General features: G+C 54.7%; 3 protein-coding genes across 4 annotated transcripts; 1 reads left to right on the top strand and 2 right to left on the bottom strand.

Annotated features, from left to right (window-relative positions):
• Positions 1-23587: 23587 nt before the first annotated feature.
• Positions 23588-38404, bottom strand: HSPB7 (heat shock protein family B (small) member 7). The gene is made up of 4 exons (XM_050931300.1): positions 38054-38404; positions 36984-36991; positions 34067-34200; positions 23588-26143 (listed from the first exon to the last, which is right to left on the bottom strand). Exons 1-4 carry the CDS (start codon positions 38218-38220, stop codon positions 25958-25960), a joined length of 495 nt encoding a protein of 164 aa, XP_050787257.1. The 5' UTR covers positions 38221-38404; the 3' UTR covers positions 23588-25957.
• An 11257-nt stretch (positions 38405-49661) lies between these two features.
• LOC127038567 (chloride channel protein ClC-Kb-like) lies at positions 49662-74366 on the top strand. Of its 2 annotated transcripts, none has more exons than XR_007770689.1 (21): positions 49662-49739; positions 51307-51406; positions 55376-55546; positions 57248-57376; positions 59525-59653; positions 60644-60783; positions 62801-62878; positions 63070-63148; positions 64940-65065; positions 67013-67097; positions 67513-67614; positions 68116-68200; positions 68724-68897; positions 69502-69571; positions 69954-70064; positions 70418-70631; positions 71028-71161; positions 71642-71734; positions 72511-72594; positions 73760-73846; positions 74032-74366. XR_007770689.1 is itself a non-coding variant. In XM_050931220.1 (21 exons), the coding sequence occupies exons 3-21, from the start codon at positions 55423-55425 to the stop codon at positions 74077-74079; spliced, it is 2100 nt and encodes a 699-aa protein (XP_050787177.1). In that variant the 5' UTR covers positions 49662-49739; positions 51307-51406; positions 55376-55422; the 3' UTR covers positions 74080-74366. The 2 variants fall into 2 exon arrangements, 1 of the variants encoding a protein (XP_050787177.1); XM_050931220.1 differs by having other exon boundaries at positions 71642-71742.
• A 148-nt stretch (positions 74367-74514) lies between these two features.
• Positions 74515-97192, bottom strand: FAM131C (family with sequence similarity 131 member C). The gene is made up of 7 exons (XM_050931264.1): positions 96729-97192; positions 85134-85258; positions 82924-82959; positions 81850-81943; positions 78645-78827; positions 77314-77424; positions 74515-76801 (listed from the first exon to the last, which is right to left on the bottom strand). Exons 1-7 carry the CDS (start codon positions 96748-96750, stop codon positions 76470-76472), a joined length of 903 nt encoding a protein of 300 aa, XP_050787221.1. The 5' UTR covers positions 96751-97192; the 3' UTR covers positions 74515-76469.
• Positions 97193-137046: the final 39854 nt, after the last annotated feature.

Raw genomic sequence — 137046 nt, 5'->3', positions numbered from 1 at the left:
GCTGTCCCAGCTGGGGACATCCCAATACCCGGTATCCTGCCTCAGCCTTCCCTGGCAAACCCAGGAGTTGCCAATGGAAAAATGTACAGGATTGTTAATGTCTCATACCCAGAAAAGTTTCTATTCCAGTGTTCTGATCCTTTCTGGTGCTGCCGTCATCTGTTTGTTTTTCCTTCTTTTTTCAGGTGTTCTGCAGCCCTGTTAATTAACCCAGGTCTAGCCAAACAGTTAGGTGCAGCAATGGTTTGAATATAGGCCTCACCTGTTCTCTTGACTTGAGGTGGAAGTCTGCTCCCTACCTCCCCATTCATTTGAATGAGTTGAAAACTTCAATCTTAGCTGAAACGATTTAAATCAGGCTGGATCTCTTGATGTATTTATGAGCTCTGCAAGTCGTGGTCAGCAACTCTTCCAAAAGTGAGTGCCTGCCCCAGTCTGAGAGTTGTGAACGTCCCTGGCTCAGTTGGGTGATAATATCCTAATTGTCAGCATTAGCCATTTCACTGCTGATCATTTTTAGCAGAGGCTAACTGGGAAGAGTGGGGAGCAAGCCCTATAGGGATTAGGGGGGTAAATGCAGAGGGCAGAAAGGATGAGAGACATAAAGGCTCTGTCTACACAGCGAAAGCTGTGCAGGGGGCAGCCTACCAGAGGGAGCAGGAATCCGGCTAACATGGGTAACAACTGCAATGAAGAGAGCTCAGCACAGGCTAGAGGGCTGAGTATGTACCCAGGGCCTGTGCCAAGCCACACTGTGCTGTCTATTGTTACCTGGACTAGGTGGATTCAAGCTAGCCTATGCGCAGCTTTTGCTGTGTAGTCTGAGCCAAATACAAGGACAGCAACTGGGGAAAGCAAAGAAACACTGGGCAGAAACAGCAACAGTCCTAACGGGGAGAATATTCTCCCACTGAGGCCTAGCGGACACTTCAAACTTAGGGTGACCTCATCACATTGCTGAGGGCTGTGAAAAATTTCACGCCCTGTGTGATGTGGTCAGGTCGAGTGTCTACACTACAGCGGCGCGGCTGCAGCACTGTAGCTGGACCACTGTAGCTGCTGTGGTGTAGACATACCCTGAGTCATACTGAATAATAAATGTGATCGCATACATCCCCATGTGAAAGTAACATTCTGCTTGTATGAGAAATTTCCGGGGTTATTACGCGAAGGTGAATCACTGTCACTGGCTTACAGTGCGAGGGAGCCTCATCTGTGACCACTGGGAGAGTCTCGCCCCAGACTTCTGGCTGCTGGAAACGCAAGTGCCCCGCTCTGGGCTCTGCAAGCCCTGCTCTTTCCATCTGCACTTGGCACCCCCCAGCCCTTAGGCTGCCTAAGTGCAGAGCAGAGAGAACCTGGGGCTGAATCTATGTAGATAGTTAGCCACCCCCATCCCCACCCCCCGAGTTCTGCTCTCGCCCTGGGGCACAGATCCTTCCAACCTGTCTGTACATCCCTGCTTCATTAGACTTGAGTGCCCAGTGCCTCACCCTGTGGCTGCCCACAGTGCCCACGGATGCGCTGTCCGGGGAGCAGTTTCCCCAGTTCAATGCTCTCAGCCCACAGCACTTAGACGTGGCTGTAGTAAAACCAAGCAAAGTTTATGTGACAAAGCTTCAGACAGAGATTCATACAGGGGCCAGGATAAGGACTGGAAACATGGTTACAGATAAAAGAAAAATATCAAACGCCAGCTAGACCCTGACTTATTACCACGTTTCTCTCCTGTCTAACGGTATTTCTCACCCACTGGTCAGTCTGTCTAGCACTTGGGCCAGTCAAAGGAGCTGGAATCCCCTTTTCATGAGACACCCATACTGGCAGAGAGTCACCCCTGTAATGGATGCCGTCTTGTCCCCTGTTATTCAGTTCCAGACCCGTTGTCTCCTTTCCTAACCAGGCTGTGTCATTAACTTCACTTCGCCCTGTTGGTCCCTCTATTCAGGGGCTTTTACTTGGCTCCTCTGTGCTCTGTAAAGGCCTGAGCCTGCACCTTTTCTAGCAGTGGGCTAGGCTGGGTGGAAAGATGTCAATTATTCTCTCCTGATTGTGCGAGCGCTGAGAACCCACCGGCCCCAGGTGACCAGTTTCTAGCAGCTTGGAACACGGCGTTCTACCTGGTCACATAACTCTTCGGATATTTTTTTGTACATCCATCCCGCAATAACCATGACAAGTTCTTAGCGTCCGGCAGAGACCACACCTGGTCCCCTTTGACAAAATAGCATGAAGATGGTGATCTCGGGCTGCATGCCCATCTGGCTATGCCCAGGCAAGTCCCAAAGCAAAGACTCATAATTGTGTGTCCTGTCCCCCATCTGTTGCCATGTGGAGTGCCTGAGTCACAATGTATTACACAGTTCATCAGTGCACCGATGGATGCCCGGCAGACACATATGATGCTGAGGTCAGAGCTAAGGATTAGTGTTATAGTATGGTCACGATCGATGTGATTTGTATATGGTTACTTGTTGGAGGGGGATGGGTTTTCTTTAGAGAATGGCCTAATCTGTCAGTGAAAGGTGTGAATGGAATGTCTGAGGTTACTCACACTTGTAACCAAGTGTTTTCATTCTGCGCCTACATGTCCTAGTGTAAAGAGCTGGGCAGCGTGTATGTGTGTTATTGTCCTCTACCGGATGGAGTAGGCACTTCTCAGATTTGTCTCATCTGCTCTCCCCTACTCACAGTGAATCTCCTTTCACTCAAGTGGCAGGGGCTTGTGCTTCCACAGTCAGAGAAGCTGATTTCTATTCCTGCTGCGGCCATGAACTTACATGTAAAGCAAAGTGAAGGCTGCAAAATTCCCGCATAGCAGTAATATCTTCAAGTCATCATTGGGCTGTGAAATATCTGGCTAAATATAGATGGAGGCAAATTCTGCTCTGGGTTCTAAATCACTGTCCACGTGTAACTGAGAGCGGAATTTGGCTCAGTGTAGGCAATAGAGGCCAGTTAATTTTACCAGGAGTTTCTTAAATCATCGGTCAAAGTAAATAACTATAAAAGTTTCTAGCCCCTTTCTCTCTCTGGGTATGTGCACTCACTTCTATTGGATTAGCTCGGGCTATGGATGTTATTAGCGTGAGAAATTTCCACAGCTGCTTTTATCAATCCTAGTGGGTCCTGGCCATGTTTTATATCATCCCCTATAAAGCCTTGTCTTCAAAGTCTGTAAGGAAAACAGTGAATCTGTGTTGCAAGGAGAGAGAGCCTGGCACCTATTTATCTGCAGCTGAATTTCAGCTTGTAATGTTGCTCCTGATAAAGAAAAGAGACCAAGGTTGCGGGACCGAATAAGGGGCGTCTCCAAGGGCTTTGGGTTTCATCTGGTTGTTTGTCAGAGATTAGGGAGGGATGAGGTGTTGGTGCCTAGGCGGCCAAGCAGCAGCCAGTCTGCATACAACTGGTTTATGATACCCTAAACAAATCGATAACATTAAACTGCCCCTTGCCGGTTCTTGTCTCAGCCACTGTTCCTTGGGTTAATTATAATGTAGTCCAGTCAATGCAGACAGGGCTGGCAGAGCCGTTGCGTGTCTTGGAAGTGGGCTGGCTCCTGCATGCAGATGTCCCCTGCTTGGGTGGTATAAACTCAGAGAGTGGGGGCTGCTCCCTTGGCAGGTTCTGAAAGCTCCTGGAGGAAGAAGGAGAACACACATGACCATGTGCTTGAAATATTCCCTGCAAGACAGACCAGGTAAGAGACAATGCAACATTACCCTCTCTTTGTCTAGCCACTGCTCGACACACATAGCTGGTCAATATTTGGGCTCTACGCTAACTTCCAACATCGGCATAGCAGTCTAGCCCAGAAAAGGAACTGAGGACATTTCAAAACTCTTGGGACAGTTCCTAGATTTGTTCTGAATGTCACTGCAGAAGCAGATGGGCTGCGGCAGAGTTCCCAGAGTCTGATGAACAGTTAAATATGTTCACTTGCTGTGTAATGTAGCCGGTGTGGAAAAGCAGCATGGTATAGTGGTCTGAGCACACGGGGCTCCTAGATTCTAATCCTGACTTTGTCACTGGCTTACCATGTGACCTTGGATGAGTCTTTCCCCTGTGCTGTGCCTCAGTTTCTCCAGCTGTAAAATATGGATGCCGCTGCTGACTCAACCCACCTGACTGCAGGGTTGTGAGAGTTTATTAGGCGGTTGTTTGACAAACACAAAGTGGTAGGGATTATGAAATGCATTGAAGAGGCATTTCTTAGAGCATGGTGTAGTCTCCACTTGATTGGAATATGTGTATATATATATCTATATATATCTCTATATATCCATCCAAATTTGTAATACACATACATGCACTCTGCACACAGTACACGAGACAGACATGCATACAGCACATGCCCCCATGGATTGTGCATACAGAACATCTACATTTTGTACATGCAGTATTCCCCTCTCTGTACACACAGAGTACTCCCACCCACCACAGAGCTTGTCCACATGAGCAAGTCTCAGTGGTCTAACGTAAATTGGTTTTTAAACTGACCTGTATTAAAGCAGTTCAGAAGGGTGTGTGGTAGGGTGACCATATTTCTCAAAGGGAAAACAGGACACTGCACGGTGCTTGCCCAAGCCCCCCCGTTCACCTCCTATGGGCTGGCCTGAGCCGCCTGGCATCACTGCTTGCCCAAGCCTCACTGTGTGGGACTGGCGTTGCCACTCACCTGCCCCTCTGAATGTTCCTCCCTGCCCCACTTGTTTGGCAAAACTGGGTATTTGTCCCTTTTGCTCATGACAACCAATGATCAGCTGGCAAGAGCAAATGGGACCAATGCCCAGTTTTGCAAAAAAACCCCAAAAACCGGGACTCCCGGGAGAGGGCATAAAGAGGAGACTGTGTGGATGCTCATCTTTCGTAGGAGTGGCTGATTTTGGTTTAGCATTGACCTGTTCCAAACTGATCTGGCTTAAAGTGTAAGAGAGGTAGAGGGGTCCAGCAGCCCAGGAGTTGGGGGCCCTGGGTTCTGTTCCCTGCTCTGTCATAGACTTGCTGTATGACCTTGGGCAAGTCACTTAGTCTCTGCGTGTGTCAGTCCCTCATGTAGAACCGCCCCCCGCTCATCTGCATGGGAATAGGCACCGAAGGAGCCATTCTTGTACTGAAACAAGAATCTTGTCCACCAGTTCATAGGCGCTGGCTTCTTCTGGGCCCCGGGGCTGCTGAACACCCCCTCTGCCCCAGGTCCCCACTCCACCAGTCTCCTTCCCCCAAGTCCCCATTCCTGCCCCACCCCAGGTCCTGCCCCCACTCCTTCTTCCAAGCCCCACCCACACCTGGCCTCTTCCTGCCCAGTTCTGCCCCCTCCCCTGAGTGCGCCCTGTCCCCGCTCCTCCCCATCTCCCCAGCACCTTCTGCATGCTGCAGAACTGCTGGCCGCGATGGGTGGGAGGCGCTGGGAGGGAGAGGGAGAAGTTGATCGGTGGGGCTGGGGGGGAGTGGAGGAGCTGGCTGCCGGTGGGTGCTAAGCACCCACTCATTTTTTTCCATGTTGGAGCACCCCTGGAGTCGGCGCCTATGCACCAGTTTAAATTCATCCCTTACGTTTTCCCAATGACTTTTCCTCACACATGCGCTCAACTACAAGAGAGAAGGAAATGTTGCCCCCCACTCCATGTGTGACCCCCCCCAGCACATGCACAATTCCCCAAGATCCTTTTGGCTCATCTCAGCACCAAGAATAAGAAGAGTCGGCAGTGGCCGTTCTGCCCATGAGGGAATTCCTGGGCCTGGGCCAACATGTGCCTTGCATGATAATGACACTCCGACAGGGCCGCCCAGAGGATTCAGGGGGCCTGGGGAAAGCGGGGGAGCGGACAGAAAAAAAGGCGCCACCCGCTGTGGCTCTTGTACTCACTGGGCGGCGCTCCGAGTCTGCGGCAGCAGCGGTGGGTCCTTCACTCGCTCCGGGTCTTCGGCAGCAGCGGGTCCTTCACTAGCTCTGCATCTTCGGCAGCACTGAAGGACCCGCCGCCGAAGTGCCGCCGAAGACCCGGAGCGAGTGAAGTGCCTGCCACCGGGTGAGTAGCCAGGGAAGGGATTCAAAGGCCAGGGCTCGTGGGGCCCCTGTGGGGCCCGGAGCAAATTGCCCCACTTCCCCCCCCCCCCCCGGCGTCCCTGCACTCTAATGCTGTGCCCTCTCTAGGACTTTCCATCCTAGGCCCTCCAAGTGCTTTAAGAGCATGAATGAACTAAGCCCAACAACTCCCCTGTTATTGTGAAGACCAGTTCAGCTCCACCAGCATTAGCCACCGGAGTAGTCCATCCTCCAGGCCATCTACCTCTGAGCAGCTCTGCCACTGACTTGCCATGTTGCCGCTCTGTGCCTCAGTTTCCCCATCTGTAGCATGGGGATAATATTGCTGATCTATTTACCTGCCTCAGAGGGGGGCTGTAAGGATTCACTAGTTGGTAAGAGCTTTGAATGTAGAAAGTGCAACAGAAGCGCAGAGTGTATAATGTTTTTCACAAGCACTCACCATTCAGAGGTTGTGAAGTTGCTCCTATAAAAATGCATGGACATTAGTGTATCATAGCTCCCCCCTCTGGGGTGACATCAGAGTCAGACCTATGTAGGAGCTTGGGATTGTCCTGCCGTCTAGCGCTGGGGAGAGGTGCCTGATCCATGGATCCACCAAGCAACATGCCAAGCTTCTCCCTCATGCCGCCACAACCCCGCCCTGGAGAGACCCATCAGCTGAGGCTTACCATGTCCTGTTGATAACACAGGGTGCTGAACAGGCTTTAGTGTGAGTGGCAAGCAGGCCAGAGACGATGTAAAACTCTGAGAATGGCTGGGGACGCCCACACTTCTAGCTGATGGGGAAGTGGAAGGTGGAGAAGAGCAGTTTCGGTGAGCAAGGAGCACGGGTCTCAGCTTGCTCCCATCTAAATCAGTGGGATTTGGGCCATTGTCTTTGATCAGGTCCTGCTTGCTTGCTGAGTGTGCTCCCAGCTCCTGCAGAGGGCCAGGGCTATAGCTGGAGGGGAGAAGAATGGGAGATGACAGGCAGATGAGAACACTGCCCTGGGGGGAGCCAGCGGATCTGATTTGCTAGCTCACAGAGGCGAGGGTCCCCTTTCTATGAGCAGAGGTCCTGGGGACACCCTCCAACACACGTGGACTAGAGGTTACAGCAGGAGGGGCCCCTTAAATTGATTCAGGGAGGTGGGGGTAGTTGAGTGGCTCTCTAATGCACCAGCCCTGGGGAGGTTAGCTGCAGTGGGAATTGAATCTGAAACCTCAGGAGTCTCTGCTGCAGGGGTCTCAAACACGCGGCCCACGGGCCGCATGCAGCCCGTGGAGTTATTTCCTGCGGCTCGCCATAGACGCCGACTCCACCGGCAGCCAAGCTCCTAGCGCCCCGCATCCCCCTCCTCTGCCTACCTCCCAGCGCTTGGCGGCGCTTAGGACTTCCCAGGAGGGAGGGAGGAGGAGCAGGGATGCAGCCCGCTCAGGGGAGGAGGCGGGGCTGAGGCAGGGATTTGGGGCAGGGGTTGGAATTGGAGCAGGAAGGGGGCGGGATTGGGGTGGGGACTTTGGGGAAGGGGTTGCAATGGGGGTGGGGCAGGGGTGGGAAGAAGCAGGGCAGGGACTGGGCCCCATGGAAGGGGTGGAATGGAGGCAAGGTCGGGGGCAGAGTGGGGGGCTTTTGTTTCTTTGTATGAAAAGGTGTCAGTGATGCGGCTCTTGGGCCTATGTACTAGTCGTCATGTGGCCCTCGTGGTGGTTTGAGTTTAAGATCCCTGCTCTGCTGTTTGAGCGAAAGGGCCCAGCTCTGGTTACTCAAAGGCTGTACAATCTGATAGGCCTCTCTAGGATCCAGCCACTTGAGGGCCACACAGAGCACAGGATGTCAGCATAGGTTACAGTTAGAAGAGGGGTTACTACGTTATGGAGGGAAAGCCGGACTCCAGCTTTGGGAGGGAGCAGGGACTAATGGTTAGAGCCAGGGGGACTGGGATTTGGGGTTCCTGGGTTCCATTCCTGACTTTGCCACTTTGCCCTGTGTGATCCCGAGAGATAACTGGGGCCCTGTAGGGCTGGGGGAACGTGGATAAAAGTTCAGCAAGTGTCACAAGAAGAACACAGGTTGAGGGGGAAAGGTGCAAAAAGGGAGACGGAAAGACTAGATTAGTCTAACTGGAATGACCTCCTGCTATAATTCAGGGACAGGGTTAGAGTCATGCTGGGTGAACATGGGACTGGAAATCAATGGAGCAAACGTGGGGTGCTAAAAATTAGGCCTAATTAGCTGACAAAATAATGAGAGGATGGGGCTATTCTCCATTGCTCCCTCTTGGGGTCCTCACAAGAAACAACTAGTCTAGAAAAATCGAGAAGCAAAGGCAACAATTGCTGATGGGCCAAAGGGGAAAGCTTCCCCCTCACAGCTGCTGCCCCTAGCGTCTCCTGGGATCCCCGCGTCCACTGTCACTCCATTGAGCCTTTGTCGTCTTGATCCTGAGAGATGCCCTCATCGGACCAGGCCAAAGAGAGGGACCCAGACGACATCACCACCTCTACTGGCTCTCACTGAGTCTCGAACACCCCCCGGACATGAGACTGTGGCCTGGTCTGCAGGGCAGACTGACATGGGTATAACTACACTGCTTCGGGCTGTGAAAAAGCCACAGCCCTGAGTGACATAATTGCACCGACCTAACTCCATGCAGACAGCGCTAGGTTGGTGGGAGAGCTTCTCCTGCAGACATAGCTCCTGCCCTTTGGGGAGGTGGATTCACTGCGCCAACAGCAGACGCTCTCCCATTGGCTGCGGCAGCGCAACTGAACAGGTGCGGCTGGGGCGCTCTACTTGAGACGAGCCCTTTGTCGTTGTCAGCCCGTGTCTGTTTCCTCTGCTACTTTAGTTTTTCTCTTTCCTTTTGCCTTCAATCTAACAAAGGGCAGGCTTAGCCAGCCAAGACTGTACATATTGCAATCCTGCTGTGAGCCCGTGAACAGAAAAAGGCAGCTAAAAGCAATGTCCTAAGCAGCCCGATCCCAGGACTAATTTGCCAGGTCTCGGAGGGCTGAGAGGGCCACGTGCCATTCCTGTGTTTCTCCATCAGTGAGCTGGCTGCAAGTGAAAGTCAGCACCAGAGACAGAAGCTGCGTTTTCTCCCTTGACTGTTCTTTTCTCTCCCATCTCTCCCTGTGTTTGGCTTGTTTTGTCTTCCAGGAAATGGTGTCCAGCTTTAACAACAGCACCAATAACCCCACCTCCAGCCCGTCTCAGCGAACGTCTTCCCCTTTTTGCAAAAAGCACAGTTATTGCTGTCAGATCTACGAGCTCGTCAGACCAGGGGTCTTCCCTTCCACAGGCTGTCTATAGCGAACGGCAAAGGGGACTAGGGACGTGGTGTCCATGAAGGCTTGGTCCACACTTTGCATTCCCAGTGTTTTCCTGTTTCCTGTATCTTTAATAGAAGGTCGCAGAGCTGTTCGGTGGTGTGTTTACCATAGTACTAAGCAGGCGAGATCTCTGCCTACCAAATCCTGATCCTCAGTCTAAACTGTTTAATGTTGGGCAGTGAGAGGGTCGCGTTGACACCTTTGCCTCCATGGGCCCATTTATTCCACTGAAATTCATACAACAGAGGGTCACTTCACTTCTGTGCCTCAGTTTCCCTCTTGGTCAAATGGGGATGATACCTATATCCCAAAGGGTCGGTAACTACTGGTAACGAAGGAATGTTTGCAAAGTGCTTTTGGAGGAGTTTGGAGGGAGCATGCCTCAGTCTTATTCTGTTGGCACCCCTTCCAGAGAATTGGGATTTCTTCCAATGCAGGGCACTGTCAGTACAAAAGCAAAGGTGCCTCTGGTCTGGTCTGTTTTTCACTTGCACAGATCAGCTTCTCCAACTTCCTCCCATGTAAGCTTTACAGGCCAACATTTCATCTCCTTCCTCGTCAATTTCCTCCTCTAATTTGATGCTTTTCCCCTCCTCTAGATCTGGAGAACTGCTGGTGTCGGGTTGCAAAACAAGAAAACAGTGGATCCCTCACGCACACGACCTTCCTCGTAGACTGTTCCAGTGGGAGAAAGGAACTGCTGAATGCATGGCCTGACAGCAACATCTACAGGCGCCCTCTCAGCCGCTTCCCCTCCAGACCCAGGATGGAGATGTACGTGATATTCTGCTGTGACGTGTCCATCTATGGCCGCCAGATTGTCCAAAGCAAAGGAAGTGAGGAGGACATGTCCTGCGCTCCAGCCCGAGTCTCAGCTTCATCACAGCAGGGCACTGGAGCCTCTGTGGAGGCACCTGAGTCCTTCAGGAGCAAGGCTCCTGTCTCCATGCGCCAGCAATGCCACGTTAGGAGTTGTGCTAAGAGTAATGCTGCAGCTGAGGGGTCTGATTCCAGGTCCCTACAGCACTCTCCTTGGTGCATGGTCAAACACTTTCTGAAGGACTTAGCCCTGTGTGTCTTTGGGCAAACTAATTGAGAGTATCCAGGCAATGAGTAAAATTTAATTTAATTTAATCTTATTTAATGCAATGTATAACTGACTTGCAGAACTCACCCTCTGTGGGGCGTTATTGAGGCTAATATCACGGTAAAATTTAAGAATGGCTCAGGCCCTTCTATGACCAAGAGTAACACCTACAAGACAGGGGCTATTAGTCCTCATGCTTTGTAAACTAATCGCTGGCTGACAATAGGTATAAACTTCCCTCCCAGGCGATGGCTGGGATTAGATGGCCAGTTTTTTGCCCCAGGTCAGCAGTTCTCATGTTATTGACAAATGCAGAAATGTGAATTCTTGGGCCGGTCAGTAGAACCATGGGTATGTTTATGTCTTTGTTCCTAAAGGATCCCCAAACATCTGACAAACGAGAGATATTACAGAAGTCACCCAGCACTGAAATGCAACCACCTCTGGGGAGAAACCTGGCTTAACTATCCACAGCAACACTATAGCAAATACTTTCTGGCAAGAGGGAAAGTGCATAAAGGGAGAGGCTGGATCATGGATTCCATAGGGAGAGGTTGGATTACACCTGCCCAAAGTTTTCTTTCCTAGATTCCTGGATGGAAAGTAGTTTAGAAGTGCGATTATTATTGGACAGGTCAGCCCTGCTCCCACTGCTCCTGGCCTCGTGACACTTGCCTGGTTGGGAACTGTTTAAATCTGCTTTTCTCTAGGGATGCATTGGGTGGCTGACAGTTTGGGGGTGACATGGCTTTGGGGCTATCCATCATATCAGGTCCACTGAGGTTTCTGCCTGTCTAATTCAAGTAACATAGAGCTCAGGTGGGAACAGTGTCCAGTCAAACTGGGGGAGGAGAGGGGTGACTCACTGGGGCCGAGGGAGAAGCCGTGTATGGGGAGAGTGGTGTATTGAGGACTGCACTGGAATTGTAAGCTATCACTTTAAGAGAGCGTGTGTGGATGAGGGGCGGGGGGTGTTCCTGGTGCTGCTTGCAGGCTACAGGGCTCTGAAGGGAAGTGTGTGATCAGAGTCAGTCTGGAACAAGGTGGAATGAGCTGTGCCTTGCTCCCGGAGGGAGCAGCCTGCTTTGTCTCTCTCTGATTTAGGTTACTGTGTGTTATTGTTCTTGATTCTAAGAGTAAAAGTAGTGTTTCGTATTGATTGTCTTTTTCTAACTTCTCTGGATGTGTGCCGTGAACACAACAGAGAGGGAGAGAGGAAAGCCTTGTGGTTTCTTCATTTTTAGGATGGAATCTCACCTGGGGGAATCGGGGAAGGTCCCACTTCCATCTTTCATCGCCTAGCCGGGGGAAGGTGACGGAAGGATGTTGGATTGTTATATAATGGCTGGTTTTGAACTGGGCACTGCAGTAGCCATGTGGGCATCTTACTGGAGGCATCTTGGCTGCCACCATGGAAACACTTCATCTGCTACTATACAGCACCAAATCTAACTCATGAGATATGCACAGAGCTTTTGCAGCCCGCTCAGGCTCTCCCCACGCTACCCCAGACAGAGCCTAGGAGAATAGAGGAGCAGCCGCTGGAGGTCAGTTGTATTCTAGCTCTGGCAGGCAGACAGGGAGAAGCAAATTCCTGAGCTGAGAACCCCTCATCAGGAGCTCCTGTCTCCAGCCACGCCAAGGGGCTGGTAGCTCGAGTGGCTTAGCCACTGTGGCTAAGAGATGTTGTGTCACATGGGAGGGTGGGCAGGGGGAACTGGCCCCAGGCCCTTCATAGTTGGTTAAAGCAGCATGTAAAGATAACGGGCCAGGTTCTTGGGTTCCTGATGGACTGAACTGGTCTTTGGCTGGCCCCAGAACACGGGCAGTGCGAAGGTGGCATGCAGTAACTTTGCCACCCACCCCTTCTTGAGTCGTGCACCAGGTGAAGTACAGGACTCAAGCATCTGTACCTGACTCCAGAGAGGGTTGGCAAGACCCTACCCAGAAGCCCCTCCCTTGATAGCCAAGTTTGATCACAACCCAGCCATCTAGGGTGTTTCACACAAATAAAGTTTGACTTTATTGTATTTGTGGGACAAAATCCTATGGACTGTGTGTCATGGAGTATGGGGGAGTCAGGCCCTGCACCCCTCTTCCTGGAACTCACAGTGACTCTCAGCCAGCCAGTAAAACAGAAGGTTTATTGGACAACAATGAAGTAAACACAAAGGGGAAATGTGTGATTATGGGGGACTTCAACTTCCCGGATATAGACTGGAGGACGAGTACTTGCACGAATAATAGGGGTCAGATCTTTCTGGATGTGATAGCGGATGGATTTCTTCATCAAGTAGTTGAAGCACCTACAAGAGGGGATGCCATTTTAGACTTGGTGTTGGTGAGCAGTGAGGACCTCGTAGAAGAAATGGTGGTAGGGGACAACCTTGGTTCGAGTGATCATGAGCTGATTCAGTTCAAACTAGATGGAAGGATAAACAAATGTAGATCTGCGATTAGGGTTTTTGACTTCTCGAGGGCTAATTTTAAAGAGTTAAGGAAATTAGTTAGGGAAGTGGACTGGACGGAGGAATTAGTGGATTTAAATGTGGAGGAGGCCTGGAATTACTTTAAGTCACAGCTGCGGAGACTGTCGGAAGCCTGCATCCCGAGAAAGGGGAAAAGAACCATGGGCAGGAGTTGTAGGCCAAACTGGATGAGCAAGCAACTCAGAGAGGGGATTAGACAAAAGCAGAAAGCTTACAGGGAGTGGAAGGAAGGCAGGATCAGTAAAGAAAGCTACCTTGCTGAGGGCAGAACATGTAGGGATAAAGTGAGGAAGGCTAAAAGCCACATTGAACTGGAACTTGCAAAGGGAATCAAAACCAATAGTAAAAGGTTCTACAGCCACATAAATAAGAAGAAAACAAAGAAAGAAGAAGTGGGGCCGCTATACACTGAGGATGGAATGGAGGTTAAGGATAACCTAGGCATGGCCCAACATCTAAACAAGTACTTTGTCTCAGTTTTTAATAAGACTAGTGAGGAACCTTGCGATGATGGAGGGATGATAAACAGGAATGTGGATATGGAAGTGGATATTACTGCAACTGAGGTAGAGGCCGTACTTGAACAGCTCGATGGGACGAAGTCGGAGGGCCCGGACAATCTCCACCCGAGGATATTAAAGGAACTGGTGCGTGAAATTGCGAGCCCGTTAGCGAGAATTTTTAAGCAATCGATAAACTCGGGGGTTGTGCCGTATGACTGGAGGATTGCTAATGTAGTTCCTATTTTTAAGAAAGGGAATAAGAGTGATCCGGGTAATTATAGGCCTGTTAGCTTGACGTCTGTAGTATGTAAGGTCTTGGAAAAAATTTTGAGGGAGAAAGTAGTTAAGGACATTGAGGTCAATGGTAATTGTGACGAATTGCAACACGGATTTACTAAAGGTAGATCGTGCCAAACCAATCTGATCTCCTTCTTTGAGAAGGTGACGGATTACTTAGATAAAGGAAATGCGGTAGATATAATTTACCTAGATTTCAGTAAGGCGTTCGACACGGTTCCGCACGCGGAGCTGTTAGTTAAATTGGAAAAGCTGGGAGTGAATATGAAAGTTGTAAGGTGGATAAGGAACTGGTTAAAGGGGAGACTCCAGAGGGTCGTATTGAAAGGTGAACTGTCGGACTGGAAGGAGGTCACCAGTGGAGTCCCTCAAGGATCGGTTTTGGGACCGATCTTATTTAACCTTTTTATTACTGACCTTGGCACAAAGAGCGGGAATGTGCTAATAAAGTTTGCGGATGACACGAAGCTGGGGGGTATTGCTAACACGGAGAAGGACAGGGATACTATTCAGGAAGATCTGAACCACCTTGTAAACTGGAGTAATAGAAATAGGATGAAATACAATAGTGAAAAGTGCAAGGTCATGCATTTAGGAATTAATAATAAGAATTTTGGATATACGTTGGGGGCGCATCAGTTGGAAGCGACGGAGGAAGAGAAGGACCTTGGGGTACTGGTTGATAGCAGGATGACTATGAGTCGCCAATGTGATACGGCTGTTAAAAAAGCAAATGCGATTTTGGGATGCATCAGGCGGGGTATTTCCTGCAGGGATAAGGATGTGTTAGTACCGTTGTATACGGCGTTGGTGAGACCCCATCTGGAATACTGTGTGCAGTTCTGGTGTCCCATGTTCAAGAAGGATGAATTCAAACTGGAACAGGTTCAGAGACGGGCTACGAGGATGATCCGAGGAATGGAAAAACTGCCTTATGAAAGGAGACTCAAAGAGCTTGGCTTGTTTAGCCTGGCCAAAAGAAGGCTGAGGGGGGATATGCTCGCCCTATATAAATATATCAAGGGGGTTAACGTTAGGGAGGGAGAGGAATTATTTAAGTTTAGTACTAATGTAGCCACGAGGACGAATGGGTATAAACTGGATATTAGGAAGTTTAGACTTGAAATTAGACGAAGGTTTCTGACCATTAGGGGAGTGAAGTTCTGGAATAGCCTTCCGAGGGAAGTAGTAGGGGCAAAAGACTTTCCTGGCTTTAAGACAAAGCTTGATAAGTATATGGAGGGGATGTTATGATAGGATCGTTAATTTGGGCAATTGATCTTGAATTACCACCAGACAGGTCTGCTCAATGGTCTGCGGGGAGATGTTGCATGCGATGGGTACTGAGTTGCTGTGGAGAATTCCTTCTTGGGTGCTAGCTGGTGACTCTTGCCCACATGCTCAGGGTTTAGCTGATCGCCATATTTGGGGTCGGGAAGGAATTTTCCTCCAGGGCGGATTGGCAGGTGCCCTGGAGGTTTTTCGCCTTCCCCTGCAGCGTGGGGCACGGGTCGCTTGCTGGTGGTGTCTCTGCAGCTTGAGGTCTTCAAACCAATTTTGAGGATTTCAATAACTCGGTCCTGGGATAGGGGTTGTTATAAAATTGGATGGGTGGGGTTCTGTGGCCTGCCTTGTGCAGGAGGTCAGACTAGATGATCAGATTGGTCCCTTCTGACCTATGAGTCTATGAGTCTATGAGTCTAACAGGAACGCAGGTTACAGCAGAGCTTGTAGGCACAGTCAGGACCCCTCAATCTAGTCCTTCTAGGGGTTCAGGGTGCTTGGATCCCAGCTTGGGATTCCCTGAATTCCACTACCCAGCCCAAAACTGAAACTGACCAACCCCTCTCTAGCAGGCTCTCTCCCTTTGTCCCGCTTCCCTGGGCCAAGGTGTGTACTCCCCCTCCCACCTGCCTGGCTCAGGTTACAGGCTCAGGTCCTGTCCTTCACCTAAAGTCACCCCCTGCTCTCCCATCCCCCACCCAGACAGTTCCTACTCCATCACACTGTGTCACAGTGCTGACGTAGGAGACAAAGTGAGCCCCATCGAGCCCTTGACACGCTATGTTCAGCACCAAGTATAGAGTAGGGCATCCCCTAAAATGAGAGACAGGCAGGTGGTCAACCTAGGAGCAGCCTGGTCTTGGCCTACCCTAAAGCATCAGTGCACCCAGGGCTGAGCCTTGCACAGCTGCTGCCAAGGTTGGACCCGGTGTGTGGGGAGCAAGGGGTTTGCTGTCAGCATAGCATTTTCCACCAGCATTAGTGTGGCTTGGAGCAAAGAGCACCGGACTGCCTGGGACCCTGGTTCTGCCGCTGTGCTGCTGGTTGGCCTCGGGCAAGGCACGTCACTGCTCTGTGCCTCAGTTTCCCTGAAGGGCTTTGAGCTCTGCTGATGAAAAGGGATCTGCTAGGGATTCACAATCGGTCTATTTTTTCTTGACGTGGGCATGCGCATCTGGTTGGATGCCACTAGGCGTCACTGTTTTACCAGCCATGGAGATTGACTCCGTTGCCCTTAGTGGTTTTTTGCCTTTCCCAGCCTGGACTGCAGTTGGCAAGAGGCAACTGTGACATGATGGAGGATCGGCCCTGGCGCTTGCTCTGTCCAGAAACCCAGCCTGACCCTGCAGCCAGGAACACCCTAGGGACTCAGGCGCTAGCCACATAAATGGAGGAGCTGCATATGGGGAAGGATATGCATAAGCATCTGCTCCAGAAACACAGCCCTCTGCTGGGGGTGCTAAAGTAGCTCTTGCCGGTAACCGGGCTTATGCCAGGAGGTGCCCAGCTTTGCCTGAGTCAGCAAGGGCTGCACCTGGGTGGCATGAAATGGATCTGCCGGAGAGCTACCTGCAGAGAGGCCCGCTCCCAGAATGGCTGGAATGGTGCATCCTGGGAGCTGTAGTCTGTAGCTTGCACCTTCAGATTAAAGGGCTATGGGCCCCGTTTTAGCTCTTTGAAACAGGGACTTAGCATGACCAGATGTCCTAATTTTATAGGGACAGCCCTGATTTTGGGGTCTTTTTCTTATATAGGCTCCTACTACCCCCCACTCCCATCCCGATTTTTCACATGTGCTGTCTGGTCACTCTGCAGGGACTGCCTTCGTGTGTGTACAGCGCCTAGCACAATGGGGTCACAATCCTGGACTGAAGCCTCTAAGCACTATCCCAGGGCAGCTATTAAATACTAATCACCATATTGGGCCACATTTGGCCTGTGAGTCTCATTGTGCCCCCACTGTCATATCTGGACCACAGGGCCCCTGGTTTGACGTCATTTCAACCTACTCATTTAATTAATTGAAGATCCTCCGGCCTGGCTCAACCAGCTTTCGCCTCCCCCCATGTGTCATTTCCCTGGCTACATCTGTCCTGTCATCCCGTCCTGTTCTCCCACCCCGACATGGGCTGGTTCCCCCTTCCCCGAGCGGGGAGGACACAGCGACCTCTGAGCTAATCACAGAGCTTCATAAACACAACACCAGGCCTGCCAGGCTTGTGGTAACTATAAACAGCCTCCACCCAGAACAAAATACAGCCGCCTGGCACTGTTTATATACACAGCTCCATGATAATCCAGCCATTCCTCACCCCCTGGAGTCAGTCCAACGCCTTATGCAAGCACCTTGCACTTCCTCTTTTCGGATGCCGTCTCTCTGGAGGGGACGACGTTTTGGGGAGCTTACAGGAGCTCTCTGCACCCCTCTCAGGAGAGCAAAAGATAATCAGCCACATGAACAGAAGGCTGGAGCTCCCTGAGAGGTCCAAGATCAGGAGCAGGGGCTGCTGTAGGCACCAGCACTCCAAGCACGTGCCTGGGGCGGCAAGCCGTGGGGGCACTCTGCCGGTCGCCGCTAGGGTGGCAGGCAGGGTGCCTTCGGTGGCATGTCTGCAGAGGGTCCGCTGGTCCCACAGCTTCAGCGGACCTCCTGCAGGCACGCCTGCGGGAGGTCCGCTGAAGCCGCGAGACCAGCGAACCCTCCATGCTTGGGGTGGCAAAATGTCTAGAGCTGCCCCTGATCAGGAGAACATCCTGCGGGAACTGACCATGTTGGAAAGGACCTGGAGCCAGCCCCTGCTCCCTGTAGTCACTCCTGATCTACTCTGGTCTAGGATTTGCCTTGATGTGAATGGGCCAGGCCCCAAAGCTCTATCTGCTCCATATCCTGCCTTCCCCCAAATGCAAACTCATCGGAGTAGCCCATAAAATCCTGCCTGGGCCAGACTCCTTAACTAGCACTGATTTGCCAGAGCTGTTTTTCGGGGAGGTTTTTCGGGGGATTGTGTCCAGGGAGCCCCCCACATCAGGTGTATAGAGGGAGGCGCCCATGTGCTGAAGTGCGTCCCGGTAGCCGAGCCGTGCAGGTGTGCACAGTAGCTCAGCACATGCAGGACGAACCCCTAATAAGGCCTCTGGCTCTGTGCCGCTGCTGCCCCTGTGACCTTTCGCACGACCAAGCCTGCTCTGCCTGCCCCGCTCACCGGGCTGGTTGTGAAACCAAAGCCCAGGCTGAAATGACTCAGGCAGCCGGGACTGCAATAAACACCCATCTCCATGCGGCTGGCTGCCCTCCTGGCTGCCTGGCTGCTGGCAAAGACTGATTTGCGCAGGGGAAAGGTGGGACAGAGAGCTGATGTTCTAGGGGGTATTTAGGGAGAGGCCACCCCCTGTATTCACCTCAGCAAGCAACAGGGGGCCAGTTCTACTCCTGCTCCTGTTCTACACCAGTATGACGCTGCTAATGTCAGTGGCGTCACTCCTGATTTACTGCTGTGTAAGTGAGGTCAGGGTCAGGCCCTGTCTGCCTCGCTGCAGGGGATCGCTGAAGGCGGGGACGCTCGGTCCTGGAACACAGTAGCTGCCGAATGGCAGCGGCGGAGTCCTGTCTGAACTGCACTCAGCCAGCCAGGGATCGAAAAGCAATTTGCTGTCTCGTAGGCTCATGCCTGACTGGAATCCGGGTGGCCTCTCAGGCTGGGAATTGAGGCTGACAAAGGCCAGGACGGCTGGGTCCCTGCTGGGGGTGGTGGGAAGAGAGACATGAGGAACACGCGGCAGGAGGCAGAGGCTCTGGGCCTGACTTTCAGCTGCTAGCTCAGAGAGTGAGAAGGGCAGCGAAAGGGCAGGGCAGGACTGAGGGGCTGCATTAAAGTCGATGGAGCCGCCCTGCTTTCCACCAGCTGAGGATCTGGCCCGAGCGTGTGAGTGAAAGAATCATAGAATATCTGGGTTGGGAGGGACCTCAGGAGATATCTAGTCCAACCCCCTGCTCAAAGCAGGACCAAAGGCAGAGTGAGGAAGCAGGATGGAGGAAACAGGAAAGATACAGAATGAGACGCTGACTGTCGCTGCTGCTGGCAGCGGTGTGTGACCAGGCACCAGGGTGCTGGGCAGTCCTGTTGCAGCGCTGGGTGCCTTCTGGTCAGCAAGCCAAGAATGTCGATGGCCAGGTTGGCCATGGGCAGGGCCGGCTTTAAGCTGATTCACCCGATTTCCCAGAATCGGGCCCCACGCCGAAGACGGCCCCGTGCCTGTGCCTAAGAGGGCCCCACTCCAGGGGTCTTCGGCAGCATTTCGGCATGGGGGGGGGTCCTTTGGTGCTGCAGAAAACCTGGAACAGACGCCTTGCTGCCGAATAATCTAATCGGGCCCTGCGGGTCCAAATGGGGAAGTTTGGATCCAGGGTTTGGTTTCACGTCATTATTGAAGGACAAGGTTTGGCTCTGGATAATAAATAGCGATGGGGATTGTGAAGAGCCCCAGCGAATCTGGATCCAACCCTCCGCCTCCTAGGTGCTAGGGACCCAAAGCTATTGTTAGCTGATGGCTGTTTGGTGACCTTCGGGAATGAGTTGCACTGGTCCCAGGTCCAGCCTGTCCTGGGGATTTCAGCCATCGGTGGCCAACCCCAAATGCAAACAGACGAAGCGCCTGCAGTTTGCGCTGGTGCTCTTAGCCCTGCTTGAAACCAGAGTGGCCTGTTTACACTAGGGCTTTGTTTGGGGGGCTGACACACCAGGGAGGTTCGGGAACCTCCACAGCTGAGAGCACGAACTGCTATGGCTTGAGCTAAAATTCCCTAGCTGGGCTGTAATGGACTCCTCCTTGGGAGACTGGACATAAAGGGGGGACACTAACAGACTCACCAGTGGGTTACATTTGCACTGGTGCAGCTATACCGGGAGCTGAAACCGCAGAAAAGCCCCTGTGTAGATAAACCTGAATTAGAGCGAGGCAGGGTGTGTGTGTGCGTGTGTGTGTGTTCGGAGGACTGTTTGCAAACAGAGAACTTTGCACCCAGAGCCGAGATTCAGTTCATCAGGAAACTCACTTTGTTTTGGGTGGAAGCAGTTTGTGAAAAAGCAGCTCATCCATTCAGAGACTAGGAACAACACTGCTTGACTCAGGGGACCAATCCCAAAGCTTGCCTGGCGCTTGTCCCTACCGTACAGGTATCCACCTCACAAAATGCACCCCGCAGTTGGTACTGACTGGCCCTGTTTGCCCACAGTCTAAGTCAAGAGGCCAAGGACTGAATGGGCCATAGAGACGGAACTCCTCCCGGAGCTGTAGAAGGGGTCCCTCCAGCGCAGGGCTGGCTGGGCAGGGTGCTTGGGAAGCTGGCTTTGCTCTGTGGTGACACGGAGATAGACATTGCTTTGAGCAAACTCATTGCACTTGTGACTGAAACCAGAGAGAGGCCCAGCTCCCAGCACTGAGCCTAATGACCCCTCCAGCCCCGCCACTAGCTGCCTGTGAGTAAAATCCCCTGGTCATAAGGTGGAGTGAGCCGTCTGCCCTGGCAGCGGGCCGTGCCCTGCGCTCCCTCGGGGTGGGTCCCAGGGCTGCCCACATCACTGAACGTGCCGCTCGAGTGTCTCACTGCTCTAATCCCCCTGGCTGCTCCTGGGCTGGCTGCTTCCCCTTCCCCTCGCTCGTCATCCAGGCCTGCAAACTGAGCCCAACTCTGCCTTTCTCCTGGGAGCCAGTCCAGCCCCACGGATTATAAATAACCAACAGGTTTATAGCAGCCTCCTTCCCCTTACATGGCCCGACCCAAACAGCATTGCACAGAGGCCTGGTTCCCATGCAGGGAAGCAAATTGTTTATCTTCCTTCTTACCCAGTGAGCCCACGGGGCCAGGAGACGGGACAGTTAAAGCTGGGCTCTTTCCTGGGGGAAAGGGGAAGCCCCCTCTCATCACTGCACAGCTCTCATGGTCCCTTGGCATAGCTCTTTGGGGCTGCTTCCTGCAGTCCCATGTCAGCCCAGAGCTCAGCTGGGGGTGGTTCTGTGTCCTCCTTAGGACCACGTGTGGAATTAACCCTGATTCTTATACCCCAAGGGCTGGTTACAGCCAGCATGGCTAGATCTCGGGGGTCCAGATGCCGTGGTCTGAGGGGGGAGCCCAGACACTGGCTTACTGGGAACCATCTGTCTGTGGGAGGGGGCCAGGTGGAAGAGATATTTGGCTGGCTAAGACCTCCTATGGGGCCAGGCCCTGTTTAATTGGCAAGCAGGGCAAACCCTGGGGCAAAGCAAGGCGAAGACCTGGGTTAGCTTGAAGGTTCCTCTCTGGAAGGGGCCAAATTCAAGTAGCCTGTGAGAAAGGTGGGATTTGAAGAGGGTTTCCAGCCCTCCCCCCTACTAGCCCCTGCTCGTGGGGATGTTCTCATGTCAGGGTTTGGCCATTTCTGGTCGGATCTCGGTTCCCAGCTGGGAGCCATTGCGATGACATCTTAATCCACCCTATTAAGCACTGGTGGGGGAGGAGGGAAAGATGCCCAGTGTATCAGCTGAAAAGAGACTTGGGGGCTCTCCTGGGAGCCCCAACCCCCTGCTTTACTGATCCCTGCTGCTTCATCGCAACTGGCAAGGAGCACATCTCACAGAAGAGAAATTCTCAGCATCCACAACATTTCCAATGGTGGTGGTGGGGGACAACATGGGAGTCAGGGGTGAAAGACTCGTCTGCCAGCGGTGAAAGGTCACAGGGGAGTGGTGGGGGTGTGGTGGGGGAGGGGATCCCACCAAGGGAATTCAGACTAGTTAGCCAGGCCGCTTTGATTGAATCTGGGAGTTTATTCCCCCCCGCCCCGTCCCTGGCTGTGTCCAAGCATGGAGCTGGGGGCTCTCTGCAGAGGGTGGGGGCAGCGTTACAGCTATTTGCAGCTCCTGGCGCCCTGGCTGCTTCCCTGGGTGAATTGGGTGGGGTTTGACCTTCCAGTGTCTCCAATGGGCCTGTGTCCCAGCCATTCGAACAGCTGAGGTGAAGAGCTCGGAAATAGACCGGAGGGGAAGGAATGAGTCACCCGTGCTGGGAATAAACTTTTCGACAGGGCACAGCAGCAGGGATGGAGGGCAGCAAGTTGCCAATGCCACCCACAGCAACAGGCACGACGGGTGCCGTGGCTGCAGCCACCTGAGACTGTCTGATCAGCGAGAGCCCCCCCGCCCCCAGCAAGCCAGCCCCAGGCACTGCTGAGAGGCAGAGCATGGCCAGAGATGCGGGGACAGCGACTGGCCAGAAGGTTATGACTCAAGGATGGTACCTGGGGCATCTGAAACCTGAGCCGGGGGATCAGCTCAACACCCCTCCTCCTGGCACCATAGGGATGCCCTGGGACCATCCCTGCACTGATGTCCAGAGCCCAGAGAGCTCTGAGCCAGCAGCTCCGCCCGAGGGCACCATGGTGGGCTGAATTTGAGGCCAGTTTGTGTGCTGTGAGTGTGCGTGTGCAGGGGTGTGTGCTCAGTGCAGGTAAGACAAGACTTGAAGAGTTTTGAGGGTGCTGGCTGGATGCCCAGGCAGCCCAGACTTTGTCCATAAAGCTCAGCCATGGACTCCACAGGCGAGTTCAGTGCCTTGATCTAGGGGGCTCCGTGGGATGCTGGCCAGCTGGCCGGACACAGTACATGCCGTGAGGGTGGAGGCTGGCACTGGGGTACCATTGGCAAAGGTGGTTCTGTCAAGTGCAGGCCAGGCTTGTCCAGCTCTGTGGCCATCATCAGCCCCAAACTCCCTGGGGTTCCGCAGCTCCTGGTGATGGCCATGAGAGCCCCGAGCCGGGGGGTCATCTCAAGGGGATTGTAAGGAACCAGCTAATCCGCCAGTGATGACCCCCTGACGCTCCTTATGGGCCGGCCACATCCCTGTACTGATGCCCCCAACAGCCACAGGAGCATGTGGCACAACCAGTTTGTCAGCCCAAACCAAGCCAGCTGCAGAGCCAGCCCTGGCTGCTGATGCCTGCTTAGGATGTTGACTCCTAACAGAGCCCAGCCCTCCGGCTGCCTGCCCAGGAACGCCCAGGCATGTGGGAAAAGAGGACATTGAACGATCAATGAATGTGGGCTTGATCGCGCTGGAGACGGACCAGAATAGGGAGAGGCAATGGCAGTGCAGGGTCCCTGCTCTGAGGGATGCTCTGCAAGGACCCCACGTTCCGGCTCAATGTCCCATTCGATCTCTGGTCCCTCTGTCGAGGGTGCCCAGGTGGGCGCTTGTGATGGAGGCAGCCCCAGTGGGCTTAGGCTCTCCACACTCCTTGCATGTCCCTCACAGAGCAGCGGCGAGAAGGGACCCAGATGTGCCTTGGTGATAGGGAGACCCGGACACCTCTTTCCTGAGAACGGCTGGATTGACGAGAAAACGCTTCCAGCGCAGTGCGTGAGAACAGCGGGGGGGCCGCTCCTTAGCACGGGGTGGCTGAGAGGAGAGGAGCCCAGGAGAAGCTGCGATGGCAGCCACTGGGGGTGTCACGGCTCTGCCCCGTTCCCCAGGCTCTCCGGGGGCAGACGGTAGCGACAGCAATGAACCAAGAGGAAGCGGCAGTCAGGAGTTACCAATCATTTATAACAAACCAAACCAATCTATATACAGAATAACTCCAGCGTAGGGTCAATGGGAAATGCAACCCGCTCCCCCTCGCCCCATGTGTGATCGGCTCCATCCCTTTATTCAGTGTGTGTATGGATCATGCTTGACACAGGCCCACTGGGAGGAAGAGTCACGGGGGCTCAGCTGGTCCCGTGGGCTCCTCCCGGCCTTTTGTGTGGGGCCCTGGCTGCAATTGGATTTAGAGCTCTCAAACCTAGACTCTGCCAAATGGTGTCCTTTTCCACGTGCCTGTCTCTGCCCCTCTCTCTTCTCTGCCCTCTGTACACATGCTCCATGTTGGACTTCTTCAGTGACCTTGAGTCCATTGCTGGGCACTGGGGCTGCTGTCTGGTGCTCCTAGGTTTTGTTCCCGGCTCTGACTCTTGTGCTTTGAAGAACGGGATTAATGGTTGTATAAACAGGAATGATTCCCCTCCCAGCACTCACACTACTGGTTCTGGGTAGACTCACCCTCCTGGGATTTGCCCCTCAATTCCTGAGGCAGCACTTGTACTTACAAATATAAATAAATCATAACCCAGACTCCCTCTCAAGCTGTTCCTACAGATTTCCTCCTGTCTCTAGTTTTCTTGGAGCTTTTTATAGTCCTGAACTGTATCTAATGAGACCCACCTGTTCTGGCTGCCATGGTGAGTCAGCAAAATAGCTCTGTGCCTCTTAAATACAGGGTCTTAAAGTCTGGCACCTGATCACAGTACTACTTACCGAACTCTCAGGGCTGCAGTGAGGCTTGGTTGGTGTCTGTAAAATTCTATATAAGAGAGTGGACTAACCCAAACTTCAGACTTGAATTTGAGCATCGCCAGAGTTCAGGAGTGTTTGGATCTGAGGGTACGGTTGGGGACCCCCCCCATCTATGTTACACAAATGCTTGAGTAGGTCTTTCCCGCTCACCACCAGAGGGAGCACTGCCCCAAGAATGACCCCAAGGTCTTTGTTCAGCAAGAGTCCCACCAGCAATTTAGCTCTCACCCACAAGCTCTGACTTTCTCACTGTGCAAACTCCGTGCGTGGAGTTGAATTGTAATAGTTCTATGAAAGAACCTCCAGGGCCAAATACATTGATTCCCAAGCGAGTTCCAGTGGTTTACACCAGAGATGAATGTGGCGACCCTGTGCCTAAAACTCTGCCAGGGACTCAACTGTTGGCTGGTCTTATCTTGTGTCTTACAAACCAAACAGGAAGGGAAGCGACAGAGCCTGATGCTGATATCATGTAATGTCCTTCTCCCCTTCTACCCCCATCCCTTGCTGCACAGCTCTGCTGCTCCAGGACTTCCTTCTTATCACCCCTCCCAGTGGATTTCCACTTACAGAGCAGGTGATGTCTCCTGGGAAAGGTGGAGAAACCTTATGCGCAGAAACACTTCTGCTCCCATCTCTCTCAGGTAGAGCTCAGTCCGAGGGATGAAACTGGCGAATTCTTCTCATTAGGCCAAATCCATCCCTGGGGTAAGCTCCGCTGAAGTCAGTGCTCTCGAGTCTCCTCTCACACAGGTGTAGATCAGGAGTAACTCCATTCAGTGGGGCTACAGCGGTGTAAAACCAGGGTCAGAGAAGAATCAGGCCCAGTGAATTTAGTCTTATAAATGAATAAAATGTTAGCCCCAAATGGTCTGCCTGGATCTCTCTATACAGAGATCGTTATTTGAACCTCCAGAGGGCTCGGCCCTCAGTCAGCTCAGGACCTCACTGCCTACTTCCCTAGGGTGGGACAACCTGCTACACCTACTAGCCTGGAAGGAGTTTGGGTCCCACTGGGACAAGGGTTTTAGGTTACGCATTGGGGACTAAACTTCCCTCCCAGTCGCATCAGCACAAGCCCATCGGACCAGATCCTGATCTCAGTTATGCTGGTGTAAATCCAGAGGAGCCAGGGCCAAATCCTGCTCTCACTGAAGTTCATGGCAAATCTCCTAAGTGGTGCCAGGACTAAATCATTCTCTCATCAGAGTCAGATGTAGGGGCCGATTGGAAGTCAATGGCAGAACTCGCGGGGCCAGCTCCTGAGCTGGTGAAAATGTGCATCGCTCCCCGGACTTTGCTGCAGTCAAATGATGTCAATGGGGTCAGACTGCTGGACAGCAGCTCAGGATCTGGCCCCCAGTGACTTCAGTGGGACCAGGACTTTGCCCCTCTCCTGGTGTGACTGTGATCAGAATTTGGCCCAATGTCCCTTGCTTTTGTTGAAGCTTTGAAAGAAGCCCCAGCTGCTCTTTAAAGAGTCGTTTCTAGGGCATCTCAGGCCAGCTGCTTCCCCATATCCCACCCCGCCCCACTCCCCCACCCCCCGGCGCCAGCCACTCAGATTTTGATTTCAGTCCGGAAGGTCTGCTGGACATGCTCTGTGTGTTTGGCTGGGTGCCGCCTGGCTTTGACGGTGAGGGTGCCATCCACGCCCAGGGCAGAGGTGACGGAAGTAGGGTTCACGTCTTCAGGCAGTTGGCACTTGTGGGTGAAGGTGTTCATGACGGTCCCATCTGCGGCTAGCTGGAAGGGAGAAAGAAACAGAGGTGGGTCATGCTGGTGGCTACAGCACGGGCTGGCACGGCGCTCTTTGTTTGCCCCAGGCCATGGGTGAAAGAAGGTGGCCCCTGGGCCAAAAGGAGGTTGCTTCTTTAGGGCACAGTAGGAGAAGAGCAGGGAAAACAGTTGTCTGTTCTGGCTCTGCCATTCCCTGCTTGTGATCTTGTGTGAGTCACTTCCCGCTCCTTGTGCTTTCTCATCAGATTTACCTGCTCCCCAGGTTTGGCGGGAGGCACCTGAGTGGCTTGGACAGGGGAGGGAGGGAGTGGTTAAAGGAGACGGAGTTATGACGCCAGAGCCGTGTTCCTGGATCTGCCGCAATGCACCCTCTGCGCTCTGGTTCCCCCCTCTGACAAATGGACCGAATAGTGACTGGCTGCCGGGATGGCCTGGGAGCTTAATTCAGAGGGTTGCCAACTTTCCAATTTCTGAAAACCAGGAACCCCTGCTCTGTGCCCTCCCCCTGAGGCCCTTCCCCTCCCCAAATGCCCGGCCCTGCTCACTCCTCTCCCCGCCAATCAAAACAAAAACACCCAAACGCCAAAGCAGGAATTATTGCAGAAAATGGCACGTTTCTGACCCCTTCGTTCACTCTTACAACATGGTCTGAGGAAAGGCGTGGGGTGAAGATTTGCTGCAATACTTATATTCATATTTGTCAGGGGACTTTGGGAAGTGTCAAGGAGTTGCTCACCACTACACAATAATCACCGTTACTGATATCCCGACCCCTGCACTGAACCAGAGGTGGCATAGAAAAGCCTGGTGCCATAACAACCCTTCGGCATAGAACAGTCGGGATACCGGTCGTTACTACACAAGGACTGTGTGCCATGAAATATGAACCCTGCAAATGCATTTCAGCCATAGAAGCCTGCTCCGATTTCCCCGCTCCCCTCTGGACAAGGAAAGCAAAACATGGACTTTCGCTGGCTGCGTTTTCAGTTTGGCTGAAAAGTGCATTCTTGCCCCCTTCCCCTAGATCACACTGAGATCAGGGGAAGCATTCGTCTTTGTGCTGGACAGAGAAAAGGACCAAGGGGGCCAGTCCTGTAATAACCTCAACAAGATAGCAGGTATTTAGAACCATCTTTAAGACATATCATTGAAGGAGGAGGGAGAGGGAGGGAAGAGTGTGGGGAGAAGGGGGGATACTGACTCTTCTGAGCTAAACCTCCAGCACCCTCCCAAAGGTTCCTAAAAAAGTTAAAGACCTTTAATTAAACTCCAACACTGACACAATGACCCCCCTGCCACATATACCCACCAGGGGCGAGGATACAGCACATGGTAATTTCAGGGTGTTGGGATCTGGGTGTGGGGCACTGTGGTCTCCATGTTTCCCCTGGGGAATGAGGGAGAGGGGAGCTGGCCCTAGGCCATGCAAAGGGGTGTGTGTGGTGGGGTGGGTGCAGGCCCAGGAAGGGAGGTGAGGCTCAGAGCCAAGGTGGCCCCACTGGGGAAGCAGGGTGTATGGGGCTTTTGTAGACGCAGGGGCTGGCTGGGGACACAGCGGCTCTAGGCTAGGGGGGGCAGAGGGGGTCAGCAGTGAGGTGAAATGCTGCTCGCAGCCTGCTTCCTCCACTAAGCAGCAGGCGGAGCCCCTCCACCCAGGGGAGCAGGGATTCTCCTGCCGGGGCTGAACAGGGACCCCCTTCTCCTCGAGCTGCCCCAGATGCTGGGCAGGGGGCATAGTAGGTGTGCAGAGGACGGGGAGGGGTGCCCTGTCCTGGCTACTCACCCATGCAAGGCGGGAGCTGTCGGTGGCGTGGCAGGGTCGCTGTCCGGGGGTCGCCAGGGGCCACGGGGCAGGAGCAGCAGTGGGAGCGGGTGGGGGGACGGGAGAGTGGAGCCTGGGCTGCTCCTGGGCGTGTGCTCTCGCTGCGCATCCCCGGTGCTGCTGCTGCAGCCACTGGAGGCGGCAGTGTGTGAGACGTGGGCGCACACCGGCGGAGCAAAGGAGGAGGGCACGGCCGCTTGCTGCTCCTGGCTCTATGCCACGATCCCCTTGCAGCGCCTGTCCGTCCGCCTGCTTGGCCCCAACTATCCCGGCACCCCTGCAAGCGGCAACCAGACTTCGGCTGTCCAGTCAGTGTTTCTGACCGGACACTGTCAGGTGCCATTTTCAACTGGGCTTTCCGATCAAAAACCAGACACCTGGCAACCCTATATTCGTTCCTGGCTGGAGAGCACAGATGGAAGGTGCTGGAGATGAGCAAAGGCCTGTTATTGTGGGGAAGGCCCGTCTGTGCGTCTTCAGAGGCACTGCCGGGCCAGCTCCACACACACCTCTTGGAGCGGATGGCGTTGCTCTCACAGGTTGTGTGCAGCCTCAGCGGTTGCATATGAGCTCTTGGCCCGGAGGAGCTCACATCTGCTCAAGCAACCAGCCTCTCCCAAGAGGTACCACTGTAGGGAGTGTCAAAGGGGGTAGGGCTGTGGGGCAGCTGTAGCTCACAGAACCTCCTAGGAGCAGAGGCTAAGACTGGGGTGGTTGTGAGCTCCCCAGACTGCTCTCTACAGCGCCTCCTGCTGTATGGGGCTGATTGTACTCCTTTGCACAGCCACTGCATCCTACCTTACAGTGACCCCTGCTGGAAGGGGCTTGGGTGGCAGTAGCTGTAATCTCCCCATACCCGGTGCTTGTGCACCATTCTCTACAGCAGGGGTCGGCAACCTTTCAGAAGTGGCGTGTGCCGAGTCTTCATTTATTCACTCTAATTTAAGGTTTCGCGTGCCGGTCATACATTTTAATGTTTTTTAGAAGGTCTCTCTCTCTACAAGTCTATATATTATATAACTAAACTAGTGTTGTATTGTAAAATAAACAAGGTTTTCAAAATATTTAAGAAGTTTCATTTAAAATTAAATTAAAATGTTGATCTTACGCCGCCGGCCCGCTCAGCCCACTGCTGGTCTGGGGTTCTGTTCACCTAGGCCAGCAATGGGCTGAGTGGGGCCTGTGGCCGGGACCCACGCTGGGAAGGGTCTGGCAGCCGGGACCCCAGACCGACAGTGGGCTGAGCGGCTCAGCCCGCTGTTGCTTAGGAGTTCCAGCTGCTGACTCCTGCCAGCTGGGATCCTGGCTGCCAGACCCGCTCAGCTCACTGCCGGTCTGGGGTCCTGGCCCTGCCCACATACAGTGGGTACCTACCTTCTCCCTGGTTCTGGCCCATTCTCTTCCTCTCTCTGCACTGAGCTGAGGGTGGGAGTAGACTGAGCACAGGGCTGGGGGCGAAGGGTCTGGCCAGGAGCTAGAATGAGGGAGGGGGCTCAGGGCTGGTGCAGGAGGTTTGAGTGTGGAGGCACTTACCTGGTCAGCTCCCATGTGGTGTGAGGTGTGCAGCTGGGAATGTGAGTGGGGGTGCAGGAGCTCCCGTTTGGGCCTCAGGGTGGAGGTGGGGAGCATGGGATGTGGGGGGGCTGGGGATGAGCAAGGTGCAAGAGTCAGAGCAGAGGGCTGGGGGCATGTGAGGGGAGTGCAGGTGTCAGGGTAGCGGGGCTGGGTATGTGTGGGGGTGCCAGAGTCAGGGCTGGGGTCATGGGGTGGGTGAAGGAGTCAGAGGGCTGGGTGGTATAGGGCTCAGGGCAGGGGCCTGGGGTGTGTGTGGGGGTGCAGGGCTCAGGGCAGAGGGCTGTGGGGGGGAGGGGTCAGGGCTCAGGGTAGCGGGCTGGGTGACTGCCCCCCCCAGAAGCCCCAACCCCCCCGCTCCTTGTCCCGACTACCCCCTCCTGGCACCCCACCCCCTATCTAAGCTTCCCTGCCCCTTGTCCCCTGACTGCCCCCCTAGGACCCTTCCCCTGACTGCCCCAAGCCTTATCCACACCCCTGCACCCAGACAGACCCCCTGGACTCCCATGCCCCATCCAACCGCCCCCTGACAGGACCCCCAGAACTCTGGACCCATACACCCCCCTGCCCCCTCCTGCCCCAACCCCTCTCCACACACCCCCAGCTCCTTGTCCCCTGACTACTCCCTCCAGAGACCCCCCACCCTAACTGCCCCCTCCAGAGACCCCCGCCCCTAACCACCCCCCCGGAATCCCACCCCCCCATCCAACCCCCCCTGCTCCCTAACTGCCCCCTCCAGAGACCCCCGCCCCTAACCACCCCCCCGGGATCCCACCCCCCCATCCAACCCACCCTGCTCCCTAACTGCCCCCTCCAGAGACCCCCGCCCCTAACCACCTCCCCGGGATCCCACCCCCCATCCAACCCACCTTGCTCCCTGTCCCCTGACTGCCTCCACCCCTTATCCAACTCCCCCCCAGCCCCAGACCCCTTACCATGAGGCTCCCCGCTCATCCGGAGTTTTGTCGCTGCCATGCACGCAGCCCCGCCCCGCCCTGCCCCTCAGAGCACTGCGTGCGTGGCGGCAGGGCTCTGGATGAGCGGGGAGCGGTTTTCCTTCCCCAAGGAGCCAAACGCTGCCCCGCGGGAGCACGCAGCCCCGGCCCCCAGAGCGCTGCGAGCGCGGCGGAAGGGCTCCAGGGCAAGTGGGGAAAGGGGCCAGCGGCCTGCTGCGCTCGGTCAGCGCTCCAGCCAGGGAGCGCGGACCCTGCAGCTTGCCGCGTCAGCAGGATTTTTAATGGCACACTGGAGTCCCGGCAGGCTTCAGCGTGCCATTAAAAATCAGCTCGCGTGCCATCTTTGACACGCGTGCCATAGGTTGCCGACCCCTGCTCTACAGTGTCTCCTGCTGGGAGAGGCCGGGACTGGAGTAGCTGAGAGCTCCTTCCTAGCCAGAGCTCCTGCAACATACACGACAGCGCCTCCTGCTGGAAAAGGCTCCTGCTGCAGTAGCTGCGTATTCCCTTTCTCCCCTCACCCACCCAGAGAGTGCATCGGAGGTGTTTCCAAACCAGGAGGCTGGAGCTGCAGTCCGAATGGAAGCACAGTAGAGTCTGGGGAAGGTTACATCACTCTGCAGCTCCCATTGGAGTGATTAAGAGCACATCGTTAAAGCACAGTGCACCTTATCTCCATGGATACTCTCCAGAACATAGTGTCCCCAGAACCTGGCCTTGGAGCGAGCAGATGTCGGTGCACACAAGCAGCACAGAGCCCTTGAATGGCAGAGAAGATCAGTATGTACCAGCCAGCCTCATAATGAATTTAGCACCAGGGAGAGGTGACAGCGCTGGGGAATGTTGTCCTCATGCCCTGTATATCTCTAGGCCAGGCGCAGCCTGGGCAGTCGCAGGGCAAGTTTCCCCAGTAGTGTCCTGTTGCCAGTGTGCTTTGATGCTGCCCTAGAGGGACCTCCTATGGGGCGCAGACGGTAGCATGCATAGTCTAGGGGTCTATCCTGTGGTGGTCTCAGCTGTCAGTGCCGGTGGTGTGATTTAGGATCCTTCCCGAGACCCATCAAACTCATCTCATATGATGGCCTCCAAACTGCCCTTTAATCAGTGACACAGCCCTGTACCCGGTGCCTTACGCACACTCCATACCACATGCTCCTTGCCCCGAAGGCAGCTCACAACCGCAGTTAGGACAAAGCCAAGAGAACAGGTGAGATCAGCTCGGATGTGAGGGCTACTGAGGGTGAGATGGGAAGGGAGCCGGCCGTGAGAAGAAGGGGGAACTCTGAAGAAGTGGAAAGAAGATGCCTAATAGGTGAGACCAGCCGTCCAAAGGGCAGGATGCTAGAAGACACCAGGCCCAGAGTGGGCAGAGAAGAGAGACATGAGTGGAGAAGGATATCCAAGGGGTGGGTGAGGAAACTGAGTCTGATGGGGTGAAAAGGATCAGGTGAAACTAGCGTTCAGCACCCTGCGTCAGGTGCAAACCAGCGACAGGCAAAAGGATCTGGAGCCCAGTAACAGTCCCCTGAGCCAGCCGGCCTGTTGCTAACTGCACTCTGGAGTGGTCCAGGAGCTCTACAAGGTGGTGGTCCTGGCAGCTGCTCCAGCAAGCTGCAGTGGGAAGGATGATCCAGGCCTGGGAATGGGGCCCACATGCCAGAAGGAAAACCCTGGAGTGGCTGGGGAGGGGTTAAAGAAAGGAAAGAACTGATGGCAGGTGGATTCTCCTCTAAATCAGGAGTCACTTCCCTGAAGTCAGCGGCGTGACACCAGCATATGTGAGAGGAGATCTATGCCCGGGTCTTCTGGCACTCCCAAAGCAGGTACAGAGACTCCAGCCTGCACTCGGTCTGGGATGGCATCTCCCAGTACCCATCGCGCTCTACCCCCAAAGGTGCTGGCAGGGGCGGGGATGGTAGAGGGTACAGAGAAGGGAGCTATCATTCCAGCTGCCACAAAAGGGTGGCACTTGACTTTGGGGCGACAACAGCGTTTACCATCTTGGGCCAGGTGCCACCCTAGAGTGATCAAATAGGGCAGTGTGTGCAGCACAGGCCGGAGCAATCTCGGGCTTCCCAAAGTACCCGCAGAGAAAGGGAGCTGTGGGAAGGGAGGGATCTGACCCAGCTTTCCCATGCTTCCTTTGGTGGGTAATATGTCAGGCCTGATTCTGGTCTTGCAGACGTGTAAATCGCTAGCCACTCTAGTGAAGTCAGTGCAGCCCCACTGGCATAAGTGGACCAGAACCGGGCGCGCCTGCTCCGAACACAAGCTCTGAGTCCCAGATGCTGGACAGAACCTGCCCTGCCTGCTGCAGAATCTCCTGCAGAGCCCTCGCTCAGCGCGTCGCCCTGCTCCATCCTGGGGCAGCGATCTGTGCTGGGACGTGATGGGGCATGGTGGTGGTGCAGGGGCACAGGTGTTCCAGCATGGTCACCTGACCAACGAAGCCCACAGGACCAGCTGTTAAAAGTGAAAACAAGAAGATTCCACTGGGACAAGCACCCAGAGCCCCAGATACTGAACTGAGCTTAGCCAGACCCGCAGGGTTCAGGTCTAGAGCTTGGCCTTGAAATCCCTCAAGATCAAGATGGTCAAGCCTCAAAAAAGGGACAGGAGGGGAAGAGCTGGGGGTAACAGGCCCATTTAAAGGAACTGGACTCAGAGATCCTGTTCCAGGCCACGTGTTCCCAACTGGGCCAATGAAGAGGGTGGGGCAGCACCTGGGGGCTATAAAAGTCCAATCAGGTGGCTGGCAGGAGACAAGAGCTGTTAGAGAGAGAGGGAGAGGGGGACGGGGACGGGGACGGGCAAGGGTGGGTTCAGGGAGAAGGCAGAAATGCAGCAAGGGGGTGTGAGCCAGGGTAGGAGGCAGGCAGAGTGAGATACCTGCTGGCTTGGAGCTGGAACTGAGGGCCAAAGACAGGGAGGCAATTGGGACTTACCCACTGATGTCTCCTTGCTGGAGAACTGGACTGAAAAGGCCAGGGGGAGCGAGGGATGCTCCCAGCAGAGAGGCGGGGGGGAGGGTTCCCCTGGGAAGACCAGGGTTGCACCCCAGAAAGAAGGGTTGGGGTGAGGGTCCTGGGAGAGGGCTGGAGGTGTGGCAGAAGATACTGAAGTCTGGTGAGAATGAAGCAAGGTTTTAAGGGCTACATGTGCTGGGGGTGGTCGGGACTGTGGGTTAGGGATCGTTTGCACTATTGGGGGACTAGAGGATAAGCTTCTGCCAAGTTGGTAGGGACTCAGAAAGGAAACTGGGGTGAGGGGCCACTTGCAGGGTTGCCCTGGGGGGAGGCCCTTTGTTTACAGCTGGGTTTGAGTTGTGATGGTGGTGGCACAGGGTCAGGCTCAGCCTGAGCTCGGGGCTGAGGTTTGGGTGGAGATTTGGGACAGGGACACTGAATTTTGGATGAACACATGGCCTGGGGCTCGGACTGTACCCCATCTTGTCCTGCCCACCATGCACAAGACTCCATCAAGGGGACCGCTCTACCCAGGGCAGAGGGAGCGTTATGGGCTGAGGGAGAGGCCTGTTCTCCTGTGCACATGGAAGGCCGCTGTGGTGGAGCCATTCACCTTCTCCGCGTGGACCTCGATCTGGTTGTTGGAGGTGGTGACAATGATGTCCTCGGGGGAGAAGTCGCTGACGTCCACGGCAAACTGGTAGGTATCCCCCAGGGTCTTAATGTTCCCCATGTTGCCTGGCCGGGCTGCGGGGAGAGGAAAGAACAAAGTGAATCACTCCTGATCCCTGTGCAGGGATTTCTCCCTGTGGCTGGGGTGGATCAGGGCCCATCCCAGGGTCACACAGGAATCCAGCTCTTTATCAGGAGCTGCCGTGTGCAGCTGTACAGGCTGATCTGGAAATCTGGGAGGGTTTCTTATCTTTGATTGGAGCAAGGGAAGATGGTTCCCTGCCTCCACCACTAGATATTGACATGATCCCAAACCCACTGAAGTCAGAGGGAGTTTTTATGGATTTTGGATCAGTATTAGTGGACCCCTCTTGCCTTGTCGGTAACCCCAGCCTGGAGCCCTGTACTCACCAGGAAAGGGTTCTGATTGTCAGTGTTATTAAAGATATATGTCTCTTTATGGCAGTGGGGGGAAGAATGCTTGGAAAACCAAGGACTTGACTTTCAAAACTGCTTGTGCAAAGAGACTCATTGAACACCACCTGTGCAAAATTGCTTGTGCAGTTGTGTGCTTGATTTGCGCACAGAGTTACTGTGATTGCATTTGCACAAGCAAAGGTGGCAGTTATGCATCTAACTGTCCATCTGCATTTGCAATGACCAGATTCACATAGGAGTAAGGGAACGGCCACAATCAGACCAATGGTCTGTCTGGGCCAGTAGCCTGTCTGACCGTGGCCAGTACAGGATGCTTCAGAGAGGGGTGTAAGACCCTGTATTGGACAATTATGGTGTAACCTATCCATGGAAGTTCTTCCTGAACCAAGTTAGTGGTTGGCAAAGGCCCTGAGCGTAAGTGTATTATTCATATGCATTTTTATCCTCATTAAGGTAGCTGAATGTTCCCAAATCCACAGAAATGCCTAAACTCTTTTTTAATCCTACTGAGCTGTTAGCCGTAATGACAGTCTTGTGGTGGTGAGTTCCATGGGTTAATTATGCATTATTTCCTTGTATTAGTTTTTCCATTGCTTGCCTCCTAAAGTCATGAGCTGCAAACCTTCAGATGCAACTAATCCAGGGTAATGCTGGTGGGTTCTGCCCTTGCTTTGACATGGAAGGTCTCTTCAGCAAGGAGTTGCACACTGAAACGAGCTCACTTTCCCTCTTTCACCAACCTCAGTTTTGCCCAAATTTAGTCTGTTTTTACTCTGGGAACTTCCCTCTAAAAGAAATGCCACAGTCCTCCACAGCAGTGGCCCCAGCTGTGCGGCAGGTCCCTGTTGTAAGCTGGGTTGTTTAGGATCACCACTACAGAATAGTGCAGTGTAATGGGCCTGATTCTGCTTTCACTTTCCACTGGTGTAAATCTGGAATAGTTCCATTGGAGACAATGGACTTGTACTGGAGTAAGTGGCAGCAGTTCTGTTCCTATGTTGTGCTTCAATCTCAGCTTTCAACACCAGGATCTGCCTTATGATGAGTTTGCAGTTCTCAGCTTTGTTTGTCCTGTGTGTGTGTGTGTGTGTGTGTGAATGGCATTATTTCCGCACCTCTGGAACTGATGGCTGCCAGGTGAGCCCAGGCTCAGCCATGATGCTTGTACAAAACCCTTGTGAGACGGTTCTGCTGCAGTCGTTAGCTGGAGTCCCACCGTGCTCAGTTATCTGGTCAGGCAATAAAAAGCTGTTTTCCGGGGCTGAGTCTGTCCTCACTCAATCGAACTGCTTCCAGCAAACCACTCATCCCCCCCTCCTGTCTGTGAATTGCCCACAGTCGCACCCCTAATTTTACCGTTTTGTCCATTTTATGCAAAAATCACCCAATGAACAGTTTGTGGAGAACTTCCAGCCTTCCCTTCGCCTCTGAATTGTTCACCTGGAGCAGGTGCTGTTCGGTGGTAGGGGTGGACTTCACCCCGGTGCAGGATCACGTATGTGCTTGAGTCACGCACAGACCCTTGCAGAGACGTCAATGCGCCCCGGTGGGATTGGTTGCCTGGGTAAGTCACGTGACATTGGCTCTCTTTCTGTTTCCATACAACATGGCTTTTTTTGGTTTCTTGAACAAAGGACTTTTGGCTCCAAGACTTGCTTTCATTGGCTATCTGGGCGAAGGAAACGTCCCTTGTGCCTGGGCTGGTGAAAACCATCAAAGCCCCTCGGGGACACTTAGCCAGATAAATCTCCCCAAATGCTTTTTCGTAAAGTTGATCTGTCCTGCCCCTAATGGACTCTCTCTACTGAAACACTTCAGAGGGCCCCTGAGATGGGAGCAGAAGTTTTCCTCTATATTCTTCTGGCTCTTTCTGTTGTCTCCCTTCCCTGTCCATATAGATCCTCTGAGAAATCAGGGGCATGATGGCATGACATGCTGGTGAGGGCATAGAGGTGGTTCTCCAGATAGTCTCAGACAACACCCCTTCTCCTCTGACAGCCCTCTATTCTCCATGGAAACCAAGGCTGCCTCAATTCCTGCCATTTCCCAACAGATGTCCTATTGAACACCTGCTCGGGTTGTCCCAATGCTCTTACAAGAAACACTGGGAGGTTCCCAGGGTCTGTCAGCTGCCAGCTGCACTCTGACCCAATGGGCCTCCCCCCATGAGTCCTATACAAACACCCAGCAACCAGAGGCAAGGCCAGATCCCTTGTCTCGCTGAGTCCAGCATAGCATGGGCGATGCGATCTCTTTCCCACACGTAAAGTGGCAAACCAAGGATTAGGAGGCTCTGCAGACACTGTCAAGGCAATCCCTGGGGGAATGAAGGTGGGTTCAGGGGGAGAGGAAACACAACCCCAACTTCTGATGTCCCATTGGGGTGTCCTGCAATGCAGCTGCACGGCTAATGCATTTACACGTAGGTCTGCCCCTCACCAACCTCTCAGGGTAGCGCCTCCATCAGGACTAGAGTGTCTGGGAGCTCTTCCCCGGTTTGCACTCCTGCCCCACACCCTACAGCGCAGCCCCATGACCAGTGCTCCTAGAACATCCGCTGCTGGGGAGCATGGAAAAGTTTCTGTCCATCATGTGGCTCCGAGTAGCCTCCCTGAGAGCTGGCATTGCCCATTCCTGACTTCCTGCTTTTCCCCTTGAAAATAGCTGGGGAATATGCTGGGAAGAAGCAGCCCAGAGGAAACATCCCCCATGCTGGGAGGTCAGGACATCCCTGCCCCGCCACCAGCTGACTCCTCCTAGGAGCCCAGGTCTCTGGCTGCAGGAGTCATGACTCCCCAGTTGCTGTTCCATGTTGTTCTGTCCAGCTCCCTGTGCTTGGACAGGCTGGGCTTGCAGCGGCTCTGAATGCCCCTACACTGCCCTACCGATCTCTACAGCACCCCTGGCAGGCCTGGAAAAGTTGGGAGCCTCCCCAGAACCAGCATCTTGAGCTGAGATGTGAATGGCTGTGAGCACCTCCCTGTGCCCGCACTCCTGCGCCCTCCCCTAGAGCACTCCCTGCTGGGAGACCTGGCAATAGAGTAGGTGTGAGAGGCCCCCTCGTTCATCTTGCTCTGTTGTGCCTCTTGCTGGGGACTGGCGTGTCTGTGAGCTCTTCCACACTAGGCCCTCCTGCTCCGCTCCCTACCGCCCGGCCTGCTGGGGGAGGAGGGAACTAGAGGGGCCGGGAGCTTCCCTGCACCAGCCCATGGTCCAGCCTCACGGTGACTCTTCAGGAGCTGGGGTAAGAATGGCGGTGAGGAAAAAGCCCTTTAGTGCTAAGGGACATGCACACAAGACCAACTGGGAGACTAGACAGTTGTTCAGTAGAAGCAAGTTTTACCCCCATAGACAGAAGCAACCACTCGATCGCTCTGCCAACGAACACCCTTGATTTCCAGCCACCACCACTGCTCGCTTTCCCCCCCTTCCTGTCCCGCGCACGATCAACGCCGCCAGATCTCGGGCCGCGCCCGCTGGCAGGTGCAACTTGCCTGGGAACACCAGGGGCTCGGTGCGCGGCCTCAGGAAGTTCCCGAAGTCGTCGCCGAACAGCCCGCGGGCTTTCTCCATGTGCTGATCCCGGGCGGGAGTGGGCGAGGAGCTTTGGTGGAAACTGCGCTCCGAGCGGAAGGCAGAGGAAGATTTCAAGCTCATTCACCTCCAGGGCCTTGTGGAGGGCGGGGGAAGGAGAAACAACCCACCAACCACAGGTGCGTGGGGAGGGAATCCTCTTCTCTCCTCCTGGATGAAAATGGGAATTGGAGCTTGTTCTGGTGTCCCTGCCACGGTTCCCTTTATAGCAGGCTGGGTGGATGGAGCCAGCACGACTCAGAGGCAGCTGATGGGCTTATAAAGCCCCGTTAGGTTCTAGGCTGCCTTCCAGCTCTCTTGAAATCAGGCTAAATTTAGGTGCTTCTGCATCACTCGGGCGGCCGTAGAAACTTTCCTCTCCACCAGGGCTCCAAACAAACACAGCGGGGAGGAATCTGATCTCATTGCTGGCATTCCAGCCAGCCTGGATAATGCAGCTCTCGCTGGTTCCTGGCAGCACCAGGCTGCTGTGGGCTGATGGCCCAAAAAAAGAAAGTGTGTGGGGGGGAGCGATACGTGCGAGCTCTGATGGGAAAGGGATGTGTAGCGCCGCCATAGTGTAATGTTTATTCTGGGGGATGATGGGACACAGGGCTGCATTAATAATGCCCTTTTCTCGTCTGAGGGTCTGCAAGCACCTCACCCCTCACGGGAGGTAGGTGTGTGCTATCTGTGTTAGAAAGGGAAACTGAGGCACAGCAAGGGGATGAGACTGGCCCAAGGTTACCCAGTAGGCTGATAGCAGAGCCAGGAATAGAAGCCAGGCTCTGGCACCATTTTCCTTGATGATCCGACTTTTCCCATCTGCCAGCCTTTGCTTGTCCCTAAGCACCTGGGAAATGCACAGGGTACAGTGCAAGGTGAGGTTAGTATTGTGGAGAGGAGGTCTGGGCTCTGCAGTGGCCCCTTCCAGAGGCAGTGGGTAAACAGGAAGGGCAAATTAGTAGCTGCCTTTTGCTCCTTATCCAACAAAAAGAACAGGCAGAGTTAGGTCATAAATGAACCTGATGATTGTCCCAGAGCGACTCAGTCCCCTTCAGAGCTAGACTCCTTCTCCCAGGATGGGGTTGGGGAAGGAATTGGCATGAGCCGGGGCACAAAAAGGAGGATGGATTAATACTGGGGTGCTATGGAGCAGCTGGAAGGCTTCTGCTCCTGGGGAGGTGTGGCCAGAAGAGAGAATTTAGAGCGGGTAGAGAGAGCATAAAGGATCTCTGAAAATGGAGCTGCAAGGTAGGGAAGAAGCTAGGGTGGGGAAGAGATGGGGCAGCAGGCCCTGGGAAAGAAATAGTAAGAGATCCTGAAAGAAGGCCTGAGACTGAGACTGAATCTAGGTCTGCCAAGGGGCTGAGAGTGCACCAGGCAACAAACCCTGACGGAGAGTTTGGGCTGAAAGTGGGGAAGAGGGTCTTTGCACCAGGGCCTTGAAACAAGGGTTGGGACTCCCCTGAGGCAGTCTCGGGGCCCAGGCGTCCGGCGTTGTGAGGAGGTGGACTAAAGATCCCAGCCTCCCGGTGGTGAAAGAACAATACGATGGCTGTGCTGAGTGCTGAATGACTTGGGAGTGCCAAAAGACTTAGCAGTAGTGATGGGTTTCTCCCAGGGTGCCACCTGGAACTGGGGTACCACTGAGCCCCCCTGATCCACCAGCCTAGGCTCCCTTCTGCACAGTACTGCTGTAACAACCTGCCAAGCCCTCCAGGCTTCAGCCTGCACTTTCACCAGCACACTTACAGGTAGGGACACACCCAGCTGCAGTTACATGCAGGCTCTCTGACCAGCCCCTGCATAGGAAGGCTTCAGCTGCGGCACTTCCCAGCTCCTCTGGCATGCACCCCCTCTGGAGTATAGACCCAAAATTATACCGTCTTGTGCTGCACAGGGAACTGTACAGCGTGAGCTCGTGACATTTGCCCCCTCCCTCCGCGTGAAGAGGAATATGCAACAGGTTTCTGCCCCAAGTTATGACTCCCACGTACTAGGTTTAGATAAAGCAAAAACAAGTTTCTTAACTACAAAAGATGGATTTTACATGATTATAAGGGATAGCAAATAAATGAAAGCAGATCACCTAGCAAATAAACAAAAAAAATGGAAACTAAGCTTAATATACTACATAGATCAGATATGCATAGCAAATTCTCAACGTAAGTGATTATAGAAGCAGGCTGCGGATTCTTAAGGGGTAAGCTCTACTTGCTTACAGCTTGGAATCCCCAGGAGTTCCATTTACAGGCTAAAACTCCCTTTAGCCTGGGTCCAGCACTTCCTCCAGTTCAGTCTTTGTTCCTCAGGTGTTTCCAGGAGTCTTCATGGGCGGAGGAGTCTGTGAAGAACCAGGATTATGTCACTCCCCTGCCTTATATAGCTTTTGCACAGGGTGGGAGGGACCCTTTTGTTTCAAAGCTTGGTTCCAAGGCCAGCAGTGGAAAAATACTGACATCTCAAGATGGAGTCCAGCACTAGGTGACCTGGTCATATGTCCCTGTAGTGTCACAGCAGCCATTACTTGGAGGCTGTCTGGAGCATCCTCAGGAAGCTTCTCCTAAGGCCTATTGTTCTAATAGCTCATTAATGCGAATAGGCCCTTCCCGGCCAGCCATCTAGATTGAAAGTCTTTTGTCTAGTAGGCGTTGCCCAGGACTAGCTACAAGGGAAATAGATACACGGTCAATATTCATACTTTCAAATGCAAAAATGATACATGCATACAAATAGGATAATCATATTCAGCAAATCGTATCCTTTCTAATGACGTCTCACGTGACTTATCTTGCATGAAATACATCATAACTATGTCATAATTATATCATCAAACTATCCCTGTGAAGAATAGGGGGTTCAGTATCACAGTAATGCCTGCGAGGGACTGGATCTGAAAGACCACTCAGCTGGAGGGCAGCTCTCATGAATGGGGGGTGCTAGAAAGGCTGCCGGGGGATGTGCTACCATGGGACACATGCATGTAAGTTATATGCAGTGACTTATATGTATGTAAGTTATATGCAGCTCACAAGTTATTTAAAGGGATATTACTCTATTCCTCAACATTATTGTTACCAGCATCCTCAAGTCACTCAATGAAACTTTGTTCTGGCTAGATATTGGTGACCAAATGTCTTCACTGAAGAATCCAGGGTGGCAAGAGGGGGGACTCACATCAGCTGACATTGGTGGGTTGAGTCGTCTTCACCCCACATCCTGATTTGCTCTGCCCTGTACAGCCAAGGAGCCATCTTTCCATTGGTGAGATCCCCTGAACTTCCTGTGTTTGACAGACCAGCCTGGTGTAGGCAGACGAGGTGACCACCCGGTCTCCACCCATATGCTGCTCAATTCCTGCCTTGTATGTCACCTGCCAGTGGAAGTTAAAGATCTCTTCACAGTCCCTCGAGGGCATGATCCTGGCCAACATCCCCTCTTGTTAAATCTACCTCAGGGAAGTGGTGTCAGAGTCATCTCAGAAGAGCACAGCATGGTGGCTATATTTGCCTGTGCTATCTAACTCACTGCCTTGGCATTCTCAAATGCTTTGGCTGAGGGAGCAGAGCCTTAGGGTGTAAATCCCTCTGTTCTTTATAATCATAAATTCACATCTCAATAAGGCCAGTTTAGCCCTTCGCAGGGACATTTGCTAAATTCCAAGCAATTTTATTCTGCAGCTCTTAGACCTGAGAATCCCAAGTGCTGTCTGCAAATTGCTCCCAGGGTGCGATTGCCCTACTTTCTTCACATAAAATGTCTTCCTCCCCCATTGTGCAGTACCCCAGAGGTGGCTATGTGTCATTGATCTAGGGCTTTGATATACTGGAGGATTTAGGGCAATCTAGAAATCCAGATTTTTCTTTGGTTGTGTCCCTCTTACTACAAGCCCAATGCTACGATGAGCCAGAAGGTGACTCCTCCACCCCCTGGCTACAGTGCCATTCTATTAATCAATGGGGTGCTATTATCTGCAACACTGCGTTCAGAGCTGGTCACCCCATCTCCGAAATGACAGAGCAGGATTACAGGGAGCTCGGAGGTGGGGAATGAGAATGATTAGAGGCAGGGAAAAATGGCTGAGAAGAGAGTGAAAAGAGTGGGACTGTTTGGTTAAGAGAGGAACCCAGCAAGAGAGGAAGTGATGGAGGTATGGAAACAGGGAAGAATTTAGAGAGAAACTGGCTGCTTCTATTTATCTCTACTCATAACTCAAGAACAAGGGGATATTCATTGAAATTGAAAGGCGATACATTTAAAACTGATCAAACACTTGCCTCCACCACATATAATTAATCTGTGGAACTCATTGCTACAAGACATTGCAGACGCTAAGAGTTTAGTGTCAGACATTTCTAGAGATAATGGGCTACAAAAGATAAGATTTTTCTTTAAAACTGTCCTGCTTCAAGGCATCAGCCAAACTTAGCTGCCAGGAGTCAGGAAGGACCTTCCTCTAGAGGCAGGTTAATCCATATTCATCCTGTGTTCCTTGAGCCTTCCTCTGAAGCAGCTTATGCTGGCTACTGACAGAGACAGCTCAAGGGACTAGATGGACCATGGGGTGATCTGGTGAGCCAACTCCTGTCCTGTGTTCCTACCAGCATGATCAGGCAGGGAAGCTGGAGCGTGACTTGGTGGGAGCAAAGCCTGCTGAGGGACGACGGGCTGGATTCTGCCCTGACTTACAACCTGCTGGCATGGCTGTGGAGTGTCACTTACCCCTGTGCTGAACACAAGGCAGTGGAGAATCAGGCATGTGCCAGGGGGTACGGCCTTGGGCAGCGTTTGGCCCAAGATGTCTGTACTATCTGGGGCTTTTAGAGCGTTTCCAGCTGTGCAGCTCCCCAGTTGCGGCCAAAGCTGAGCCCCATGAAATCAGGGTGAAAACTCCAATCGGCAGCAGTGAGGCCCGGATCTAGTCAACTCCTAGGGCCAAACCCCTTCTTGGTGAGGGTGGCTCCAGAGACTAAATTTGGTCCTAATGCTTCAAAGCAGTGAGTGAGGGACCTTTGCTGTCCTTGCCCTAGCCAAACAGCTGAGCCTGCCGCCTCACCAAAGGCGCTCTTTTTGGCAGGGAGACTGGCCCTGCTGCGCTGGTTATGCCTGCGGCCTGGCTCTGGCCCTCGGCCTCCACCCCACTGGGTTTGCTATGCTCTCCAGGCTGATGATTTCTGGCCCAGAAAGGTCAATGGTGCCCCCAGGACAGACCATGCAGCTCCGCCTCGCAGGCCGTGGCTCTCGGCTGCCCTGACCCTCCAGAAGTGTTTCGTTCTGGCACTCATGAAGAAGCCTTTTCCATCCACTTCGCTTCATGTCAGCATCCCTTGCCGGCGTCATGAGCCATCTCCATGGGATGGAGGCTTGGGAGACTCTCCCTCTCCTGGCATGGCCTGGGGTTGTTCCTAGGAGCTGAGCGCCCTGGTTGTCTGGTTTTGGGGGCGGTCTATGTAATGGTTGCGCTGGCCATGGGGATGAGGTGCCCCTGCTGTTCGCTGCAGGACATGGTGCTGTGCATTCTCCTGGCCATGCTGACAGGATCCAGTTTAGCCCCAGGGGAAGACTGTCCGGAGCACAAAACTGCCTCCTGAAGTGTCTCTTTCTGCTCAAGAGAGACTATGGCTATTTGTGGGACAGGGGAGCCACAGATACTGGGGGGCTGTCATAAGCAGAGCGTGGTGTGGGGGCTCAGGGCTGGATTATGAGCAGGAGTTACTGCAGATCAGGCCTGAGGGGGAGCGGCAGATCAGGACTGGGGTGCACGGGGAGGGTTGTATGGAGAGGAGAGCTTGTGCAGCCCCTGCCCCCACTGCCGTCTGACAGGCTCCCTTTGGGTCTGCCCAGCCCTTCACTTAGCTGATCCTTCAACCATTTAAGGTTTTATTTCTCAGCCTGGTAAAAGGGCTTGCTGACCTACCCTGCATCCGCTCCAGGAATGCGGCTGATGTCCGTGCTGCTAAAATGTGCGGGCTGGAATGTGCGTCTGCCCCGTGCTGGGACTGTGCATTGCCCAGAGTGATGAGCCAGGCCTGCAGGCATGTCACAGCCGAGCTGGGGGAATGCTGAGAGCCCTTAAGCTGGGCAGCAGCAGGGCTGCGGGCTGAGCGCCGAATAGCAGCACGTGTGTCTGGGGGAAGGGGAGACGTAAGGAGATCCAGATGCTGAGTAATTGCAGCGGGGGCCAGAGCCACAGGTTGTTGTGGATATTTTGCCTTGTGTCAGCCCTGGATGAACAATCCGAGGCCAGCATTCACCCCCCCAACATACCCTCCTCCCCTTCCCCTCTGCTCTGCCTCTCCTTACGTCTCCTCTTCCCCCAGACACATGCGCTGCTATTCGGCGCTCTGCCTCTCCTTCATCTCACCTAGGCCTCAGCGCTGACAGCCCCCGCAGCCCGGCCTGGCCCAGCCCGTCGCCAGGCCCTGCAGGCTGTTCTCTACAGCCTGTGGAGCAGAAAGCCTGTGAGATGGCATCTGTGTCCTCTCTATGGATTTATAATGGTGACAAATCACGAGTCCTCTCCACTGATGGGCTCACTTCTGGAGTAGTCCCGGGGTCAGATTTTCAAAAAGGATGAAGTGACTTGGGAGCTTAAGTCCCATTTCAAAAGTCACTTAGAGACTTAGGAGCCTAAATCTCATGGGACTTAGGCACCAAAGGACCCAAAGGCCAAGTCTGCAAAGGTATTTTGGGGCCTATGGGAATTAGGCACCTGAACTACTTAGGCACTTTTGAAAATCCCACTGGATGCCTAAGGCATCTCTAGGCACCCAAATACCTTTAAAATTGACCTTAAATCATTTTTGAAAATGGGACATGGGCTCCTAAGTCACTTGGGGGGGTGTTTACCCTGCCTCGGGGAGTGAGCCTCCTAGCCTGGGTCCACAGACTCACACTAGCAGGGCACGAGCTAGCGTGCTAACCAGAGCGCTGTGGATATGTGAGCTCAGGCTGGAGCCCAGGCAGTCCACTGGGCTTGAGAGGCTGAGCTGCTGTGTCTGCCCTGCTCTTTGTAGCGTGCGAGCTCAAGCCCTGCTATCGCGCATGTGCAGTGTGGACGTACGTTGGAAAAAGCCTGTATTCCCAACCCCCCAACGTCATGGGGAAAGGGCGAGGTTTGAACCGGGCTTTTTGTTCAGCCTGTTACGCAGTTAATGGCCGGCTGTGAAATTCCGATCCCTCAGTGGGTTTGAATCTGTCCCTTCCCGGGAGCTGAAACCAGACCCAGCTCTCCCACATCTTGGGTTTCCTTATGGAGCTGAAGGTGAGGCCAGACTTACTGCCTGGCTCGTGGGTGTTTGGGGTGAATCCAGACTGAGGCTGGAGAACATCTGGGGCTGACCGATGGTCTTGCTCCGTGATCAAGTGATGCTGAGATTCAGGCTCCATTTGACCTCCCAAAACACAACCAGTGATGTCTGAACCCACCTAGGTCACCACTGACAGAACCGGCACCAGTCCCCTGCGGAGTAGGATGCATCTGAAAGGCTGGGATAAGGAACGTCCACCATCTCAGGCCTGGTCCACACTACACAGTTAAATCGATTTAAACAGCTTTAAATCGATTTAACTCTGTACCCGTCCACACTACAAGGCACTTTAAATCGATTTTAAGGGGTCTTAAAATCGATTTCTGTACTCCTCCCCAACGAGAGGAGTAACCCTAAAATCGATATTACTATATCGATTTAGGGCTAGTGTGGACGGAAATCGAAGTTATTGGTCTCATTCCTTTAATGTAGCTACCCAGAGTGCACCGCTCCGGAAATCGATGGTAGCCTAGGACCATGGACGCACACCACCGAATTAATGTGCCCTAGTGTGGATGCATAAAATTGATTTTATAATATCGGTTTTATAAAACCGGTTTTAGTAATTTCAATTTTATGCTGTAGTGTAGACGTGGCCTCACACTCTGCTTGGCAGCCCCTCGTAAAACGCTGCAGCATTCAGCAGGAGTGGGTGGGGGTGATGCACCTGAGTGCTGCAGGGTTTCAGATCCATCCTGCCAGGCACTGAGGCAGGGAGAGTGGGGTGTGTGTGTGTAAAGGAGAGAGACAGCGACTCCTGCACAGGCGCCCCAACCATGGCTCACGTCCCCAGGGGTCTAGGTATTGCACAAACCCAGAACAAAATCCAAGAGATTTTGTCAGGAGGCCTCATTCTGATCTTGCTGTCTCTGACATTAATCAGGACTAACTGCCCCCACCTTCCAGGGCTGGGGAAGGCGCACCAGCCACAGCGCTGGGGTACAGGGTGGTGTGACGGGTACCGGCTGGAGCGCCAGGCCAGGGCTTGGTACTGGCTGGAGTGCTGGGGTACAGGATGGTGTGACGAGTACTGGCTGAAGCGCTGGGGTACAGGGTGGTGTGACGGGTACTGGCTGGAGCGCTGGGGTACAGGATGGTGTGACGCGTACCGGCTCGGAACTGGCTGGAGCGCTGGGGTACAGGGTGGTGTGACGGGTACTGGAGCACCGGGGTGCAGGGTGGTGTGACGGGTACTGGCTGGAGCGCCAGGCCAGGGCTCGGTACCAGCTGGCGAGCTGGGGTACAGAGTGGTGTGACGGGTACTGGCTGGAGCACTGGGGTACAGGGTGGTGTTATGGGTACTGGCTGGAGCGCTGGGCCAGGGCTGGGTACTGGCTGGAGCGCTGGGGTCCAGGGTGGTGTGACGGGTACTGGCTGGAGAGCCAGGCCAGGGCTGGGTACTGGCTGGAGCGCTGGGGTACAGGGTGGTGTGACGGGTACCGGCTGCAGCGCCAGGCCAGGGCTTGGTACTGGCTGGAGTGCTGGGGTACAGGATGGTGTGACGAGTACTGGCTGGAGCGCTGGGGTACAGGGTGGTGTGACGGGTACTGGCTGGAGCGCTGGGGTACAGGATGGTGTGACGCGTACCAGCTGGGTACTGGCTGGAGCGCTGGGGTACAGGGTGGTGTGATGGGTACTGGAGCACCGGGGTGCAGGGTGGTGTGACGGGTACTGGCTGGAGCGCCAGGCCAGGGCTCGTTACCAGCTGGCGAGCTGGGGTACAGAGTGGTGTGACGGGTACTGGCTGGAGCACTGGGGTACAGGGTGGTGTTATGGGTACTGGCTGGAGCGCTGGGCCAGGGCTGGGTACTGGCTGGAGCGCTGGGGTCCAGGGTGGTGTGACGGGTACTGGCTGGAGAGCCAGGCCAGGGCTGGGTACTGGCTGGAGTGCTGGGGTACAGGGTGGTGTGACGGGTACTGGCTGGAGAGCCAGGCCAGGGCTGGGTACTGGCTGGAGTGCTGGGGTAGAGGATGGTGTGACAGGTACCGGCTGGATCACCAGGCCAGGGCTGGGGACTGAAGGCTCCAACCAGGTTCTCAGAGGGGAACCATGAGAACATCTTTCTGGGGTATTTGGAGAAGGCCCATCACCATAGTCTCCAGGCACAAATTGCTGGGGTCCAGAGTCTGCGTCAGCTTTAGTGGTGTCTGGAGCAGCGGTTCTCAAACTGTGGTCACAACTCCATTTTAATGGGGTCTCCAGGGCTGGCTTAGACTTGCTGGGACCCGGGGTCAAAGCCCGAGCCTGAGGGCTTCAGCCCAGGGCAGCAGGGCTTGGGTTACAGGCCCCCTGTCTGAGGCAGTGGGGCTGTGGGTCGCCTCTCTCCCCTGCTCCCTCCCTCTCCCCCAGGGTGGTGGGGCTTGGCGGGCTCAGGTTTCAATCCCCCCTCCTGGGATCCTGTAGTAACTTTTGCTGTCTGAAGCGGGTTGTGCTGCAGTGAAGTTTGAGAACTCCTGGTAGAGTGTCCCCAAACTGCAGGCCCTGTTGGGGCCCAGAGCTGCTTTTGCATTTCAGGGTCGGCTGGTGCTCGGTGTTGACGCCATATCTTGGGGCCATCTGGTTCCACTCAGGGCCTGGCTGGTGTCCAGATCCCACATCGCTCCCTGGGGTGCACTAGGCGCTGCACATCTGTGGAGACAGCCGCTCCTGGCTGTGATCGGGGCAGAACTGCAGGTGGTGCCTGACCTCCGCCTGTGTGGGGTGGCACTCTCTCTCCTCCTGGAGTCAGTCGGCGCCCTCTCATTAAGGGCTGCAGTTCCTCCCATTGGGCTGCTTGCCACTTCTCCCTGCTCACTGGGAAACCCGATCCGTCTGCTTGGGGCCAGCCTTGGGATCTCTGCACTGAGGTTAAGGAGCCCAGAGTGCTGGGAGGAGATGGGAAGAGGTTCGTGAGTGACTAGCAACCCTTCCACACCGTGACCCCAAGTTACCAAACCCCCTCAGGAACCCGCTCCCCTCTGGCCAGAATGAAGGGGGGCGGTTGCGAATCCATGAGGAAAGACATGGTGACTGAGACATGGACAGGGGAAGAGCCATGAGCTGGATTCCTAGTGTGCTTTGGGATGACAGCACAGGTGGATTTCCTTTCCCTGAGGTAGACAGGTTAAGGTAGAATTATAAGAAGTTATAACTTGGACTCCAGAGCAAACTCAAAGCATTTTGTAATGCATGAGTGAAGCCTCACAACTCACGAGGTGGATTAGTATTGTGGGGAAACTGAGGCACAGAGTGGTTCGGGCCAATATGTTCGAAAAGAGTCATTGATTTCTGGCTGAGTTTTGGGACCCTGAATTGAGACACTGAAGGCCTGACGTTCACAGGCGCTGAGCCCCTGCGGTGAGCAGACACTGACTACAGCAGTGACTCCCCTGCCTTTTCATTGCTCCAAGTCAGTTCTTTAATACACCTCGAACGCTGCTGCTAAAGAGACAAGAACAAAGCAAAAACCTCCCTGAGAACTGAGCTGAACTCAGGGGGGAGCTGAGCTGTGTCTCTGTGGCAGAACTGCTATTGCATGGCTATCTGTCACATTAGCGTCGCTGAATATATCCGGATTCTTGCCTCCCGGCAGATCCCCTATTGTCAGTCATCCTAGTTACATTGGAAGAAACCCCACCGGAGCCAGAGTCAGGACTTTTCGATGACCTTGCTTCAGTGGGGGATCGGGACGGGAGGCAAGGGGCCACATTACCAAGAGTTTTCCCTGGGCTCTTCCTAGCTAGAGCTGGGGGGAAATTATTTTCCCATCTCATAAGAACTTTTGAGATGCCCAAAAAATTTCCAATCCCAAAGTGGGATGAAAAAATTCATCTTGAAAATTTTCTCAAACTAAAAATCTGAAACAACAACAACAAAAAATGGAATCAGGTCACTTTCACCTGAAAACACTAAAGTTTGAAAATGGAAAACACCTCCTCCCCCCAAAGTGTTTGAAATGGGAAATTCGTCGACATCGGCCCTTTCCCGGGAACATTTTGGTTTCGATGAAGCGATTGTTTAGAGATGGAAAACCGTATCGTCAAAAAATTCCTGCGCTCCAGGCACTAGTGGGACGAACCCTCCCTGTCTACTCCCGCTGACTCCAGCCCAGGTGGTTCCGGTTGACTTGTCAAGGACATTTTGAATAGCGACTGTAAATCTTTCCTGTGTTGTTAGGGATAACTGCCTGGGTGGGGCGGGGAGGAGGGACAGCGACTGGTGCAGTGGTACCGGGCCAGTGCAAGGGCAGAGGCTGGGAGGCAGATTCTTGCAGAACTCTGGAGGCAGCAGCTGTCCTGAGACGCACACAGGTGAGTCCTGCAGTGCTCTGAGCAGGGGGCCTTTTTTTTTTTTGCAGCAGAGAGAGAGAGGTTGGTCTGCTGTACAGGGACCTGGCCCTGAGAGACCTGGGTTCTACTCCCGCCATGAACTTCCTCTCTGACCCCAGGCCAGTGCTTTAAGGACAGAATTTCAAAGGTTTTTAGGCACCCAGAGATGCAGCTCGATATCTAGTGGGGTTTACAAAGCACAAAACCTTCTAAGTGCATTTGAAAATCTCACTAGGTGCCTAAATGCCTCTGAAAATCTGCCTTTAGTATGTGTGTGCCTCAGTGCCCCACCTGTACAGTGGGGATAACAGCACAGCTGGACCTCGCTGAAGGGCTGGGAGGAGAAATAGGTTAGACATTGTGAGGTGCAGCCTCAGATACTATGGTGATGAAACTACATAAATACCACAGGTAGAGTGGGAACCTCTCTGTATGCTGCTAGCCCTGCCCTGGGTCTGACCCCTTCTTTTCATCTACACCCCCCAATCTCCCCCTTTTCTGAATGTAAGCTGGGATCAGTGCTTTGCTGTATTTTTTTCTGAGCCCCCAGCCCGTGTTCTCTCTAAAACAATCCTCCTCCCTCTCCCCCCTGAGAGGATTCCTCTTTTACAGGCTAAACGTCCATACCCTTCATTTAATCACCAGCCCTTTCTTATCTTAATCACCTGGCCTCTGTTTGTAAACAAAATGCTGGCCCCCTGTCCCAGAGGCACCTCTCCTCTCCACTAATTCTGTGCTGTAGTTAAGAGCTCCACCTGGGAGCTTGCACACCTCCTATATGAAACTCAGGGGGCTTCTGCCCTCCCCTTCCCCCCCACAATGGGCACCCTTGCATCTACCCCGGAGCTGGGGTGAGATGCCCAGCTGCCAGATACATGCCCGTGCTAGGTCTGATCGAGCTAGCATGCTAAAACATAGAAATAGTGGTGGGAGAGGTGGGATGAGTATGAGCACATCTGAACCCCATAGGCCTGTATTCGGGGCAGCCAGTCCCTCCTGCTGCTTGGACTGCCGTGCTTACATTGGCTCAGTCAGCGCAGGGCTGTCGCCTTGGTCTGGGACTCGCCCTACTAGCTCCAGGGCAGACATGCTCTGAGTCTGTGGTTTCAATCCCACAGTGGTGACGCTGTCTGTCAGATAGTAGCCTAGGGGCCAGCTCCGCAGCTGGTGCAAACTGACACAGCCCCAGGGACTTCAATGGAGTGGCATCAGTTTACACCTGCTGAGAATCTCAGCCCCTTTCCTCTGTGCCACCCATGCTGGGTGGAGACGCTGGCAGCTGAGGGCTCCTTTGCCGCTGTAGCCATCGGCCCTGTTAGTTAGTTATTCCAGGAAGCTGGGAGGAAATCTGATTTTCTGTGGTTCGTTCTCTGTAGACTCCCTTCCTCTCTGTGGAGCAAAACTGAGGTTCCTCAGCACATTAGTGAGCAATGCAAGTCAGAGAGGCTTTGGGCTGGATTCTGGCCCGGGCCTGGGGGCTCTACTCCAGTGGGTGGCATGAAGCAGCTGGAAAAATGGCATTACTGGCTACCTGGCAATTCTTCCCCAGCTTGAATGGGGCCAGATTGTGCCTAGTCAGCAACCCAGCTCTGCTTTTGAAGGTGCCGCCTTCTATGTGAGGATCTCGGCTTTCATTAAAACAAACAACAGTAAGTCTCTAGCTGTCTTGGATGTGAAGAAAACCTTGAAAGGTGAAGTGAGTATTATCAGTGCAGTGATGTCTGAGTCTGCAGAGAGCCTGAAGCAATAGCCCTGAGAGGGGCAAATTGCCCCATGAATTTCAGGGGGTGTTAACATGGGTGCCCAATAATAAAGCAGCAAAAACTTACAACAAACTGGGTCATGGCTGTGCCCAGAATCTGGGCCAACAAAGCTGGCAGGCAACCACTTTTGCCTCTGTCCTGCCCAGAAAGGAGCACAGCCCATATCAGTGCCAAATCTAGGCCTCTGAACATCTGCTGAATCAGTGAAATGCTCACGGCAGAATGCAGGGAAGCTGTTTTGAGTTCCTGGGATGGAATCCCATTCCTGCATCTCCAAGGGCCACCAGCTGGTCCCCCGCAACTCCTATGCAGGACTGACTTGGAGAAGATGGCAGTGCTGAAAGCAGGCACCCGTAGGGCTCCCTGTTCTTTTCATGGACAGGTATCTGTCACGGAGTCACCGGGCGATGCTCTGGAACTCCTCCCCACCAAGCCAGGCAGGACTTTGGGGAGCCTCCTCTCCCTTGGAGCAGACTCGTTCAGGGCAAGAAGCTCACACGTCTTCACCTCCTGGGTCTCTCCTTGGAGCATTCAGCATCCTCTGCCCCTCCGTGCGCTTCCCACAGCGAGTCCACCCCAGCGGGGTCCTGGGGAAGCCACTGGGTCCTGCACCCCCACTTTGCAGTCAGACGTGACTCTCAGCCAGCCAGTAAAACAGAGGTTTATTCGATGACAGGAACAGGATCTAAAACAGAGCTTGTAGATACAGCGAACCGGACCCCTCGGCTGGGTCCATTCTGGGGGGCAGTGAGCCAGACCCCCAGGTCTGCCTTCCACCCTTGACCCCAGCCAGCTCCAGACTAACAACCCCTCCCAGCCCCTCCTCTCTCCTCAGCCCCTTTCCCGGGCCAGGAGGTCACCTGATCCCTTTGTCTCCAACACCTTCAGCTGGCACCTTTGCAGAGGAGGGGCCCAGGCCATCAGTTGCTAGGAGACAGAGTGCCAGGCATTTAGGTGCACTGGCCCTTTGCTCTGCCAGATACTTAAGAACTGCCATGGGGACACTGAGGCACCAACACAGTATTCAGAGCAAACATTAAGAACATTCCCAGTTCGTCACAGTATCATCTGTCTTTGGTGCAGTCTGCTGGTTCCTTGCCCCGGCCCATCCAAGAAAGACTCATCTTTAGGGTACGAATGGGCAATGGGCAAATCATGAAAAGTGCAGAGGTCCAGATCAGCATGGAAAAGCTCGGGGAGAGAGGGCCGGGTTCGGAGAGGAGTCTGTGCCGGTGTAACTTACATGGTGAAAGGGCTGGAAGACATTCACTTCCCCACGTTGGACTCTCTTAGACTGTCCACGTGGTCTGGCCCAGTGAGATCCCCTGTCACAAGGCTTGTGATCACAGCCCCTTGGGAAAAGATGTTTCTTCTCCATGAAAAATTTTGACAAAGCTGCAAAATGTTTCACTTTTTTCTGTCAAAACAAATTTCCTCGTAGAAACTGAAACCTGAAAAAAACGTTCATTTTTCAGCAACTCCAAACTCTGAAAATTTTATTTTTTTGTTGTTGCAGGAAACAAAAAAAAAATCAGATTTCAGTTTTTTGGCAAAAGTATTTGATGAACACAGAAGCTTTTGCTGAAAAATTCCCATTTGGTCACAAAGTCAGTTGACACCGACCACGTTGCATCAAAATGTTTTTTCTGTTGGCTCTAGCTAGACTCCTCTCTACTTCTTCCCATTCCCGCTCTGATCCCCGTTCCCATGCCCATCAGAGCCCCTATCCAACCACCACCCTGCTAACCACGAAGCCCCCTTTCCTCCTCACTACTGGCTCTCCCAGCCCACTCCTGCAGCCACTGCCCCTGCTTTCAAGCCTGGGGCCCGGCAGGAGTGAAGGGCCTGGCTGCTGGGTTGCAGCATGGCACACGCTGTACATTTCCCCCCCACCACACCGAGGCTTCATTGTTAGTGCACCCTTGTTGGTGCAAGTCCTTGCAGGTGTGGATTCTGTGCTGTGAAACTACAGGGGCTGAATTCTCAGGGATGGCTTGAGTGGTCTGAATTAGGTGAACCCAGTTTGGCTGATACAAGAGCCAGGCCCTCCTGGAACGCAGCCCGAAACAGGATGGTTTCTAGCCAGGTACTTCTGTCCCTGTCATAAAGGATCATTAAGGGCTGGATTCTGCCAGCCCTGCTCACATTTATCACGACCTTACATCGTGTCTATTTCGGGGGGGGGGGGGCTCTGTGTGAGTGGGGGGCAGGGGATGGGCAGGATCCAGCCCTAAATGCCTTTTGGTTTCATTTGATCTTAGACCATAGACCCCCCCTTGGGCATGGCAGGGCTACCCGGCTGGCTCAGAGGGAAGAGCCCTTCCTCCTGACACATCAGTGACACTTATTGTTTTGATGCTCCTGCTCACCTGCATCCTGGGACAGTGGGCAGGAAAGGGGTAGAGGTTTGGCTCCAGCCTCCATCCCCAGGTGGTCCGGGCAGCTGAGCCAGGGGCGGGATGCCTGGAGGGAATCGTGTCTCTTTGCCACGGGGCCTCTCCTGGGATCCAAACCTAGCTGTGAGCTGAGCGTGAGTTGTCTGATAACCTCCTGTCCTACACTTGACCTTCTTGGCCTCCCGTGAACAACACGTGGATGCCCTGAGGCCTCACGGGCCTGGTGCGCGCGGGGGAGAATTTATTCCTTGTTGTTGGGTCTCACTCCATTAGCAGCTCAAGGTCACCCACTCAGTCAACACATTAATCACCCGCTCACTCCAGCTGGATGCCAAACATCAGCTATTATTAGCACAGTGCGGCTTTACCTGGTGCAGGATCTTTCCTATAAACTGCGCAGCAGAGCTAAATCACCCCTCGCTCTCCAGCAAGATTGTAGACCAGACACTCACCCCTGGGCATTAGGCCACCCCAAGGAGGACCGAAGTCCCACTGACTTTGTCTCAAGAGCTCCAGGCAGGGCCAATGCCGTCTTCAGGCGTGATACGAAAGAAGGGGGTGAGTCAGTGAGTTGGCAGCCATACAGGGAGTCTGTTCTGGATTCTGGGAGGGCCAGAGGAGAAGCTTTCACCACAACAGAGGCAAGACAGATGGAGGAGGGGAGAGGGGACTAGGCAAGCTTGGGGAGCAGGGAGGGGAGGGGAGCGACCAGGGCTCAGTGTCCCAGGTGTTAGTGAACGGATTTGCAGCCATGTAACATCAAATCCCAGCCTAGGGTCCATGAGGAGGCTGTTTCTGACCCAGCAAAGAAGTACCCCACGGCTGGGTTGTTGGGGAAGCAGCAGCTGGTGGGAGGTAGGTGTCCCCACCACACATGCAGTCCAGGACAGCTGAGCCTGTCATTTGCCAAAGCTGTATGGTTGCCAGGGCCGCCCAGAGGAGGGGCAAGTTGCCCCAGGCCCCGGGCCCTGCAGGGGCCCCGCAAGCCGCTTTGGGTTTTCGGCAGCACAACGGCGGCGGGCCCTTCACTTGCTCCTGGTCTTTGGCAGTGGGTCCTTCAGTGCAGCAGAAGACTCGGAGCTAGTGAAGGACCCGCCGCTGAAGTGCTGCCGAAGCCTCAGAGCGCCGCCCGATGAGTACAAACACCGCAAGCGGCAGGGGGGAAAAAAAAGCTGCAATCGGTGGCACTTAGGCTGCTCTACCACTGTGGATTTGTTCTTTGGCTGCATTCGGTGGCAAGTCCTTCCCTCCAAGAGGGACCTGCTGCTGAATTGCCGCAGAAGACCTGCCCCTGCCCAAGCCCCCTGAATCTTCTGGGAGGCCCTGATGGTCGCTGCTAGTGAAATGGTCCCTGGTTAGCGCTGTCCTTTGTAACATGGGCCTCTCTGTAGCCCAGAACCCCCTACGGTGAGGCAGCCCGGAACCGCCTCTTACCAGCAAGGTGCTCCCATTTGCACAGGGACCAGCAGTGACCTGCTACTCCTGGCCCGGAGCCATCGCTGGCCCATGGCGACGGCAGGGTCCTGGAGGGTGCGGAGGGAGCACCATGCTGCCCAGGAGGAGGCGGAGAGGATTCTAGTGCTAGAAGAAAGCTGGAGGCCCTGGCCCAGAACACGCAGGACAATCCGAGGTAAGAGCCGAAATGGATGGAAATGTTCCTACCCCAGCAGGGGTGGCAGAGCTGTCGAAGGCCTTCTGGGTCATCTAATCCAAATGGTGAGTAAGCAGCATTCTCCCCTGCCAGTGGGCCCTCAAGTGTGACACCTACTCCCCTTTGGGGTGGGGCCACAGGCACCTTCCCGGCTGGAGCATTGCAGTTCCTAACCCCCCACCCCCACTCTACAGTGTGTCGTTGTTAATAACAGGAGGACTTGTGGCACCTTAGAGACTAACCAATTTATTTGAGCATCAGCTTTCGTGGGCTACGGCCCACTTCATCGGATGCATAGAAGGGAACATATAGTGAGGAGAGAGAGACACATACAGAGAACCTGAAAAGGTGGGAGTTGCCCAACCAACTCTAGAAGGCTAATTAATTAAGATGAACTGTTTTCAGCAGGAGATAAAAAAAAAACTTTTGTCGTGATCATCAAGATGGCCCATTTAGGACAGTTTGACAAGAAACTGTGAGGATACTTAACATGGGGGAAATAGATTCAATGTGTGTAATTTCTCAGCCATGTTAAATATCCTCAGGGCTTCTTGTCAAACTGTCTGAAATGGGCCATCTTGATGATCACTGCAAAAGTTTTTTTTTTTCTCCTGCTGACAACAGTTCATCTTAATTAATTAGCCTCTTAGAGTTGGTTGGGCAACTCCCACCTTTTCAGGTTCTCTGTATGTGTATATATCTCCTCACTATGCATCCGATGAAGTGGGCTGTAGCCCACGAAAGCTTATGCTCAAATAAATGTGTTAGTCTCTAAGGGGCCACAAGGACTCCTGTCCTTTTTGTGGATACTGACTAACATGGCTGCTGCTCTGAAACCTGCTGTTAATAAAGCCAGGCCCCAGCAGGCCGGTGGCCCTTTCTCTGCTACGCTTGATCTAATAACCCCTGCTCCACACTCTGTACTTGTCTAGGGGCTTGTGCACGTCACCCTGCTCTGTCTGTCTATGTTATTCCGTGGCTGCTCCTACAGCGAAGCCATTGGGCTTGGATTTCAAGTGGCTGCCCCCGCATACTGCACCGGGTTTGATCCACCACGGCTGCAGGTCAGCTGGATTTAATAACATCCAGCTGGTTTGTCTAAGGTTCCCCTTCGGTCTGTCCTGCCTTTCCCCTGACATTTGCCTGCATAGAGAGCTGCGGAAGAACAAAACCCAGCTGATGGGTTAGTAGCTGGTCTGAAAAGGAATCTCGGAATGAACTCGTGGACTATTTCAGCCTTAACGAAGCTGCCCCCCCAGGGGAACTTTGTTTCCTGGTTGATAACCGAGCTGGTTAAAAAGTGTCTTTGTGCTTCTCCCATCCTCCGGGAACCTGTTCCTCCTAGTGCAGAACAAATGATCACTTTCTGCTTCAGTGCCAGACCCTGCGCTACTGACCGGCTCTGCTCACTTTCCTCCTGTGAGTGATGTGCAACCTGTGTCTACAAGGGGGCTGAAAAGAGCGACCCCCCCCCAAATCGTTCTCCTGGTGCCTGGGCCCTGATCTGGGGCCAGTGTTTTTACTGGGTTAGCCACAGTCCCTCTGCAAAAGGAACGAGTTGCCGTGCAACAATCAAACTCATGCCCTGTGGGGTGTAGCTGACCCTCCTTGTAACTTGTGATTTACCTGGCCCCAGCAGAGTGTGTCTGACTCGCCCTGTCCCACTGGTGCCCCCTGCAGGCTGCCTGGAGTGTGTGAAGCGCCAGCTGTTCCGTGTCGGTGATGACTGGTACTTCCTCTTTTTCCTGGGGGTGATAATGGCATTGATCAGTTTCGCTATGGATTTCACGGTCTCCAGGGTATCGAACGGTAACTATTGGCCAGTTGTGATCGCTTTCTCTCAGCTGAATACTATGAAGCACCCCAGACTCTACAGTGAGTAGGGCAGAATGATTATCCGCCTGGGGAAACTGAGGCAGGTAGAGGGGCTGTGACTTGCCCAGTGCCACAGGAGGAGGTAGGATCAGAGATGGGATTAGTACTCAGGTGCTCCTGGCCAGGCCTTGGCTTGCAATGTTCCACTGGATGCCTCTCCTGAATGCCCCATAATCCTTGCAGCCAAAGCTGCTCAGTGGGAATTTTCTGGACATGGAGTGAATTCCCTCTGTGCTGCTCCTGGCCTCTGCCTACTCAGCACGTAGGAGCCCCAAGGCAATGGCCTGTCCTGGGTGTGCATGGGGTGTTTTACAAGACTCTACTGCAGCATCACTTGAGAGGAAGCTCCCGGCCTGGCTGGTCTCTGTGGGGTTCATTGCCTGTGCCATGGGGATGCTGGACCATGGGGATGATGGCAGAATTCAGTGCAGGGTATCACTGGCTGAACAAACAGCATAAGCTTAGGGAAAGGAGTTGGGTGGGTAGGGCACTGAACTAGGAATCAAGAGCATCAGGTTCTATTCCTGCCACTGACTCTCTGCATAACCCTGGGCAAGTTACCCCCTCCCTCCCCTCCACTGCATGGGAACAGCAACACCCCCCCGCACCCTCCCCACTGGGGTCTGTGGCTGGAAAGCAGTCGAGAATTGCCCTGTTCCATCGGACGGATTTGCAGCCGTACCCTAGCAGCCCACTGACGGGTAAATACACAAAGCCAGAGTCCAGGCCCAGAGGGAAAACTTAGGTTACATTGACACCTAGTGGAGTTTGCATTAGATCAGGCAGCATCCTGGGAGCTCCTCTGTGTATCTCTGTTAATTACTGTCACGCCCAGAGTGCGCTCAGGATGATCCACTCCAGGTGGGCACAGAAATCTAAAAGAGGCTTTTCTCCTCCCCAAGGAATCCATTCCAGGTGGAGACAGAAATCCACTTTGTTCTCGTTCTTCCACGTGAAGAAAGGGACAGAGAGTGGGAGAGGGATCCCAGACTGAATTTCTGTGCCCGTCTGGAGCAGATTCCAGCAACGCTGGCTGTGCAACTGATGGCACGAACCAACTCCAGGTGTCGCGACGACCTGCTTACTTCAGCTGCCTGTTCAGAGCAGCCCCTGTCTGTTTTCTGGAAGGCAGCAGCTGGGCAGAGCGCTGAGGAAAGAGGGATTTGGGTTTCAGATAGGAGAGTGGAATGTGGTCCCAAGAAAGGGCAATAGAAAGAGGGTTCAGATGAAGGATGCCTCGTGTATACGACTTATTTCCACAGACCCTCTCAGGCCACTGACATTGATTTTAACAGGAAAAGCTTAGAGCACGTCAGCCAGCCGAACCCATCATAGAGACTGTTCCCACCCCACCCTTTGCTGGTCCTTCTTCCCCTCCCCCTCGATTGTCCTATCACAACCCACCCCAGTTTGTTTTGATGTCATGTTTTTTATGTAGGGTAATGTTGCAGGGAACGCAGAGTTGGAGGCTGTGTTGAATGAAAGGCAGGAAGAGCATTCAGAGAATCAAAGAGTTAGACACTGTGTAATAAACCCGTGGAACTCACTGCCATAGGGTATTAGTGGTGCAAACAACTTAGTAAGATTCACTATTGCACTGGAAACATATAAATTAGAATGGAATCTGAAGTTTACACTAGCTGGGGTAAAAAAAACCAAGCACTGCCAATCCTCATGCTTCTGGGCATAGGAAGATTGTCAGATGGGGGTCAGGAAGAATCTTCCCATCTTACTCCAAGGGCTGTTATTGTACAATTAGATGTTTGAATGGGATTAACATCTTCCCTTGGCCACTGAGCACTGTTGGAGAGAGTGAACTGGAATAGCTGGACCAATGATCTGTTATGGTGCGGCAGGAGATGGAATCCCAGAATAGATGGGCCATTGGGGGTATGAACTAGAATGGTGGGAAGTTGGAATAGTTGAACCGTCGCTCTGTTCTGATCTGTCGTATGTGGGCTATCAGAACAGATGCACAACTGAACTGTTGTGTTGCGGAGGGAGGCAGGATATTGCACTCGCTAGGCCACTGGTCCATTTTGCTGTATCACTTCCTTCGTCTCTGCTGTACTCGTTTTCTAGCACACAAGTGGCTTTACCAAGAGCTCGGGGATCACTTACTGCTGAAGTACCTGTCCTGGACTATGTACCCGATTGCCCTGTCCGCCTTCTCCACTGGCTTCTCTCAGAGTATCACTCCACACTCAGGAGGTGAGTCTGACATGCTCAGACACGAGGCTCATAGGTCACAGAGGAGGCATCTTATGAATAAGAATCATCCCTTTGTCCCATAGCTCCTTACAAGCCTGGTGTCTCTTCTGGAGTCAAGCCCCAGGCTATTGACTACCCAACCTGATATCAAGTGCTTCAGGGGTGGCTCTTCTGTTGCACCACGGGCTCATGCTGACCAACATCATGATGGGGACAGTGCAGTCCAGTGGGCAGTAGATGCAATGGTTCTTCCATTTTGGGTGGGAGGGTCTTCAGAATGAAATCTTCTGAGAGCTAAGCAGTGGGGGGTTGGGGTGATGGTTTGGGAGATGGTCCATCAGAAGGTCTGTCTCCTAGAGAGTGGCCTGCAGAGTGAAGAAAGCTGGGGACAGATGTGCACATCACAAAAATCCCATGGCAGTCAGTACTAAGTGGGTCCCTTGTTGGCCATCACAGCAGACAGGTCAAGGACTGGAAGGACCTGGAGAGAGAACTCCCCTCTCGTGCCCCAGGTCAGATGCATTGAAGGGCATTGGCCGGGTTGTGCATGGGAAGTTTGTGCTACCACTTTCCACATTGTATGGGCTCGGTGGATAAACAGAGGACTTCTGTCTCCAGGGCTGACCACAGGGAACCTTTCACTGGCTCTCAATGTCAAGTGTGCACAAAGGTCTTTGCCCTATAGCAAGCAACAGATGGGTTTTTTTTTTTATCCCTGGAACTCAACAAATGTGGAAGACACCTTGGGTAGAAGCAGAGCATCTCTCTGCTTTTGGATGATCTAGTGGCATCTGGTTTGAATTGCAAGTACCGAACTCAGAATACACACCCTTGGCCTTGTTGATACTGGGTTCCTGGTTGGAGACTCAGTGGAATCCCAGAACTGGAGATCCAGTCATTGCTACCAAATGCCTTCACCTCCGTTAACTCTTGGCTCACCAAGTGGTTTGCTGGCATTCTGGTGTGGCCTACTTTTTTGTGTTTCTCCAGGCTCTGGCATCCCGGAGCTCAAGACCATTCTCACCGGAGTCATGCTGGAGGAGTACCTGGCCATTAAAAACTTTGGAGCCAAAGTGGTGGGGCTGACCTGCACCCTCGCGTGTGGGAGCACTATATTCCTCGGCAAAGTCGTAAGTGTCCCCTGCTCGGTCTCGTGGCTGAATGAGGCTGAGGAGACAATTTGGTTGCTGGTTCCGCTTGAGGGACCAGGCTGGTGTAGGCCATTGGGGATAGTATAGGAAGTACAGAAAGGAGAGCCCCATGCTCCCTACAAGGGACCCTTCCAAATCTTGGGAGGGAGATGAAGTCAAAAGGTGCTGGGGTGTCCCAAGCAGGGCTAGCTCCACAGCTGGTGCAAATCAATTTACATCAGTGGGATGATGCTGATATATACCAGCTGGGAATCTGACCCTGATTCAGGGCACCCGAGTGATCTTTAGCTGTCTGGTATCTGAGGGCGAGTTTCAGTCAGGTTGCGTCAACAGATTCCAAGTCCAGCGAGAGATGGGAATCTCCAGATACATATGCAAAGAACCCGAGGGCTGTTCTGGGTCTGAGAACGGGGTGTCTGTAACATGCTTGAGACAAACTGTGAATGTTCTTAATGTTTTCTCTGAATACTGTGTTGGTGCCTCAGTGTCCCCTATGCAGTTCTTCAGTATCTAGGTGGTGTAAGTATAAGGGTGTATGATTGCTGCAGAGCAAGGGGCCAGTGCACCTAAATGCCTGGCACTCTGTCTCCTAGCAACTGATGGCCTGGGCCCCTTCTCTGAAAAGGTGCCAGCTGAAGATGTTGGAGACAAAGAGGTCAGGTGGCCTCCTGGCCCGGGAAAGGAACTCAGCAGAGAGGGAGGGGCTGGAGGGGGTTGTCAGTCTGGAACTGGCTGGGGATGAGGAGTGAAGTGCAGATGTGGGTGTCTGGCTCACTGCCCCCCAGAACGGACCTGGCGGAAGTGTCCCATTCACTGTACCTACAAGTTCTGTTTTAGACCGTATTCCTGTCATCGAATAAATCTCTGTGTTACTGGCTGGCTGAGAGTCACGTCTGACTGAAAAGTGGGGGTGCAGGACCCTGTGGCTTCTCCAGGACCCCGCTGGGGCGGGCTCGCTGTGGGAAGCGCACGGAGGGGCAGAGGATGCTGAATGCTCCAAGGAGAGACCCAGGAGGTGAAGCCGTGTGAGCTTCTTGCCCTGCAGATAGTCTGCTCCAAGGGAGAGGAGGCTCCCCAAAGTCCTGCCTGGCTTTGTGAGGAGCAGTTCCAGAGTATTGCCCAGGGACTCCATGACAGTGCTCAAGAGCCTCTCCTCTCTGAGCGGCAAACAAACGGAGATTGAAACTGTCCAGTGGCTGAGCAGCAATGACGGACGGGTGAGAATTAGCTCATATCAGAGTGGGGCAGTGGCACTTAAGGTTGAGACCAGCTTGCTGTTTAACAGCTGATTTTTCCAAGTGACCTAAAATCTGCCTGTTTACTTGGGTTGACCTGAAAATTGCTGTACCTGGGGGTTTGGCTAGTGGTCCAGATCTGAGGTCAGCAGAGCAAGGATTGAGATACAGCCCCCACATCTCCCCCTAGGAAATGGAAGGAAAATGATCAACTATAAGCTTTAGAAACTCGAATGATGTTTTGCTACTGGCTGCATGAGACCTCCAGCATGTCTCCTAAACTGAAATCCCCTGTAACACAAGTTTTCTTTCCACACATTAAAGACAATGGTGCCGTCTAGTGGCTGGAATGCACAGAGGCGAGTGCTTCTCCGTCAGCTCAAGCAGCCGAAGTCTGTGCCCTTTGGGCCGGAAGGAGCAGGGTTCTAAACCTGGTTCCTCGGGTAACTGCCCGTTGTTGGCAGATGTGAACTGAACGCTGATCTGTGCGGCAGTAGGGGGATTGGATAGGTCATTGCTGCAGGAGGTAATCTCTTGAGACCATCTGATCTCATGGGCTTTCCAGCCCGTGTTCTCATCCCAAGCAATTCAGGTGACCAGCTGGGGCCAGATCCACACCTTGTGCTGTCATTGCACCGATGTCAGCAGGTTACACCTCGCTCAGCTGGGCTGTGGCGTTTCTCTCCAAGGAAGCCACTGCTCTTTAGTGAGTCTCTGCTCTTCATGCAAACCACTGAACACCCAACCCCTCCTCTCTCCAGGGCCCCTTTGTGCACCTCTCCAGCATGATCGCAGCGTATTTAGGAAAGATCCGAACGTCTGTCGTTGGGGAGTATGAGGTAAGGTGGCGAATGGGGTGGCCGCCTGCTGGTGAGAGGAGAGGGGACTCGGTGGGTGGGGTCAGACACCCCGATCCCTTCTCCCCAGGGTTGCCCTTATCGACTGGTCCCCGCTGGCAGCATAGTGGGGCTCCCTGCAAGTGCTAGAGTCTTAGGCAAACCACCCTGCTCTGCATGTGTCTCCGTTCCAGAACAAGAGCAAGCAGATGGAGATGCTGGTGGCAGCCGCTGCTGTTGGAGTCGCGACTGTCTTCGGGGCTCCTATTAGCGGTAAGAGTGCAACTGGCCCAGCCTGGGGGGCAGCAGAGGTGGGGACCATGTCACATGCTGGTGGAGTATGTGGTGCCTCCCCCTGCCAGCTGGGTCACAGAGCAGAGGTTCCTAAACTTTTCTTATTGTGTTCTACTCCCCGCTGGAGCTACCCCCACCTGCCCCCGGACTCCCTGCCGGAGCTACCACCAGCATCCTGCTTCCCCTTCCCCTTCTCATCACTGATACTTTGTGTGTTCTTCTTAACACCACCTGTCTTTAGCCACACTGTTACAAACAGAGATAGTTACAGTGTGATGTATACAACTGAACCCTCCAACCCCCCCCCCCCCAAGTTCTGAGCTCAGTTAGACTGGACTGTTGCTGGGCAACTGAACCCACGCTGCATGGTGATTGGAGGGGGGGGGGCTCTATACATCAGTGTCACTGTGTATCTGTGTCCTCGGTGGTACATCTTGAAATAAATGACCTACCGTGTTTTATATAACAAATTGGCACCGAGTATTAAAGCTCCTGTGTACCCCCAGGGGTATGCAGACCACCATTTGAGAACCCCTGACATAGAGAATAACAGCCTTCTATTGGTGCTAGCTAATAGAGGATCTCACATGGTCAAATTCTGTTCTTTGGGGCTGAAAACCTTGTCTTGCCAAACAATACAACAGCCTTCGCTCCAACTGGCTCTGCTCTGCCCCCTCTGTTCCCATTTGTGCTCCTTACCCCCACCCCACCTTGCCAATTTCCCTCCTACCTTTCCTATAAAGCTAGCACTTTTGGACCCAGCAGGGAGGTAGGAATTCACCTCCTGTTGTCTTCACACCCTTTCTGCTATTGTTCAATGAATAGCAATTGAGCCTGTTACCGCGGCACCTGGCGGAAGCTGGGCGCACAGACAGGCATTGGGATGTCTGCCCTGAACTGCGTATGGGAATACCCAGAAGAGAGCTCCCAGGAAGGTGAGAGGTCCCCTAAGATAGGTGGCAAAACCATGATGACCCTACCTGGAAAACCAGGGTTAGGGTTTTATGAGTTAGGGTTTCTATGCGTATTAGCTTCTGTGAAACCCCTTTTAAAATTCAACAGGACAAATGCTAATGTGGGTCCTTTGAGGAGAAAAGCTCAGAACTGAGCTCTCCAGCAGCAGTAGGTGGAAACAATGTCCCCGCTGGAATTTCTATCACTAGATGCCGGGTGGATTTGGAGCTATCCCAGGGCCTGCTCCAGAGGCCTCTGATGTCAATGGAACGACTCCCCATGGAGCTTTAAATCAAGCCCATCTTGCATTGCTGTGTCTCCAGTGCTGTGTTTTCCCCCTACGCTGACAGCAGCTATGTATTGCTCAGCCTAAGGCACTTTATGACAAAGAAAGAACAAACATAAAGTCTCCAAGGGTCAGCCTGCACAGGGCCTTGCTCTGTAACATCAGCACTGAGCTGTGAAATTGGCAGTGGCCTCACAGCAGCAGGTTGGGGGACTCTTCTGCACTTGAAAGATCAGCATCTCCTCTCCGTCATGTAACACTGTCGTTTGTGGTGCTGGAGGTGGAGGAGTCTAAGTGGTCTCTTTGTGAATAGCCCAGACTACTGGTGTGAGGATCTGGGCCCTTGTTGCTGTACGTTTTCCCCAGGGCATTTAACAAGCGCTTGAGAGTTTGCCAGGAGATGAGGCACAAGCACCTGGCTCATTCTGGGTCTGCTCTGGCATCCAGCTCCCCCAGGGCCTGCTCAGATGCCTATGGCGAGTTCTCGCCTCTCATTTGCCCCCCTAGTAACCTGAGACCTCTTTCCCCAGGGGTCCTGTTCAGCATTGAGGTGATGTCATCCCACTTTGCAGTCAGGGACTATTGGAGGGGCTTCTTCTCTGCCACCTGTGGAGCCTTCATGTTCCGCCTGCTCGCTGTCTTCAACAGTGAACAAGGTACACGGACCAGCACTAGCTGAGTGATTGGAGAGGGGCACAAGGAGTGGTGGGATAGCCCATGAGTGAAGAGAAGGTCAAACCACACATGGGTATCTGTGTGCAAAGCTGGGCTGCCCCATCACTGAAATATCCCTCCTCCAGTCCTACCGCTGTGTTTTGGGAACCTATGAGATAAGAAGCATCTGGCTGGGTCAGAACTTGGAGGTGAGACCTTGGCTGCGAGGTTGCATCAGGAGCCACAGATACTTAGTGCAGAGTTATTCTGCTGATTCACACTGGCAATCAGATCGGGTGGATCATATTAGTTCCAGCTCTGCAATATCTAAGGGACAAGGGTCCTTTTTAAAATGGAAGGAGCAAGGGGAAGGGACCGTAGAGAACTCATAAGGACAAACCTGATATTCTGGCTCAAATTCATCTCAGCTAGTTACATTCTATCTTACTATATACCTCCTGCACTTTGCATACAGTATTCTCTTCCTACCCAAAAGTGGGGTGTGTGTGTGTATGCTTTTGTCACATGCTGTTAAACAACTACTGTGCCCAACCCCAGAAGTAGCTGCATTTTAATGGTGGTGGAAAGATTCCTTTGTAAAGCAGTCTGTAGTTGGCAGAGTGCTTGCTGTCCTTCAGGATGAAAGGTGCTCTGTTCAGGCAGAATGGCATTTCTTTTTTTAAACAAAACCCTGGACCAGAAAAGAATTCATCTTTCCCCTGACTGAGGTCAGAACAATCCAGCAAAAGACACTGGTCTTTGAAAGCAGACTGGCAGGCTCTAGGCTGAGTTTTGGTCCCATATCCTGCTAAGATCAGCTCGTTAATAGCGCATGATGCATCTTTTATGTTCTGGATGCGGCTGACAGAACCACGGTCTGGTCCCCGGCGGTGCAATTTCAGACATGGCCCTGCTTGAAAACAGTTGATAAAGCCACCTGCCGTGCTGGCCCAAAGCATTCCAGGCAGACCAAATGAGGCTCATATTGCAGCAGTGAAACTGAAATGACTCTGCCAGCCTAGGATCTAACGGCTGTTTGTTCGCAACATAAAAGCACCAGCCATTTGGCACGACTGGCTGCCGTCGGTGTCACCACAGGTCAGGGCTGAGCTGCATCGGCAGAGCCATGTCTGTGGACTGAAACAGGGGGCTGAGATGGGGGAGCTGCAGGTCACGACTGAGGTGCCTGGGAAGAGGAGTGTGTGGCAGACTGCAGAGCCCCAGATGTGTTTCTGTCTCCTGCAGTTTTGTGAGCATCAAACGTCACCTCATTTCTCCCCTTGCCTTTAAACCGTCAAAGAAAAGGTCAGAGTCTGAGTCACACCGAAATGATCGGGGGGGGGATGGGGAAGTGCTGGGCGCTGTAGCATGTCTTGGGAGCCTGTGAGATGCCAGCTCCACATGGAAATCCAAAGCCGCCAGCCAGGCTAACCCCCAACACTGCAGGCTGGCTTGGGCGGATGCCTTAACGGTAGAGCCGTGCTCTGAGAACCCATCCATGGGCTGGTGGCATCCCCCCGACATGTGGCTGGGAATCATCTTCCACTGGTGGGGCGGGCTCTTCCAGGCTGTGGGTCAGCAGGTACCGTTCTTTGCTGCACAGGTGGGGATGTAAATATCATGTCACCACGGAGGCTGGGCTCTGGTTTGCCCTCATCCCAGCACCACTCGGGCCAGTCCGCTGGCACAGTCCGGCTGCTGCCGCCGCTGACGGAATCTGTGATATACACTCAGCTCCCTATTGGCTGATCTGGGGCACCAGAACAGGGGGGGCCAGTGGCTCGGGGGGAAGGGGCAAGGCAGGGATGGGGTCACGGTCCGGACGCCTATGGCCCCCCCACTTTTAGGGTACTTCCACTGCTCCCGTGGCTAATGCTAATAGAACTGGAGGGTGCATGTTGAATTGGCCTGGGGTGTCCGTGGTCATGACTTCTGACTCTTTCTCCCAGAAACCATCACTGCTCTATTTAAGACCAGTTTTAAGATTGATTTCCCATTTGATCTCCCAGAGACCTTCTTCTTCATGGTGCTCGGGTAAGAGCAGGTCCAGTCTGGTCTGTTTTTTCTTTTGTTCGGTGCAGAGGTGTCACTTTCCAAGGAAGGGGGGACAGCCCAGTGGAGAGCTTGCTGCCCTGGGGCCTGGCAAACAGCCGCTGTGGGCAAGTTACTGAGGCAACACTCTGCCATCTGTACAACGGACATGCTAGCAGAGCCTTACCACACCGGGGGTGTGAGGATGAAACCTATTAGGAGCTGGGAGGTGCTGTAGATAAAGTCACTAGCCAAACCTGGGAATTGCTACATTCATGGTCTCTTTATGCTACGGCATGAATATGTCTGACGATGAAATCACCACGTGCGCAGACCTCCGGCTGTCTTGGAGGACGCAGGCTGCTCTTGGGGGAGAAGTGGGGGGTAATTCCTGTTTTTCGTTCTCTTATCTCGGCAGGGGGATCTGTGGGATTCTAAGCTGTGCGTATCTCTTCTGTCAGCGCTGGCTCCTGGGATACGTCCGGAGGAACATGATCACCGCCAAGCTGCTGGCTACAGAGTAGGTATTCTGGAGGGAGGGACGCTCTCAGGAGTGGGGGCTGTTCCCAAAGCGCAGCAGGACTTGTCGTCTTGTCCCTCCAGCCTCCACACCCTCCGTGCTGCGCTGGATGTCATCTCCCACCTGATCCGTCATGGTTCCTTGGCTCAGTCCCCAAGAGGCACTGACACCTGCCTGCCTATTAGTTCCCTCCTAACCAACCATTGGCAGCGAAGGCTCCATGTTGGAGTGTCCTTGGCATGCTCGGCTTCTGCGCTGCCCACAAGGGGATGGTTTGTCTCCTCCTCCTCCTCTGCTGCAGGAGGGAAAGGAAACCTCCCTCCTGCTCCAGAACCTTTGCTGGCTTTTCACCCTAGGGGAGAATTCATGGGCCCATTGCAACTTGGCAACCCAGCCTGTGTGACCTGCCGTCTCCCTGCCCCTCCCTTTCCCCTGTCCTTCAAAGAGCCGCATTCCAGGGTCACCGTGTAATGTTACATGCCACTGATCTGCCTTTTTCAGCAAGCCCATTTATTCCTCCCTGGTGGCCCTCCTGCTCGCCTCCATCACATTCCCTCCCAGCCTGGGGCACTTCATGGCATCCAGGGTAAGTACTGGCCTATCTCGGGATCCCCTTGCCTGTTCTCTGACCAGTGGGGATCTAAGCACTCACTCCAGGTTGGAGAGCAGAGCCCTTTCCCAACCAGCTCTGAAAGTCGGGCCACACTGTGGAGAGACAAACTCCCCGCTTCCTGGGGTCTAGCTTTACTAACAAAGTAAACTGTTATCTTCTCACTAAAGTCCAGCTCCAACCTTCTCCTCAGGCTTGGCTGCACCTATGGTTCCTCTCTTCAGACTCCTCAGCCCACACCCTACGTCCTCTCTGCCTCCCACCCAAGATCCCTCTGGCAGGGCAGCAGTCCCCTGAAGCCTGTATTTTCCCTCAGTCTGGTCTTCCAGGCTTAATACAGCTGGTAGGTGTAGCAGGCTGGGCCCATCTATGGAGCTACTCCTGATTTACACCAGTGCTGGTGACAGGAGAGTCAGACTGTGTCTGAACACGATAGTGATTCACAGCATCTCCTCCTCCTGTGCAGGGAAGTGCTTAGACCTGTCTCCTCCTTTCCCAGCTCAGCATGAAGGAGCACCTCACCTCCCTCTTTGACAACCAGACGTGGGGCCTTCTGTCCCAGAACGCATCGCTGGCCAGGCCTCCTCAAGTTGATCCTGAAAACCTGTGGATTGAGTGGTGGGAGCCCAGCATCACCATCTATGGCAGCCTGGTGCTCTTCCTGGTGATGAAGGTATCGGCCCCGTCGAGGTCTCCGTGAGATTGGGTACCATGGGTCTGATTCTACAGGAACCTCAGTGCTCTGAGGAGTCAGGAGCCCCTTGCTGGATCACCCCCTAGGTTCAGGGAGAGCCAAGAACGTGCAGCCTCATGGAGCAGAGATGGGAGAGGAAAGTCAAGGACCCAGTGGAGTCTGATAGGGGATACAAGATGGCAGCACCTCTGCGTAACCAGAGGGCTCCAAGGTTGTGCCGTGTGCACTGGATGGAGGGGAAGTGTTCCCTCTCTGTGTCTTCTGGCAAGGACTTGAGGGCCAGAAGAACCAGATCTCCCATGTAATGTCTGGCTAGGTCAGCTGAGACCAGCTCAGCACAGCTCCTCCTAGCCAGTCCAGAGGAAGGCTTCCTTTTGGGTCCTCTGGCAGAGCTGTCACCTCTGGGCGATGAGGGTCTGGTAATGTGCCGGGTGTATGCACGGAGCAGAGCCTGCTGCTGGATGGAGGACTCTGCAAACTGCTTTGGTGGCTGGACCTCCCCCACACCATCGCAGGCTAGGGATGGCTGGAGTGGGTGCACGTGGGTGGATCTCACTCGCTCCTGCTCTCTCGTTCATTCAAGTTCTGGATGCTGATCTTGGCCACCACCATGCCGATGCCAGCTGGGTACTTCATGCCGCTCTTTGTATACGGTGAGACCGCTTCGCCCTGCCTTTGCACCCATTTCTGATTGGCCCCTTTGATTGTCCTTATTACCATAACGGGGAATAAGGGCTGCCCATTGGATCAGCCCTTTGTCGCTCAGAGCTCAGAGTAGGCTGCCGGGATCTCTCGACATGCAGAGCGCTTGCTCTGCAGAAGGGTCGTGGAGAAAGGGGAAAACAGCGAGTGCTTAGACCAGCAAGATCCACCCCTGGCTCCTGGGAACTTTGGTTCCTGCTCCAGTGGCACGTACACTCGACAAGTTCTGGGCATTTGTGCTTCTGACCCAGAGGGGCCCACTAGGGGGTGGGAATGTGAGTCGCTGACCTTTAGATCAGAGTGGCCGGATTCCAGCGGTGAACGTTTTTCCAGGTGCTGCAATCGGGCGTTTGGTGGGGGAAGTGGTCGCCTTTCTCTTCCCCCATGGTATCCAGTCGGAGGGCGTAGTTAACACCATCACTCCGGGAGGCTACGCGCTGGCCGGTAAGTCTCTAGCACGTGATCTCAACTCAGGAGTGTGGCTACAGGCTTCGAATAATGAATGAGGCTGCCACGGTAGGTACCTTTGCAGGGTGGCTCCAGAATTTAGTGTATCACCCCATGTTTCTGGGGTGGTCTCCAGGATCCTTGTGTCTTCCCCCATTCCTTTCCCTTTCCGAGGCCCTGGTGTGCTGCGAGCTGGACACAGCTCCGCTCCACCATGGCTTGAATGGCATGACAGCCAGCGAGAATGATGCAGGAGGATGTGGGAGCTGGACACAAGCACCCTGGCAGACCCACCCCTCCTGCCCCGGGTGCTGGGCAAGTAATTGCCCTTTGTATTGTCCTCCTGTTAGGGGCAGCAGCGTTTTCGGGCTCGGTCACACACACCCTGTCCACTGCCCTGCTGGCCTTTGAAGTGACCGGGCAGATCGCCCATATCTTGCCCGTCATCCTGGCTGTGCTGGTTGCCAATGCTATAGCCCAGAAGTTCCAGCCCTCCTTCTACGACGGCACCATCATCGTGAAGAAACTGCCCTATCTGCCCCGGATCAGGAGCCGACACATCGGGTGAGCCCCTGGGGAGATGCTGCTGCCACCTGCTGCCCCTCCTAGGGGCGTCTCCACTGGCCTGGCGCTGGGTTGGCGCTGGTGCAAGAGGGGCAGGTTAGGCAGCCAGCTAGAACCGGAGGGGATGCAGCCCCACACCACCGCTGCTGGGTAGCGAATGCAGCACCTGGCACAGGGACAGAGCTGAGGCAGAAGAGGGGCCCTAGTGTACCGTGGGTTAACAGATCAACCACAGGGTCCTCAACTCCCACGGCGATCCCAGCATCAGTCTTTGGTTCCTGGCTCTGGCTTACCCCAGCCCCCCCGGTGGTCATGTTGTCCAGAGGCCTCAGTGCTGGGTCAGAGGAGAGCGCTCTCCCCTTTGCCCTGGCTGACCCTCGGCCCTTCCACCCCCAGCTCCTACAGCGTGACCACTCGCCAGTTCATGAACACTCACTTTGCAGTCCTGGCCAAGGGCGCCAGCTTTGAAGAGGTCCTCAGGGTCATGACCTCTACCGATGACCTGGAGTACCCCATTGTGGAGAGCACAGGTACCGTGCCACACCGCGCCCGGAGACGGGGCCACAGGTCCTGCTGGCCGTTCCACTTCCCTCTGTCCCCCAGGTCCATGGCCATCTCTGTTTCTCCTTCCCTCTCCTCGCCCCTCTCCCTTTCACCCGGAGCTGGGCCCTGCTGCCCTGGGCAGTGAGAGACAGACCTGCTTCCTAGTCTGGAAGGGATGGAGCACCTGGAGCGGTTCCCTTTATTGATGTGGCTGGCGTTTCTCCTTGCTACTGGCCCCGGGCCAGAAGGGTGGGAGCGAGCTGGTGACATGAGCAGCTTTACCTTGGCAGAGGAGCATCCGTGGCTTAACAGAGCCCGTGGCATGGAGCTGCCTCCCTGGATGCAGCCCCCATGGTGGGCAGAGATGTGCCATCAGCCTGGGCCCAGGACCATGAAGTGCTCAACCGGTGCCAGGGATCTGAGCTACCCTTCCAGCTCCTCCCATCTCCTATCTCCTTCCCCCCTAGAGTCCTTGATGCTGGTGGGCATGGTGCAAAGAACTGAGCTGGTCAGGTATCTCCAGACCCACGATGAAGCCAAGCCATCCCCCCAAGAGCCAGGTGAGAAGGTAGGTTCAGAGCACTCATCCCCCTGCTGCGCATACGGCCCCGGGAGAGCCCCTCCAGCCAGCAGCTCTTAGCACGGAGAGGATGTGGGTGCTGGGGAACCAGGGTCCGGCCAGACCTGGGAGGGAACTGGGGAGATCCCTGGGCTAGAGGCTGCAGGTCGTCCCCTCTGTCCAGTCAGCCCCACCTTAGAGCCTCTTCCCTTCTCATCGCTTCAGCCCATGAGCGATGGGAGAGGCTCTTCAGTCCCGGCAGCCCGGGCTGAATTGTTCAGTGCGGTCCATAAGAGCGCTTGCTCCAGTCTAGCAAGGGCAGGGCAGGTGGTCACCATGGGTCAGTCCCAGTTTCCTTCCGAGACTATTGGATGGCTCCATGTCGCACCTATGGCCCTCCCGGAGCTGTATCTCCTTGGAGAGCCCCTTCTGCAATGGGGGGTTCAGTGCCTCAGGTTGCGATGTGCTGACACCGAGGCCACATCCCCAGAGACGCCAGCCCAGGCAAGAGGCTTGCGGGGGTGTTCGACCCTACCCCAATATCACCACTGTTGTCCTGCTGAGACCATGCCCACTGCTGAGGCTCCACACTCTTAAAGGGGCAGCACCTGGCAATCCGTAAGGTATCCGACCGCAAAGGCACTTCACCAAGTCCTGTCCCCGTGGGAGGCAGGGTGTGGGTGGGACATGCCCCCAAGAGCGCTCTACGAAAGTGGTGCCACTGCCATGGCCTCTTCCGGCCTGTCAGTGCCCATCTCCCGCTGTCTTCCCCGACAGCCTCGCTCCAGCGGGATGCTGGGGGACGACTGCGCCATCGAGCCAATAACTCTCCAGCTGTCACCTTGGACATCTCTGCACCAGGTAACTGGGCAGGAAGAGGGCCTGGGAGGAAGGGCTCTGGGGAGATGCCAGGCTTGGCAGGAGAGATGGGGCTAACAAGGATCAGACTGATTGCTGGGAGCCGCCTGCCTTGCCCGAACCTGCTGAGCAGAGGTGGCAGCTGACAAACCATTCAGGGGTGCCAAAGGCTATCGAAATACAGCCCCAGGCCATGTTTGTGCCTGCCAGGGTCGCCTGGGGGGGGGGGAGAAGTGGGGCAATTTGCCCTAGGCCCTGCAGGGGCCCCCACGAGAATTTTTCGGGGGCCCTGGAGCGGGGTCCTTCACTCACTCTGGGGGCCCCGGAAAACTCTCATGGGGCCCGGGCCCCCGGAGCTTCTTCCACTCCAGGTCTTCGGCAGCAGGGGGTCCATCTGCCAAATTACCCCCGAAGTGGGACCTGCCATTGAAGTACTGGGTCCCGTTTCGGTGGTAATTCGGTGGCAGGGGGCCCCGCCATGGGTCTTTGGGGCACTTCGGCGGTGTGTCCCGGAGCGGAAGGATCCCCCACCGCCGAATTACCACTGAAGCGGGGCCCACCTGCCGCCAAAGACCCCAGGCCCCCTGAATCCTCTGGGTGGCCCTGGTGCCTGCCCTCTACCTGTCCGCCTGCTGTCAGGCCTTTGTACTAGTCCTGTCTAACCAAGAGCATCTGTTCAGGCTGAGATGAGCACCGGCCATGTGCTAAGACCTGGTGCATTGGTTGCTTGGAGAGCTTGTCTGTTTCATGTGCAGATGATTGTCCATGTGAGCTTGGGTCACCACAGCATGAATGTGGTATAAAGACCCACCCAGAGAGACAGGAAGGCTCTGGGCCAGATGCCAACATGTCCCCCCCCCACTGTTACAAGGTGCTGATTCCTGCTGGGATTTGTTTTATTACATGGGCTCCGTGTCCTCTGCAGGGCTGCTCCCTGCACTGTTGTCAACGGAGGCGGTTGGATGCCCTGAACTCGCCTGGGGCGGGTACACAAGGATGCAATAGGGGAAGCCCAGGGCCCTGCTACCTTGGGCAGCTCCAGGCTTGTGTGGGCCCTGCCAGCTCCATATGAAGAGGGAACCATCGGGTGCAGGGGGGCAGGAGGACTCTGCCGAGAACTGGACGGCGCTGCCCTGCCATGTCACACTGGCCGCTCCTTCCCTTCCAGGCTCACAACCTGTTTGAACTGCTGAACCTGCAGCGTGTCTTCGTCACGTCCTTGGGGAGGGTCGTCGGGGCCGTCTCTCGGAGCGAGGTAGGGGCTGGGGCCAGCCGGGACTCAGGGCTGGGGGAGAGCTGCCTGCGGGGGATGGCCAGAGGCTCCAGGACCCATCCTGGGCGTTGAGGAGGTGACTGAATGGCTATCGAGTCCCCAGGGCGGGGAGGAGCAAGGAGCCAGGCGGGGACACGGCCTTGCCCACCTGCCGCTTTCTCTTCCAGATGAAGAAGGCGATTGAAGACCTGGCAAATCCTAAGACGTTGAAGTGAGCGATTCGGAGCCTGGGAGAGCAGCCCCTTCCCCCTCCTGCACAGTGGAGCGTGGGACAGGGGAGCTCGCTGGGCCCCTGAGATCTCAGCAGCAGGGGGGCGGTGCTGGCAGGTGTCTCCCCACTTATTTTTTGTAAATGGAAATGGATTTGAAAGCTCCCCCACTCTTCCTGCTCCCCCCACAAGAGGCCACGGTTGTGAGAGCAGGGGCGACACCTGGACCTCTCTGGCACAGGGACCCTGCCAGCCGCTGGCAGCCCTCGCCCACCCTGGAGACACAATAGCACAGAGCTACCCAGGGACAAACACCTTGGCCCACACACTGTCAGCGCAGAGGGCAGGCCCAGGCTGCAGGGTCTATTGCACTGTGAAATGTGCATGCGCCATCCTGAATTTAGTGCCTGCCGCCCTCTTGGGGCCGGGCCCAGTGGCCCAAGAGTCTGCTACTTAGCAAGCCCTAGGAGAGATGCTCCTTGAGCTCAAGGGCTCGGGGCTTGTGCTTCGGGCAGCGAAAGGGCCTGGCTCCTGCCGTGTACGTCTGGGTTCATCACAGACCTGCCTGCGTTGAATTCTCCTGTAACATGACGTGCTGCCCTCACTGTGCAATTGCTCCCTAACTGCAAGAGTGCAGGGTAAGCCAGGAGCCCTGAGGAGCTGGACCACCCCTTGCCTGTCCCTAGAGCAGCCAGGCTGTTGTGGCCTACACAGCAGGGGGGGGCCTCCTTTGAAATCCCTTGTTCCCAGTCACGGCGCGCAGTAAATCAGAGATGAGGGCCAGCAGGGGCGGAGCTCTTGATCCTTTGTATTTCTCTGGAGACACAGAACGCAGTGGGGAAAAGGCGTCACAGCTGTTGCAGCCCCCAGAGGACCCGCTCCCCTTGCCCCCGCTGACGCAGGAAGCGTTGCCAAGGTGCACACAGTCTCCATGCAACAGTAGGAACCAGCTAGGTGACAAAACACAGAGTGCCAGGCATGATGCCCGCTCTGCTGGCTGGGCAGTGGCTGGCTGAAGGGAGGTGGGCTTAGGAGCAGCCCTAAGGGGAGGCAGCGGCATCCAGCAGCAACAGTCATTGCACGTTCCAGCCGCCTGCTTTACAGAAGCCCCCTGCATGGGAGGAAAACCCGTGGGATGCAGCCCCTGCCCTGAGCGATGGGCGGGAACCTGCCAAAGGTGCCAGGTGTAGCGGTGCCAACATACGAAGTCTTTTCAATTAATATATAACATTTACCTGTCCCCTCTTCCCCCTCCCAACAGTGGGCTAGCTGAGATTTTTCTCATTTGTATCATTCCTCCTGTCCCCGCAAACTGGAGATATGTGTCCGGGTGTGTGTGGGGGGGGGGGCAGCTGTAGGGCCTGCGCATTGAGGTCAGAGAACCAAAGGCAGCTGTGCACAGCAAGGGTGGGGGGTGGGGCTGGCTGGAGGAAGGGCCTGGCGTGTAGTCGAGGTTGACCCCGTTGTCACCACGGTCCCCGAACCGCACTATGGCCCAGCCCTACCCAAGACTGCAGCGCAGTGAGGGGGCATGGCTGTTGCTGAAGGACGTAACTAGCATCCACATGGCAGCTGGGCCCTGCAATTAACTACAGTCCTGTAGAGAGGAAGTACCAAACTGACTGAGTTTGTAGCATTTCCGCCTTTAGGAGCTTATGGGAATTAGACATCCTCAGCCGCCTGCCTCGATGGAATTTGGGTACCTAACCCCCTTAGGTGCCTTTGAAACGCCTAGCCTCAGAGACCAGGGTGACTTCCTAGTACAAGCCAGCTGCTCGCTAGCCAAACACCAAAGCCCCTGGCCCTGAGTGGCTCTGCAGCAAGCTGGAATTGCAGGGGGGAGCACAGAGACGCGTCCCTGTTAAGCCGGCTGGGAGCTCGTCCGAACTACATGGAGACAAGAAAGCAAGGCTGTGGGTGCCGGCTTGCACACAGACCACACGCCCACGTGGCTAGCTGGGAGCACTGCGGGTGGCCGGCTGCTGGCTGAAGCACAGACACTGGACATGCTTGGATGTGGATGCTTCCCCTGCTCCCCCGCTGTCCCAGCCCTTGGGGAACCCACCGGGGGACGGAATGGGTCTTGGTCTTGCAGCGATTCTCCTCAACGCAGCTCAGCAGCCTTGGCCGAAGGAAAATCAATCCAAGCCCCAGACTTTGGTGCAAATGGCGCCAGTCCAGTGAATGCCGCCTCTAAAGGGCCCAGCAGCCCCGGCCCTCCAGGCTGCCCCAGCGGTCACCATTCGGAGAGATGCTATTGGTGTCAACCAGTAGACGGCTTCTAATCCCTGCTCCCAGCAGCATCCAGAGCTGGAACTAGCCACCTTGGCAGGGCCCCTTGCTCCATCCTCAGGGCTGCCCCGTCCCCCTTCCTGTCCTGGGGAGGGGCGGAGGACCTAGTTATAAAACACTTCGTCCTCCGAGAGGGAGCTGCTGTCCACGTAGTGCAGGGAGTTGCTGAGCCGCGTGCTCTCCTGTTCTCTCCCCACGCAGGCCTGCTCCTTCTCCAAGCTGTCTGCCTGGGAGCTCCTGGTCTGGGGGGAGCTGCAGAGGAGAGCCCCAGGGAAGGGGTGGGGCGAGTTCCACCTGTCCACTCCGGAGTGCACCCAGGGTATGGGGGAGGTGTGTGTGGAGGAGGAGCAGGCGGGCAGGCTGCCTTCCAGGTTGGGGCTACTTATCACCTGGGGCCTCAGCAGCAGCTTCTCCTGCAGGTAGATGCTCTCCAGGTCTGAAAGCAAAGCCGGGGAGGGGAAGAGCATGTTAGGGACTCAGCAGGGCAGGCGACTGTCAGCTGGCAGGGCCCGGAGAATGGGCAAGGACAATACTTTCGGGAGTGGTCACCAATCCTGGGTGCCCAGCTTGAGACACCTGATTCCTTGAGGTGCTGATCGCCTGCGGCTCCAGCTGGAGTTGCTGGGTCCTCAGTCCATCCAGGGCCCCAGTCCTGCCCTCAGCTCCAGGTGTCACCCAGGGCTTGCCGAACGGGATCCCCCAGGGATGCAGCATTGGCCTAGTGCAGGAGGATGGCAAGGCTGCCCCTGTGCTGCATGGCCCCCAGCTGCCCAAACACCCCCCTTGGAACAAGATGACAGACATGGAGCCAGGGACCCACCCGACTGATACAGGACACCAGCAAGGATGGCCCCGAGGGACCTTCCTGAATCTGTTACATGCAGGAAGGGCCGGGGAGCATCAGGAGCCCTGCAGGGCTGCTCATGGCAGAGAGGAGGGGGAAGGTACCTTGAAGCTGTACGATCTCCTGGGAGCTGTCCCCATAATTCATTTCTTCGTCATCTAGCGAGGACCAGGCACTCAGGGTGGCCTCGGTGATGGCGAATTGTTCAGCAACCCCTGGGCAGGACCGTGGGAAACCAAACACAGGTTACAAAGGGAGGGGATTGATAGTGGACTGTGTCCTGAACCTGGCTACACCAAGTTAAATCTGGAGTGACATCACTGAAATCAGAGCGAATCTGGATGAACACCAGTGTTCCCAGGAGAAGAGTCTGGCTTGTCCCCGGCAAACCAGCAGAATTCTATCGCTGGGACATAGGAGGTCCCAGAGGGGATCCAGCCATGCTCCATCCAGTCCAGTGCCCTGTCTCCAGCCGAGACCAGCACTCTGCTCGGGGGGAAGGTGTGATGGTGGATCACAGTACGGAAAACGCTGGGATCCTCTGGATGGCAGCGAGGCTGAGGGAGCTCTAGCTGGGTCAGGCCCAGGAGTCCTCTGCATGGGTTATTGTTTGGCTGACAGCTAAGGGACATGCCAAATGCATGGGTGTCATGGAGTCCCCGGGTGATGCTCTGGAACTGCTCCCTACAAAGCCAGGCAGGACTTTGGGGAGCCTCCTCTCCCTTGGAGCAGACTTGTTCAGGGCAAGAAGCTCACACGGCTTCACCTCCTGGGTCTCTCCTAGGAGCATTCAGCATCCTCTGCCCCTCTGTGCACTTCCTACAGCGAGTCCGCCCAGGTGGGGTCCTGGGGAAGCCACAGGGTCCTTCACCCCCACTTTGCAGTCAGACGTGACTCTCAGCCAGCCAGTAAAAGAGAGGTTTATTAGATGACAGAAACACAGTCTAAAACAGAGCTTGTAGGTACCCTCAGGTGGGTCCATTCTAGGGGGCAGTGAGCCAGACCCCCACATCTGCACTCACTTCCCATCCCCAGCCAGCTCCAGATTGAAACCCCCTCCAGCCCCTTCTCCTCTGCTCAGCTCCTTTTCCAGGCCAGGAGGTCACCTGACCTCTTTGTTCTCCCCCACCTTTAGCAACCCCTGGCAGGGGGGAAGGGCTGGGCCATTAGTTGCCAGGAGCCATAGTGTTGGCCAGAAACTGAGGCCCCCACACAGTATTCAGAGGAAACATTAAGAACAGCCCCACTTCGTCACAACGGGCACTGCTCCCTGCCATTCTCCCCAAGGGATGCCCCAGTGCCCAGCCATTGGCAGTGCTCCGTCACGCGGCTGCACAAGCGGAGTCGCTGCTCGTGCATTCACTGCCCCCCCTCGCCCACCTCAGATTATCCCCTGCAGCCTCATTGGCCTGGCAGCTCCCCCCTGCCCACCCACCTGCTGCAAAGCGTGCCTCCCTCAGCTCGTCCGTGAGGTAGGAATAGTGCTCTTCCTCCGTCAGCCACGGCTCGCAGCCCACCTGGGGGGCGCTCCAGCCTTTCCACTCGATGAGGTGGGCCACCCGGCCGCGAGCCATGGCAGTGGGCTTGGTGATGTGGTCCTTTATGGTCTGGACTAACCCTAAAGCAGAGACGGAAGGAGCTGGATTGAAGCGGGCGGGATTCAGACCAGTGGGATCAACGCAACAAGACTTGGTGCTGAAGGAACGTCCTGCATGAGTGATCATGTCCATGCTGGGTGGGCCCCAGCCAACCAGCCCCACTCACCACAATCCTCTCCTACAGCAGCTGGCTTGGATTTCTGCTGGGGCTTCCCTAAGGAGCTGGTCAGGAATCTAGAGGGATATTTATCAGATATTGCCTGGTTTGGGATTGAGGGGCACCGGCAGCGCTGCAGGTGGGACCCGAGGTGGAGGAGCTGGGGGGATGCAGGTCAGGATTGAGGGGCACTGGCAGCACTGCGGGTGGGACCCGAGGTGGAGGAGTGAAGTTAGCATTGACCCCAGCTCAGCTACAGCAGAAACAGCAGCAGCACCATACACCTCCGCCCTGTCCTGGAGAATCTGCCTCTGGGGCCAGAGGGATAGTCAGGCTCCAAGGCTCATCCATTCGATAGCCTTCTTGCTGAGTGCCAGCTGGGAAGATGGTCACCAGTTCACTAGGGACTGGATTGGGACCCCTCAAACTCATCATTACATATGGGCCAATCTTCAGATAGTCAGACCTGGGTTGGATCCCAATTTACTGGTGCTAACATTTTGGACAGCTCACCCAGGGGTGATTCCAAAGCCAAGTGAAGATCCCGAGGGAATGTCTACATTGCAGTTAGACGCATAGGGCTGGTCTGTGCCAGCTGACTCGGTTTCACAGGGCTTGGACTAGGTGGCTGTTTGGTTTCCAGGCCTTTCGGACTCTGCCAGGAGCTCTGGCAGCAGGGCAACCAGGAAGAGCTGCCCCTCGTATGCAGCCATGGCTGAGAAAGCAGCCACTTTTATAAATCTGAGGAAGGGGCATGGCTAAAGCATTGGCCATGCTCCTGAATGGCCATAGACCCACCCAGAACTGGGGAGCGGATAATAAACGCCTCCAGCTGCTCTCTCTCTAGTGTGACGTGGTTGTTAGGAGACCTGCTGGCCCAGCCCTAAGTGGATAGAGGAAGAGATGAAGCGTCTCTCCCATGCTCTCCAGCTCCTCTTGACCATTAGCTCCTGGTGCCTTGCTAAAAATCACCATTTCTCTTATTTTACCATTTTTATCATAAACTTCACGGTGGTTTTTTCCCCCTTGCTAAGCCAGTAGGACGCTCCTCACGGTCTCATGGGATTTCCAGGGGTTCTGGGTCCTGAAGACCTGACCCCTGGTCACAGTGCTACCCCTTGTATCGCCCCAGCGGTGAGCCGTGTTCCCTCAAATCTGTCTGCCCTGGGTCACCTCCTGAGCAGGTTCTGTCTGTTGTGCTAATTGATGACGGAGAAACACAGCCGTGGCGGGAGGCCATGGCAGGAGGGGTGTCTCCCAGGGAGCCAGGGCCAGTCCCATGGAGGGCTCTGGAAACCTTGAACCAGGCTCTGTGTTCAGGAGGGAGACGGGCTGCTGTATTTTGTATCATTTGGGGCTTTGATGGGCCATGTGGCTCCATTCCTAGATACAATGAATTGCAGAGCTCAGGCCTAGAGGTTGGGAATGTAGAGGTCCCTGTGGCAAGTGTGTGTCTGGTGGGATGGGGCATCATCTCCTGGCCAGCTGCAGATGGGGGTGGGGTTCTGACAGCATCCAGGGGAGCTGTGCAATCACCTGAGGCCAAGTGTCCCCAGCAGTGGGGGATGACAGAGAAGACGCTAGATTCTCCTTCCCATCAGTGTCCTCTCAGTCACTTGGGCCAGCTTCACCCACCGCTCGCCATCCAGGTGCTGCCCTTGGCTGGGCACGGAGAGAGCTGGGTGTTGCATCTGGCTGCCCTACCAGCTCCGTGAATGGCCGTTGAGTAGGATGGGGAGGTGGGTTGGGACTGAGGGGCACCAGCAGTGCTGGGTGGGAGCCTGGACAGGGCTTTGGAGGCAAACAAATGGATTCTCGGGATGCTCTGAGAGGATGGACCGGAGCCACGTCTGCCCCTTCCCCCGCCGCATGCTGTGCTCCGAGCAGAATCGTCCTGCTCCGGCACTGGGGCCCTTTCTCCGCGGCGGCTCTGGGAGCCGGGCCCTGGGCAGGCAGCCTTGGGCATTATTCCAGCGCCACCAGCCTTGTGGAGAAAAGGGAATCAGGCCAGCAGGGCCAGCCGGCTGGCGGTTTCCATGGAAACAAACACTTTATTAATCTCCACCACACACAATTAATTACGCCCGAGCTGGTGGGGGCGGGGGGAGGACGGACGTGGCTGCTGCTGGAAGCAGATAAACTCCCTTCCCTCCTCTTCCCACTTCAGGACCAAGGCAATTAGAGCCGCTCAGCCTGGCCTGTGGGGTCCCGCTGGTCTCTGGCCTGGGGGGTGAGGCTGCTTGTTATGGGCAGCACTAGCTTCTTGCAAGAGCCACGGGCAGATCTGAGATGTGACGGGCGTGATGGCATTGACCAGAGGATTTGGATGGCTCTACCGCTAGGCCGAGCAGTGGCCCTACCCCTACCAGCACCAAGGACCCTTTAGTCTCATCAGCCTTCGATCAGGACTTAGGGACTCCCCATGTGCTGACGAGGCGGGGCGGGCTGTGTTAGCCCGTCTGGGACTCAGAGAGGCCGTGTTTATCCTACAGCCTCGCTAAAGAATCCCCTTTCTGTTCCCTGGAGCCAAGGCATGGCTCTTGTCCACCCCGAGGCCCGGTCTGGCGGGAGGATGGGCACCCCTGGACATCCCCTCAGTGGGGGTGGGATCGGGCCCCTGCTCCATTTGAATGAAGAATGAGGAGACGCCCTCAGGCGAATCTGAATCACCATGATTGCTCCGTCAGAAAGCCGGGATTCACCCCTGCCAACGACACGGGGGGCAGAGAAGCCCCCACTGGGATCTCGGCTGGAAATCTGGCCTGGCTGCCCAGTCCTGCATCTTTGCACCAGTGCTCCTCTGGGAGGCTGTGCTAGTCCGTCGTGCCAACCCGGGGCTCAGGGGTGATGGAGCCTGGCGGGAGGGGGGGATAGTCTTTACCTACCCACCAGAGAGGAGGTTGCCAGGGCTGTGACGTTGTAATCGCTGGAGCCGGATTTGGAATCCGAGAGGATCCCACTGGATGTCTTGAAACATTTCTGCAGAGGAAGGAGAGATGCAAAGGCTGGCAAGATGGGCTGGGTCAGCGGGGAGAGAGCTGAGTACCTTCAGCCAGCCCCACGTCTAAGAGAGGGGACCCATGCAGGCCAGGGTGGGGGCCTCTAGGGTGGGGGAGCCCCCAGAGGACCCAGCAGCCCATGGGCACTCAGGACTCATGATACGAGATGCAACGGCTGGGTGGCATTTTGCTGTAGACTTGTGAGGGGGGCTCGTGGGACCATGTCTAGTGTGCTCTGCTGCTGCAAAGGTGGTTGCAGAAGTTCCCATGCTGGTAACTCCAGGGGCAACTGTAGTTAAGTGGCCATCATAGGGTTAACTGAGTTGCACAGAGTATTATGGGATGGAGCCATGCTCCACACCTCCCTTCCTTTCCGATTTCATCTGGCTTAGCTCCCCCCTGCCCCTCCCCCCCATGCTCTGGTATGATGCAGTTAAATAAAGCAGCAAGTTCCCAGCCTGCAGGTGGGTGAGTAGACTGATCTTTGTTGCTAAGCCAATCCTACAAAACTCACAGAGATGTGCGCTGGGGAGGGGGGACATGCTCAGTGTCTGCCAGGTACCTCCCAGCTGTGCCCAGTCTGCAGGGCTGGTTCGACACCCGCTGGCACAGAGTCCCGAGATGGCAAGAGTCCGCAGGACCTCACTGTCCCATGAAAGCCCACAGGTCCCATTCAGTGTGAGGACCCTGTGCTGGCCTTGTGGCCCACCACAGCCTCCCCATCCCCGCCGAAGCTGAGCAAAGGCCAGCTGATGTGATCACCTTGAACCTATCCCCTCCACTTGCCACAGTTTTCGAGGGACTTCCAACCTGGCCAACCCCTGCCCCCAAAGCACCACATGCATCCACTAGGGGGCACCACTTCGGCCACACCTGCCCTGCATTCTCCCAGGAGCTCAGCGTAGGTTCCCAGGCTGTAGAAATGCAATGTACCCCCAGGGCCACCCAACCCACACTGACCTGCACAGGGTCCCAGCAGAAATCCATCTGGTTTTCCTAAAACACAGGGGAGGAAACGAATTAAAACTGGTGCCAAACCCAGGGCTCCCCAGCCACAGCCCCCCTTTTGCTGCAGATTGGTCACAGGGTGGAGGGGAAACTGAGATTCCTGTAGCCCAAGGCAGCTCTCTGGGCTGGGGCTTGTCTTCTCTGTACAGCACCTAGCACAGTGGCTTCTTCTTCTGTTTTCCTTCCTCCTGTCTTGTTTTATTCATTCATTCCTGTCCTTTCCCCATTCCCTTCATCTCCACTCCAGCAAGTCACTGCTTTTGTCTTGTTTTCCCCCTTAATCTTGACTGGGGTTTGCAGGTGGATAATTCTTTATTCCTACAGCTTGTCTGAAAGACACAAAGCTACAGAATTCTCTAAGTGTGGGGGACAGCAGTGCGGCCTAGTGAGCAGGGTGCAGGAGTGAGGGTATGCCTGCACTTGGAGCAGGAAATGTGCGTTCCAGCTGGAGGAGACATCATTCTGGATGATACTAGCTTGTTCTTGCCCTCAGAGAGGGGCAGCTGAACCCCCAGCTCTTCCCAAAGGAGCTCAGTGTCACTGTCTCTGTTTTACTCATGGGAAACTGAGGCACAAATGTATTTTTTTTTTAAATTCCAAAAACATATAAATGGATACGGGGGTTGCCCGCTGTGGAGGTTAGATTGGAGGCTGTTTGGAACAATCTGCACAGTGCCCTAAACACTGGCCAATGAAAGCTTTATACCATTTCTGCTGTTCTTTCCAGGCTGTTTAACCTGCAGCACCATCTTCCCTGGCACAGAGAGACTGTATCCAGTGGTATTATCCAGCTCTGATATAGTGCTTGACTCCTCGAATGCAGGTCAGGGTCATTAACAGATGGGGAAACTGAGGCACAGAGCAGGGCAGTGACTTGCCCAAGGTCATGCAGCAGGTTAGTGGCAGAGTGAGGAATAGAACCCAGGTGTCCTGATTCCTAGGCAGGGGCCCTAGCTGCTAGACAACACTACCTCTCTAACTCCCTTTCATGGTTGTTTATAGAATTGTGTTGGATGGACAGCCCTGAACCCAGCACTGGGCTGGCCAGGTAGCAGCAGCTTCCCCCGCCACACACACAAGGTAACATTGTGCTGCTGGTGCTGACCTGGGGGAGGGCTCCATGGCTTAGCTTGTCAGCTCCTTAGGACAGGGCCTGTCATTGTGTCCTGGGTTTGTATAGAGCCTTGCACAATGGGGTCCTGGATGTTATAATAATAATAACATGCAGGGGCGGCTCTAGACATTTTGTCGCCCCAAGCACAGCGTCATGCCATGGGAGACACTCTGCTGCTTGCCAGTCCCGTGGCTCCAGTGGACCTCCCGCAGGCATGCCTGCGGAGGGTCCACTGAAGCCGCGGGACCAGCGGACCCTCCGCAGGCATGCCGCCGAAGGCACTCTGCCTGCCACCTTCCCGGCGACCGGCAGAGCAACCCCCGCAGCATGCCGCCCCAAGCACGTGCTTGGCGTGCTGGGGCCTGGAGCCGTCCCTGATAACATGGCCCATTTGGTGCTTGGCCTTACTGGAGAGGCTGTCAAGAAGCACAGGCAATACGGATCCCTGGCCACTTGGCCTTTGTCTGAGTCACCAAGCTGCTGTTACATGGCCCACTGAACAGCCTATAATAGCTGATACTCCCTCATGAACGGGTGAGTGGCTCCCTCGCCTGTTTCCCATTCCTGATTCATCCGCACTCCTTGCCAGGGGAACTCTCAAAGTGACCTTTCGGGCTGCAGAAAATGTTTAAATCCCCGCTGCCCTGGGTGACCAGACAGCAAGTGTGAAAAATCAGGAGGGGGGTGGGGGGTAATAGGCACCTATATAAGAAAAAGCCCCAAATATCGGCACAGTCCCTATAAAATCAGGACATCTGGTCACCCTACCAGACCATTACAAGCGTCAAGGTTTGTTTGCCAAACAGCAACTAGAAGCCAGTTATAACAACCACCCTCACAGGTCATCGGCAAGGTTTGAACCCAGGTCCTTCAGCAGCAAGGTACAGCTCTTTGGAGCTAGTAAGCAAACGCCATTAAGTGGCAGCAGTAGCTGCTGCTGCCTGTTCATCTCATTGAGGCCAAGCTGCTGGAAGGGGCCACAACACACACATTGCATATCCCTGTAGCACTTGTGATGATTGTCCTGGGGTCCTGACTCTTTGGTTACCTTGCTGTTGTCTTTCTCCAGGGCAGCTGCGGGCACTTGCTGACTGTCATGGTGGGTGGAAGGAGGGCACTGTGGGTGGCTGGTGATGGAATATTCCTTCTGAGCACTTGCGAAGAATTCTGCAGCTGAAGGAGAAAAGAGATGGTTGAGAGAGACGGGCTGGGCCTGGTAACCTTACTTTGCTATCTATTTACAGGGCAGTTATAAAAGAGAGGCTTGGAAAATTGGGGATGGGAGAGATGGAAAATTTCAACTTTTTGACCCAAAATTGAACCCCAAAACTTTCAGTTTGAAAATGGTGCTGCGGTGCCTCACGGGAGTTGTAGTTCAGCTGCCTCATGTCCCCATTCTTGTCAATAGGACAAGCTCTTCAGCCAGACTACATCTCCCATGATGCACCGTGGTCTCACCTGCTGTGCCACCACAGCACATCATGGGAGTCCATGGCTCTGGTGCCTCATGGGATATGTAGTTTGATGGGGAACTTGGCCCACAGAGGTGAATGAGGGCATGAAATAGCCAAACTACAACTCCCATAGGGCACTGGGGCAGTATTTCCAATAGAAATATTTTGATTTTCAGGTGTTCAGCTTTTTGATGAAATGTCACCATTTTTCAAGGAAAGCAGACACTTTTTGTGAAAAATTTTGTTCAGTCGAAGACCTAATTTTCCATCAAAAACAGCTTACATGGAAAATTTTCCACTAAGTGTGACGGAGTGCTAGGAGCCGAGAGCAGACCCAGCGTTCTGCTCGCTGAGACACTAGCTAGTCCCCACTGGACTGGATTTAACTGGGGGGATGGGTGCTCAATGGTTTGGTTAGGTACGAGGCTGATGAGCTAAAGAGAGCAATCAACATACGAGTTGCCAACAGGTAAAGGCGAGGAAGGAAGTGCAAGGAGGGTGGCTGGCAGAAGCTGTGGGAGACAGGATCCTGAGATCTCTGGAGAGAGGGCGAAGGAGGCTGCTTACTTCCCTGGCATGTTGCTGGACTGGTGGAGGAGCTCCAACAAATAACACACAGGTGCTTATAAACTTGGAAGCATCCAGCCTCTTTGGGTGATCCCAAGGGTGGAGAAGGGAGCCTGTTACACAGGCCTAAGTTATGGATCAAAATATGCCATTGTGGGCATCCAGAGTCTCTCTCAGTGGCTTCTGTGCCACTTAATACTGTGTCTATCTATTCCCTCTGCTCCTTTCTGGCCCCTTCCACCTGACAGCCACATAGTGCTCCACAAACATTAATGGTTCGGCCTCACATTCCGCTTGTCAGTATTTGGGGAAACTGAGACCCAACCTGCCAGGAGTGCTCCTTGGCAGGAATGGCCACTTCCCTCCCTCCTGCTGCAGTGCTCTTTAGTAATCCCAGCCCTTGACCAGGCGGTTTGTACTTTGGCTTGTTCTGTGTTTGTACTGCACCTAGCACCATGGGGCTGGACCCCTAGGTGCTGCCTCAGTGCTGATAATAATTATTCGAATTGATAGGCTTATTTTATTTAATTAGGCTTGAAAACCATTAATACATGTACTTAACTGGGCGGCATCATTCCTGGTGATTGCATGCTTGAGGGAAAGACCAGAATAGCAAGTGAAAAACTCAGCACAGGTGGAAGTTGAACACAATTAGCAAAAATGCCAAACACAAGATCCTTAGAACCAATGTCCTACGTGTCCTGTGTGGAGCAAAGGCCTGGAAAAATAATAAGTCCCTCTAGTGCAAACTGACCAGCTTTTAGTGCCGGTGACAGAATCAGCAACGAAGAGATCCCAGACCAGGCACAACTATCTACATCAACACAAAAGCCGCAGGAGAAAGGGTGGATATGTTTGGAACGCAGCACGATAATGGCTGAAGGAGAGTTACTGCATCCAAATATAAAAATGGTGGGGAAATGAGTGCAGGATGGGAGTAATTGGGCTGTTTGCCTGATGCACCTAATAGCGTGCGCAGACTGGTGATGATGAGAAATCGCCTGCCCTTAAAGCTTTGGGAGCTAGGACAGCAATTGACACACCTGGGCCATATAACAGATACATCAGATACAACTTCGACCCATGTAGCCACACACCAGGGCAATCAAATAGAAGAGAATTACCCGAGCCCACTTAGACATCTCTTGGCCATTGCTAATTCCATCCAGGGGTGGCTCCAGGCCCCAGTACGCCAAGCGCATGCTTGGGGAGGCAAGCCGCGGGAGGTGCTCTGCCGGTCGCCGCAGGGGCAGCAGGCAGGCTGCCTTCGGCGGCGTGCCTATGGAGGGTCCGCTGGTCCCGTGACTTCTGGACCTCCCGCAGGCACGGTTGCGGGAGGTCCGCTGAAGCCGCGGGACCAGTGGACCCTCTGCAGGCAAGCCGCCGAAGGCAGCCTGCCTGCCATGCTTGGGGCGGCGAAATGCCTAGAGCTGCCCCTGGTTCCATCCCCAAAGGCAAGAAAGCCCATGCATGCTACAGTGTTCCCTGCACATCAATGCATTTGGATTTGTTTGGACCGAGAGGAGAACACATTTTAAAGTTGAGGGCCCTTCGTGGGAAATGCCAGGCACAGGGGTGTTTGTGGCCCACAAAATAAATTGCACGGCCAGGCAAGCAGCAGGAAAAGATCAGGAAGATAGGCAGGGAGGTGGAGTGTAACAAAGACGAGCAAGAGCCCCCGTGCTGGGGCTGTCTCTTCTAGGTGCATTAGGAAATATAATTGGGCCCTTGGGCCTTTCATGCTGGGATGGACACACAAGGCCCGGAAGGCAGCTTTGGATTTTTTCTCTTTGGTGCTTACTTTGCATTCAAAATTCAGGTCTTGTCCACTCTGGGTTTCCAGGACAACCCTAGGGCTGGTTGGAGACCTGGTCAGACCCTAGCCTCAGAAGTGTCATGCGAATAAAAGCTGATTAACTTCACGGGGGGGTGGGGGGGAGAGGTGATTTTGTTCAGACTCTTTAAACCTCTTGGGTTTGCATTGTGTTAAACAGGCATTTGAGTCAAACACATGGCAAACGCCTGGGAACTGAAGTGTCTTTGCTAAAGCTCTGACACCTTCTCTGCTGGAATTTAAGACTGAAGAGCGCTGACACCCTCTGTCTCTAGGATCTCCAAGGAGTTCTCCAGCGGAATCAGAGATGAGCAGATATTTCAAAGGGACAGAGTTAGGAAATGGACTTTTTCCAGCTTTCTTTATCCATCCTCAGGAAGCAAAAAGGACACAACCACTTCCCCTTCTCCCTTCACAAGGCCCTTTGGAGCAGTCTGGGTTCAGCATTAGCAAGGAGCAAGGACTTGTGCAGCCTTGTCCTTCCCCAGCAGTGCTCATCAACGTCTGAGTGCACAACCAGTTTTGCCTCTGCCCACGCCGGCCATGCCCTCCCAGGGGTTTGCTAGGGAGAGGATCGGCTAAGGAGGTACAGTCCCCACAGCATGTTCCTGTGCTCCTAGCCCGTGTGGCATGTTCAGAAAGTGTTGTGAGGCCACAGTTACCCAGCAGGGGAAACTAGCAGAGCTGCTGATGGAGCCGGCTGACCATGCTGAGTTTGGAAAACGGAGCCCACGGCCTGGTTCTCTTCCACCCTCATCCACCTGCTCGGGGAAGGTGTCCCCTACTCCACCCCAGCCTCCTCAGATGGCACCTTCTCCACATCTGCCTCCGTTATGATCTCTATCTCACCACCGCCATGCCTGATGCTCCGCAGGCCAATGCAAGATGACAAGCTCTCTGCTCTGATGAACTTCAAATCTGTGGGGCCTTGCAAAATTCCTACACCCCCATCACATGACTTCCTACTGGGAACAGCCCCGTAAGACAGTTTCTAGCCCTCATGCAGAAGCGTCAGCAGCCTTTCTGGCATCCTAGGCGGTGGAAGGTCCCACCCTCAAAATGGCTCCCCGGACAGAGGCGGTGGAAGGTCCTGCCCCCAAAATACCACCAACGAGCGCAGCGGCCGGATGTTCGGCTGACACGGTTGCCGCCCCCCAAATGTCAGCGCCCTAGGCGACTGCCTAGGTTGCCTAATGGGTTGTGCCGGCCCTGCCCTCATGGCTGCGGAAAACCTTCAAAATGTGACCCCTAAAGGTTCAAAAAGCAGAAGGCAAATAAGAAGAGCCCCAAATCTATTATTTTTATATAATCTCATGATTTTAAAGCCAATCTCATGATTTCTGGTGAGCCTAACTCCTGATTTTTCAACCTTTGGGGTTGGCCCTGCCATAGGAGTAGGCATACTCGCCCTAGCTTTGTCTAGCCAGCATGGACCTGAAATGTGAGGGCGTATCCAGGGTTCCAACAGGCTGGTACAGCCTGCGCCAAGGCCCCTCCTGCATTTAGGGATTAATAACAAGAATTATTGTTATACGCTGGGGACGCATCACTTGGAAGTAACAGAGGAGGAGAAGGAACTCGGAGTATTGTTTGATCACAGGATGACAATGAACCACCAATGTGATATGGCCGTGAAAAAAGCTAATGCGGTCTTGGGATGCATCAGGTGAGGTATTTCCAGTAGAGATAAGGAGGTGTTAGTACCGTTATACAAGGCACTGGTGAGATGCCATCTGGAATACTGTGTGCAGTTCTGGTCTCCCATGTTTAAGAAGGATGAATTCAAACTGGAACAGGTACAGAGAAGGGCTATTAGAATGATCCGAGGAATGGAAAACCTGTCTTATGAAAGGAGACTCAAAGAGCTTGGCTTGTTTAGGCTAACCAAAAGAAGGCTGAGGGGAGATATGATTGCTCTTTATAAATATATCAGAGGAATAAATACCAGGGAGGGAGAGGAATTATTTAAGCTCAGTACCAATGTGGACACAAGAACAAATGGCTTCCTGGACATCAGGAAGTTTAGACTTGAAATTAGACAAAGGTTTCTAACCATCAAAGTGAAGTTCTGGAGCAGCCTCCCAAGGGGAGCAGCGGGGGCAAAAGACATATCTGGCTTCAAGACTAAGCTTGATAAGTTTATGGAGGGGATGGTGTGTTGGGATAGCCTAATTTTGGCAATTAATTTGTCTTTGACTACTAGCAGTAAATATGCCCAATGGCCTGTGATGGGATGTTAGATGGGATGGGATCTGAGTTATTACAGAGAATTCTTTCCCAGGTGTCTGGCTGGTGAGACTTGCCCACATGCTCAGGGTTTAGCTGATCACCATATTTGGGTTTGGGAAGGAATTTTCCTCCAGCGCAGATTGGCAGAAGCCCTGTGGGGGTTTCGCCTTCCTCTGCAGCGTTGGGCACGGGTCACTTGCTGGAAGATTCTCTGCACCTTGAAGTCTTTAAACCATGATCTGAGGACTTCAGTGGCTCAGACACAGGTTTAATACAGGCGTGTGTGGGTGAGATTCTGTGGCCTGTGTTGTGCAGGAGGTCAGACTAGATGATCATAATGGTCCCTTCTGGCCTTAAAGTCTATGATTCTATGATCTTCATGGCTATTTTCAGCCGTGCTGGACAGATCAAAGCTAGTGCGTGTACGTCTACTTACACTGCATTCACACTTGGATTACGGGGTTGACATACCCTAAGTTTGACAACACTTTCCATGTGCATGACACACACCAGGGCCAGGAGCTCATGGGTGCAAGAGTGAAGGTCTTGGCTTGTCTAGATGTGGGTCTGGAAGGTGTTAGGTCATGCTGGGTAGGCTTTAACTCAGCCCATTTAACACATGTTGAAGGCACATTGCCTTGTCTACATTAGGCTGTTAACACATTAGCTAACACCTTCCAGACCCTAGTCTAGACAGGGTCTTGGTCTTTCCGAGAACCTGTATGTCCCTTCCACATAGGGAATGTAGGGAGGCTTGGAACAACTCTCCGCGCTGGGGTTTGGCCAGGGCACGGGGGTCCAGGCTACAATGACGCGTGAAGCCCCTAGAGTCACCAAGACACTGTTCAAAGCAAACCCTGCCCTGCAGCCCTCTGTGTTTTCCATCTGATTTCAACATCTGCCTCATAGGCTGACCAGATGTCCCATTTTTAAAGGGACAGTTCCGTTTTTTGGGACTTTTTCTTATATAGGCACCTATTACCCCCCACCCCCTGTCCCGTTTTTTCACAGTTGCTATCTGGTAACCCTACCTCAGATTCTTAAAAATCTCATCCCCTTTGAGAACCCGATGGGTGGCCGCGTTGCCTTTCACTGCTGATTTTATGAATTTTATCCCCAGTTCCTGAAAAGCCATTGGCACTTCCTCCTGGAAACCATGTTCTCATGCCCCGCTGCCCCTTCGGTTCTGCTTTCAACTCAGAGCCCTCTCCTGCCCCGCTGAAACCCTGCAAGCTTCCTCAGTGGGAAGCCCTTGTCCTCCCTCAGACAAGGCAGCTCTTTCACAGCTTTGACTCTGATAACCCCAACTGCCTGACAGTGGGGAGGAATATAATGGATGCAGGAAATTAGCTTTCAAGTGTGATTCTGCTCAGAGATGTGCCTGGATATAAAGGGTTTTGTGAGGCGCCATGTTCATTTGTCCTCAAAGGTACTTTGGCAAATCCTCTATTGATTTCAAGCACCTCCTTTATAGCTCCTGGACCTGCAAACTCCTCCAGGATCTGAGGGTCACGCTGGGGGGTTCTCATCCTTCTCCCCAACCATTGCCAGTTGCAAAGGATCAGCTGGCAAATTCTACACCCGGGCAGCCCCCTCATCTTCATGGGTCCGCACAGCTGGGGTGGATGGGAACAGAGTGGCCAACTCTAGCGATGATGCAGGAGGTAGGATTGAATCCAGCTCACCCTGTGCTGGCTCGTACAGGGAGAACTGGAGCTGAACGTGGTTGTGTCCCTGAAGTGAACACGGCGGGATTCTCCATCACCCTACACCTTGTGCAGCCATCAATGCTGGAGCAAAGCAGTTGTGAATGGCTCCCGCATGCAAATGGTCAAAACCACCTTGGTCCTGAAAGCAGTTCAGTCCTCTGGAAATTGGTGAAGTCTGAACAGATCAGGGCTCTTTGAACCACCGCAAACAGGGTCCACACGAGGACTCTCTAAGCAGCTTAGCTGAACTGGGTTTTTGTTAGTGTTTATTATTTGTATTTTCACAGCAGATAGAAACTCCAGCTATGGAACAGGGCCCCACTGTGCTAAGCACTCTACAAACACAGGAAATCTCCCCCCTGGAGATGGGCTCTGAGCAGAGTATCCTGGGATAACGTAACCCACTCTGGAAAGTGAAGGGGAGAATTTCTCAACCGTTTGGCCTGGTAGCATGAAATCAGGACTGGGCTTTTGGAGACCTGGGCCCTAGTCCAAGCTCTGCTGCTGGGTGAATTCGGGCAAGTCTCAGCCCTGCTCTGTGCCTCAGTTTCCCCATCTGTAAAATGGGATAACGAGACTGCGGTGCCTGGAGCTCTATTGGTGAAAAGTGCCAGCTAAGAAGCGGGTGTTATGACTCTTATTTACATTTTATGCCAAGTCTCTTTTCCAGCTTCAGGCCCCTGCCTAGCCTGGCTCCTGGTGGCAGAGCTCAGAACACCATGCTGGGGGTAGCACCGTTCCTTTTTCAGGGCTCCTTTGCAAGCAGCTCCTTGCAGCAGGTGATAATGAGCCTGCTAGAGCTCTCCCTTTCCACATCCTTCTCCCCAGCAGCTAATTTCCCCCGGGCTCCCAGCGGGCAGAGCCCTAGTGCAAGGCACATGTTGGCATCCTCCACCTAATAGGCTCTGCAGACAGTAATATTATGGAGTGTAACCGACAGTTCTGGGTGGTGAGTCATAGACACAAGTAGAGCGTGCCACTCCTGCCCAGCCTCACAAGGCCACATTTAGGGAAGGATGCCACAGGCTGACTGACGCTCAGGCCCTTAGAGAATAAAATTCCTCGTCTCTACAGATATGTATACTGAGTGTATAGGGGGTGTATATGCACAGTGCCATGGGGTCTGGTGCAAACCTAGGGCATTTCAAAGGCTTTGCTTCTCCATAAGCAGTCTCTCCTCTGCAGGTTCCGGCAGCACTGAAGGCTTTTAAGTGTGTGTGTACAAGGTCTTTGTGCACACACACACACACACACACACACACACACACACACACACACACACACACACACACACACACACACACACACACACACACACACACCTCTCTCTATATAAAGTGTGTCTGGATCTAGTTAAACGAGAAACCAGAGCTTTCCAAATAGAGTGGAAGCATTTAAATATCCAGCTCCCCCCTGGAGCTGAACTGCACCAGATCTAATTCGTCTGCTCTGATGTGGGTGGGTGTGAAATTAGAAGCGTCTCTAACAACCATCCACTAAGAGGAATTGCAAAATGTTGGTGTTTTGGGATAATGTAAAAGCAAAATTGGGTGGGCTTTTTTTTTCCTTCTTCGGGCCAGTGTTGATTTGGGTCGATTTGTATTTTCTGAAATCCCGTAGTAACTGAAAAAGTGGATTATTTTGACGAGGCTGGTTTTTGTCTTCAACTCCTATGAATGTGACCTGAGATTTGAGCTCTGAGGGGTGTCCCACCCCAGGCAACTTGACAGAGCACAAGAGATGTGGATCTCAAAGGAGATCAGTAGCATTGCCCCCATTTTACAGGCAGCGAAATTGAGGTACGATAAGTGGCAATGACTTGCCACAGGTCACCCAGCAGAGCCAGGATTAGAACACTGGTATGCTGAAGTGCACTCTAGCTACTAGGCCACACTGCCTCCCTTAAACTTACACCACTTAAGTGCCGCACAGATATTTACAGACTTCCCCTCACGATGCTCCTGGGAGGCTCTGTGCAAGTGTGGATCCCTTTGTCCTTGTCACCTGGGTCCACCTGGAGCTGAGGACCTATCAAGAACCCTGGTGTGACAGCACCATGCCAGCAGCCAACAGCAAGCTGTCCCCTCGCTGCTCTGAAAGCAAAGGAAGGACCGAGACATACAGCCATGGACAAGCCCTGCCCTGCGGACTGTTTGTACCTGCCCCGTTTGGCTGTGAAGATCCCGAGCGATTCATCAAACGTACGTGACTCAAGGGAAACTGACGATGGCTCCCGGGGAGGCATGGCTGACTTCTGTGTCACTCTCAGGGCTAGACCGATATTGATGTGCAGCCTTCGCGGTGTAAGGTGACTTGTGTCGTGACAAGGGCCTGTCTAGGCCCAGCTGTGCGTGCGGGGCCATATTTTCAAAAGAACTCCATGTACTTGGAGAATCTGGCCAATGGCGCTCCCCGGAGAATCTGGCCCTGATCTGTTTTGGCTCCAGTGTCTCCTGGACTTTGTAATGGGCCTTTCATCTCTAGTTTGAATTCAGATCAAGTCAGTCCTGACTTAAAAGCTGGTGCTATCTCAGGGCTGGTGTGGTGTGAATTTTCCCATGAGACTGATCTCCACATCCTAAATTATCACCTGCACACCCAGCAGTCTCCAGGAGAGAAGCCAAGACCCTGAGTGGTTCCTGCCCTCACCAGCGTTGCCTCTGGCTTGGCAAGGGAGTGCTGGCAGAGGATGCAGGGCATTGTGGTGCAGGTGTTGTAGCTAAGCAGAATTCCCTATTGGTACAGGCCTGTCACCTTTCCTGGCTGCTCTTCCTCTAAGCCTTTCCCATCTAGGGTGACTAGATGTCCCGATTTTATAGAGACAGTCCTGATTTTTTGGGACTTCTTCTTATATAGGCTCCTATTACCCCCCATCCCCTGTCCCGATTTTTTATATTTGCTGTCTGGTCACCATATTCCCATCCCAGTACCACAAGGGCCCAAAACCTCCCCATCAACCTCCCCGTGATTGTCCATCAGTCCAGGAGCTAGAGAGCAGCTGCCTTTGCTGGACAGGGGGGTGTCTCTGCCTTTTTCCAGTCCCTGGTCCATCCAGGCGGGGTTCCTATGCGCAGCATCCACTATCTCCTTGGCCTCCTTCTCGGCATGGTGGGTGCTGGTGTCCTCAGCTCTGTTTCCCCATCCTGGTTTGGTCATTTGTTGTCCCCAGTATTCAGTTGATTTCTGGGGCCTGGGGCCCCTCCCTCACCCGAGGGCCTTCCGTTGCTTTGATGGGTTCTGCCCACCAGTCCCAATCACCAAATAGGCTCCAATCTTTCACCAACACCCAACGCACTTTAAAAAGCAGCTCAGTAACACATGGGGAAAACATGCCAACACCTGCTTTCCTTGTGCGTTATGGAGTCCCAAAGCCCCAAGGTCTTCACCACTGGCTCTTACTGGCACAGGGAGGCTAGTCCCAGCGTGCAGCTGGCTATAGTCCCCTCCTCCGTGGTGATGTGCACTGCACCCCAGAAGTGGTTGCCTTTTGGCGTGGGATGAAACGATCATTCCAAATTGCTTTGCAATGCAGCTTTTAGGATGAAAGCCTCTGTTATAAGGGAAAATACGACTCTCTGGGCTGAATTCAATACAGGCTGCCCATGGAAGCTGAGGACTGGCCAGGGTTTTTGGGACTAGTACACAGAACACTGCTGCCCCTGTTGTAACCCCCTTACAGGGGGGAGGGATAGCTCAGTGATTTGAGCATTAGCCTGTTAAACCCAGGGTTGTGAGTTCAATCCCCCTGAGGGGGCCATTTAGGGAACTGGAGTAAAAATCTGTCTGGGGATTGGGCCAGCTTTGAGCAGGGGGTTGGGCTAGCTACCTCCTGAGGTCCTTTCCAACCCTGATAGTCTATGATTCTACCCCAGTTGCTTCAGGGCTGTTTTACCATCTGAAATCAACCTGGGGCAATGCCCAGGAAAGATTCTGGGCCCGATTCTGATCCTGTGTATACAGGTGTAAATCAGGAGTAATCCCACCGATCTCAGCGGACTCACACTGGTGCAAACAAGTGGGACCTCTAGCTTGATGATGCTCGCTTCTCACCAACACCAAATGCCTCCCTTTATTGCCTGCTCCTCCTGGAGTGACCGACCCAGAGACGTGGCAAGTTGTCACTGCCCCGGGGTTGGAAGACAGGTACCTGGCTGTCTGCATGCAGCAAGCCAGGACCTGCCGTGGCAGAGTATCTGTCTCATCCTGGCTGTGCAGGGCAGATGCTGCTCTGGGACCAGGGCTGACGCGAAGGGGCTTGACTGAGATGCAGGAGGCTGGGGTTCAGGAGCGGGAGATTGGGAACATTATGCCACTCAGACCAGGGCCCCCTCCAGACAGTGGCTGGAAACAGCTGTTTCAGACAAAGGTGCAAGAAACCCCCTAGTGAACACAGATGGAATAACCTGCCTTTAGGGGCGGTTTCTGCCTGACCCGCCTGTTAGTGTCCTGTTTATGCCCTGGAGCATGAGGACTTTTACCCAGTGCACGAGTGAAGCTCAAGCCAGTGTCCCAGGGGAGTCTTGTAGCAAAGGCAAAAACTAAATGCCCCCTGCCCAGATCTGCCCCTGCCCCCCCCCCCAGCCAACATCCCTCGGCTAGCAGAGAAGAAAACCATTCCCTGACTCCTTGTCCTGAGTCTCTGTCATATTCAGTAACACCCTCCCGCCCCACGCGCGTCCGAGGGGCTGGCTGGCAAGACGGGGAATGGGCAGACACCCCCGGGGGGGGGGCAGACACTAAGTAAACAATCCTTGGGCTAGAGAGCAGCTGCCTTTGGGTGGCAGGTGCCAGTTGTCTTCTCTCTCCCCTCCCTCAGCCCCAGCCCTCCCTCCGCGCTGGATGGCACTCACCTTGGGACATGCAGGACCCCATCACGGGGGGCTTCTCTTCATCCACCTCTTGGACAGCTGGGGGCTCATCTCTTCTCTCCCCGGTTCGTCTGTTCCCAAGCCAGCTCCGCCGCCTGCCCGAGATGCGGACAGAGGACCCAGCTCCCCCTCCCAAACCCCCCCCCCGGTTTTATTTTTTTTCCTCCTCGGCGCTTGGTTACTCCTCCTGCCCCGCTCCCCCCTTCCCCAAGTTCGCAGGCGACCGTGGCAATGTCTCCGGCGAGCTGCAGGGGAAGAGGAGGCAGGCGGAGCGGCGCGCAGAGGAGAGCCAGACGGACGTGCACACACAGAAGGGAAGAAAAGGCAGCTCTCTGCCAGTCAGGGCTCCTTGGGGGATTAGCCGGGCTTTAGCCACCTCCCCTCTCGCCTGGCTGCTCTCCCCGCCAGCGCTTGCTGGAGCTGGGAAGCCGAGCGGGGGGCTTTGTCCTTCCCTGCCCGTGGAGAGGAGCCCACTTGTTGGGCTCCCTGACAGCACGGCCGGCCTGTTTCTCCTCGCCCTGACCCCAGGCGCTGCCTCCACCCCCGAGTCCGCGGTGATGCTGAGGGGGGTTACAAACAGGCTCCTGACAATGTAACACCAGCCCCCCCCCGAGCTGTGACCGAACCACTTTGCAGGGGCCCTGGAACTAACACGTCTCTGCCGGCTGCATGCAGGGTGGGAGGCTTGAGTGACCAGGGCCAGGGGGCAGGGGCATCTCAGCGAGGGGGGGCTTGATGCTGGAGTTTGCTTCCTACTCCTCCCACTTGCCCAGTGAGCTGCACTTTGCTGCTTCCAGGGCAAAGAGTGCAGATCACCCAGGGCCGATCCTAGCTATTTTGGTGCCCTACGCAGCCCCCAGGGCTCCACAAAGGGTGTGTGTGTGGGGGGGGCGGGGGTTGACCTGCAGCTGTGAGCCAGGGGAGCAGAGCAGACTGGGGCCGGGCTGCTCCACTTACCATGCGGTGAGTGCAGGATCAGGCCTGGCTGCAATCTTCAGGGGAGTGGGAGCGGGGCTGGAGCGGAGGCCTGGGGAACAGCTGGAGCAGGGGCTGGAGCAGCACACAGCTGCACAGTGCATCGATAAATATGGGTGCCCCAAATTTCCTGCTGCCCTACGCAGCTGCCTACTTTGCCTATGGGTAAGGACGGCCTTGGGATCACCCCTTGGCTCTGGCATTCGCTTGGGGGCAGGGATTGTGGGGGTGATGGTGGGGCGGCTTTGCTGAATTTGATGGCTCTTAGGGAAGGCAGAAGGAGTTGTTTGCTTGTACCAAGGTCTCTCTGTCAAGACAGGACTAAGCAACCAGCACGCTCCCCGCCCCTCAGTTTGGATTATGGGCAGCCCCCTGGAAGCAAGCAGCACTGGAGATTTTCAGGCATAGTCTGTGCTTATGATATTTCTGGTCTAAATCACCTGGCCCAAGAGGTTGGGAGAAATTCCCTTTACAGCACTGTGACCAAGTGGGGGGATTTTCTTGGCGTTTTCAGTCTTTTCCAGGGTTTGCATGCACAGGGGGTGGAACTCAATGTACCTGGGTGTTACTGGTTTAACAGTGAGGGGAGAGGGAGTTTGTTGTTACAGAGGACCGGGGAGGGACTCGGGACCCCAGCCCAGGAGACACAACCGGTTCTGGCCAGTGGAAGGACAAAGGGCTGCAGAGAGAGGACCCCAGTGACCTGACCAGCCGGTTCCAGCCAGAGGAGAGCTGCGAGGAGATGGGACTCAGGCCTTCCTGTTTACGACCCTGTTTACCTGGAGAGAAGACAATGGACAGAGATGGGGCTTGAGGCCGGGGGTATCAGAGGCCCAGCTGGGAAGCAGGGGGGCTCGGGGCTGGCGAGGGGAAGCAGGCAGAGCCCACTTGGATGCAGGGAGACTGGGATGTGCTGTTATTGTGAGAAGCCAGGCCTGAGGCCCTGAGAGTTTCCTGTGCTGTGTTCAACTCTCAATAAACCCTCCTGTTTTATGCTGGCTGAGAGTCACTCTGGTCTAGAGAACAGGGTTGCATCAGCCCCTTCGGGGGTGAAGAGGCCCAGGGGGTCCAGAGCATGTGGACTCCCGGAGGGGGCCCACGGCAGAGACAGACGTGCTAAGGCTCAGAGAGGTGCGGCTCTAGGAAGTGGAGGGGCCTGACCCCGAGAGAGAGTGGACCCCCGAGAAGGGCTATCTCACTGAAAGGGGCACCCCCTACCAACTGCACAGGGCCAAGAGTGGGCACGATCAGTGAGTCCGTGACAAGCACTGCGAGTCTTGTGATATTTGGTGTTTTTCTGAAAGCCCCAGCTCCCAGAGCCAGGGGAATCTCAGCTTTCCTTTGTTCCCAGTAAGCTTCCAGCCTGCCTGGCTGCGGAGGAAAGCATGGAAATGTGACCCCAATGTACCCTAAAAGCTCCGGAAGGAGAAGGCAAAGATAAAGAATGTCAAGTTTATTTAAAAAAAATCATTATTTTTAAGCCAATCTTGTGGTTTTGGGGGGGACCTGGACTCACGAGGCTGGCGGCACTGCTTTGGGGGCTGAAGAATCGCAAAGCACCAGCTTGTCTTCTCCTTAACAAAATCCTTAGATCCTCAGCTGGTGAAAATCCCCGGTGACTCCAGCGGAGCTGTGCCACTTTAGAGCAGCTGGGGATCTGGCCCACTGCCTTAAATGGAACAACGCGGATTTGCGCCAGATGAGGATCTGCCTTTTAATTTTTGTAGACTAGAAACTCCAGCAAGTGCAATCTCGAGGTTGGTTAAAGCATGGTAGAAGCTCTCACTCTGCACTAGCAGCTGCCCTGCCCAGCTTTGTCTCCAGGCCAGTCAATGACAGGCAGGCACTGAGTAGAACAGCAGTTGCAACAATGTGCATTCATTATACTGCTGCCAGGCACACCTGGCCAATAGGAACATGGCAGACAGCCGGTGTGCTGACCGATAATATAATTTGCTCTTTCTCTCTCAAAGCTTTTTAGAAACATACTGAGTTAAACCCCAGCCTGAGCGGGGGGAAGTGGATGAGGTCCATGGCTGAATGGAAGGAGTGCCGCTTTCTACCCAAGTGCAGCTGGAAAACAAATTCTTGAGCCCAGATCCGCAAAGGTGCATGATTTCAATGGGAGTTAGGTACCTAGATATCTTTGAGGATCTGAGCTTTTAAGACTGCTGCTGCTTTCGGCATCTGGGAGCAGCCGGGATCCATTGGGGCAGCCAGGTTACAAAGGCAGTGACAAGCAGCAGATAAACGTCCACTTTGGGATGTGGGTTTTTTACCCACAAAAGCTTATGCCCAAATTCATTTGTTAGTCTTTAAGCTGCCTTGTTGTTTTTGTTCTCTTTGGGAGCTGCCCTGATCTCTGCCATCTCTCCTGAACCCTTCCCCACCTCAGCTCTCAGGCTCTGCCCTGCCAGTGTCTCAGGGCGGGATGAAGAGGCTGCTTTTGCCCCCTCCGGATGTGACTCTGCCCTTCCAGAAGCAGAGGGAGGGAATGTCCCTGCGGGCCTGGTGACGGGGCGTACACTCTGCACTGGCAGAGAAAGAATTAACTGGAGCAGGAGGCCAATTCGTGCACCCAGAGGTTGGGCCAGGCCCAGCTGAGGGAAGCTGGTGGCTAATAAAGGAAGGATTCCAAGGGACTGGGGGGGGGGGTAGGAGGTGAGTTGATCTGAGGACTCTCTGCTGATGGGAGTGCTGGGGAATGGACAGACCTGGACACACTGACGGTCTGGGGAGAGGCAGACAGGAGCTGGCCCTCCAGGGAGAAAGCCCTGACAGGCAGCGTGTGGGCCAAGAGCAGGAAGGGGCTCTGGGAAGGAGTGAAGGGTCTGTGGAGGAGGGGGCCCAGGCAGGCGCTGGGGAAAAGGACCTAGAGACAGGGTGAGGTTGGAAGTGGTCCAGGGAGGCAGCCAGGACCTTGAGGGAGCAGACTGCAGTGGCTTGCTACAGGGTCCCTGGCCTAGAACTGGCCCCAGAGGAAGGTTGTGAGACCTACATCCCCATATTCAAGGGGTGTACAGAACTGGGCTGAAGATCTGGCAGGAGGTTATTGGATTGCTGGGTGGTGGAACCTGTCCCCCCCGGAACACGGGGGCTGTACGTTTGCTGGTCGGAGGGAGAAGCAGCTGGCTCAATGCAGGGCTGGAGCAGCTGTCGTGAAGGGACGTCAGCAGAGGACATCCTGGAATGCCAGGCCCAACCGTGAGGGGGGATGCTGCTGGCTGGTGAGTCACTGCTCTGCATGCCCCCATGTACCCATTTATGGGGTCCCTTCCCTCCACTGGCTGCACTGTGTTAAACAACCATGCAATGTAAAACCCCTATCCTACAAATGCACTAACAAAGCTCTGCCGAGGCCCAAATGTTGGACGCCACATGTGGCCAGGACCCAAGAAAGTTATTTGTGCTGGGAAACTGGATTGAGGATGGATCCCTTCCTTCAGTGCAGATAGCTCTCAGCCCTACTTGCGATCTCCGCCCTAGGAGGGTGGGGGATTAGTTCTGATAGCTGACTTTAGCAACAGCTCATTGTGGCAGGACAGAGGAAGGAATGATGGGCTTGTGGCTAAGGCAGAGAAACCATCTCAAGAGAAACCACCCCAAGACTTCAGTGTGGGTTGGTGAGAGGGAGTTAGCTGAGATGCTACAAAGAGGTTAGACTTCAATGGGGTTGGACTCTGGAATGCTGTTGTACTGTGTATTCCTGGAGAGGAGACAGGCTGAAACACTGGGAAAGAGACTCAGGAGAATGAAGCTGGATTTAGGTTTTGTAACTGGCCTGTTTTAAACACAGCTCCTTCGATGGCTTCTTCTAAGCAACGGATTTAAACATTTGCTTCAATGTCATAGGATGCTGTTAAGACTGCTTACCTTGCCACTTCTAATCTGGCTGGGTAGTTATTAATCACCAGCAAGTCCACCAGCCCTGAAACAAAATTCGGTTGCCCTTCAGTGAACATACTTAGTTGGCTGACAATACACAAAAGAATGGATTCGCCATAACAGACTTGGGCACTCTCTTACCAAGAGAGACGCGCCCCCAGAGGCCGTTACTTGCGCACTGTAATTGCCGTTAAGCTCTCCTCAGAGAGATGGCTGCGATTGTAACGGAAGTCGCCAGTTCAGTGCCTGTATTCTGTCGGCTTGTGTTTGATTGGCTCCCCCGCTTTCTTTAATACTAAAATAGCCCCAGTTAACGGACGTGACATTTGTTTGGTCATGGCAGCCCGCGGGTATTTGAAGTAGCTCCTGTGGCTGAACAGTGAAAGCCACACCCGCACTCGACAGCGAGGGAGAGCCGGTTAAAGCCAGCCCATCATTTCTTGTTTCGCTAAATATTTTTAGTAACTTTTAAAATAAAGTTACTTGGTGTCTGTAGCGGGGCGGCTGCCCCACTCCGGGAGAGCAGGGCAGCCCTTGGAGAGGGCTGAGGCAGGGACTCAATTAGAAAAGGGATTAAGAGCAGCTGAGGGAGGCTGGCTGGGTAGCTGGCCCCAGGTGTGGCCAGCTCAATCAGGGCACCGCTGGCCCTGATATAAGGGCTGTGAGCCAGGAGACAGAGTTTCACTCCAGCCCTGCAGCGAGAAGGACCTAGCTGCCTGGGCGCACAGGGTATCTGGAACAGAGCAGTGCTGGGGAGCTCTGGCCTGGCGAGTCCCCAGGCTGAGGCCTTGCTGAAGGCCAAAGGAGGTACTGGGGTTGCAGGGAGACATCTGGGCCAAGAAAAGCAGCAGGTCCAACCCCCTTGCCAGTGATGAGTGGCCATTACAGGCTGCAGGCTGCCCCAGTGAGCAAGGGCTGGATGATGACTGCCAGTAGCCACTGAGGCAAGGTGCGCTGAGAGGGTTGGGGGCTCCCCTGGGGGTGGGAGATCTGGAGTGTGGGGGTACTGTTGGAGCAGAACCCCAAGGTAAAGGGTATTGGGGTCTGGGAGGGACACAGGGCCTGAGGCAGGAGAGACACCAGCCAGCAGGGGGTGCGCCACGTGCTAGAATCGAGCTAATTCCTGGATGACCAGCAGGAGGCGCCGCGGTGGTGAGTCTGTCACCTGTTACAATGTCCAGCAACTTAAAACTGCTGCTTTCAGCCCCACACTGGCCAGGTGTGCTCCGGGCTGGGGAGAGTTTGAGATCCCCTGAGCTAATCTGCAAGACTGGATCTGGATCCAGCATGGTTTAGAGGCAGTATGGCCTAGTGAACAGAGCACACGTTGGTGGGAGGGGACGTGGAGTTTATTCCTTGCTCTGCTCTGCTCTGGGACCTCCTCAGGCAAGTTCCTTCTCCAGCCTGTGCATGTTTCCCTTCTGCAGCCTGTGTTCTCCGGGGGACGGCGACTTTCTCACTGACTGGAGAACGGGGCTCTGATCTCAGGTGGGGGTTTATGAATGCTGATGTATTTCATGCTCCGCGTGATCCATTGGCGCTCGTGAGGCTGTGACTCCTGCCTGTGGATTGTACCTAGGGGGAGGTAAAGTCTCTCTCCTCACCAGTAGGACAATAGTTTGCTCTGTCTCTTCTGCTGCGTCAGGCTTGGAATAGCGAGAGGCGACTCAGCCGTCACTTTCCCTGAGGCCCTGGCGAGGGGAGCAGACCCGGCAGTGTGGCTAGAGGAGGTGGTGAGCAGACCCTGAGCTAATCTGCCAGATTGGCACCGAGACAGGATTTGCTCTGGCAAGCAGCTTGGAAGAAACATGTTGGCAGGAGGAGCCTGGCAGGGACAAGGGGGTTTCCCATGATGCTATAACTCCCCGTCACCAGCGGCTCCCTCTCTCCTAGAATCACTGGGCTTAGACTTAGGGAGGGGGCTGAGCCTGGGACACTGAGGGTCCCAAAGGTGAGGGGTGTCTGGGGCCTGGCTTTGGCAGGTAGGGTGAGGGAGGGGCCATCTCCTGGGTCACATCAGGCTGGGTTGGAGGCCGCACCAGAAACCAGAGGTAGACCTAGGCCCCGGGCATGTGCGTGTCCCCTCGTGAAGCCCTCTGTGTGGCCTGGCAATGGAAGTGGAGCTGCTAGGCCGCAGGTTCAGATCCAGCCCTGGTCATGACCAAAAGTTGTTGGGGTCTAGTGGCTACTGGACAGAACCCCTATTCCCACTGGCGGTAACTGGTCCCCTTACTGAAAGCGCCAGGAAAGAGATCAAGGGATGACTGGGCCATAGAACTTGATCTCCCATCATGCTTCAGGGATGGGGGGCATACCCACATAACAGGGGCACCAATGGAAATTGAGGCCTATGCTCTGTGGGGCGGGCTGGCTGGTTGGCACCTTCTGCCTGTGTTAAAATCACACTAAAGTACAAAACTCTCCAGGGACAAGCCGAGTCCAGGCAGTGTGTTGGCACGAAGACGTGGCATTTCCACAACGTGCTCACAAGTGCCTCCATGTGGTGAGAAGCAGGGTCTGGCCCAGGTATCCTGCAGTGAGAAGTTTATGGCATTTATCTCATTCAGAAGCAGAGAGATGCACATGCTCTCAGGGCAAACTTGCACAAACATGGCCATCAGAGCACACAGATCTAAGCACCCCGTCTCCCACAAACAGACGCACAAATATACAGTGAGAAATGCACTCGCTCCTATATATGCAGACAGCCAGAGACACGACTGTTCCCACAGCCTACTCTGTACCTAGGCTTGGCAGGATTAGATTTGTGTCGGTAAACTTTGATTTCACCACGCACACAAACGATGAAAAAATAGTTCCAGTGATGATTGAAATTTACAGAAAGGCAAAGTAAGAAAACTGATGCTTGAGAACTTATTTGAACTTGATTTCAGGATATTTACTTTGTATATTTTGATCTGTGCTGCTGACAATTTGTGTTTTTTAGAGTGACAAGGTGGGCGAGGTAATCCCTTACCGTTCTTACTTACCATGTTCTGTTGGTGAGAGAGACGAGCTTACACAGAGCTCTGCGTCAGGGTCTCCTGACCGCTCTGACAGTGGGACCAACACGGCTACAGTGCCACTGCCTGCAATTTGGGTTTAATGGTTACAGAGCTTTAACTCTTTGAATATCAATCTCTACTATCAATAAGTCTGAATTCTGTCATCCCCTCCACCCCCTGCCATGGTATGACCCCCACATAATTTATCACAACTGTGAAAATACAAGTTGATTTAAAAAAAACAAAACTTAAAAATGAACAGTGACATTAGCCTAGGCAGGAAGTGGCCAGAAACCCTGGTTTTAGCCCTGGCAGTGACTCCGCTGGCCCGGGGTCTCACCTGTGCAGGTGTACTTCAGGGAAAAAACAACCTGAGGCAATTCCTCATTTGGGCCTGAGTAAGTGCCTGACTAAATTGTTAGGGAAATGACAGTGTCGTGTTCCTTTCTTAACACCAGTTGTGCCACACCTAGCTAGCCGGCCAAGCATGCACCCACACAGACCTCACCTGAATCATCGTCAGTCTGGGAAGAGAAATCCAGAGATGTCGCTGGCTTGGAAGCTTGTTTACTAGAGAAAATGCTCCTTCTCTGGAGTCTTTGGGAGTGAATAGACACGGGCTCTTTCCAGCATAGTCTTCCGCACGTGTCCCTGTGTCACCTCAGGCTGCGGCCCTGATCCAACAGTCAAGGGTTACACAGGCCTGGGCTGTTGGGTCTGGTTGCAGGTGTGATGGAGTAGGGGCTGTCTGGGTGGGGGATGGGAGAGCCGGGAGGACTTTAGGTGAGGGACAGGACCTAGGCCTGTAACCTGAGCCAGGTAGAGGGGAGAGGTGTCAGAACCTTTTGCCCGGGAAGCTGGACAAAGGAAGGGCCCGGCTGTAGGGGAGTGAGTCAGTTTCGGTTTTGGGCTGGGTGGTTGGAATTCAGGGTATCCTAAGCTGGGATTCAAGCTCCCTGAACCCCCAGAAGGACTCGATTGAGGGGTCCTGACTCTGCCTACAAGCTCTACTGTAACCTGCATTCCCGTTGTCCAATAAACCTTCTGTTTTACTGGCTGGCTGAGAGTCACTGTGAGTCCCAGGAAGAGGGGTGCAGGGCCGGACTCCCCCATACTCTGTGACAGCAGGATTGGGGCTTTAGGTGATTAGCTGCGAGGGCCAAGCCTCGTGTCTTTTATATACCTGCAAAGCACCAGCTCACCCAAGGGGTAATGACAGAGGAGCAGAGTGAGGCCAAGAAAGTGGGAGCTACTTGCAAGCCCCTTGCTTGGCACTTCTCTGGAGCCAGCAACTCCCCTGGTGTCGGGGGCACGCCAGGGTGGAGAGAGGATGTGGCTGGGGCACAGCATGCTCTGGCAGTGCCCAGCTGGCAAATCCTCACCACAGGACCGTAAGCAGCTGAGGCCATTGGAACAGGGGCCCCTGGCTTTTTAACCTGCTCTGGGGCTGAGGCAGAGAATCCAGGAGCTGTAACCAGCTTCCTGCCGGTCCCCTCCTGATGCACCTGAGAATCTGCCCTGTAGCGTTTGCCGGAGGTGGATGTTCTCACTAAGGTCAGAACCTGCTTTCCGCTCTAGCCCTGCTGCTGTCAGCTGATTGTGTCATGGGGGCTGTAAGTTTCCAAGGCTCTGTCCTGATCCCCAGCAAACCTGAGCTTGGCCCTTTCTGAGATCTCTGAGCATGATGCAAAACTAGCTTTTGCCCATCTGTTCCACTGCAACCCTGCCCTCCTCTCCAAGGCAGGAATTTTCCAGCCAGGTGGCCAAGCCAGACCTACACACACAGTGATGGGACATAGTGACAGGGCCCAGGCCCTAACTGCTGGGACACATGCTGTAGAAAGATTCCTGCACAGACATAGCAGCTCTCCCTTGACAGTCATTAATGGATTAACACTCAGCCTGCAAGGGCAGGATTCCCCTAACCCCTTACACAGATGGGGAAACCTGCACCTTGAGCAAGTGGCTTCCTCTGGCCCTGTCTCAATGTCTGAGCCAGGAGGAGAACCCAGGTGTCCTGCCCTAGCTGCTAGATAACACTGCCCTTGCCTCTGCCCTCTGGCCTTTGGGACTTGCAAAACTCAGCCTTTTTGCAACCTTCTCCTGACCCAGCCTCGCCAAAGGGAGTGCCCCTGAATCCCAGCCAGTACCTGCATTTCACCAGCAGGGGGCGCTACTGCACTACAAAAATGACCCTTCTGGAAAAGGCTTTGCTGTGACTGTCATGGCAGCCTCTGTTCCTGGGGGCCAACTGCTCAACCCCACTGCTGCCTCCAGTCCCCAAGGGGCGAAGGCCAGGCTGGAGAGGCAAAGAACGTGTGTGTTAGTGTTTGAAATGATCAGCCCCAAACAAGCTTGTGTCCAGAGCGCTGGGATTCCAGGCCCCGATCTGCCCCCTAGTAAATTGACTTCTCTACCTTAGTCTGTTGAGAGCATCCTTCCTTTCTGTATTGCCCAGATATCGTGTGGCTGGCTGGTTATTCCAGGGCTCTGTCCTTCAGAAGGTTTAACAGAGGGACGGGAGAAAGGAAAGTGAGATTAGGGCCTTAGGAGTGGATGCTACCCAATCACAGGGTTCAGATCCCATCAGTGTCCTCGCAGCTTTCCAGGGGAGAGAAACTGAGTCACAGACCGTTTCTGTTCTGCAGCAGAGCTGTGCCAATAGCTGATTTTTTTCAGGTTTCTGGCAAAGCCAAAACATCAGAGGAGGGGGAAATAGTTTTGGGTTGCCCCCCAAGTAGCATTTTTTTGGCTAATCAGAAAGTCCCCACCTGTCCTAAGGTGATACCATTTCACAGCTTGGGTTGTGGCTTATTCAGGCCTGCCTGGGCTGGCGGGGAGGGCAAGTGGGGCAATTTGCTCCAGACCCTGGGCCCCGCAGGGGCCCCCACGAGAATATAGTATTCTATAGTATTGCAACTTTTTTTTATGGAAGGGGCCCCCGAAATTGCTTTGCCCCAGGCACCCTGAATCCTCTGGGCAGCCCTGGGCTTATTTCATTAGCGTTTGTATAGACCTTTGCAATTCCATTGTAGACTAGTCCAGGCGCAAAGTTGTACCAGCTGAGCTAAAGGTGAGATTTTTATAATTGGTGCAGCTTTATAGGTGAATTCTCCTATCACATTAGCTTGCACTGGGAGAAAACCGGTTTTAAACCAGCAGGAGAGTTTGCGCACACATGTTGCACTGAATTAACTAAACTGGTTTAAATCAAGCCTGTGCATCTGCTCTGTTGCTTAGTTTTACCAGCTGTTATTTTGAGCTCATTGCCGTAACGCTGACGTGCTAATGATCCTCTGCTAGAAGGTGCCGTAGGAATGCCACATAGTGCAACATCCAGAGCTGCAAAACTCTTGCGGAACGTGGAAGCCCATGGCTGGTGGTAGGGGCTTAGTCAGATTTACCGATGTGCATAATTCTCCATCCCCCTCTTTGCCTAGCTGAGGTGCCAAATTCACATTCACAGCAGCAGAGCAAATACTAAGGAGCACCGCGTCCCGTTTCTCGCCTCGCTGATTCACAATGGGATTTGATTTCGTTTTAAGCCATTTCAGGTCTGATTTTAATTGGCACGGTCTCTGCCTGACGCTGGCTGGGAGGCTGGGCCAACTAGAGTTGGGTCCCAATGAAGACGATTCAGCTGCTCTTTCTTTTCCTGGTGGGTGGGAGATTCCCCCCTCCGTGCTGCCTTCCCCCCGTTACCCAAAGCTTTACTTTGTCTTGACTCAAGAGACTCAGGCCTGGGACTCTGCTTCAGCCATGCTCCCGCTAGGCCTGAAACCAGAGATGGGTCCGAGCCAACATCTCAAACCCAAACAACTCCGACCCTAGGGTCCAGACTGCTGCAACATGGGCCTAAAATCCATTTAGAAATGGGAGCCTTTGGGTGGAATTTTCAATGGTGCCTAAGGGAGTTGGTCATCTAACTCTTGAGATGCTTCTGAAAGCCCCATCCTAGGGCAGCATTGTGATACACCTTAGTTCATTGATGTCAGTAGGGCTATCTGGGCACTTAGACATTCTTCATCTCTAGTAAGGGTCTGGCCCTTAACCAAGACAGGGACTGTGCTCTGCTCTCCTCCAGAGCAGCTGCCCGGGGACTCACTGGTGGTCAATGTGTTCTAGGTGTAAACCGTAGTGCATGTGTTACCAATCCCCACCTGGCTCAGCAGCTGGGCCTCAACCCTGGGATCATTGCCACAGACCTCTCCTGTTTGAGCTATGGGAGTAACTCCATTAACCAGCTGCAGTAGTAAGCTGCTCTCTTCCAGCGGCCAGATGCTAAATTGGAATGTAATGCACATGTTGCCGGTATGTTACATAGGCACGTTAAAAGAAAAATGGAGGAGGACCAGGAATCCGGTGGTGGGAGGGACTTTGGGGACCATAGTGCTGGAGGAAAGACTACAGGAGGAACGCTCTGGGGCAGGCTAGAGGGAGTCTAGTGAATCCATGCAAGAGGAGCTTGCAGTGATGGCAGACAGGGCGGGTCTGTGGACTGCTGGTGCTGGTATGTGTCCAGGGGTGGTTGTGTAAGGCCAGGGAGGGCTGGCTGATAGGGTAATTACGCCGTCTGGGCCCAGCGAGATGTACACAGGGATACTATTAACCGGCTCGGGTTGCAACATCAAAGCCTAGAGATGGGCCTTGTGAGCTGGTCCTTGGGGAGGAATGCGAGCGATGCTGACAGGGCTCTTTGGAAAAGGGGAGGATGGTGGCAGCTGGATAGTGGCCCATGGGAAAGAAACCCAGCATAACCAACCCTTATGCAGCTGCCAGGACATGGTGCAATTGTTGTGCCAGCACATGAGTGTGAATGTTGATGGGAGGGGAGAGGAGGATGGTGAACAGGCTGGAGGGGCAGAGGGTCCCGGGGCACGAGGGGTGCTGGCGGAGCTGTGATGGCGAGGGGGCTGCGGGGCGGGAGTGAGGGGTGCTGGCAGAACTGTGATGGAGAGGGGGCAGGACCAAAGAGAGCTGGCAGAGCTGTGATGGGGCAGGACCGAGGGGGGACCGAGGGGCGCTGGCGGAACTGTGATGGCGAGGGGGCTGTGGGGCAGGGCCGAGGGACACTGGCAGAGCTGTGACGGGGCAGGGCCGAGGGGCTCTGGCGGAGCTGTGAGGGCGAGGGGGCAGTGGGGCGGGAGTGAGGGGCGTTGGCGGAGCTGTGATGGTGAGGGAGTTGCGGGGCAGGAGTGAAGGGTGTTGGCAGAGCTGTGAGGGTGAGGGGGCTGCGGGGCGGGAGTGAGGGGCGTTGGCGGAGCTGTGAGGGTGAGGGGGCTGCGGGACGGGAGCGAGCGGTGCTGGCAGAGCCTTGAGTGTGAGGGGGCTGCAGGGCGGGGCCAAGGGGCACTGACAGAGCTGTGATGGCGAGGGGGCTGCGGGGGGGCCGAGGGGCACTGGCAGAGCTGTGATGGCGAGGGGGCTGCGGGGGGGCCGAGGGGCGCTGGCAGAGCTGTGAGGACGAGGGGACCGAGGGGCACTGGTGGAGCTGTGAGGGGGCTTCGCGGTAGGGCCAAGGGGTTCTGGAAGAGCTGTGCCCTAGGCAGAATTCAGGGGGTGGCATTTTGTGCGCTCTCCACAGGGCGTGCGGGAGCTTCTGGTTCCACTCCCATCGTGCCGCTGAAGAAGGACCCACCACCGAAATGCCGTAGAGGCAACAGCGGCAGTCATTGAGCTGCTCAATTGCCTGCCACTGTTTTCAGCGGCACGTCGGCAGAAGGTCCTTCTTCAGTGACACAAGGGCCGGCTCCAGGCCCCAGCGCGCCAATCACGTGCTTGGGTCTGCATGCTGCTGGGGGAGCTCTGCCGGTTGCCGGGAGGGCGGCAGGCGGCTCTGGTGAACCTCCCACAGACGTACCTGCGGAGGGTCCGCTGGTCCCGCGGCTCTGGTGGAGCATCCACAGGCACGCCTGCAGGAGGTCCACCGGAGCCGCGGGACTGGCAAGTGGCAGAGCGCCCCCTGCGGCGTGCCGCCGTGCTTGGGGCGGCGAAATGGCTAGAGCCAGCCCTGGGTGGCATGACGGGAGCGGAACCAGAAGTTCCCGTGCGCCCCGTGGGGAGCGCACAAAATGCCGCCCCCTGAATCCTGGCGCCCTAGGCGACCGCCTAGGGTCGCCTAATGGAAGCGCCGGCCCTGTGTGAGGGCAAGGGGGCTGTGGGACGGGAGTGAGGGGAGTTGGCAGAGCTGTGATGGTGAGGTGGCTGTGTCATGGGAGCGAGGGGAGTTGGCAGAGCTGTGAGGATGACAGGGGACATGGGTATGCACGCTTCATGCTTTAGGTCGCCTGATCTCTCAGCAAGGTCTAGGGGCGTCAGTGCTGACCCACAGCCCCTGCTACTACAGTCTTGGGACCCCACCACGCCCGCCCTGCCCCTCAGTGCCAACCCACAGCCCTTGCTGTTCAGGAGATGGCCCGTCTCTTGCGTGCTATCTGTGCCATGCTGTACGGTGATTCGGTGCCAGGCAGGTGCAGCAGTAGCCACCAGCTCTTCTGCAGCATTTGGGAAGGGAGTGGAGGAGTGCAGAGTTCCTCAGCGGGACCCACTGCCACTGGCTCAGGGGTTCAGGCCAGGGCAGCCTGGTACTCTGTGGGGCTTCCCAGCCGCCCAGCTGAGCACCTTTACCTCCCAAGGGAAGCCAGCCTCACCGCTGGGGAAGCCTTTCCCTGCAGGCACTGCCATGGGATGGTCTGTCTGTCCTGGTGCCCAGGGTGGCCGGAACCTTAGGCCAGATCCCCCGCAATGCTCTGTCCTGAGAATCTGAGCTGAGACCATAACACTCATTGCACGAGTGTTTCATGCAGACTCCAGAGTTTGTTAGCAAAAGAACGGCACCACCAGCCCCACCCCTGAGTAGGAAGCCCCTGCAGATGCTGAGAACATTCCCTTCCAGATCCAAACACTGTCTCTGGACCCCTCTTTCATGGGGGCCAGGTTCACTCTGAGCTGGGACCCTTGGCTTTCCTGGAGCTGAAGCAGCTGCAACGGGCAAACCTCCCCCACACCCTTTGCCCTGGAGCGTGCCCATCTCGCTGCGCGCCGGAATGCAGCGTGCATGCTTCCAGGCCCAGCATTCTTCTCATACTTGGCAATTAGCATGTCACTGTCCTGGGCGAGCCGGTGATCACTTACATTAGCCAGCTGGAAAACAACGTAGGTACGGTACGGGGGGCAGCTGGCGATGGGGGGACGAGGAGGGAAAGAGCTCTGTTAATGGGTCACGGTGATGCTGGGGTCTTGGGTGGTACAAAGAGTGTATCCCAAACAGCACCCCCCTCCCTGATCCCCAGTGATCAACTGGGGAGAATCCCCTGGTTTTCATAGGTAGAAGGCATGTGGCCAGCCTGGCTTTCATGCAGACCAGACTGCGTTTGTGTCACTCACGTCACCTAAGTGTGTGGTTCACATGACAACACCTGAGGTATGTATGTGGCTCTCACGCTCTTAGTGTGGCTAACATGAGTGTCTGATGGGAAATGTGTGTTGCTTGTATGACCTTAGCATGACTCTAGACTTACATGGGGTTCACATGACAAGGTCATGCTTCTATAGAGCAGTGGTTCTCAACCAGGGGCCCTCAGGGGGGCCATGAGTCTGTTTCATGGGTCCGTCAAGCAGGGTCAGCATTAGTCTCGCTGAGGCCCAGGGCGGAAAGCCAGAGCCCCACTGCATGGGGCTGAAGCCCAGGGCCTGGAGCCCCCCCATTTGGGACTGAAGCCGCAGCCTGAGCAACATAGCTTTGTGGGGGCCCCTGTGGCGTGGGGCCGCCGGGGCAATTGCCCTGCTTGCTGCACTCTAACGCTGGCTCTCGCTTTTATATGCAGAAAACTAGTTCTTGTGGCACAGGTGGGCCGTGGAGCAGGAGTGGCAGAAGCACCCTGAAAGTGGGGGGCTACAGGCACCCAAACCATGGCCCCTTCCCCTCCCCACCCCCCCCCATTCCCCACCCCCATGGTGCCTCCCCTTTTCCCCAAGCCCCTGCACCTCCTCTTTCCCTGAGGCCCTGCTCCCCACCTGTTCACTCCGCTCTGCCCCCTCCCCTTGTCCCTCACCCTTATGGCCAGTAAAAAGTGGGAGGGGAGGAGGACATGGCCTCCTGGCCCCTCCTGTCCCGGCACCCCTGCCATGGAGTTTTCTAGCATGTTGTGGGGGAGGGGGCTCAGCAGGAAAAAGGTTGAGAACCCCTGCTATAGAGGATCACTCTTTTAGCATGTCAGCGGTCCAAGTATTCTACAGGACAGTATAGTTGGGGTGTGTGTGTGTGTTTGTTTTGTGTGGCTGGCTGAGGCATAGGACAGGGAGTCAATGAGTATATAATAAATCATTTTGTCTGTTCATTCTCAAAATATCCTGAAACACTTGGCTTGATTGCTTTTTCTCATCCACAGTTCACTGCAGCTAATTCAAGGGGGTGTGTGTTTGTTTTGCGACACAGTTTGAGGAAGGAATTAGAGGCTGCTGCTGTTTCCCCCCCAGGAGGGACACTTCTCAGGAAGGATGTGTCATGATCGTTTTCATACCGATCCCCGCAGGGTGGCTGCCACCCAGGGGTAGCGGAGGGTGAGCCCCAGACAGACTTGCATGGCTTGATCAATCAGTTCCCTAAAACCCGTTCTTGCAGTGCAGGCTTGGACGGGCATGCACCTACTTTGCAATCAAAGGATACATTTACACTGAGCCTGGGTCAGCTGACGTGGGCCAATCGCCGGCATTTCATTGCAGTGTGGACGTCCCCTTGGCAGCTGAAGTCAAGTCAGCTGAAGAAACCGATTTAGCTGACTCGACTTTAATGCGAACTCGGGACTCTGCTGTTAATGCGACTGCTGGAGCATTATTTCACAGCGTGCTCTCACGGGAGCTGGGCTAACTCGAGAGGAGTTATTTTGAGTGTAGGCAGCTGGTGTTATAAGGTGTGTGGGTCTGAGGCCTGCTCTACACTAGGAAATGGGTCGGTATAACTGTGTCGCTCGGGGGTAGGGGTGGAAAACCTAACTCTTGGTGTAGACTGCACCGGATCACTGGGAGAATTCTCCTGTCAACCTAGCTACTGCTGCAGCGTTTGAAGTGCAGACCAGACACACGGTGTGTGTGCCAATGCATGTGTCTGCGTGGCGCAGCTGTGAAGACGAGTGTGTCAGTGCAACCCAAAACAAGATGGGGAGCGGCTGGTTTGGGGCCTGGCTGAGGTGGTGGCCCTGGTCTTTCCCCTGCAGGCGGAGATGCTCCTCAGAACAAGAGACAATCCCACATGCTGCAGTGGACAGAGTTAGAGGGAGAGGTTCGCCCCAGAGCTGGGCTGAGCCACCGCAAACAGCTGAGTGCAACTGACTGAGCGGGTTAGATTTGTTCGCTGTGTTGTTGTAGCCGCGTGGGGCCCAGGAGATTAGAGAGACAAGGTCGTACCTTTATTTGGACCCACTTCTGCTGGGGAGACAGACCAGCTTCTGAGCCATAGGGAGCTCTTCTGAACTACTTACGCTAAGCGATCATCCCTCCCCCCTTGCATTTCACTGGGAGCCCCTTTCCCCGACCTGAAGCTGAGCTCCGGGGGGCTCGAAAGCTTGTCTCTCTCCTCACCAGAAGTGGGTCCGATAAAAGATCACCCACCCTGACCTTTTGGGAGTGAACACACCTCTGGAGGAAGATGCTGGGTTGCTGGACTATATTGATGTGATAGTTAAGATCCCGAAGAAAAGAAAGCACTGAACCAACGGCTGCATCAGCATTTCAACTCAAAAACCAATGTCAAATGTTTTCATTTTTGAAAATATTAATTCTGATGGAGGCTTATGAAAAGGGCTCCCAGAGAGTATTTTAATATCAAAAATATACCAGTATACCATATATCCTAGGCTCCCCTACCTACAGCCCAGCGGGGAGCCTAGAATCGGGCCCATCAAGGCAGCGTCACCCACGTTGCTCTGCAAAGGGGGTGCAGTGCTGCCCTGTGGGAAAGGCCTCTGGAGGCTTGTGGGAGGCATGTGGGGGGGCTCAGCCTCTAGACTGATTTCACACAGGAGCCACTGACCCGTGATTGGAAAATGGCCTCGCAGGGCTGCCGTGTGCCGGCAAGCATGGGCTGTGAGCCCCACTTCCAAAGCCTGGCAGGAGCAAATCGGTTCCCGACAAATGGAAACGCTCCGGGCCAGCAAGAAAGCAAGGTCTGCTCTGCTGCTGCGGGGGGGGGGGGATTTTAGACCCCTCACTGAGCACCATGCGGAGCAGCAAACGCGCCTCAGCAGCTCCCTGCCGGGGTATACATGCTTCCCAGTCCACCCAGCACAGGGCGCCACCAGACGGTTGCTTCTCAGTTCATTTCTCTTGTTTTCTCTCCGGCCCTGGAATGTGCTGGTTGCGGTGCAGCACGGCTTGGTCTGTGAAATCAGCTGGGAGGGATCCTGGGTGGCGTTTGGAACCCACAGGTGGGCTAGAGGCCCCCTTCGTGGCCCATCCATGAGGCTCTTCCCGCCCCCAGCTAGGTAGCTGCTACTCGAGCTTTAGCAGCTTGTGCTTTTTCCCCGGGGAGTCAGCCAAGAGGGCGACTGTTGCATGAGTCCCTTCTCCAGATCCGTTGCCTGCGTTCTGCAGCCCCTTCCCTCTGGAGGGGAGGGGTGTACAAAGGGGGGGCCTAGGGAGAGGCTAAGCTCAGGAGAGGGGGGCTCTAGTGAGCAGAGCTGGGCCGTGGGAAGCTGGCTTTGTAGGTTCTGCACCCAGCTCTCCCATTTACTCTCTTCCATGGCCATAGGCAGGTCATGACCCCACTCTGTGCCTCACTTTCCCCATTCGTAAAGAGGGGCTGATGATCCTGCCTTCCTCTGAGATCGACTGGGGAGAAGCTGTGTAAGTGAGAGCTCGTTCTTCTCCTTGGCAGCAGCCTAGGCCACCGGCAGAGCCGAGCGAAATGCTGTTTGAGTGCCCCCCGCCCCCGCCTGTCACTGGGCAAACCTGTGGCAAGGCAAAGGGCAGCAGGAGATTGCCCTGATGAGCAAATGCTAGGGGTTTGCCGGGGCCCTAAACTAACCCGCCCTCCCATGAAATGGCAGGGGTCTCGGGTAATGGCAGGTGCCTCTTTCTTCCTGGTGGGATCAGAGACCCCCACTCCTCTCCCTCTGCATCGCCACCTCCTCCTGGCCCGTTGCCTAGCAATGGTGTTTGCTGTCACCAACAAACAGAACAAGCAGAGGGCTGGGAAGCAGCCGCTGGCTGATAAACGGGTATCGGTTCGTGAGTCACCCCCCGGGGAAGGGAGGGGAACCAGCGACAGCCCTGGGAGGGATCTGTGGACTCTGGCATCCTAGAGCTCAGTTCCAGGCCTCAGATGGTGCTGCTGGGTGCTGAGATCCCAGCCGGGGGTGGGGGGAGGAGGGAGGGTTGTGCCAGGCCAGTCTCTGGTTATAGACACAGGCCTCAACCCTGGATCTGACCAGCCATCTCCTCTGCTCGGGTGTGGAGTCGCACCCTGCCCATGTAGCGAACAGGGGATCAGGCGCCAGGGCCAACCACCGGAGCCAACGGTGTCCTGGCAAACACCAGCATGAAGCAGCCTGTGCAACCTGGGCACGGCCGGCCAAATGACAAGCAGCTGCTGCTCATGGGGTCACGGCTGAGAGGCCCATGAATCACCTGGGATTTCACCCCAGCCTCTTGTTTGTTTATGTCCCTGGGAGTTGGCTTGATTCATGTCTCCATCATGGGGCAATGGTGCGAGGTGGAGCCAGGGCACCCATTCCCGGTAGTTACCTGGCAGCAGCGTCCTGAGCTGTGGCACGGAGCTGGCTCCTCGGAAGAGGTGTGATGCTGCACAAGAAGTCAGGTTGGGGGTTCCTCTGCTCATGCTTCATTCCTTTCCTAGGACGTGTGTGTTCATGTCTCTCCCTACTGGCCAGCCCCAGTGGCCTAAGAGCCTTCTACTGGCTCCCAGCTGATGGAGTTACTCCTTTAGCTCCAGGAGTCTGGTACCGGGGACCCCGGGTCCAATCACAGAATATCAGGGTTGGAAGGGACCTCAGGAGGTATCTAGTCTATCCCCCTGCTCAGAGCAGGACCAATCCCCAGCTAAATGCCCATTAACAATGGCTGCATACAAAGCCACCTAGGAGAGGACGGGTCGACGTTCCCTCCCAGGCTCCCCACCAATCTGTGCCGCCTCATCCCATCTGCGTGGCCTGGGTTGGAGTTGTGCCATGGGGCTGGGGGAAGAGGGTCTGAACACCACCTGCTCGCCCCATTCACTTGTCTCTAGAATCAGGTCCAGGTGCCTGAGGACAAACCCCTTCCACTCTGGGGCCATATGAAAGATAATTAATTTAATTAGAATCCAGCTGGGATTCAGACCAGACAGGAGCTGAGCCAGAGATCACACACTGGATGGACTCCCTCCATTGTCCTCCATATCTCCATCCTTCACCCTCATCGAGGGGACAGCTCAGCTCACTGGAGGCTGAAGCTATGGTAATAAAGAGGCTAACATGGTGGTGTCCCCTGCTGGATGAAATCAGAATGGTGTCAAAAGCCTTGTAGTGCTGTTGGCGAATGGAGATTCTCCTGTCGCTCAAACACTGAGGGCGTAAGTTCTATCCCTGCTGCTGCTGGGAAGGGCCAGGTGGCTGTGGTCCCTAGCGTGGATTTCTAAGGTCTGCTTGGCCATTTCAGTACTTCAGCCTCTGGGCCTCCCAGCCTGTCTCCCCTCACCTGGGGTTCAAAGGCCCAAAGCTGCTCCCTGCAGTGTTGCTGCTTGGTGGGTGCTGGTGGAGCCTGGGAGGTGGCTGGCTGGGGATGGATTCTGTGGGCCAGTCGACTAGCGGGCACGCGACCTGAGAGCAGTGATTCCAGGTGAGCCAAGCCCAGCGTCTGCTTAGTTCTCCCATCCCACCAGGTGACCTCTGGGAGATCAGGCTGGGAGACTGGAAGGGAGGAGCTGCCGGGCCCTGCTGGTGGGCCGTGGGTGCCCTGTTGGTGGGCTTGGGGTACTCATTGGCAGGTGTTAAGGAAGTATCTCAGGGTACCCTTTGGTGATTAGGGTTTATCTGCTGTCATGTACCAAGAGGGCACCTACTGAGGGCTCTTAATATAAGGGGAGAACTCTGGGGAGCAGGGGTCCAGCCAGAGCTGTTCCCCTCAGTAACCCACCTCAGGTCAGTGCAGGGGTTCCCAGGCCCCGTGATTTGGGGAGGTGCTGCCAGGAGAGCTAGGGCATGTGCCACCCACCCAGAACCTGGCAGTGCCAGGAAGTCCTAGCAGGCCCTGCCTGCTGCCGAGTGGCACTGGGTCTGCGGGAGTGCTGGCCTTCTGCTTGCTCCCTATGGAACGGGTTTAATTCCAGCAGGCGGAGGCAGGACACCTTGGTTACATGCCAGCCTGGCTGAGAGAGGTGACAGCAGACGCCTCTGGCTCCGTCCATCTCAGCTCGGCCCTTGACGCTGGCCTTCATGGGCTCAGGGAATGCCGGGACTGGGTGGGGGGCCATGGGGAAAGGGCAGGCCGGGGCAGCCGGGGGTCTCTGCCTGCTACTCTGCATTCTGCATTTCTGGCCACACACAGGCAGAGCCCAGCACCGCACGATTCCTGCTGCTCCATGACTGGGGCCTGTGGGATGTCTCTGCCCGGCACAGCAACCGGGCACTGCCAGGGATCTCACCTAGCTGGCTGCCTATGCCCAAGGAGTTGAGAACTCTCCCATGGCTGATCCTGTAGGCAACGCTGTGATCCGGTCTAGCTTAGCGGCATTCGCTTGCTAAAATAGTGTCCTCTGTGCTGTGAGTGCCCCAGCCACTTTGTTATGGTAGGGTCGCTGGTTAGTTATGGTAAGGGCTGCTGGGTTGTCTGAACAGGGTTCTTCTTTACCCGTGTGGGGTTGCTGCTTCTTGTTAGTGGGACAATGGCGCCGCAGGCCTGAAGCGAGATGGGTGCAGTACAAGCACATAGCGAGAGACAGTCCCTGTCCCAAAGGGCCACCAGTCTGAATACCCGACACGGCCCAAAGGCGGGGAACGGAAGGGTTAATGAACAGAGGGCCAGAGAGACACCGTGAGGTCACGCGGGGCGTCTGCGGGAGAGCCAAGATGTTTCTAGCTCGTTGGGCGTTAGCTTATTAAGGTTAGAGTTGCCAGCTTGTTGATGTAGGATTGCTGGGCTCTTGCCATGAGGCCTGGCTGCTAACGTCAGGATTTCTTCGTTGCTGGCTTGTTGTTAGGGTGACCAGACAGCAAGTGTGAAAAATCGGGACAAGGGGTGGGGTGTAATAGGAGCCTATATAAGAAAAAGGCCCCCAAAATCGGGACTGTCCATATAAAATCGGGACATCTGGTTACCCTACTTGTTGTGGGCTTGCTCCTGATGGCCAGGCAGCGGCTGCTTTGGCTGTTTCGTTAGCAGGACTGAAAACCTTCTGGAGCTAATTGCACTTTGGGTTGGCTTGTTTCTTGGGGAGGGAAGGGGGAACATGCAAACGGACCTCAGGGAATGGACACTTAGGCCAGCAGGTGCCTCCCCCGCTTGCCGTGTTCCTTGCAGGAGCTGGTGAATGCCGTGGGGCTGCTGCCCTTGCTGTGCGCCGCTCCCTGATGCAGAGTCTCTGGCCTGCACGTGAAGGGGGCATTGGTGCTGCTGGATGATCCCTTCTGTTCCACCCCACTCTCCTGAGGGCCCGGCAGCTGGCTCGGCTCGAGCTGGGTTCTGCCTGCAGGGGGAGCTGCCGTGACAGCAGCGAGTGAGGGCTGAGCGCTGAGCAGGGCTATGGGGCACGTGGTGGGGAAAGCCCAGCAGCACTGACCCCCTGTCTGGAAATGCCCCACGGCGGGGATGCCTCAGCCAGTGTCCGCTCTGACCCAGGCGAGAGGCCGGGACAGGCAGCCAGGACCCAGCCCAGGGACCACAGGAACCACACCCTGCACCCTCTGGGGATGCTGGCCATGTGGGTGACGCGCAGGAGGGAGGGTCATGAGAGTTTGGGGCTTGTGGGGGGCACCAGGGATCTTAGCAGCCACATAAGGACTGGTTTGTCAGCCAGCAGGAGCCCCCCCCAACCCGCTGAGTGGCTCAGTTAAAGGGGCCGAGACAGGGCAGCTCCCAGGAGGCCAGCCGTTCCTAGGGTAATTGTAGGTTACTCAGCAATCCCTTTGCCACTGGGATTCAGTCCCTTTTAATCTTGCTGCTGTGGGGGCCTCTCATCTCGCAGGGAGCAGGAGTGAGAGACGGGGTGGGGGCGAGGGACTCTGAGCTGTCCCCTATGATGCCACAATCCGGGTTGGGCTGTGGTGAGCACCGAGCCTGGCACCTCTGCTGCCTGAGCTGCGAGTCCCAGCCCTGCTCGCCGAGGCTTCTCTGCGTGGGGCTGGCGGTGCCAGAGCCCCACAGGGAGGGAGGTGTGGATTCTGCCAGCTAGGAGACGCTCTCGAGGGGGGATCCCAGGGTGGGCGATGGGGCTGACCTTGACTAGCTGTGAGGACATAAAAAGTACCCGTGCCCGGGTGCTGCTCTTGCCACGTCAGACACCCACCTTGGTTTTTGGAGAGGACAGAGCCAGTGACCAGAGGTCTTGCTTTTAACAGCACACTGCCATTCAGCAGAATGAGGGGGCAGCATACTGCCGCGTGCCAGTCCCATCTGAGCCCCAGGAGCACCCACGGGGCTGGCGGGGGGGAGAGAGTGGGCAGCGCCCAGGGATTCAGCAGTGAGCTGGCGATGCTTGTGGGGCTGGCTCTTGGTGGGAGAGCAGGCACTGCTCCTGTCGCCAGGAGAGGCAGGAGGTCTGGCAGGCTAGGAAGGGGGCATATGGTTGTCAGGGGGCTCCAGGCGTCGCAGCAGGAACTGGCCAGGAGCGTCTCAGCATGGGTTAGTAACACCCAGCCAAGTCCCAGGCTTGTGAGCAGCTGGGAAAGACCCAGCCACCTCCAGTGCCCTGCTGGGGAGGAGGATCTGTGCCAGGACTCCCCTGCCAGCCACTGTGGGAGCCCTCCTCTATCACTGCCCTCTCTCCTGCCTGGCCCTGCCTACCTCCGCCTGCTTGGGGTTCCCCTTGACCCCCTGCCTGTGAGGCCCTGAGGCGGGACGAGGGGCCATGTTCAGAGCTGGCAGGGCGAGGGGCTCCTCCCTCCCCTGGAGGAACCAGAGAGCTCAGGTCCCTGCTTGTCACCCCTATGGCCCCCACCCTGGGGAGACCTGTGCCAAGAACCACCCCATGCCAGCCAGCTAGACTGGGTCAGTATCCGGGGGCACCCAGCCCTGCAGTGTCCAGCTGGGTCTCTGCAACCACCCATGACTGGCTGGGTGCCGGGCACTGCTGGGCTGCCTCACAGCTCTGGCATGTGCTGAGCGCCCTGTGCTGGCGCGTTGCTGGGCTGACCGGCTGGCAGATGGGGCAGACACAGGGCCTGGAGCCTCGGCAATGCCCTTGGCTGCACCTGCACTCTGCTATACGCGCCTCTCCGGCCTTTCCTCCCTGGTCCCAGAAACACTAGAGCTTTTGGGCTCCTGCTTAGAAGATGGGATTTGCTGGTTACTTTGCTAGGACTGGAGTTGCCGGAAGCCCCTTCCCCGCCAGACCTTCTGCCCCCCTCCTGACAGCGCCCCCTCCTGGGGATGCTGGGACTGGAGTTGCTGGAAGGACTCTGACAGGCCTCTCATCAGCACTGCTCCTTCCCATCCTCCTGATGGTAGGATCGGAGCCTTATTGATTATGGAGCTCTCTGTGACAGAGATGGGGCAGAGGCGACCCTCTATGGATACAGTCTTTTCCCAGAGGAGGAGCCTCCAGCCCCTCCTCGAAGGGGTTTATACCTAGCTGTGTATTGGGGCAGAGGATCAGTAACTATATGGACACCGCAGGAGGGAGTGAGCTCCACCTGGGTAGACACACTGATGCTAGCACGGCTCGTGCTAGTGCACTAAAAGTAGCAGCATGGATGTCGCGGCACCAGCCGTGGCTCAGCCTAGTCATCTATGTTCAGCCGCCTCTGTGCCCTGGGTCTGAGCTCAGACAAGTCTCGCTCGCTTCCAGCTGCAGTATAGCCGGACCCAGAGGGCCTGATACTGAACCATGCAAGTGCCCAGCACCTCTCACGTGCCTGGCTTAGGCAGCCTCGCTTGAAACCATTGGGCTATGGGAGTTGTGGAAGGTCAGCCAGCAGCAGAGCTGGGGAAGCCACCAGGAGTCTGAACAGTGAGCTCTCTGCTGTAACTGCTAAGCCACTTCCCCTCTTGGAGAGATCCTGGTGCTGAGCAAAAGGGACAAAGCTTTCCTGGAAGGACTAGCCTCTAGGAACCGCCAGACCAAACCAGCTCTGGCGTCCATCCAGTGCAACCGCCAGTAGGGGCCAGCAGTAGAGGGCAGTACAAGACACCCTCTAACCAGAAGTTAGGAGATAACCTACCCCCAGGAGAAGTTTCTTCCTGACCCGATGAGGTAGAGGTTAGCGGATGCCCTGAAGCATGAGGGTGTATACCCTCATGAGCATCATCCCACTTTCCTGCCTGCCCAAGGCACTGCGAGCCCGAGTATCTTGTAAAGCACTGGGAGATCTCTAGCAGGACCATGTTGTGGCCTTTTTTTCTCCCTCTACAATTCCAGGCAGGGCGTGGGGCCGAGGCCCTGGCACCCCCATGCCCTGCCGTGCCGAGGGGGAGGATAGAAGCTGATCTGGATATTTTACAATCCCGAGGTGGAGCGGAGTCTGATTTGCCCTAAGGGATCGAGCCCCAGAGATCCAAGGGGCAGCTGCTGCTGGCAGTGAGTGACATTGTCACTGCATAGGGGAGCTCGGCAGAGCTGGAGTCTGAGGGCAGAGCGGGAGGGGGTAAGGCAGAGGTTATTCACCTGGTCTCCCTGTGGGCCAGGGAGCTTGGGTTGGCTGGGCTCAGCCTCCTGGGGAAGCCGCATGGTTTTCTCTGCACCCACTTAGCGGCGAAAAGTTAACCCTTGGGCTACTGCTGCGCTACCTTCACCTCTCCATAGCCTACTGAAGCAGACGGTCCGATAGGCTGCCCAGCAGGGCAGGTTGGCTCCATTTCCGCCCGGCAGCCCCTCTCTCACAGCCAGGGCACCCCATTTCCAGCCCCCGCCATGGGGTGTGGATTGCTGCTGCTCTCCTCCCGAAGGCCCTGATCCTGCTGTTGGATCTGCTAGCACGGACCCCTGAGACCATGAAAAGCCCGAGTGCCACCCCCCTCCAATGAGAGCCCCCCTGCATCCTCCTGATGGCAGGATCAGAGCCTTATTGATTATGGGCTTGATTTTAATCTTCTGCTGATTTGACATCCCCCTGGCTTCCAGGAAGTGTGTCCTGATTTACACCGGTGGGGGTGAGCCCAGGATCGGGCCCATCTCTGGAATAATGCATCTTTGCCTGCGCTAGCTGATTAACCGTGTTAATCCCCTGCCCTTCACCTGCGTTCCTGGTTTTGCAAAAGCCCTGGGGGCAGTGCTGGGCTGAGGTGGACACATTCCTGGGGCCTGTCTCCCACGGTCCCACAGTGCTGCCTCCCACCTGACGACACTGGCCTGGTCTTAGGTGCTGTCTCCAGAAGAGCGAAAATTGCCAAAAGACAAAAAAAAATCCACCCAGCTCGGCAGGCGCGATTGCCCCTCCTCACCCCAGAGCACCGTCCCGCCACCTCTCTGCTGCCAGAGGGACCTGCTCTTCGCCTACTTGCTGTGGTTAGCAGCAGCGGGCCAGGCGAATCGGGAGGCTCAGTAGAGGCGAGGAGGAAGGTGGTCGAGCAGAGGCAGTGTGGTCTAGTGGTTGGGAGATCTGGCTTCTGTTCCTGCTCCTGATGTGTGGGCTGGGCCTCTCCTTTCCCACCACTCTGACTAGCTGCACTGCAAGCTCTCAGGTGCAGTCTCTCTCACCCTGTGTGAATGTACAGCACCCAGCGCCATGGGGCTGGGAGCTTGGGTGGAGCCTTGTTACTGTAATAACCCCAGACTTTCTTTCTGTGAGATCAGAGGCCAGGCCAGGACTTCAGGAGACACGAAGTAGCCCAGGAAGCCAGCAAGAACCCCAGGGTCCATCAGCCTCATCCTCCTTTTATATTCCTTCCAGCTGAGTGCTGACTCTAACCTGCCACATGAGCCCCTCCAGAGGCCGATCTAGGGCATAACAGGGGATGTTCTCCCCCCACCGCCCCGCCGGCTGACTCATGCCTGCTGGTATGGCTGGCATGTGCCTTTCCAAGTGCAGATGACAAGCAGAAATAATTGCCCGTACACAGCGCCAGTTCCCAGCTGTGCTGGGATTTAAGGGGCCCTGTGGAGCACCTGTTCTGGAGGCTGGATTTTCCTTTGGTTAATCAGAGTTTGTGGCGCTCGGTTTTTCATTCTTCTCCATGAGGCAGAAAAGGAAAAAAGTTATTTCCAGCTGGGCTCGAGAGAGAACCCTGACTCCTTCCTTCCCAAGAGAACAAATCTGTGTAACTTGCACTTTGCATGATGGGAGGATCACAAAGCACTTTAAGCCTAAACCCCATAGCCCTGGAGGTGGGTATGATCCCCCTTTGGCTGATGGGGAAACAAGCATGACAAAGGGAAGTGGTTTGGCCAGGGTCACACACTGAGTCACTGGGTAGAGAACTAAGGAATCTTGATGCACAATATCCTGCTCTAGCCATTAGCTGATGCTATCCCAGCAGAGCTCTGTTATTCCCCAGGACACTGGCTGTTTCCAGATTGCCAGTCAAATGGGTGCTGTAGGAAGACATCTCTGCCTAAACGACATTGTCTCTAATAGAGTGTATTAAGCTAATGTGGATGTGCACCACTGCTTTCTGCTGCATGGAATCAGAACTGCTCAGTTGTGTGTCATAGGCTCTATATAGCTGAGAGCAGAAGGGGATTATCCTGGTCAGATAGAAAATTGTCAGGGCTGGGAGGAGGGTCTCAGATCTAGTCTTGCTGGGATTGTAAAATGAATGACCAGTATATGTGACATAGTGACAATGGCAGGTCCTGCTAAAACTGGTGACTGAGTAAATAGACTTTCAGAAACCAAAGCAGCTGGACTGAACATCCCCAGCAGGCCAGGCTGGGGGCTCCCGCCTTGGGGCCCAAAGGATCCATAGCCTGGGAACCCACGTGGTGGGAGATCAGGGATGTGGGCTCCGTGGCAGGGGCCCGTGGGCCGGTTCGCTGCTGAACGACGGGGAAAGGGAGCTGCGGTCAGAGTGTGTGGAAAAGCCGTTGCTCTCTCCATAAGCCCCCCAGCCTCCACTCCAGATGTTCCTCTCGCCTTTCCCCAGGCTGATGAAAGGCATTCGGCAGAGCTGCGACCCGGCAGGGGCTGGGCTCTGCCACCCAGCCCCAGAGCTGTCAACACGTGGGGATTTATGGCCAGGGAAGCATCTCTGAACAGCCGCCCTCTGAGTTTCAGCCTTCTCCTCGCAGCCTTTCCTGGGAGAGCAAGGCCGGTTCTAATCAGTGTCTGGCCTGCATCCCCCCAGGGCGCGTCTCCTTCATGCTCCGTTGCTCGGAAAGCTTCCTGGCGGATTCTTTTCTGCCCCGTGGAACGCTGTCTGGGCAGGATCCCGAGCCTGGCACGGCGCTCTGCTGGGCCTCTGGCCGCAGGAGCAATGGCCCCAGCCTAGGCTCACTCCTCATCCCCATCCCCAGCCTCAAACTCAGATCCCTCAGCACTGCACAGCCAGCTTCTGCTCCTGGAGCTAAAGAAGCAGCTCTGTTAGCTGGCACCAGCAGTAGGCTGCTATCCTCCTGTACCAGCCACGAAAGTGACATGATGCACCCCCACCTGGCTCAGCTCCTGCCTCCACCCCACTCACTCTCTTCTCAAGCCTCTCTCCCAATGGTCTCTTTTGCATCCTTCCCCCATCCTTCCCCCTTGCTGCCTTTTAAATATGGTACATCCTTCCCTATCCTGGGAGGCTGGCAAAATGTGGCCCTTAGAGCCAAGCGGCTAGAATGAGGGCAGTACAGGGTTAATGCCGCACGGGGTGAGCGGAGACAGTAATAAACTTGAGCAGACAGTAGGGGCGGGTTGGGGGGGAAGCATGCAGGGCATAATGCATCTGGGGATTGTGAGCTCCCTGCAGCAGGGGGTCGGGGGGGCACATGCTCCCCTCCACTGCGCATGCTTCTGGGGCCAGGGAAATCAAGTCATAACAGAAACAGGCGTGGGGGTGGCAGCGCTTTTCAGGCCCATTGCCGGCCAGAAGCCCAGGGCTCTGAGAAGAACGGGCAGCCTCTTAGGGCCACGGGCCCCCTGCAGCGCAGCCCATGTGAATTGAAAGCACCAGCAGCTCACTGCTGACCAACCAACCAGGACACCCCGCTCCCCGCAGCAGTGGTGAATTGGCTCCGTCCAGGCTTTGCTTCACCCTCAAAGCTCTTGGTCGCTTTCCCCCTGCTCCCCCTGGTCTCCTGGGCACCTGCTCCCTCCGCTGCTTTTCCAGGGTCTTCCCGCTTCATGCCTCCGTAGGCTGGGACAAAACCTTCCCGTTAATAGGCACCAAAGCTCGCTGTCTGCTCCCCATCAGAGGGCGCCCTGCAAAGCTAAGTGGCTCCGGCTTCTGCTTCAGCCTTGGCCTGGGCCCCAGTGAGTCTAACACTGCTTCTGCTTCTTCCCTCCCATACGCTAGACCCTGCTACCTCCCTAATCATTGTAGCCCTGATCTGCTACGTCCTCCGGTAGCAATTCCAAATTCTGCAGCTTACGGTGGTCTCACTGCAGCCACCTGGGCAATTAGCACAGGATGCCCTTGCGGTTCCTTTACTGGGGGCTGGCACTGAAGGGGATGGAGCCCCTTCTGTTCAATGTTCCAGGATCCCCCCAGAGCTCCCGAGCCGCCTGGGCTGCCGAGGTGCCTTGGTCTAGCCATGAGAGCCGGAAAAGCCCCGTTGCAGGGAGAGGGTGAGAGAGGAACTGACCCACCGGTGACAGCTGTTACTCGCACGACACTCAGCTCCTAAGGGGAACAAGAGCACGTCTAGAACCGAGGTACGGACCCCAGCAAGGTGGGGTCTCTCTACGCTACCTGGAGGCTCTCTGTTGCCCCAGGATCCGAGCACGCCATTCTCGTTAGCATATTTATCCCATGCCCTCCCTGTTTGTGCACAGATGGAGAACTGAAGCCCAAAGAGACCAAGGCCAGGTCTACACTGCAGTGGCACGGCTACGGTGCTGTCCCCGTGCCACCGGTGCGCCATAGGTTAGAAGCTTCCTGCTTTGATGGAAGGGGATTTTCCAGCGATGGAGTGAATCCTCCTCTCCGCGAGGTGGTAGCGACGTCCTTGGAAGGCTTGGTCTGTTGATCTAGCCGTGTCTCTGCTGGGGGTAGTTCAGCACAACTACGGCTCTCGGGGCGTGACCTTTTTACAGCCCTGAGCCACGTACCGAGGTCAACCTGTGTAGAACTGATAAATGAAATTGTTTTTAATTGTTCACTTTATTAATGTAACTTCTGTTCACCATTCACTACACTTGCCTACATTGTAACTTCTGTTCACTGTTTGCCATATTGTAATTTAAACTCCATTTTAAAACTCTCACTCCATTTTGTAAAAGCTTCCTCCAACCTTCATTTTTGCAAACCCTGCTGTACTCTTATTAGTTTAGTTTAGATGTGTGAATGTGGCACGTATGAATGATGGAATCAACCTCCAGCCCCAGCCTGTCCTGATGAAATAAAGTTCAAACCTGATAGGGAATGTAACCCCCTCCCGCCTTATTAAATAAGCTTTGCTATTATTTTATAGTTAAATGAACTTTGCAATTGTTTTTGCAGGCCCTGTGTGTAGCCTCCAGGCTCTAACTAAACAAATGCTAAATAAAACCAGTTTTGTTTGTCTGGATCCCCAGGCCTGCATATGGGTTTATTAGCATACTAAGCATTAAGGTATGAAGAAATGGGGTAACTGTTTATATGGGATCTTGTCTTGCTACCAAAGTATCATAACCTTAGTCCCAGATTTGGACCTTAGCGTCCAAAATATGGGGGTTAGCATGAAAACCTCCAAGCTTAGTTACCAGCTTGGACCTGGTACCTGCTGCCACCACCCAAAAAATTAGAGTGTTTTGGGGCACTCTGGTCCCCCTGAAAAACCTTCCCTGGGACCCCAAGACCCAAATCCCTTGAGTCTCACAACAAAGGGAAATAATCCTTTTTCCCTTCCCCACTCTCTGTTCCCAGTCCTGGAAACAAAAGTACTTTCCTAGTCCCCCAGAGGGAATGCAAAATCAGGCTAGCAATTCAACACACAGATCTCCCCGATTTCTTCCTCCCACCAATTCCCTGGTGAGTACAGACTCAATTTCCCTGAAGTAAAGAAAAACTCCAATCGGTCTTAAAAGAAAGCTTTATATAAAAAGAAAGAAAAATACATACAAATAAGCTCTCTGTATTAAGATGATACAACACAGGGTCAATTGCTTAAAAGAATATTGAATAAACAGCCTTATTCAAAAAGAATACAAATCAAAGCACTCCAGCACTTATATTCATGCAAATACCAAAGAAAAGAAACCATAGAACTTACTATCTGATCTCTTTGTCCTTACACTTAGAAACAGAAGACTAGAAAGTAGAAACTGCTTCTCCAAAGCTCAGAGAAAGCAGGCAGACAGACAAAAGACTCCGACACAAACTTCCCTCCACCCAGAGTTGAAAAAAATCCGGTTTCCTGATTGGTCCTCTGGTCAGGTGCTTCAGGTGGAAGAGACATTAACCCTTAGCTATCTGTTTATGACACAAAGCCTTTTGGAGGTTGCTGTCACTGGTCGGATACTGTACCAGGGCCATGACTGAAACAGTAATCTATCTGTCCCTGCTGCAGAGCCCTGCCATTGATATAAGCATTTGTGATTTTAACATATAATATTGCAACAATAATATGCTTTTAGCTTTATTAGTTTACAGGCCATGCAAGCTAAATAAATGCAAAATAAAAGCCATGGTTTTAGTTCTCAAAGAAACTTGTTTATCCGCACTGGGTGTGCCCTGGGTGTGGAGAAACTAGATATAAGAAAGCAGGGTATGGAACACTGACAAAAGAGGAACTAGGAGGGGGGACAAGGGGTCACTTGAGTGCCAGTTTAGCTTTAGGCAAGTATAGTGTAGCAAACATTGCCTGCTTACGGTAACTGCAAGGTGGAGTTACAGAATGACCAGCTCACCCACTGCCAAAACGCATGATAAGTGTGGAAATAGCTTGCTCAATTGTAAAATGACCAGCTCAATCACTGCCAAAACGCATGATATATGTTAAAATAGCTTGCTGATTTGCAATATTAATTTACCAGAAAAGGACAAATAACTTGTGTAATCAGTATGACGTTTTGCGGTTTTAACCTTTATAAGCGTGGTGAAAATTGTAAAGGCAGAGCAGCCTACCCCTTGCATGGGGTTACGCTGTCTCTCCCTGTATGCATACTTGTAATCTTGTAGTCTTGTTATAACAATAAAGGTGCCTCAGGCTGTCTGATCCAAAATCAACTGAGTGGTGGTCTTTTCCCCCACAAACCCCACCGGCTGAAGATGCAGACAAGAGCCCTAACAAAGTAAGAAGAGTCCACCCTAAAAAGAAAAGATACGATAGAAGGAAGATCAAAGCCAGGTCCTAGGCTGAAAGTCACGCCTGCAATTAACGGGTGATCAGTCACCAAACCCAGAGGCAGCATAACACAACAAGACCTATAGACTCTGGATTCAAACTAAAGCCCTCAAAAAGGACGGGTGAGATAGAAGACCTTGGGAGGGTAACATTCTGCTGCCGACATGGAGGGACATTGGTGCGCGCCCAACAGAGACCCAGCTCGTCCTCGTGCCTGGCTTTCCTGGCCAGTTAGCCGCCACAAGCTACAAACCCAAGCTGCAAAATCAAGCCATGAACTTAAGCTATCTTCAGAACTGGTAACTATGCAGCAGCTGCAGAACATCTGATGGGTGTGTGTTTGTATAGGTATTAGATACAATATGTGTGTATAAGGATTAAGATATTAGTTATTGGTCATAAATCAGATTATCATAATAAATGTGGCATCTTTGTCTTGCCCCCTGAAAAGATCCTGTGTAGTTTTGTCTGTACAACACCTGATTTTTAAACTTAGCCCAGGCCTCAGTCACTTTTGAAACTGAAACTCAGGTGCTGAAATCAGTTAGATGTTGTAACCCTGAGCAGTGCAGCTTTGCAAATCTGACCATACAGCACCATGGGGAGTCCGGGGTAGAGCGAGGAACTGTCCCTGCCCCTCCTCAGGCAGGGTCTCTGACCACTGGCCCATCCGTCCTCTTGGTGTGGACGAGACACAAACGAGACCTGCTGACAGTGGGATTCAGGTCCATGCACGTAAAGCACAATGCCTCACCTTATCCGCTCATCTAGGATATTAAAGCCACCAGCCCTGGACAGTCAAATCTCATGAGTCAGACCCCAATAAATCATGAGGTTGGCTTAAAAATCATGAGATTTAAAAATAAATAAATAAATGTCAGGTTCTGTTTCTTTGCCTTGGGGTCTCTGTGCTGCTCAGATACACTCAGGAAATCTGGTGAAGCTTTTCTGTGCATCCCAAACAGCCTTGTAAAACAAAAGCTGAGATGCTGTCAAATTAACATGACTCCAGGAGCTGGGGCTTTAAGGAAAAAACCCATCACGTGTGGTGAGACTCCCCATAAGCTAGGGGGGTGCTGGAAACACTGAGATGCAGTCCAACCCAATGGAGGAGATATCAGATATTACCCAGATCACCTGCTTGTCCTTAACATGCCCCCCGCAGGCCGTGTGGAACATCACCTGACAAAGAGGAGCGATGGGAGTGAGGTTAAGGCCAGGGCTAGCAGTTAAGGGGTGGGGAGGGTCTTTCTATACTAGCTGTGTGACTGTGGCTAAGTCACCACCACTAGATCGCACTGTGCCTCAGTTTTCCAACCTGTAAAGTAGCAGGGCTGAACAATGAATTATTCCTGTAATAAATTCCCCAAGGGGTTGCGAGGCTTAATGAATTAATGTTTGTAAATTTCTTGAAGACCCTTGGGCTGACGGTGCAACAATATGTAGAAAACGCGTGGCATTATTAGTTACAACCCTTTAGGGGAACATAACCCATTTTTTCCTTCATCTGCAGCCCTGTTTGGGTTATAGGCCCCATAAAATATACGACCTGTTGTGCTTGAAATATATTGGACAATAAATAAAATCTATTTAAAAATTTTACAACACAAGTTTTTATGATCTTTAAAGACTGAGGAATGATGCAAGCTGCTAGTTATCTAGATTGCCGGGCCAGGTGTGCTGATGAGATCAGAGACTAGAGCCAAGTGGGCTGGCTTCTGGGGTGACCTTGGGCTTTGGTGAGAGTGGAGGATGGGAGGTTGGCCCAAGAAAACCCTTAGCCCCATTGTACAGTTGAACCAAAGATAGTATTTCTAGAGCCGGATGGGGATTTTTCTGTTCCAATTTCGATGCCAACTTGTTGCAACCCAAACTTCTCAAAAAGGGGTGGGTTTAGCACATCTCCCGCATCAAAGGGGGCTGAAATTGTCAAAATGAAACATTTTGACATTTTCCAAATGAAAAATGCCAGTTTTGAACGGACTTTTTCATTGGCGATGTATTCGCGACCTAGACTAACGAGAGGTTTTTTTTTAAAAAAGGCAAAGGAAAAAGAGGCTGAAATGAAATTGTTCGAGCTGATTGAAAAAAAAAACCCAGTGCAGTTGGCCAGAGCTGACGTTTTATTTTTTTCAGTTTGTGAAAATTGTCAAGCTTTCAACAGTTCACCCTGATGTGGGGCACATTTCCCCATGCCACAGGGAGAGCTGAAAATAGTCTGCTAGCGGAGAGGCTGTGTGGTCTAGTGGATGGAGCATGAGACTAGGTGGTGGACGGGGGGGGGGTCTAGTCTGAGTTCTGCTGCTGACCTGCTGTATGGACTGGGGCAAGTCATTTCACCGCTCCCTGACTCAGTTTCCCCACCTGTACAATGGGGACAGAGAGCCCATCACATGGCACATTTGAATGGATGGGGCTGCATATCAACTAGAAAAGGAAATGTCTTTAAATGCACGAGATGCCATTTTATAGGCTTGAACCAGGGCTCGGCATCAGTCCTGGGAGCAATAGAGTCGCCCAGCTGCCCAGACTGCATGGGCGGGTGTGTCCCAGATTAGAGGCTAGCATTGACCCTGGGTGCAGCCAGCTGCCATCCCAGTAAATCCCAGAGTTATTTCCTGTGCAAAATGGTAGCACAGAGCCTGAGCCACTCAAAGAGCTGGGCTTGGCACGGTGCCTCACAAGTGCTGGCTTTGCCTCCCCTCCCAGCTCTGACCGGGGGCTAGGTGAGCTGGGCAAACCACTGTCTGCCCCCGCATTGCTCAGCAGCGACCCCTCTGGCTGACTGACGGCTCCTGCCCTGGCCCCCTCAGCTGGGAAAGAGCGAGGTGGTGACCCCAGCCTGTCTGCCCCACAAGTGCCTACCTCAGGCCAGCCCCCCCCCAGCGATGGAGCTGAGGTGAAGGGAGCAGATGGGGTTTGAAGGTCGGAGCAGGGTTACACAATGTGATGATGATTCAAATGCTGAGGGTTGCACAGAGCCCTGTCTACACTAGGCCTCCCTCCGTTGCTACCACCTGGACCTGGGGGCCAGGGAGCTGAACCAGCACAGGAAGTGACGGCAAACTTTAGGGGCCAACGTGTGGGGTAGGTGGAGCCCTAGAGGCTGCATAACTAACCCCTCCCCCGCAAAGCTTAGGGGAAACCCCAAATGTGGGGTGAGAGAGATGGGGGAGTGAAAGAGGAAGAGGAGGGAGTTGGGCAGGGACAGGAGACGAGGAAGAACAGGAGAGTGAGGGGAAGAGGGGAGAGAATGACAGACGAGCGGGGCTAGGTTGGGGAGTCCCTGTTTCCACTCATCCTTCCTGTTTCCCTCCATCTGCAGAGTCTGTCTGTCCGTCTCCTAGGCCTTCTACTCCGACCCCCTTTCTTAACATGTCCCTCTTTGCAGGCAAGGTGGATGTGCCCCCCACAGCCTTTCAGGGGGCCAGTCCCCCCCCACCCCCTCCAGACAGCCAGGGCCGGCTTTAGGAAGTGAAGGGCCCAATTGGAACATTTTCGGTGGGGCCCCGGTAGGGATGACTAAAAAAAAAAAATGTGAAAAAAGGGGTGTGTGGGGCTGGCTGGAGACAGGGGCTGGCTGCGGGCAGGGCAGGGGGTGCAGGGCTGGTGCAGGCAGGGGGTGCAGGTACAGGGGGTACAGCCCACCCTGCACAGAAAGTGTCCCCTCCTCCTCCCTCCCCCACCGGGGTAGCATCAGCAGCAGCCTGGGGCTCAGGGGCTATTTAAAGGGCCCGGGGCTCCCCTGCTTCTACTGCCCCTGCCCACGGGAGCCCTGGGGAAGTGACGGGACCCCCATGGCTATTTAAAGGGCCGGGGCAGTAGAAGCAACAGAAGCCCCAGACTTTTTAAATAACCCCCAGAGCTCCGCAGCCTTAACCCAGGGCTCCAGCAGTGGGGCTCTGGTGGCAATTTAAAGGGCCTGGGGCCAGTTCCCCTCCCGTTGAGGTCATGAGGCCTGGGCCAGTTCTTATTGACTAGCCCCTCCTGCTCTTTCCGAGGGCAACCTCAAGCCAAGGCAGCAGCAGGCGGCTCTGTGGGGTGGCCCCCAGCCACCCAGCCCGTGGTCGGTCGCTGCAGCCCTCGGGCCCCCTCCCTCACAGCCTCTCCGTGCCACCACCCCCCTGCCTGGGCGCTGTCTGCAGGGATGCCCAGCCCAGCGCTGACGCCGCGCCAGGGCCCAGCCCTACTGGAACCGCTCACGCTGGGGGATGGGGGGCACCTCTGGGGCTCATGGGGCCCTCCTCTGCAGGAGCCCTGCCCTGATCGTTCTCCCAGCTCCCCGTAGCCGTGTGGGAACGTTCCACGGCTCTGAGCCAAAACAGACGCTCCACGTGCTGGGTCTGAGCCTGATGGGGGCTGGGCACCACACTTCCCTGGTCGGGGGGATGGGGGGTTGAGTGCTCACCACCTCACAGGATTGGGCCCAGCCACAGCACTGCTTGAGCTGAGTGTCTGAGGGGCTGGACTCAGGTCATGGGTTTGAGTCTCACATCATCTCACACTGATAGGACACTTCCCGCTCCCCCCATGGGGTTAGGGTGGTCGGATGAGACACTGGCCGTGTCACTCGCCTCTGTACTGTTGGCTACGAAGCTGCTGTGCCTTCACTGTGTCAGCCTGATGTGCTGTTGGCTTGGGGGAGCTTTGTGACGGGTCTGTCTTGAATTCTGGGCTCCCCTGTCTCTCCTGTTGGCTGCATTGGGCTGGGAGGCGGATACAGCGGATCACGGCAGGAGCTGGCTGCACACTGACCAGGGTGGCTCGGTTGAAGAGATGGACGTAGCCACTGGCCTGAGATGCTTCCAAGCCATCTGGGTACCTATCTGTCCCACTGCTCTCCCAGCACATCTTCACTCTCCTTCTCTAGCACGTCTTCCTCCGCCCACTCTTCCCCTAGCATGTCTCGGACCGTCTATTTCTCTCTCGGTCCCTTCACCCCTTTGCTCCACTGCTTATCACTCGGCATTTGTATCTCTTTATTTATTTCTCGCTCCATAAACACGCACTTACCTGTCTGGCCCTTAATCCTCGTGTTTATCTGCTCATCCCCCAACACATCCACCCTTTCCCTCTTCTTATCTGTCCTTTAATCCTTCTGGTCTTCCATCTAGCTACCCCCCTCTACCCCCCGGGCCCTGCCTCGCTCCCAGCAGAGGAGCCACCCACCAGGAACAGACCAAGGGGAGGCTGGGCGCAGATAGCAGGTGGCTGGTGGAAGACCCTGAGCTGGGAGACAGCATGGTCAGATAAGAGGCAGGGGAGGAAGAAAGGCAGGTGGTAGCGCGCTGAGCAAATGCACAAGTGGCAAAGGCAGAGAGATTGCCCTGAAACGCTTCTACGTTAAGCCCAGGAAAGCAATGGGAGACAAGGGAAGGCTCCAGACTCAAGCTGAGTTGAGGCATGGAGGGGACAGGACACTGGATGTTAGTTCAGCAGTGACGAAGGATGAGCAAGCTCCCCACAAATCCCACTGGGAGACCGAGGATGAGGGGCCAGGGCTGGGGAAGGCTCCTCTGCAGCAGGCCGGCTCTGTAGACTGAGCTGTGGCTAGGTTCTGTGCTGGGTTTGCCTGTAGCTGGACGGATCCCCGCTGCAGTGCGGCTGTCACAAACCGGGTGGAAGCCTCAGGGTACGCGTCAGCCAGGCTAAATAGCTTGAGGGAGTGGGGAGGGCTGTCAGGGGCTTTCTCGCTACCTGCGTATTGTCTCTGCTGCAGCTTTGTCCCGTGGAGTGGCGGGGGCGCTGGCTTCTGAGCCACGCTGCTTTGTGGGTGAGGTGCCTGCCAGGGGAGCCCCTGGGAATTAACATGCCTGGAGTGGGGTTGAGCACTCCCGGGCAGGAGTCGCAAAGGGGCACTGGGAGCTAATCCCTGGGCCTGAGCCCAGCCCTGGCAGCCACGGCTCCTGAGTTCTAATCCCCCTCTCACACCAGCCATGTCCCTTCCCTGCTCTGTGCCTCAGTTTCCCCACGTGTAATATGGGGGTGATGCTACCGACTGGCCTGCCCCAGGGGTTTTGCAGGTGAGAGGTGTAGTTCTATGCTGTGCACAGAGGAGCCGGGGGGTGCATGCAGGGTCAGGCTAACGTAGTCAGTTTTGGGCAGTTCCTGTTCAAGACTGTGCGGGCTCCTGGCAGGCGGGGCCTCCTCCCATTATGCTGAACCTGCAGAGCCTTCCCTCCAGGAAACCAGGTGCACTGGGAGGAACAATGCACACTGGGCGGAAAAACAAGTTTTTGCTACATGACCAGGAGAAGCCATGTGACTCGAGAGGGCGCCTGGCTGCTGCCATTGGCTGGGATTCTGACTTTGCCAGCCTGTGCAACCAATGCCCCTCCTATCCCTCCCCTTCCACAACCGGGGTGAAGCAAACGTGGTCCACCTGGATAGGGGCCGACAGACCGCTGACTGCCTGGGCTCAGAGAGGCGCTCGGCCAGTCTGCCTAGGAGCAAGGGATTCCTTCACTGTCCAGTAGGGGGAGTTACATGCACCTGTCCCTGAGAACAGGATGCTGGGCAGGGAGTCCCTGGTCTGCCCGTCTAGGGCAATTCCCAGGTTGTTACGATCCCACGTCTAACAATGTCTCTCACCTCCCTGGCGTCAGCCGAATGGACCCTCCACACGCCGTGACTGGGTCTCGTTACACCAGTGTAAATTGGGAGGGACTCCGCTGACTGCAGCAAGACCATAGGTCTGTCCCTGCTGCATCCGAGCAGCCCAGTGCCATGGCTCGGACAGTGCCCAGCACCAGCTGCTTCAGAGGAAGGGCTAGAAGCCCTGCATTTACAGGCTGGCCTGCCCCCAGCACCTTTCCTCCCGACCTCCATCGCTGGAGGTTGGGTTAGAGCCTTCTCCAGCTCGCCTTCATTTTTTTTTTAGCATTCCCAGTTCTAACGCTGGTTGCTATCCTTTTGGAAGCGCCCTAAGCTCTTGGCCTCAGTGACATCATGTGGCAGTGAGTCCCACTGGCTGTCGGTATTGTCGGAAAAAGCCGTTCCTTGGACTGGTTTGGAATGTGCCACTTCTCAGGGTCCTTGTGCAGTGAGAGGGGAGGAGTTCCTGATCTCCCGTCTCTAGACCATCTGGGTGTCTTTGTCCTGGCCGGCATCTCCTCCTTGCTAAGCAGTGACTGAGACCGGCTGTGACTGTGACCAGAAACTGCAGCCAGGCCTGCCCAGTCCCTGGTTCTGACTGCGTGTATCCCAGCGGCACCTTGAGGCTCCAGCTGCGATCCAGGCCTCACTGTGCTAGGCACTGCACGGAGAATGGCTGTGGCTAAACTGGAGCCGGGGGCGGGGCGGGGGTGAGTCACAACTCAAGGAGCCTTACCCCCGCTAGCGACCACACTAAAACCAGAGTGCGGCCGTGGGGATGGGAAAGGCCAGCAGCCTTGAGGGCGTACCCATCCGAGACGCTAGGCGCATTCCTGGGGCAGGTGGTGCCTAATTCTGCTCATGCCGCCGCAGGGGGTTGTGCTCTGTTTTTAGCGTGTTGGCTCGATCAGAGCCGGCCTGGCGGGGATCTCCTGGAGATGGGAATCTGAATTATAAACGTGCCCAAGAGACAGTCGCTGCCAAACACAGCTCACAGTCTAAAGACAGAAAGAATGGGAAGGGAAACTGAGGCACAGAGCAGGGACGTGACTTGTCCGAGGTCACCCAGCAGGGCCAAGAATAGAACCTAGCTCTCCTGCGTCCCAGTCTAGAACTGCTGCCTTAGCTACCCGGTCAGTCAGCACTGCAAGGGTTAACAGCCTCTCTGGGTGCTTTGGTAACAGTGGGTGACCTTCCAAGTTCTGACAATTAATATCAGCAACTGGCAACCCCCCCAACCCCTGGGCAAACTCTCACACAGTTCTCTAAACCCAGGGCCTTTATT

This window comes from Gopherus flavomarginatus, chromosome 21 (genome assembly GCF_025201925.1).
Source record: "Gopherus flavomarginatus isolate rGopFla2 chromosome 21, rGopFla2.mat.asm, whole genome shotgun sequence".
Taxonomy (NCBI): domain Eukaryota; kingdom Metazoa; phylum Chordata; order Testudines; family Testudinidae; genus Gopherus; species Gopherus flavomarginatus.
The sequence above is the reverse complement of the archived record's forward strand: the minus strand, read 5'-3'. Positions and strand labels throughout refer to the sequence as shown.

Excerpts from the sequence above, each read along its gene's own strand:
- HSPB7 (XM_050931300.1), bottom strand. The coding sequence starts at position 38,220 with ATGAGCTTGAAATCTTCCTCTGCCTTCCGCTCGGAGCGCAGTTTCCAC. Across the intron at positions 26,144-34,066 it reads TCGAGGTCCACGCGGAGAAG|CTAGCCGCAGATGGGACCGT; the intron begins GTGAATGGCTCC and ends TCTCCCTTCCAG.
- LOC127038567 (XM_050931220.1), top strand. The coding sequence starts at position 55,423 with ATGGCGACGGCAGGGTCCTGGAGGGTGCGGAGGGAGCACCATGCTGCC. Across the intron at positions 70,065-70,417 it reads GGGAGGCTACGCGCTGGCCG|GGGCAGCAGCGTTTTCGGGC; the intron begins GTAAGTCTCTAG and ends TCCTCCTGTTAG. Across the intron at positions 71,162-71,641 it reads CCCCATTGTGGAGAGCACAG|AGTCCTTGATGCTGGTGGGC; the intron begins GTACCGTGCCAC and ends CTTCCCCCCTAG.
- FAM131C (XM_050931264.1), bottom strand. The coding sequence starts at position 96,750 with ATGGGGTCCTGCATGTCCCAAG. Across the intron at positions 85,259-96,728 it reads GGGGTCCTGCATGTCCCAAG|CTGCAGAATTCTTCGCAAGT; the intron begins GTGAGTGCCATC and ends TTTCTCCTTCAG. Across the intron at positions 77,425-78,644 it reads GGAGGCACGCTTTGCAGCAG|GGGTTGCTGAACAATTCGCC; the intron begins GTGGGTGGGCAG and ends GGTCCTGCCCAG.